We start from the raw sequence: 119,642 nt of genomic DNA on the forward strand, positions 1-119,642 counted from the left end.
TAAAAAGAGAAGAAATTGTTGTGTCAAATATGTGTGACCATAAAATGAGCAGATCAAATGAATGACGAAAATTCGATCATTTAGAAAAATCGAATGAATTCAATAGGTCAAAATGAATTCGATCTTATTCTTTCTATCTTCTGCCCAATTCTTTAGAGTTTTTCCCTTCTTTGGCAATTTTGTCCTTTGGTTAATAGATTATTATTACTGAGATAATATTCTAGAAAATTTATTGCTGATAATTCTATAAATTAGTACATATTGTTGGGATCAAGAATGAACGAAGTATTAAATGACCATCTATTGCAATTAATCATCGAATAAGAATTGAATAAGATCTTACTAAAAAGTAGTTCAAATGGATCAATCGATCTCTATCAAACAATTTCTCCAGCTTTTGTGAAAACTTATGTTTTTGATGGATTACTTTTTTACCATTTATGGATAGTATTATTTGTAAAATTGGGAAGTAACAGAAAAATTATCCCCCTCAGTAGTTAAAGAAATTTGCCTAGAAATTCCACAAATTAAAAAAAAAAATTCCTTCGTTCATTGATAACTAATCAGTGATAAAAAATTAGTTGAAACGTTCTTTGCTACTGATTGTTTTTGAAGAATATTTTTGGAAGAATCAACGTATAAGTATGATAAGTTACTAAGAATCAAAAAGAAAATATTACGAAACACTTGTTTATTGCTTTACTTTTGTTTGAAAGAAGGAAAATATATTCTAAGCTTAATTACGCTTAACTATTTAACTACGCCTAGCTAGTATTGTACTTAATATTATTTTTTAAAATACGCTTTGTGTTATTAAGAATTTAATACAAACGTTTGTAATTTAAAAAAAGCTAAATTTGTATAAAATATTTTGTTTGTAATTTTTAATTTTATTCCTAAAAACACTTTTGTTGTTTTCGAAGATTAAATTATTATCACTCATTTTACCTTTGAAGCTTAAATTTATGTTTACTTTCTGTTAAGTTTAATTCTTTTCCAGCTCACAAACTTTTACATATTACTTCTTTCATTGCATAACGTAAAATTGCATTACTATTTTTTAGCAATACTTAAGTCAACTGAAAAATTTCTTACTTATTAAACAATTATTCCACTTCTTACTTGTATGCATTACAACTTTTTGTCGTGTGATTGAAACAGTAACAGCTTAATTTCATTTGAAACTTTCTAGCGTTTGTCGCGATATATTGGGACTTTCATGCAATTTAATTTGCTAATATTACATGCTATTTTTTGAAATTTACAAAATGTTGTAAAGTTTATTTACTTATGATTCTAAAAAAAAATTTTTTTTTCTATTAAGATTAGTCGCATTTGCAGCTTTCAGTTACCAAAAATTTATTATTATACAAAATAATCGATGGTAGCAAGATTTGATTCAACCATTGAATTATTTTTTTTATTTCTTATTTTATTTTATTTTTTTTTACAATTTTATAAATTGATTATAAAATACATAACACTAATCATGTGGTATTGATAATAATAATAACAGTGAAACTGTAGAACTTTTTAAGTATATCAGATTACAGTGGAATAATTTTCAAAACTAAGCTGATCATTGCTAAAGATATCTTCTGCATTTTCGAAAGCAATTTCGTTCTCTCTTATTTCTATGTTTTAGCAAAAGATGATAGTGTCATCAACGAAAATAGATAACACGAATAGATAATCAGAATAGTTTCGTACTTAGTGATAACCAAAGAATTTGTTGGCAATTACCACAAATTCGAAATTGCATTCAAAAATATCTAGCAAAAATAAAGAGGTAACATTAATAACACATTAGATCATTTTTGTGCTTTCATCAATTCGAGATCATTCTGCGAATCATTTAGATCAAAAGACACATTCACCATTACTGACAAAACAATCGAAAAAAAATCATTAAAAATGCTGTAAAAAAAGAAATATATGCATTGTTAAGGAATAATATTTGAGCATTAATTAAGCAAGAAAATGTAGAATTTTAATTCGATCTGAATTATGAAAGCTTTTCAGCCAAAATGAAATATGAAGAATTATAAACTGGGTAGTATTTGAAAGTTTCAATCAAGAAGAAAATTATTAGGAAGTAATGCATTTGGTCTTAATATTACTTACTATCTTAAAATTCTAATCTTTTTGTGAAGTACATTGGTTAAACCAAAGTTGGATTGTCTCTTAAAGTTGATGTTTGAGGACAACAATCATGAATATAGTGCATTATGGAGGGAATGAAAGAACATTTATTCATGAGATTCCCGCATATTCTCAATAGGACAATGGTAACTCTTCCGTAGTGGTACCAGAAGGTTCACAAGTTACTCTCTATGTATACTTTGCACTTCTTAACTAGTTTTTACTTCTTCCAATTTAGTTTCTATCTTTTTAACAAATATTTCACTTGCAGAATCTTTTCAGATAATCAGTCAATTACAGGTTGATATACATACATCCAAGTATAGATTGTTTTTAAGATTTCAGGTTTTAGCAGACGACTACGGAAGGGAAACAACAATGGAAGGTTTTGAATATTCTTATTTTGAAGCAGTGGATGATTTGTCACCCGATTTTAGTCTCTTCTTATACATTCGCAGGCTTAACCCTGGTATCTATCGTGTTCGATCAGGAATTGGATGACCGATATACTGCCATTCTTATAACTGAATTCAGTAAAGCTATTATTGGTTATGTTGCTGTTATCAACCGTATATTTCACAGCTTTATTGAATTTGCCTTTCTGATGATAAAAGAATGTGATATGAAAAGCCTTTCACTTTCTTTCCTTTCCGATGATTAAATGAAAGGTTTTTTTTATCGTTTTGATCCATTTCCGTAGCTCAAAATAAAACTTTGTGTAAAGAATTAAAATTGAAATTTTTGCTGGACTATTGTCTGAAAAGTCGAAATTAAAAATAAAAATAGCTTAAGATTAGTGAAAATGAAAAATTATGAGTGATTTATGCATAACTGACCGTTATGCATAAATCATTATTTCATTGCTCTTTCTAAGATTTTTATCTGAAACACGTTAAAATTCTGGTCCGCTTCCAGTACATAAAATTCCACCGCCAATATTCGTAAAGTATTATACTACCGGTAAATATCAAATACTTAACGGAAGGAGAAGATAAGAAGAGGAAATCAATAATATTAGTTATTGAAATCTTGATACTAAATGATGAGGTTGAGAAATATAATTCTTTCATGTATTCATTTCTTTCATCTTTTCTTTTATTTCATGCAAAGTTTTAATTACAATTACTATAAAGAATTACTATAACGAATTACTATAAAGAAATTTCGGCTGGAAAGTAGAATTTTGTAAAATAAAATAAATTTGCATTTGAGCCCATTTAACAACGACTAAATCTTCGACAACACACTTATTGGTTTCAATGATGACCACAGTAACAATAACTCAAGGTGCTTCTCGTAATATACTTTCAAATAATTTGTTCGCAATTTGCTTATGTCTCATTGCATACGTTGAATGAAACAATAACGTGATCATAATAATAACACTGATAGCACATCCGAAGTTATCATTTTATCAGGAGAATGCACACTGTTACTTTCGCTGTTATCAATTTTCAAATATTTTAAAAAATCAATGATTTTTTGAAAGCAATTACATATCTGATGACAAAACTGAGAATACAAAAATAAAATTCCATTTTTCTTCTCTTATTCTAAGCTGAACACATTTTTATTTCATTTAATGAAATAAATTTTGGAGAGATCGTCTCATAACATTTAAAATAATTTAATAGAAAAAAAAGGGTGAAAAAGCGGTGATTTGTTTCATTTTAAATCTCATTTGTTTCATTTTAAATTTGAATTTCTTCGTACAAATTTTTAGTTAACTTAAATTCAATACTTATATATTGTATAAATCAGTCTTTTAAACTCTTTAATTATAAATGAACAATTGCAATTCTTAGACCATTTTACGCAAAGCACTACCAACAACAAAATATTAGTTACAATGAAAAATGACAATAGAAAGATTTATGGCATGGTGCATCAATTAGCCTCTGTGACATAACCGATTTAAAAAAGTGTTGCAATTATTTATTTCAAAAAAAAAATTTTTTTTATGAAATTCGATTAAAACAAAAATTCGTTGCATTGAATGAACTGAATGCAATTTATACTATTAAAGTCAAGATGATAAATCCAAAACGAAATTAATAAATTAATTTTGAATTTTGGTACAAGACATGTTATATATTCATTTTATTTGATAATTTGCAAATGAAATAAATTTCATGTATATAATTGTATTAATTATTGCAAATAATTACTGAAATGTGCTAAATATAAGATATATATAAAACAATTAATTTGATAGCATAATTAGTATAATACATTAAATATTTCCTTCTTTCATTATTATCGTACTCTCCTTTTGGCCGAGTTAAAAAATGAAAATAATTAAAGTACAATTAAATAATTTAAAGAAATTATTCAGCATAAAGTCACATGTCATTTGCATTAATTAATTGTTTGCAACAATTGAGTACATTTTTTCATAATAAACTAATTTTGTTAGAGATGACAAAAAAGAAATAAGCAATTGTTATTCCACGATCATTGGTCAGACAGACCACTAATGATTTATAAAAGAATAAATTTATATTTCAGCATTACAGGTTATCCCTGTATATTTCAGTATTTTAGCATTATCAGCTTTATAAAGGCTGCTGTACATTACTACAGGTTATCACTTCATATTTCAGATTATCAATATTTCAGTGTTACAAATTTTATTAAAACTACTGTATCTTGCAGGTTCATTTTATATTTCAGATTATTTCAGATATCAATATTTCAGCGTTATCAATCATATTAAGCTGATATAACAATATTTTTAATTAGTTGGAATTTCTGAAAATTATTTAAAAAATGAATGGATGGAATAGAAATGCTTTGCAAAAAGGATTGGAAGTTAATTGTTAAAAGTTTTAGAGGAAATATTTGAAGCAGGAAAAGATGGAAAATATCTGAATGGTTGATTCAATTCCCAGAAGTATTACATACAATATTTGAAAAAAACATTTCTTTTTTTTTTGTTTTCCATTTTTAACAAATCGAAAAATGAATGAGAAGAATGAAGCAAGAAGTAACTGTTTTTAAGTTTAAGCATCATTTTCCTTTCTCTCTTATTTGCCCATCTTTTATCTTTACCTATCTCTTAAAATACTTAAATTTGCCTGATAAAATATTATTAGACTATTTTTTTTGCTTACTGCGAATATTTTCAAGAGATTTCAAAAGAGAAAAAAAGCTTAAATTTTAATGACATATTTGCTAGCTTATTTTTTGGGCTCAAAAGAAGCAATTTTGTTCATTGATGACGCAGTATTGATGGTAGCTTTATTAGCTGTCTGATGTTTTTAAGAAATAGAAATGATAGATTTTATGAAAAAAAAGAAACTATGTTACATCACGAAGGAAGAATGTAACTAATGAAATTGCAATTGGGTAATTCCCTTTGAAAACGCCAATTAATTAATAAGCACTGTCTTAGGAGACATCGAGTGTATTTTACACTTTTAATCTCTTATTTTCAAAATCCGCAACAAATAAATAATTCAAATCGTGCATTAAACTTTGATGAGTCAACAGAAAAAGCAAATTGCAATTAAAACAGTTTATGAGATGACAATTTAGCTGAATGAAAAAATCTTGCAAAATAATAATTTGTTGAAAATATGCTGCTAAACTTTTTGGTCGAATTTGCTGTAAAATTATACAACCAATACTATAGTGCGCTTTCTTTCCCGAAAGGGGACGGAACAATCTTCCAAAAAATAGTTAAGAAAATATGTCGCTCTTACAAATCAATTCATAAAAACGACTAACAAAATTGATTAAAAATCTTTCGGAAAATGTAGTATTCACAAATGGACATTGTCCATAATGAGCAGTTTGTTATTGATAATAATGTAAAGTAGGGAATAATTGTAAATACCTTTCAGGTAAATTAATCAGTAAATACAAATTTGTTTGTGCTATTACTTTTTGAATGGTAATGCATCAGATAGTTCTCGAAGTATTAGAGGGTGAGTATTTCATTCCAAAAATGGGTAAGCGAGAAAAATTAGGATGAAGGGAAACAGCAAAGAAAAAACAATCATTTACCTTTTTTCATCTTTTTGACTTTTTTCGGCTTTTTTCTTTTATAAAAAAATTTATAGAATAGAATAATACTTTGGGATTTAATCATTTTAGTACAAATACATTTGTCCTCCTTTTCAAAAATGATAATTTATTAACAAATTAATACAAAAATGACCATTAGTGATATCATGCTTATCAGATTGATTTTTTATCTCAAAAATGATATTTTTTTAACAATTATAAGTGTGTACTGAAATGATATGCAAAAGAGGAAGCGATAAACTGGCAATATTTCGCCATTTTGAGTTAATATCAACTCTAAACAGAATTCTGTATGAGAATGTATTATCCATCATAAAAGATTAAAGTCCATCATAAGCAAAAACTCCAAAAGATTAAAGTCCATTATAAATGACTTTAATCTTTTAACTAGGTTCACTTTGACAAATTAATATTAGATTCCATAAAAAAATGATCTCCAAATGTTAATAAAATTAGAAAATGATGATTCACTGAAGTTATTTTAGCACTTTGAATTAATTTTAACTCCAAAAGTAACCATTGATTAAACGAAATATCCAACCATCCGTGTTGATCTCACATTTAGTAAGCAGCACCATCTCATAATTTAAATTATAAAACACGAATATCAATGTGTTAATAAAGTTGAGAAATAATGATTATTTTATTATTTTGAATTAATTTTTACTGTAGAAATATCACTGACATCTTTTATCATCGACAATTTATCATTTTAACCCAGTATTATGCCAATTAGACATGACCATCACATTATCAAATTGTTATATTTAATAAATCAATAATATATTTAATCAATTTAATCATTAATATTATTTTGTCATTTTTGAAAATTGTACTACCAATATTATAATGCTCAGACAATTTCTTTCCCGAAAGATAAACAAACAATCTTCCAAAAAAAAAAGTTAAGCAGGTAAATCACTGGTATTCGAAAATTAATGTTCATAATATATGATCAGAAATGTTTCTGAGAAATGCAATAGCAACAAATGGGCATTGTCCATAATAAGAAGATTGTTATTCTATAATGATATGAAGGAAGGAATAATTTTCTTATTATTCAAGCAAACTAATCTCAAAGTATTGTTAATAGGTAAGTGTTATACCTGAAAGACAGGTAAATGAAAGAGAAAATTAAAAAAATAAACAAGAACTAGTAAATGAAGATATTTTTTTCTGTTTTCATTTTTTTTTTCCTTTTTTTTTTTGTAGATTCAGAATAATACTTTTGGGAATTAATCTATTACAGCACAAATACATTTGTCCCAAATAAGTGGACAGCTAATTTTCACCTATTTCGATATTGCGCGTGACACCTTTTTTTTCCTTCTCACCTGTTTGTAAGAGTTAAAATGAAGAAATACTTCTTGATTTAAATACTCCATTCTTTTTTTTTTTTTTAATATTTATGTTTATTTTTAAAAATTTTTTTTCATCATTTTTTTCCTTTGTTTTCTTTTAATTTTTAAATTTCTCTCACTTCATTCATATTAATTTAAGCAATCTAATTGCGTCATCAATTTAAGTGTTTGCTTTAATTTGCTTGCTTAAATGATTTTTTTTTTTGTTTAACGGATCATCAACAGAATATTAAGCATATGACAATATGAAAAGAATGTAATGTTTAATGTACAATTTGGGAAATATATATATATATATTTTTTTTTGTAATTAATCAGTTGTAGTGAAAAATTAAATTTAAGATGAAATAATATTGGGAAATTTTTAAATGTAAGTATTATTATGATATTTGTCTAATCAATATTAAAATTTTTGTCACTAATCAATTTATAGAAATATGTTTATTTTTTAAAAAAAAAGATTTCTTTTTTCTTTTTTTAACAAGGTTAAATTCATTTTGATAGAATACACTGATAAAAGATAAGTTAGGTAAGCGATAAAGCATACTGATAAAGTATATTAGTGAAAAATTGTGGCCAGCTTTACATATATATCCCATTTGGCCATTTTATTGATTATTCAATGGCATAAGATGGTGAGAGTTTACTTGGCCATATCGTTGTAAAATCTGTTATAATGCTTTATAGTATTCTCTATTATATCATATTTAAAAAAGAAAAGAAAATGATTAATGATTATAGCTATTGATAATTTTGCTAACAATTGTATTAGTTCAAATAGCTTGACTTAATTGATAGCATTATTAGGCATTTTTCAAATTTTAAGAGAATGTCAGATTTAAAATTGAATTATCGGAACATAAATTATGTTAGTCAATAGAACTGATTAACAAAGGAATTACTCAGATTAATCTGATTTGTATTTATTTATATTTGTAGTTAAGTAAAACTGAAAATTGTTAGTGCATTATGATTAAAGTATATTTTTTTCTTTTAATCGTTCTATTTGCATAGCAATAGGCATTATTTAATGAGAAGTTATTGTATTCATTTATTTTTAAATTGGTACTACTACATTTCATTCACACTTTGTTAATAATTGTTCTCGAAAAAAAGCTAAAATGGACTTTTCTGAAAGTGAATTTTAGGTTGAAAATGACAATAATTTTGTAGGTTTACTGGAAAATATATTTGGAGCTGAATTTTATGGTTAAATTTTTTAATATTGTTAAATTCAGTATGAGATTTTATAATTGTATTCAGAGTTGTGTCATATAACTGTATTTAAAGATAGGATTTTATAATATTACGTAGTTATATTTAAAGTTAGGATTTTATAATTACGTCTTGATTAACAATCTAAATTCATAACTACGAATTTCACAGAAATTACAAATTATATAGCTATATTGAGAGCAAGATTTTATAGTCATATATTTTTCTATATAATTATATTTAGGGTGAAATTTTGTAGTTATATATGTATTTTTGAATGATTATTTAAAAAATATGAAGCGTACGACATGGAAGGTAGAGTTAAAAGTTAAAATTTTTGCTCTTGTTTAGTTTATAGAGAAAGGGAAAATAGAATAGATGAGAAGTGTGAAAGGTATGGAAAATTTTAAGCTCTATGTAAGCCTGAAGCTATCATTCATTTCTTTTATTTCGTCCATTTAGTAAAGGTGTTATACAACTAAGCAGTTGCTAGTCAGTCTATAGACGAAGTTTTATTTCAATTTCAAATTTCAATCAATATTTCAGTATTTTGCAATTGATATTATCGTTGTTATTATTCTTGTCTTTTTATTTAACAAACAAATTTATTCTGAAATTTTTATATTGTTAATATATTTTAATGTTATAAGCGATACTAATTCATTTGTAAATTACAATTAACTCCAATTTCAAACTATAAAAATTTTTAAATGTTTGTTTTTTGCATTTTTTCATAGTAAATTTTTGTTTTCATGTTTATTCAACACAACATTACGTCGTTTCAGTTTCAACTACTTGTTCTGCCAACGGTAGCTATTATAAGCTGTGAAATGTGAAAAGTCAATAATGTCTGGTAGAAGTAATGAAGGTATCATTAATTAATTAATTAATTAATTTGCTCATTAATTATCTGATTCCCTTAAAAAGTATATATCATTGTGCAGCCATTTTGGGCAGAATATTATGGTTGATTTGAACAAGTATTAAACTTTTTTTCCATTTTAAATCGTTTTAAAACTAATTAAATTTAATAGAATGCGAAAAAAGTTTTTGAATTAATTTTTGCTATGTCATTTGAGAAAAAAAAATCTTTTTCTTTTTTTCTGCGAAAAAAAATTGGATAAAACTTGAATTTAAGAATTGGATGATGAGAGAATTTTTATTGTTAATGCTAGGCAATAAACGAGATAATGACTATATAATTTTCAACCAGTGATAAGCCAAAAAGGGGGAAAAATCGCAAACTTACTTGATTAAAGTTTGTTCAATCAAGTAGACTTATAAAATGGCATTTTTGTAATTTTTTAGCGAATAATTTATGTGATAGAACAATGTTAAAAGCAATTTCATTACTTGGAATTGGCTTTATGTCTATTTTTCTCGTCGGTTTCCTTGGCGTTTACCATAATTCACATTCGATAAAAGCAGCCAAATTTAAAATTACTTCAAAAGGTTCATTAAATTTATTTATTTCATTTTTATAAGTATATGAATTTTGTTAAACACCGTTGAGAATGAAATTTGCTTAACAAATTTGCAATTTATTTTTAAAGCGATGTTTTTATATTAGCATAAATTTTATTTATTAAAATCAAAACTAAAACATTCAAAAATGATTATTTAGTTGTTAAATCAATACAGTTAACGCAATTGCAAATTGATTATTATAAATAATGAATGTATAACGATAAATGAATGATAAGATTAATTACTATCAAGGTAACAAAGTGTAATAAAATATCTTTATTTTATAAAATCAATATTTGATAGTGATGAAATATAGTCAAATATGCAATCATATAAATTTATGCAACAAATAAGAATTGCTAAAATTTAATGAAATAATTCAATTAATTTCAGATAATTATCCAAGTATGATTGATGTTTTACTATCAAATATAAATGGTCATGAAATTGCTAAAAATTTGCGATCTTTCACTACTTTACCACATTCAGCTGGAACAAAAGCTAATGCTAAAGTAGCTGAAAAGATATCAAAACTTTGGAAAGATAATGGTTTAGAAGGTAAAGTATTTTTTTCAATTAATTTTAACTGTTCGTTAGGATTTTTAATGATGCAAGAGAATGAAACAAATAAAAATTTTACATTGTATTTCCAAAATTGTGATGAAAAAAAAATTAAAGTAGCATAAAAATTAAAAAAAAAAAAAAAGGTGAAGCAGATTATAATGCTTTTAATAAGCTAATTGAGAAATATTTTAGGCGTTCATTACGTGAAATACGACGTCCTTCTATCCTATCCTGATTATAGCAATCCTAATCATTTGCACATATTAGATGAAAATGAAAAAATTTTATATACAACGAAAGGCATCAGTCCTCCATTGATACCAAAGGAACAAAGTGCTGAAGGTTGTTTAATTTATTCATTTTTAGCAAATTAATTTGCTAAAAATCAATCTTTATGCATAAAAAGCATGGTTTTTTGAGCAAAAATGCTACGTATGTATCATTCATTTCAAAAAAGCAATGACCTTTAACCTCATAAAATTCATGCAGTATAAACAGAACCACTTCTTAAATTAATTGCATTTGAAATTTTTTTTTTTTTTTGTTGAAATTAGAAATTATTGAAATTTAATAAGCACAACTATTTATTCGATTCGAAATTTACTAATCACAATTATTTATTCGAAATAAGAAATAATATTAATATTAAAATAGGAGCTGGAATGCAATGGTTAGCTTATTCAGCAAATGGCACTATTCGTGGACAAATTATTTATTGTCATTTTGGGCGGAAGGAGGATTTTGAACGTTTAAATTATTATGGTATCGATCCTAAGGTTAAAAATGTTTTGCTTATTAGATTTATGATATATCATAAAATTTATACAATATAAATAAATCCATTTCTTTTAAATTAATTCAATTCAAAAATTCAATTCAAAAATGAAGAAAAAAGTACTTTAATTCTTTCATTTTCTTGCAATATAACCTTAAAGAAAAGTGAACTATCATTTATAATTTCTTGATTTGTTGATTTTTTTTCTTCTAAAAATCTTTGTACCGCCGAATGTTTAATGAATATTTAATATTGATTTTATTATATTTGCTAGGGTAAAATAGCAATGATGAGATATGGGAAAATATTTCGAGGTGATAAAATATGGAATGCTGAAATGGCTGGTGCCATTGGTGCTATTTTATTTTCGGATCCTTTCGAGGTAGCACGAGATGGTGTAGAGAAAGGTTTTCGTTTTGTTTTTTGTTTTGTTTTTTGTTTTTTTTTTTCAAAATTTTATTATAATTTCAGTTTTATTATTATTATTAGTAGTAGTAGTGTTATTATCACTTAGCATAATATAGCCATTACATCATTTTATCTGATTATTTTAATTTATCACTTAGCTAGTTATTGTAACTGGAATGAATGAAGGCTTAACTTTTAACAAGCAAACAGTGTGGAAAAGAAAAACTGCATTTATTTAAAAGGTATTTGTAATAAAAATTAATTAGAATGAATTTGAAAAATTTTTAATTCAAAAATGAAGAAAAAAGAAATTTTTGAAATTTATTTCAATTGATTCCTCATCTTATTACAAAGGAATAGCAAAAATTTTTCGTTTTCATATTTCTTCAATAATAGTAGTTAATTTATAGTTACTAGTGCTATTATTAATTATTATAATTTAGCCATTACAAATCTATTTGATCGTTATAATTTGTCGTTCTATTTAATAAATTGTTTTTAAAAATTTCATTTTTTTTTTCTTTTTTTTGTATATTTAATTTTCAGAAAATGTATACCCAAATACTGAATGGTTGCCAAACGTTGGTGTACAACGTGGTAGTATTATGCACGGTAGCGGTGATCCGCTTTCGCCATTATATCCATCAAAAAAGAACTTATATCGCTCAAAAACTATCAAAGAAGTATTTTTAATCAAATTTTAATAAGTGATAAATCAAACAAGCAATATCAAAAAATTTATTACAAATTATTACATTGCTAATGAATATTGCTTTGAACTGAAATCCATAAAGTTTATACTAGAGGGGCTTTTTTTGCTGAACTTGAGTTAGGAGCAAATTTTTATAAAGTCAGATTGAAATAATAAGAAATCTTAACAGTCTTAATACAGTAAAAATTAAATTACCACGCATAATATACAATTTAAACTTTTTTTTTTCTTTTTTTATCTTTTCTAATGCAAAATAATTTTTGAAATTTTGTTAATTAATATATAAAATAATATTATTAATATTTTATAGCATGAAAAAAATATTAGAAGAAAATAAATTATCTAATTTATATATAAAAGAACATAATTCATAATATTCTATTATTGCAAACCTATGGTAAGTTTTTTTTAGATTTTAGCATTAGAAAATTTTTTGATTTTACTATTAAAAGTTTTATATATTTTCCTGAAAATTTTAAACTTTGCTTTTAATTTTTGCATTTTTACTTATAAAAATATGAAATTACTTTACATTTCAGGCTATGACTGATCATGTGCTACCAACAATACCAGTATTACCATTAAGTTATTCGGATGCTTATCAGGTGCTCTCATATATGCGCGGTTTTGTAGCACCATTTGATTGGCAAGGTGGAATTAATACAACATATTATCTTGGACCTGATATGAAGGAAAATAATAAAATTGAAATTACTGTTCACTCGTCATTGGAAATCAGGTATTTTAAGCATCACAGTAAGGAGATTTTTAATTTTAATAATTAATATATGAAAATTTTTGAATTTTGAATTTTTTGAATTTTTATTATTTTTAATAGATATATTTTTTTCTATTTCTTCTTTAATCAATTAATTAATTTCAACATTTTTTTTTTCACACTTATCTGATTAAATTTGTACAAATATATATATATATATATATATGTATGCAAATGTTGCAGAACAATTCGAAATGTAATAGGATATATTCGTGGTGCAACAGATCCTGATAAGTATGTTATCTTAGGTAATCACTATGATGCTTGGATTTATGGTGCATTAGATCCAAATAGCGGTACAGCGATACTAGGTGAAGTTGCAAGAGGTATTGTGCAAATGATGAAAATAACAAATTGGAGGCCAGGTAAATTATCGCTTATCATATTTTTTTTACAGTATTATAAGAAACAAATGGAAGGTAACTTATCACTTACCACATTTTTCTAGCAATATTATTATAGATGAATGGTAGGTAGCTTATCATTTATCATATTTTTCTTGCAATATTATCATAAATGGATGATGGCATTAATTATTACATATTGTTAGAGTAACCATCTAATTAGAATACTACTAATTTAATATATTTAAAAATTTACAATTTATTCTGCTATATTTTAAAGTTTTATTACAGATTATAACAGTTTATTACAGATTTGATATAATTTAAATATATTATATAAATCTCAGGATAAGATTTCCAACGAAAATGATAGTAATTATATTTATAAATGATTGAAATCAAATATATGCAGCAAGGACAATTATATTTTGTAATTGGGATGCTGAAGAATATGGCTTAATTGGTTCAACAGAATTTGTCGAAGAATATGCAAATTTATTGAGTCAACGAACAGTAGCATATTTCAATGTGGACAATATACACTCCAATCATTCTTTGTTCGATTTCTTTTTTGCGATTTATTATAGATTTATTTCATTTCAATTTTTAACTTTTCAGGATCCTTCTTTTTCTCATTAAAAAAAACTTAAAAACATTTGTATCAGAGGATCAATGGAATCTATTGCCATTTTAATTAGCGGAAAACAAATTTAAGTTGTTTTATAGTATATAAATATTAAATCATTTAATCATCTTTTATGGTATTTAAACTATTGGACAAACAAAATAAAAATTTACGGATCATTATGATCAATATTAATGCAGTTATTCATTCATTAACTTCAAAAATTTAACATTAAGTAATGATCATAGCAGTTTAAAAAAGTTAAATTACGATATTTTAAATTTTCAAATGATACTTATAGGCATGTGAATACGGTACCTACGTTATATCAGTTTATGGCAGAAATATCAAAATTAATTCCAAATCCAATGGAATCAGAGAAAAAAAGTGGTCGAAAAACTATTTATGATACCTGGTCGGTGTTTATTTATTTATTTATTTTTAATCATTTTTCTTTTTTTCTTCTTTTTTTAGCTTAAACAAAGAAGAAAAAAATTGAAAATTTTTTTTCACAATTTATTTTTGAATTATTTTAGTTTTAACAAAAAAAAAATTTGAACATTTTTTACATGTTATTTCTTTTTGAATTAAATTTTTAAAGTACAAATAACATTTTAAGATGAAATCTCAATATAATTAGTGAAAAAAAAAAAAAAAAAAAAAAAAAACGAAAAGATAAAACATCTCTTCATGTCATAGTATTGGTCAACTATTCAAATTTGAAAATGAAGAAAAAACAAATTTGATAAATTTCAAAAATGATTCAACTACAGTTGCAGGTTTAAAACTTTTCCAAGTGATATTAGTTTTTTGCCGGATATACCATCAATGCCAATTCCGGGAAGTGAAAGTGATCATGTAGCATTTTTGAATTATCTTGGCATACCTGTTGCTGATATCTCTTACAAGTATGAGCTAAAAATTATTTATTATCTTTTAGTGTAAAGCAATTTAAAGAATTAAATCAAATTAATTTTAATTAAAATTTGTTTAAAAATCCCAATTGGAAAGAATACTTGATGTTGAACATTTTGCTATGTTTTTTCTTTTCTTTTCATCGTTTTATTATTTCCCAATTAAACTTTGTTTTTTTCTGCAATTATTTGAAAATAACACAAATTCAAAAAAATTTTTTTTGAAAGAAATACAAATGAAATTTATTATTACTAATTTTCAAATATTTTATTAATAAAATATTTCAGGAATAAGACATCGCATAGTAATTATCCATTGTACCATTCACTGTACGAGACAGCATTCGCTAATGAGCACATCATTGATACGAATAATTTAGCGGTTAGCAAAAAAAAAAATTTTTTTCAGCAATAAATAATTCAGTTCATATTTTAGTCAAAGTAATAATTTTCAATTTTTACATTTAATCTCAATTGCATTTTTGATAAATTCAGCAACTAATTTGTTTCATTTTAATAACTTATATATTTGATTTTTTTTTCAAATAAAAAGAAAAATATTTAATATTCATTGTATAACTGCTGTTATTAGTGATACTGTTAGAAAATATTCAAATTAAGCAGTTTAAATAATAATTCCTTCTAATGTTATTTTCATTAACCGTTACTAGGTAAACTATTTTTTCAGTAATCAAGCAAACTTACTCATTTTCTTTTTTCTTATCATCAAAAATTAATAACAAGGAGAAAAAAAAAGAAACCATATTGCATAAATGCCGGTTTTAATTTAATTTGCACATTTCTATATTTTTGTCTATGACAATAAACACTTACTTGGTTGAATTTAGGTTCATGAAGCTGTGGGCAAATATTGGGCAGCAATTGCTTGCAAATTTGCTGATTTAAGCATACTTCCAATAAATATCACAAATCTTGCTCTTAGTATTGTTCACATTTACACTCCACCAATTAAGCAATCATTGGATAAATTGAAACATTATGAAGAAATGTTATATGATGCTAAACATCAGTTTAATTACCTACTTAATACTTCAATGGTATATGGTTAAGAAAATTTTAACATTTTATTCCAAATTTAATTTAATAGCAACTTTTTGCCATTATTATATAGATAAAATTGAAATCAAGTAGCTATTGATAATCGATAATTTATAGATTTAAAATTAAAATTAGAATGATTAGCTGAGTAGTATTGATCTGATATGAGTAAACATATAAAAATGTCATATTATCGATTTTTTTTTTTAATGGAACAATTTTAATTTCAAAATTTTCAGGAATTTCTGGAATATGCAAAAAAATTTGATAATATTATTCGACATGCTTTACTCAGCTATATCACTAATTTGTATGATTTGAGAAATTTTTCATGGATAAATGATCGTTTGATGGGAGTTGAACGATGTTTTATCAACCCACGTGGTATACCCAATGAACCATCACAGCGACATTTATTATTTAGCGTCAGCAATAAAAATAAATATCGCTTTATAAGTATTATTCATGATGCGGTATGTTTTGTTTTTATTTTGTTGATGAAAAATTTTTGTTTGTTTGATAGGAATTATTTGATAATGAAATAAGTCAGTGATCATCAGATGATTGTAAGAAAAAAAGAAAAAAGAGAAATTTCGAATTAAAACGAAATCTCTTGATAAATGATAAAATAAAGGAGTAAGATTTTACTTACTTAATATATTGAAAATATATGGATATATGAAAAAGCTTGAAGTAGTTTAATTTATTTAAATTTAATATATTGATTAAGAATAAAATAGCAGTAAAGTTTATACTTTAAACTTTGTGAATTATTAATGATTAAAATTAATAAATGGATAGAATGGAATAGTTTGTCTTTTTTCTTATCTTTTTTTTAGTATAAAATAAAATTGATACATTCAAATATGAAAATATTGCAGATAGATGCATTCAAAGCAGCACGAAATGACGATGAACGCATTCTAAGTGTACGTCAAATTGCATTTCAGATTTCTGTAATTCAAAATTCTATCGAATGTGCAATTAGCATGTTAAAAGATAGAATTTAAATATATTACATGGATTTTGTTTCATCTACATATATGATATGAAAATATATACTGTTACGTATAACATTATTTGATGAATATGTAATCAATTAATAAGTTAATGTATTGAATAGTAGGAATATTTGCGTTAATTTATTTGCAATTAAATATTAAATTTGATAAAATATCATAGGAAATTACTTATTATTCAATTTTTAAATTTTATTATTTATAGCATGATGGTTATTTCCATGTGATTTTACTTGTAAACAAATGTATGTATAACTTCATCACATTACGTGTTCAAATCTCGGAATGATTTCTCAGTCCAAATTTTGTATCAAAAAATCTCCATTTTTTGTTTCAATAATGGTTCAATTAATTCAGTTAATTGTTCATTATGTCATTTTACTCAACAAAAAATAGTTTGGTTAATTCAATTAATTGATAATTACACCAACCACATTTAACAAAAAAAAAATTTTTTTTGGACGAATTTAAATATTTATAAATTTTTGCTTAAAAATAAGAATGTGAATAGATAAAAAAGATTTTCCAATCGAATAAAATACAAGAAAAAGAAAACATAAATACTTTTTCCAATACAATAACTTTAGCAATGAATATTGAAATAAAAAAGGAAATAAATCATTTATACTAGCAAAGTTTTCCCTTTCTTCGTTTTTTTTTTCTTTTTTTTTTTTTTTTTTTTTTTTTTGCAAATAAAATAAGGAATAATAAAAGGAAAAGAGAAAAAGAGAAACAACCACCAAAAGTTATCACACAAACAATATGAATAATCAAAATAATCGAAAAAAAAATCCATTATTTACTATGGGAAATAACGGGAAAGTTGATAACTCGAGGCAGAGAGAGAGAGAAAGAGAAAAAAAAACACGCATAATATGAAGTCTTTGAAGAAAAAACTTTAAAATGTAAGAATAATATTTTCGCTCAAATTAAAGTGTATAAAATGATAAAACTTGCTACAATTGTTACCAATGATTAGATAATTATTATAAGTTATCAATAATTCATACATAAAAATAATAAAATGATATATCAGAAATAGAAGTATTATAAATCACAAAATAATAAAGGCTTTTCAACAGAAGTAATATAGCTAAGAAAAAACTATGTAAAATTTTATAATTTCAATTAATTTATTTAAAAAAAATAAATAAATATAAGAAAGAGAGGAAGGAGGGAATAATAATAATACCACAAAAAAAAGGAGGAAAAATGCACACACACACAGAGGGAGAGAGAGAGGAAGGAAAAAATGAAAAAAGAACATAGAAATATTTATATATTATTTTAATGAAAAAAAAAGAAAAAAAAAAAACAAATAATCCAGCAAATGAACATTCGAAAAATGTCATTTCGGGTTTTCTTCCTATTTTTTCATTCTGTCAACTAAGTAAACATATATACTAAAAGTTTATTTATATTCAAAAGAAAAAAACAAACAAATAAATGACATAAGTTTGGGTTATTGATGTATGTGTTATATCTATTTCACACATAGTTTTGCTGGGACAAAAAAAGGAATAAAAATCTTTACTGATAAGATAAATGATATCTTAGGATAACTGACATCCAATTACTACAATAATACTATAAATTATAAACTTCAAAAAAAAAAAAAAAAGAAAAATTGGTACTAAATAAAATGATTTAATAAAATCTAATAAATAAAGGGAGGGTGGGAGAGGGGAAAACAAAAACCTTAAAGTGAGCATATTTGAGAGTTGACGACATTCAAATACATCACCAAAATAAACAAGAACAATGAATGTTACTGAATGTTTAACCACAAAAAAAAAAACTTCTCTTTGTATACAATTTTTAGAACTACTTGCAGTAAAACGAAAAACTTTAGAAATTTCTTATTAGTTGTATAACAATGTGAAAAGAATTATATCAAAAGAATGTCATTCCAGCTTTAATTCTTTTCAAAGTTTGAACGAGCATTTCGTTTTATTTTTTGCTATCTATTAGATTGATGCTTTGTGCATGAATTATTATCAAATTTACAAATAATTTATGCGAAATTGTGTAAGAAATTGCAAAGCAAAACTTTCAAAAATATGAATAAAAAACGACAATTGACAATTTAATTCAAAACTTTTATTCTTAAAAAAAATTAATTGTTTGTAAGCTGAAATGTAATTGTATTGTGTTTTATTTAATTCAAGTATATATAATTGAACTAATAATTCAAGTGAATTATTCTATTTTCATCCACATACCAAAAAAAAAAGAAAGAAAATGAGATTATTTTTCCTGGAAAAAAAAGAAAAAAAAAAAAAAAAACATTACAAATAATATAACCTGCTAGCTATTTAAAATAAAAAAAAGAAAAAGCAGTTGAAACCCGCTTGGTAAACAATAGATGATTAGCTCATCAAAATTGTTTTCTTCATCAAAAGAACAATACGGCTGATAAGAATAAACTTGTCATGATAATCTTTTCATTGATTTTATGATATAATAAGCATTCAATTTCAATTGATAAAATCAAAAGCTAATGATATACTCATTTAATGCAGTACTTATATACATAATATAATTCAATAATATAGCTCTACAATAATGGCTATATATTCACAATATTTAGACTTAAATGATTCTCAGTATCAACGACAATAACGCAAATACTTAATGCAGAGAGAAATGGGACATTATAATTTTATTATTTTTGAATATTGATCGCTTCTGTGATACACAATAATGAGAAAAATGGAAAGTCATAAATTACTTGCAGTAAAAAGAGACAGGAAAAAAAAAATGTTGAAAAACGTGGCAGTTTTGAAAAATTTTTTTCAAATTCAACTCAAAAAAAAATTTTTTTTTACTTCTAAAATTTTGCCCACTTAAATTCCCCCCACCCCCCCCAAAAAAAAAAAAAAAAAAAAAAAAAAAAATTGGCATTAATGATAAAAAAATAGTCGTAACAGAAATAGGCCATAAGTATGAAATGGGAAAGGATGCATTTAAATAAAATTCAATAATACGATAGCCTATAAAGTATTCAAATTAAAAAAAAAATTTTTTTTTGAAAAAGAAATAACCTAATTTGAGAAGAGAGTATATCCATATAGAAAGAAAGAGAGAGAGAGAGAGAGAGAGAGAGAAGGGAAAGAAGGAAGGGAAGAAGGAATATGAATAATAATATGATGACAAATACACCCAATTCGATCTAATAAAAAAAAAAAAAAAAAAACAAGCAGCCAATCCAGAGAGCGTTATTCTTAAATAGTAATAATAGTAGTAATAATAGTGATAATAATAATAAAAATAACGACATTTTTATCATCGTTACCACTATAGCAATAATAATAATGTTATCAAAAAAAGAGATATTTTTCACTGCTACTTTCAACAGTTTCACTTTGAAGAAGCCTTTTGCTGCCTTTTATCATATTATGCATATTACCGCGATTGTTCTATCGGTTTCTCCGGTTCAACATCCTGCACCATCACTTCAAAATTGACCATTCCCAATTTTGACGTAATATCAATTTCAACATTTTGCGCATAAGCTCGACATTCGATCAAAACAACTTTATTGCGTGGTAGGTTATCAAACTTTATCATTGCCTGAATTCATTGTATTCTATTACATATAAATAATTTTCATAGATTCAGTTTCTTTTTCTTTTCTTTCTTTATTTATCTTATTATTGCATTAATTCTTGCTTGAATTACTGTTATTACAGATATTTTATTTTAATTTCATTGATAATATAAATCAGTGGAATTACAGTGAAATATCAACAATGTTTCAATACAATTAGTTGATTTTTTCTTTATTTTTAATCCAGTACAAAAGAATGTTGGAGAAATGAGAAAAAAAATTTTCCCATAAACCTTTTTCTTTATTTTAGGAACATAGATTACAATGTGTTGTAATATACGAAGAGAATTGAACAAATATTTTTAATTATATCGTTTTTTAAGCAAAATTTCAACATTTGGAAATAATTCTGGTATTGGAAAACAAAATAAGAAATTCATGATGTTCGACTCTCTAATTTCTTATAAAATTCATGCCATTTTTCTAGCAAAATAAAAAAGAAAGAAAAATCAATTCAAATCTGTTGTCAATTTAAACAAGTTAACTCGGAAATTTTATTAAAACACTTTCTTCTTTCTAATTAGTTTTTATCTGATTAAAGGATATACCTGAAATCTTGTACATTTGATAGCATATTATATACTACTGTCAAATTACCTATGTGAATCATTCAAACCCAATAATACGTCTATTTAATCATTCATTGAACCATCAAAAAAAATAAACTTACGAAAGGTTGTTGATAATTAGGCATAACAGCATATGGATAGTATTTACCATCAATACCCGCTTCCGGAATGTATTTCACATTTCCAACATGTTCCTTATCGATGTCACTCTACAAATTAAAATCTTTTTTTGCATTACTGCAATAAATTTTTTAAAAAAAATCAAGCAACTACTAGGTTATACGACGAATTTTTAGGACTATGTTTCTAAAAAAAAAAGTTCATTGAAAAGTCAGTCATTCAACTTGCCTAATTTAAAAGGTATTATAAAATTTAAAAAGAATAAGGAAGAAATTGAAAAAGAACCGTTCCGTCGCATTTCAGTGTTACGAAATTTGGTTTATATCGTTCTTTGATAATTTCAGGCACTGAATCAGGTGCGTAATCGATTGGCATCCAACCAATTAATCGATTCAAAGTTAAAATTACGCATGGTTTCCCTTCTGAGAAGCCATAACTAATATTTTTGCCACAACCAGCTCTACTGAATTTGTCCAATTCAAAACGGCATGACTGAAAGTAATCTAAATCAATTTAAAACTGTATCAAAATTTAATAAAATTACATATATTATGAAAATTTCGAACTACTATCATTTTTTAAAATAAATAAAACTCCAACAAATTACAAAAAGTTTGATATTACAATATGATCGAGAGTTTATAAAGAAACCTTGACAGTGTCATCGCCAGATAAAATTTCAGGTCTAGCACTTCCATCCATGAAAAGTTGTGCATTGCTTTGATTACCAACACATTTACGGGTTGCTGTTAAATTGCTATATTTTGAAAGATATTTGTCCAGTGTGTCAACATATTTCTGATACGATGACTTATCACGTATGTTGAACCTAATGAGAGTCGAATCAGGATCATCCAAAAGCCAAGGTTGATAACCAACGCCTGAAATTTTTGGCACCAAATACAAAATGAATTTGCAAATGACACCTAGTATTCTACTCATTCTTTTTTTCTTACTTTTTTGTGATAGATTTCAATAAAGTTAAAGTAACTTTATAAGTTTGAAGGTTGAAAAAAAAAGGAAAAATCTGAATTGTGAAGGAAATATAACTATAGTCTAGATTTATGACCATATCATATTATAAAAATGACTTATGACTTCAAACAATGCCAATTCTCAATTTCGAATATCATTTTATATCACTGATACGGTTATCAGTCTTTTTCCAATTAAAATATCAGAATAAAAGAACATACCAGGGTTTACACCGATAATTGTCCCTTTGCCATAATAACGAGGAACTTTTTCATCCAATGTGGAAAGAAATATCGCTAAGCAACCAATCCAAAATGCTATGAGTAATGAATAAAAGACCAAATAAAACGCCAATATTTGAACTGGAAAGGTGAAATGATGAAATATTATAATATAATTTGTTCACTATGATAAGAAAATTTCATATTCTCTACTTTTTGTCTTTTTTCCACCTAGCTAAATTAATGCTATCAATAATTAAATCAATAAGATTCAATCAGAAGATAAAACACTTTGATGCAAAATACTGTAATAATTATTTGAAAGAACCACGTACGAAATTGTTTTTAACATACAATTATTATATTATTGATTATATTAAATGGCAAAAAGTATTACTAATTTCTTTGATTTCTAACAAATTAGTATTTGTTAATATTAATTACGCTAATATTAACAAAATCGATAAAGATAAATTGTAAAAATCATTATAACTGTTTAAAATATCAAAACATCATGCATGCATACATATATACGGAAATAAAAAACATTTAATTGTTTTAATTGATTTTAATGATAATGAAATGGCAATTAATTAATATAATAATAAATAAATTGATGATAAACAAAAATAGTTATAATGATTTCAACAATCAAACTTTGAATTAAAAAAGAAAGAAAAAAAATAACAAACCCCATGATTTAGCTGTTCGTCCCAGGCATGTGCCCTTATCTTTATTGAAAAGAAATTTTGAGAAAGTTTGATCACCCACCGCTCCGTTCGCTTTACCACGACCATTCATCAACTGAAAAAAAACAAAAAGAGCTAACAATGAGCAATTTAATAAATTTTACAAAATTGATATTACATGGCAATATTGATTTCTTTCTTTCATTTTATTTTTAAAATATCTATTCTATTGACAAAGCATAAACTGTTAAAATTAATACAATGTTACTTAAATATAAATACATATGTATGGATAAATATAAAATCAGATATACATATATAATAATAAATGAAAAAAAAGAAAGCTATCAATCATTTTCTTTTCCTTTTATTATATATATATATATATATATATATATATATATATATAGAAAAGAGAAAACAAAATAAAAAAAAAGGAAGAAATGATATGGAAAATGATAGATGGAAAATAAATTTCGCTAAGAAATGAAATAAAAGCATCAAAATTTTTAGAAAATTTCTAAAATTTACAAATTTTCCTGTTTGTTACAGGCAAATGATAAATGAAGCAAAGAAAAAAATGAAATAAAAAAATAAAAAAAAAAATGAAAAAGGTGTTATTTCCAGATTGTTTAACAAACATAATAATAAAATTTGACGTTCAAAAATTACGTCTGTATAACCAATCGGAATACTTTTCTCGTTTATTGTTTAGTTTATTTCCTTTCTGTTTCTTTCTTTCTCTCCTTTTCTTTTTCTTATGAAATAAAAAGAAAGGTACAAACAAAAAAAAAAGAAAAAAAAGATAAAATGAAAGGAAAACAGCTGAAATTTAAAATCGAAAAATTCTCTGTAACAGCTATGTAACTATGATTTGCTTTTATTTGCCATTTTCAAATATTAACTTTTTATAGAATGAATGCTAACAATAGTGAGAAAAAAAATGAAATTTATTTTAGAGAATAGAAATGAAATTAAACAAACAACTCTATCATAGCATACTATTAAACATATCAAATGTTTATTTTCATCCATATTTGTAAATGAATGAAAAAAAAAAAAACAATAACAATGAATTAAATGCTAATTAAAACTTCATTATTTCTTTCAACTAACTGAATTTCTTTTTCTCTTCTTACTATTTCTTATTGTTTGTTCCTAATTTTTTCCTCATCTTCTTATATTTATTTTTCTATAGAACAAAAAAATCTCGTTTGTGTTATGTATAGATTAAATTACTTTGTTAGATTACCTTACTTGTTTAAGTTAATCGATCATAATATGTTTAATACAGTAAATGTAATACTTCAATCTCTGCTCTTTCACTTTTCTTTTTTTTTTCAAATTAATTTCTTTAAAATTGATGTATGTGTGTGTGTGTGTGTGTCGCAAGAAGGCATCAGCGTAAGCTTCTTCAGTAAATAATTTAGGCTCGAAGACTTAAAAAGATGAGTAAAGTTAGATAGCATTAGTTATCTATTCGTATTCCTAATATACACCATACACACATAGCAAGACGACAAAGACATACACATACATGCGTATATATTAATACATATAAGAAAAATTAGGCCAGTAGTGATGAGGCAATATAGTTGGGACAATTTTATATATATACAGAATAAGTTCACACGGTCTTAAGAATAAATCGATAATTTTAAAAATGAAAAAATACGAGTAGAATATAAGGAAGAGAGAGGGAAGGAGACAAAGAGGGTAATGAAAAAAAGATGGAGTATTAAGCCAAGCCAAGAGAGGGAATATAAAGTATATATTGCATTAGGCACACAATTCTTAGAGATGTAAAATTATGATATGAAAAGCTAGCAAAGCTTGTTAATAATGTGATGCCATCCTTATGAAAATAGGTAAGGTAGTATAGCTAGAGACTGTTATCATCTTGAATATATGGAATTACTACTATTATCACTGTTTTCTTTTTCATGCAAATGACAAAATGAAACGAAAATTTGTTCAACGTTAGTTAGTTCTTTTCAGACGAAAAAAAAAAAAAAAAAAACAAAACTAACAACAATCAATGTTTAATACAAGTTATTAGTTAATATTCATAGCTTACTTGTAGACTGCTTAGTCTTCTTCAGATGTATTTTAATATATAATTAATCGTATAATTAAGCATGAGAATACGAATATTAGAGTACAAATGATAAATAGAAGTGTAGCTAAATAAAAATACAAATATAAGTATGAATATGAGTACAGTTCATATGGATGTGAATACACAAATTTTGGAATGAGTAAGAGTTACGAATGCATAATGTTTTTTTTAAAAATAACACCAATGAAATTTTCGAGGATGGCTAAAAATTGAATGAATGTAAAATAATGACATCAGCTAGATTTGATATATAGAATGAGATTAAAGTAACAATCATTCTTAAGAGTTAATTGGGAAAATGAAATAATGAAGGAAATTTTTGGAACAATTTGATAAATAAACTTTGCAAATGCTTTATCCTTTTTATTTCTTTCAAGTAGTATAATAATGAAATGAAAGAAGCTAATGAGAAAGTCACATTTTTTTAAAAGTATATTATATAAAAGGACTAGGCTATTTGAAATTATATAAAAAATTTTTTTTTGAAAAAACATATTATAAAGTATGAATCAATTTTTAATTAGCAAACTAGTATAGCATATAACATATACAAAAATAGGAAAGAGAATAAGGAATGAGAAATATTGGCAAACTTTCCTCTTAGGCTTCCATATATGTATATATGGAAGCAAAAGTTTGTTAGATTTTTCATCTTTGAGAGAGACGAAAGCAAAATAAGAAATCGATATGAAATATGCAAAAAAAAAAAAAAAGATAAAAAGATGATAAATGCTAGTTGCTTAATTTCAAGTGATATTTTTTCCACATTTCTATCATCATTCAATAAAAAAAATTATGAATAGTTATTATCCGCTACAAACATTGGTGGAAAAAAAATACAGAAGCCTTCTTCTGATCGTTAAAGTTTTTTTAAACTATCAAATCTCGCCAAAAAAATTGTCTTTTCAGAAAATTAAATATATAAAATGAAAGAACAAACGAATACCGACAATGTCAACTTTAACAGTAAGAAGAAAATTGAAATTTAGATTACGACTGATGCGTTACAATTGATATTGAAAATGGGTGACATACGGGTTTCGGTTGTTGTTAGTGTAAAATTTTACATCCTACGGATAAAATGACTCCACACACACATATATATATATATTATATATTTATACATACATTACATACACGCACACACACATATATACAAACAGATAGACGGAACATACACACATTGTTGAGCCCATCAGCTATCTTATATGACACAAATTCGAGATTGTATTAAGCTTTAAACAAAGATTAGAATAAAGCAAGAAACAGTGCAGAAAGAATTTTAAATTTAAACTTAATTTTTAATTTAAAAGTTAGAAAAAAAGTTGTTTTGTTGTAAAAAAAAATGTGTTCTTTCAGTTTCAGAAATATATATTATATTAATGTAAATTATTTTATTTGCAATAAATTATAAAGGTTCCAAAAGATTATTTGAAATTATAAAAAATATAAGCATATAATTAACCTTAAATAGTATCGGGAATGATAATGAGAAATGCATCCCTCATATAATACAGCTTAGCTTAGCAATATAACAAATTGCTTCAATGGAAGAAGATTGAATAATGTTTTGTAATGTTGAGGCTAAAAAAATGAGAAGTAAAGGTCAAGCAAAGAAAATGAGGTCAGGTCAAGAAATAATAGATGAAAATGACGATTGAATAGAAAATACTATGCAAGAAGATGATGAAGAAGAAGCAAAAGAAAAAGAGGAAAGAGAGACAATCAAAAATTGCAGGTTATAAAAAAAAAAAAAAAAAAAAAACAATTATATTTAAGAGGTAGGGTACACTTTTTGTAATTTCCAATGAAAGATGCACTATGACCCCGAACAGATTCGAATTTTCATACACGTTACCCGTTACCATCATTATTCCTATCTCTTACCCTTTCCAAACCTACCCACCGTTCCATCTCCCTGTTCCATCATCTGCCCATTCATCTTCTTACCCGAGATGATACTATACGGAAACAAGATTTAGATGGACCGCCCTTTCTCTGTTTAAACAATATATATTTCATTTAATGCGCGCGATCTTTTCTTCAATATTTTCTAGAAAACAAAAAGAAAAACTTAAAAGGGATCTATCTACCCAAATTTATTTAATTTCTTATATATTTCACATATTAATAGCATTAAGAATTTAAAATTTCCTATTTCATTTATACACTAAACGATACACGTACATATATCTTTTCCTATAAAATTTCCTATAAACGATACACGTCCTATTTCATTTATAAACGATATACGTATACATAAAATAAATATAAAGAAAACAACATAAAATATACACTAATTGTGCTATAAAATAATATCATTTAACATATTTCAAAATAAAAACAAAAAATTAGGAAAAAAAGAATAGAAATTTTTATAAAGGATTTAAAAAAATTGGATAAATTTTTAATAAAGGATTTAAAGAAAAAATTGGAAAAAAAAAGGAGAGAATTAAATATGAAAAAAATTTATTCACTTATTTTCTCTTACTTCTTTTCTTTTCTTTTTTTTTTTTAATTGTGAATTTGTTTTCTAAAAAAAAAGGAAAAAAAAAGACGAAACTAAAATATTATGCAAATAATTTGTTGCCTTTTCTTCGTTTGATACTTTATCTATGATTAAATCAGAAGTAACAAAATATTATATTTTAAGATGTGATATTGTGATATATTATAACTGTTATATTTTCATAAATGATAATACAAATAGCATAATTAGAAATCAGATAAGAACAATTACACAAAATGATAATAGCCAATACTTTTTTACTAAACATTGCTAACTTATTTATTGAGAAATTTAATTTCGCAATCACAAATTTCATATAACATAAATTTTAAAAAATGGAATTAATCTAATGTAAATATTGTGTTTCAAAAAATATGAAAAAAAAAAGAAAGAAAATGAATTGAATTTAACTCGAATTATTTTTTGACTCATAACCTTATCAGGGTTATGAGTCAAAAAAGAAACATCCTTTTTTTGTGGTAAGAAATCCACTTATGTCACATTTCTTAGGATAATCATTAGTGAGTACATTAACAAAAAGCGCCTAATTTGTAGAGAAAAAAAAGTTATACTAATTATAGCTCTATGTAATATGCATTCAAATAAAATTTAATATAAATTTTATAGTTGAAGGAAAAAAAAAAAAAAAAAACAAACAAACATAAAATTTGAAAAGATCCTATTGAAAAGTAATATTAATTCAAGCAATGAAATAATTAAATTGGAACATACATGTAAGCTTTATGTTATGAAACATTGGAATAGAAAAAATATTATTAGAAATGAAAATAACTTTCATTTTATTTTATATTCTTCTGACAATGATCCAGTTATATGTTTCTTGATATTATATCTTTTCAAAATATTTTAGCATCGTTTTTTTCATCCTTCCTTCTTTTTCAATTTCAAAGTGTTAGTTTCATTTTTTCTTTTCTCTAAATGAATAAATTAATTCAAAAAAAAAAAAAAAAAAATAATGATGAAGATCAATCTTAAGTTGTTTTACAAATTATTATTTATTAAGTTTATGATACAAAACATTCAAATATTAACATTTGTCGAAATGTGCATAAAACTTAAGAAAACAATTTACGTTTAATTTCAGATAAAACAAAAAAATAATAATTAACTGTTACTTATCATTTGGTAATGAAGTATATGTCTCATATAATTCATTTATTTCATAGCTTATTCTGAAAGATTAAAAGAATTAAAACAATTGTTGAAATGTAGCAGTTAATAGTGAAAATAAAACAATTGCATACGCCAATGAATCAGTAAACATTTCAATTGCATAGAATGACAAGTGAGAGAGAGAGAAAGGGAGGGAGAGACAGGGAAAAAGGAAGAAAGATGCAGTGAATAATCTCTTTCAATGTATACTATTTATCATTTTCTGATTACATAAGCTTAAATTCAATCATTGTGCTTCTGATAATAGTTTCACATTTAATATGCTACAATATAGAATTGTAAATTATCACAATTAACGACTAACATTGTTATAAATAGGCTAATTAATTTAGATGAAATTAGTCAAATTATTAGTTCAGGTAAAATTAATATAAGGAATGAAAGTTATTAATAATATTCATCATCTATTATTTATATAAATGTATATGCATAAATAAATAATGTATTACATATAAAGAAGCTATAAATTCACTGGCTATTTACTGGCTATCAAATTATTGCCAAATGAAATGCAAAAAAAAGAAAGAAAAAATGAATCGAAATACAGATAAATTTAGATAAAATATAATAAAAACAAATCTATGAAGAATATTTAATTATAAATTTTAACTATTTCTGTACAAAACTATTAAGTATAAATTAAATTTATAAGAATTTAAGTAATATTTCACAAATAAAATTATAAAATTTTACCTAGTAAGAAAATTTGAAAGTAAATATAAGTAATATAAGTAGAAATAAATTCATTCATAGATATATCAAATGATGATGGAATGAATAAATGAAATGTATATAAAGTGAAGAAACATTTAACTATTCGTCAATGCAATTCTTCATCATAATAATTCAACATGGAATAGAAAATTCAATAATGGGAAAAAAATGGAATAAAGATGGAATAGATAAAAATTAATTCAATGTGAGAGTGAAAGTTAAAATGAATGTGAGAATAAAAATGAAACAGAATAAAATCAAGCAGAACGAAGTGTAATAGAACAGAATGAAATGATAATAAATTATTATGAATTGAAATTAATTTTAAATATATATGTCTGAAATAGAAAACAAAAATACATGCGTTTAATGAAAGATGTATGCATTAGCATATAAAAATCACAAATTTTATTTCTTCTTGTATTCCGCATCAATTTGCTTTTATTTCTTTTTTTTTTTTTTTGCATTTGTAAAATATTCATAATAAAATGAAATCACTGTTATGATGGATGTAATCAATTACACCTTACCTAGTATCAACCAACCAATTCTGTTTGTATGTGTGTGTGTGTGTGTGTGTGTGTGTGTGTGTGTGTGTGTGTGTGTGTGTGTGTCTGTGTGTGTGGTTTTACCTATTTTTGTAAAGTAGGAATGAACCATTTGATGAGAAAATCATACCAAATTATAGCGACGTCCAAAATTTTATGCTTCATTAAGTTGCTTTAATCATTTGGCGTTATATACCAATTATTTTTTAATGCAATCAAAAAAGGAAAAAGAAAACTTCAAATATATTAATCAAACATTTTTGACAAAGTCTGCAATTTAAAAAAGAAAAAAAAAAAAAAAAAACAGGAGAAAAGACAATTCTTCTCATATATGGAATGAATATGTTTGGAAGTAAAACATTAAGTTTTATCTATAAAAGTGTTTTGTGCATAAAAATGAATTAGGCAAAAATGTGTGATTCAAATAGTATAAGAAAATTTTACGCTTGAACAATAATAACTTGCTTTGCATGACCAGAAATAATTCAAATTCAAAGAAAAAGATGAAATGAAGCCTTATTCCCTTAAGGATTATATTAACTAACTAGGCAAGATATGCAAATATATTTAAGATAAAGAAACTACATTATCAGAAAAATGTTTTTAGCTTAATAAACAATGAAAAATCACAATTTATCGTTGATTAGCAATATTCACTTATCATTATCATATTATCATGAATTTTACAATGTTAACTTAATTGCTGCGAAATATAATATATGTAAGAAACATTTTAAGATATACTAATATATTTTATTTAAAAGTTATATTTAATTAACTAAGCAATATTCTCCTAGCTATTATCATTATTACCCCAAGAAGTGAACGTTGACAATCGAATGTAAACTTATCATCATTCTCCCATAAAATATGATATGGTATAGGTAACATGTGATAAGATGTAATATTGTCTACAAATATTCCAACAATAAATTATCAATTAAAAGAAAAAGAAAAAAGTAGGAAATAACTAATAAGAACAAAGGAAAAGCAAAGTAAATAAAAGACAAATGAAAAGGATTAAATGTATTTGATAATAATCAGGAGTTTATTGATAAGTAAGTCAATGACACCTGTTAGCCTTAGCTTATGCTATAGTAGTTGCTATCGTTGTTATTTATTAGAAGAAATCTTCGACTTACTTTAACATCTTTCTAAAACTTCATACTTTTATTTTCTCTCTCTCTCTCTCTCTTCCTTTCTTTCTTTCGTTCTTTTCTTTCTCCTCTTATTCTTCAAAATTAAATGAAAAAATATATATATATATATATATATGTAGAGAGAATAATAAATAATATAAGCAAACTATGAATTTATCTACTTTTCCATTTTTTCATTCTAACTTTATCTTTCTTTCCCTCTGTCGGATAACTTAACTTACAGCTATTTATTTTGTTGCTAATCAATAAGAGGTGGAGAAGAAATTTAGTAATATCAACAAAATAAAGAAAAAGAAAGAGAAAGGGAGAGAGAAAAAATAAGAAGAAAGAAAGAAAACGATGTAAAAGTAAATAATAAAAGAATTGAATGGAAAGAAAGACGAAAAAGATATTTAAATTGATTTAGATTCAATTTTATTGAAAATGCTTCAAAAATTATTTCACTCAATAATGATAATGAAGTAAAGAATGGGTGAAAATTGAGAGAATAAAAGAAGAATGAATAAGCAAAAATGATGAGAAATGAAAAGAAAATAAAAGGAAAGAAATTAGAGAGAGGGAGGAAAGAGAGAGAAAAATATGAGAAAGAGAATGCAAAGAAAAGATGAAGAGATAAAAAGAGGAAAAAATAGATGAAATAAGACTATTACTGATAGTAATAGTAATAGTAATAGTGATAAGGAGATTGAAAGAGAGAGAATGAATGATTTTTATACAAATTAGCTCAGCTGTTCTGTCTTACAACATTAAGCAGAAGGATGCTAACAATGATTACATTGATGCTTGGTGGAAAATATTTTAAGTGAAGTTTCAATCGATAATATATACATTTCCAATTTGCTTCTTTTTAGAAAAAAACTTTTTTTCTTCAATTAATTTCAAATTATTATTTATTAATAAATAACTGAAAATATGGCAGTAAAATAATAATTACTGTTTTATCTGTAATTTTACTTTAATTCAATATCTTTATGTGTTTTTTTTTTTTTTTTTTTGTAATTCTATTTTAATTAATAACAAGTAATGATTCCCTTCGATAAAATTATATATAAATTTGTAATTTATTAGTTAGTAATTGCTTATTGTACATGCTTAGTACTTTATCTGTTATTATTCACTTTTTTTATTTGGAATTCTTACTTTTTTCGCAGTAAATTCAAAAAAAAAAAGAGGAGTAAAGAAGAAAAAAGACGAGAAATTCTGATAATCAGCAAATTTCCTGGAGAATTATCCATTTTTCCACTCATTTAATTATAATTCTTTTCCAAAAATTACAATTTAATATTTAAATTGTGATAAAATCTGCTTGCTAAATAACACATTTTTACGTTTATAATTTTTAATCCTTCTTTTTCCTTCTTTTCCATTTAGGTATAAAGTACGGTAACAATTTGGAAGTTAAAAATTACTAAATTGCAAATAGATAAAATAGTAAAATCATCACACATATCATGAGATGATAAAATACGTTATCATTAATACCTTTATTAGAGAACAGATAGCATAAAAATTAATCAAGTGTCTACAAGACTTATCACCAGTCATTCTTAATAAATCCTTTTAATATAATTTCTTAATAAAATCTTTTTAATATGCTTCATATTAAAATCTAGAAAAGCATGCATATATACATATGTATTAAGAAAATATAATAGAAATAGAAATATATATATAGAAATTGCAGAAAAAATTTTGAAGTATGCGATAATGTATGGTAGTAAATGCATCGTAAGATAACAATTTGGAAGAAAAAGGAAAAAAAAAAAAGAAAACTCAACAAATTCACAACTTCTATACTTTTTGAAAATTTAAAAATGAATTTCACATCCATGATTAACATTATCAAAAGAGAAGTCCATTTGCCTTCCTTCTCGTATTCCCCCGCCCTTCATGAATTCCAATATTAATGGCATTTGTATGAGCTTCCTTCTTTTTAGAATATCATTCTACCTGTTAACACATTTTATAAATGTATATAATTTCGAGACTATTAATTAACTGCTAATTTTACTAGTAACCAAAAAAAGAAAATTATGAAGCATTCGCGGTCATTTCCCAAATTAGTATATTAAATTAAATAAAGGAAAGAGACGAGAGAGAGAGAGAGAGAGAGAAAGGATTAATTGGAGGTGGAAAAAAAAAGAGAAATTATAGAAATAAAAAATCTCCAATAAACTAATTTGATTGAAATATATTTGGATCAAAATTGACAGAATGTATATACATATTAGTAAATCAAGATTTAAATTCATAAAACTTTTCATTTATAAGATAGCCAAAATTAATTTTACTTTTCTCGCTGTTAAAAAAGGCCATAAGTAAAAAATGGAAATAGAATGATGAGAATATTGAATTGGGAAAGGAAAAAAAGATTTATGAGTATTCCAAAATATAAACAACTCATCGAATGATCAAATCAAACAATGGTGGTAGAGTGAGAAATGCCGTTGTTCACATCATTTAAATGATGGTTTTTATTATTATTAAGTTATGAGAGGTAATGTGAAATATTCCCTTTCAGTTATATCATCATCACATGAACAAAATATACATATATGCTTTATTGATGTTCAGTGTAAAAATTTAAAATATGTGTTGTAAGAAAATTTTATGAATTACGAAAAAAAAAGAACCTAAATTATTCAATAGCTAAAATTAGCATTAAATCCACCAATAAAATTTATACTTATACTGCACATACCTAATGCATCACAGCATACATTTAATCATTACTGTTCTCTACTTTCCCTTTTCTCCTTCCTCTTCTTCCCCTTCTCTTCTTCTTTTACTTTTTATATGAATATAATTTTGTGAAGGAAATTATTTCAACCGAGACTGGCTGAAACCATTTTCTTCTCTTCCTCCTCCCCTCCTTCCAATTCATCGTCTTCATCCTAATATTTCACTCACTTCTCTTCCTGTCTTTTCTAATTTTGTCTTTTTTTCCTTGTTTGCTTGTTTATTTGTTTATTTTATTAAAATAAGTTTCCTTTCCACTAAAAAAAAGATATTTATTTAAAAACAACTGAAAAAGAAAGAAAAAAAAAAACTCCCTTGATACAAAATAAAAAAGGAAAAAAATTGCCTTGATTTTGAATAAAAATTTGATTTACCCGTCATTTTTGTTTGCACTTCTTCTTTCCTTTCCTTTTACAACTTTTCCACTTTTTTTTCTTTCCCGCCTACTTTCCATTCCCCGCTTCATTCTGCCCATCTTCACTTCATTTTATGATAGTTATTCTATTTATTTTATATGAAAATATTCGCTGATTCTTCCTCTCTTTTTCCAGTAATTACTAATCAAGTAGAAAGTAACCCAACTTTCAATCAACAATTCACCCATGCGACTTATCCATAAGCAAGAAATATGAAATTGATGTAAAAATTTAAACCATATAAAAATTATATAAAAATGTAAAAATTGATCCAGTAAGTACCACTTAAACCATCAAACATTTTTTTTTTCACAGAATAAGTTTTAAATAAGATGGTGCATATTTGAAATATAACTTTAGGACTATTAGAAAAAAAAAAAACCTTTTGAAAGCTAACAAGTTTAAGCACTTCTAATTCGATTGCACTTTTTATATTTCATCATTTCTATTCATTCTTTGCTTAAATATTCCTTTTTTCAGATTGAAAACGTAGTAAAATTTTAGCTCAAATTTTTCTATTTTTTTTTTTTTTGCTGAACTAATCCTACTACTCGAATTTCCTCGCAGTTTTCAATTTTTACTTTATTTCAACAATTTTGAGAAATTCATCCATATCCTACTTGGATAGCTACTTGAATAATAATATATGTATTGATTTTAAGCAAAAATTATATATTAAAATTAAAAGTTCAGAAATAAAAAAGGCATAAAGATTGAATGTCATTGAAAACAAACCCTTTCTTGTTGTTCTTTATTCATTTGGTCACCCATAATTCAGAACAACGTAAGAATAAAGAAAAGCTTTCTTCTCGTTCTGAGAAGTTTGTTGACTTTCTTAGATTTTCCTGAATTATAATAAGTGAATTATTAATTAGTAAATAAATAATATTAATTAAAAGGATAAGATGAGGACATTGTGGCGAATGATATTTAATACTGATCGATTACGCTAAAATATGCTAAAATTTCAGTAACACTTAAAAATTATTTCCATGACAAATCATAAAAAATAATTATTTAAGAACATCAAACAAAAGAAAAATTAAGATAGAAGCATACACTTTAGCTGACGAAGCTATTATCGTTGTTCCTTCCGGTAGTGATCGTTCTTTGGGTGACACTACTTGAAGTGTGTTAGTAATGGTAATAATAATAATAAGAGTAACAGTACTAATGCGTAATCACTTTTTTCTTTCCGTTTATCAAACAGAAATGATAATTGATAATGATAGGATAATGATGAAAATGATAATACTGATTAATTTCTTTACAATATTTCAGGAAAATTAAACAATGTAAGTTTTTCTTTTAGCCAGCCAACCAACCAAACAGCTTTTCACTGGGTGGACGTTGTCGATTTCAGTGTTTCTATCCGTATGTGTATATTTTTTCCAGGATAATACAACGAATGATTAAAAAAAAATTTCTGAAATTTTTTTGTAAATCCGCGGAAAAAATAATCATTATAATAGTTGACGATTATTGTGAAATAATAATTAAATTAAATTAAAATTCGGCAAAAACAATGCAAAAAAAAAAAAGCAGGGAGAGGAAAAGAGAAAGGGGGAGATGGAGAGAAAAAAGTAGAGGGAGAAAGGAAAAGAGGGAAGAAGGAAGGAAAAGCAAAAAAAAAGCCGCATATATTTGTGGATGTATGTTAATACTTATCAATTTTCTTGAATATTAGTGATAAGGACAACTTAAAACTGAAAAGAAAAAGAAAATGCAATGACCAAAGCTTAGAAATTTAGCAAAGAATAATTTTGGAGTTATAAATACTTCCTTTCTCCTTCTGTTATCGTTTCAATTATTGTAATGACTGATCGTTGTTTTCAGTGCCAAAATTTTCCTAAAAAATAATAAAGAAATCAATACCACGCATATGCATATACTTTTAGCATTAATATTATTTTCCACGCAATACGTGAAATATTTTGATGTTCGTTTATCACGCAACCTACGTCAATTCATATAATATTAATTATTTGCGGTATACTAGTGTTTACAAAGGCAATTATAGAAATGTCATAAATTATTGTTGAAGCTATTATAGGGTTATAGTTAAATCGTTTTCACTTTGATCGAAGAGAAATTGTCAGAAACATCTAATTAGATAACAATTATAATATAACAGTAATATTTCGATGAAATTAATGTAAGAACTTAATATTTTCAATAATTTATTACATTTTCACTTAATTGTAACAAAATATAAAACAAATAAGCTATAATATGGCCTATTTGAAAACCAAAATAAATACATATTTAATGTTTAATTTAATTTTTAATATAATTTATTATTATTATGTTTAGTTTAATTTATTATTACTATTTTTTGAAAAATGTTGAATCAATATGATTATAATATGGTTGCAAAAAAAAAAAAGTAGCCTAGAAAATGGGGGAAAATGAGAATAGCATCTTTTCCTCGAATGTTGTCGTCAAAATGAAAAAAAAAGAGCTTATTTGCAGCAATAGCAATAACAAATGTATGAAACTGTATTTATCTGTCCTTTTTTAAAGTTATGTTAAAAAAGGAGCCAATAAGAGAAGTTATTAATATAGAAGAAGTAAAATTATTTTTATTATCAATGCATCAAAAGATCGACGAAATAAATTTTTGAAATGTTTTGTCTAACATAACATAAAAACTATGGCTGTTTTCATCATTTCTAAACTAATCAGTTTTTTTCTTTCTATTTGTAGATAAAATGAAACGGAAAAAAAACTGGAAAAAGAGAAGTGAAAATTTAGGAACCATAAATGAAAATCATCTTGGAAAAGCATAATGATATTAATGGAATAAAAGCAACAGCTGGTCATAATATAAACAAATAATAAAAAAATTTTTTCAACGGTTCAAACAAATTAAAAGAAAAAGGAAAGTCTTCTTCTTCTTCTTCTTCTTAGTTCATTATTAGTAATTTAATCAATGAAATAAATAAAAAAAGTGAAGAATAAATTTATGGTTAATACTATGGCTAACAGCAAAATAAATAATTTTTTATTTTATTTTTTTTTTTAAATTTTTTTTGTAAATCTAAAATCTGTTTATCGAATAATTGTTGACCAATTCTGTTAACAATTAATTAGCTGTCAGCTGTTAGTGCCACATCACTTTTTTCCTTATTCTGTTGTAATATCTTAATTTATCGCATAAGTTAATTAATATTTCAAATTAGAGAAATGTAGTTCATATGTCTGATAATCAAAAATAGCTAATTTCACTTCATATTTTATCTTTGTAGCAAGTACTATAAGAATGAAAAAAAAAAAAAAAACAAAGCTTTCAATTCATGTGAATGTAGGTTTTAAATAAATCATAAAAAGGAAACTATTATAAAAGTAGGTTAAAAATGGACAAATAGGAAATTTTTAATCAAATTCTATTGATCAAAGTTAACAACCACGATTGGTTTATTCTGTGCAAGCAAAAAAGCAATCATCCATGCAAAAACTGAAATCGAAGAAAGACCAATGATAGCAAATGGAAAGGACATTTTTTCAAAGAAATGATAGAACGTGATGATACTCGAAGGATATACATTGGATGAGAAGAACTGATAAAAGCAATAAAAGCATCAATAAAAATAATTAAAAGTAAACTATTCTAACATGGAAAAAAATAGAAAAAAAAAAAAAAAAAAAGGATAAATAGAAAGAATAACAAAAAGAAATAAATAAAAACTTCAAAAATTTTGTGATTTTTGTTATAAACCCACTACACTTCTTCACAACGCTATATATAGCGTTGTAAAATTATTTCATTTTAATCGAATATTAAGAAATGATTGCATTTCATATCGATTGATTAGTAAATTATTAAAAATGTACTTGGAAAGTCAAAGTTGTTATACGGTTTCACATAATATACGCAAGTGATATTAAGATTAATAATAATAATAATAAATAAAAACGACGATAAATGATGATAAATCATTATATAAGAATGAATGATGTGCATGGCAAGCGCAAAAAATTAAGCAAATATAAGAAGAAAAGCTTCGAATATATCATATTTCAGCTGGTTTGAACCAACACTTAATTTTTTTTTGCTTTTTTAATTTCAATAACTTTTCCTTTTTCCTTTCTGTTTGCTCTCAGAAAAACTTATAAAATGTCTTTTTCCTTTTTTTTTTTTTTTTTTTGAAATTGCAATGTTGAAAGAAAAATTAAACAGCAAATAGAACAATGACAATAGGTAAGAGCGACATTCGAGAAATACAAATATAAAATACTTGGAAAAGTTTCACTCTTTTCACTTCAAGTTCCGTCATTTACTGTCATACTTCATATCGTATCTCATCTCAAGTAGCAAAGAGAATCGTCACACTGCCCTCATTTCTGAATGGATTTTACATAAGCAAAATGAATTAGCTAAAATTTAAGTTAGAAAAAAAATATGTGATATGTATATTCATTAGTGATTTGTAAAATTTTGATGACATAATCTTGTCACCATAATATTAATTTATGCATGTAATTATTAACGCAAATGATTTTTTAAGACTTATGTCACATCATAAGTAGAGAACAATCAATCTAAATTTGAACAATTATCAATTGAAATGTAAATAATAAGATAAACAATAAATTCACTTAACCTATAATTATATCAAAATTATTCTGATAGCTTATTATCAATGCATTTATCATTTTGTAGTATTATTAGTAAAAAGTATTGGAAATGAAAAATTCATAAATAAATTTGCTTTAGATAAAATGAAAATATAAAAATTTCAAATCACATTTATCTTATATAAATAAAATCATGCAATAAAGTTTATCCGCTGCTATGTACGCACTATTAGAAAAGCATTCGATTTCTTCTAATTCAGTTTTTACTAAGATGGAAAATATAATAATGTACGATGGCATATGTCAAAAACATAAATAAAATTAAAAAAAAAGTGACTACGATATTTTTTTTTTTTGTTCCTGTTATTCTTAAATCTAAAAAAAAAACGAGCAAATATATATAATAGATATAAATATCTGTAAATTTTATTAAAGATATGTTATATTATTACTATTATTTTTAATAATAAAATATTTAAATAAAGCACATTTTATATACTTAATTAATTCTTTTAAATTCTTTTTTATGAAGAACAAATAGAATTAGTATGCTAAGAATAATAATGATGAAAAAATTAATCATTAAAAAATTAGATTTATATCATATAATAAATGTAATTAAAAGTAGCATTTAATCAATAGTAATTTACTACTAGAATTAATCACTAAATAATAGAATGGTATAAAATTTTTCTATGTGTAAAATCGTAATATTAATTTTTTTTCTTTTTGCGATAATTAGGAATGCAATTATAATTTGAACTGTAATTTGTAAATATAATTATACTCTATTGTACAAATATGAAATTTCATGTCTTTTTTTTGTATGAAAAATATTTACTATTTTATTGTTTGCTGAACTAAATTAATTATTTTTTCAGAAAATATAATTTTAATTGTTCAAATAAATAAAAAATGAAATACAAAAGGATAAGTCATTCCAAAATGACTTTTTTTTATTAAAAATATTTTACCAGCTAATAGATTTAGTGATGGAAATTAGGAAAATAATATTAAAAGTAAGAATTTTGTTATTATTCTGAACGGATGAAGGAAGCGAGATGTTGAAGTGAAGAGGAAAAGTTCATTTAACGAGAAAAAAAAAAGGAGACAAAAATAAAATTATTGTGATAAGAGATGAACTGATATGTATTTAGTTCAGATATAACTTGAAATAAGCAAAAAAAAGGTCTGTCATTTTGTTAATTCAATCTTTTTCAATTTATCGATCTATTTTTTATTTTTTCACCTGCATTTTTAAGCAGTAGTAGTCTGTTTTTTTTTTTTTTTTTTTTTCTATTCACATTTTTTTTTTATTCTTTTAACAAAAAAAAAAATCGTGAAGTCAAATCTTTTTGGGTACGGATGATATGAGAGAAGAAAGATAAAAAGTATAAATAAATGCAAATTAATACAAAATAGGTAAATAATAAATGATATTAAAAAAGTATGAAGATATAATAAAAAAAGGAATTAGATATGAATTTAACAAATTGTTGCTAATTCATTATGTTATTTATTTAATCAAAATTTTTAGAGTTTATTTTCAAGTTAAAAAACAAACAAGATGACTTATTAAAATAAATGTTTAGGAATATTTTAATAGATTGGAGAATTGCAACTAGTATAATAATAAAGTGGTAATAAATTGAAATAAAAGAGACATTTTGCTAGCTCTAATAGAATATATTAAGCGGTGTAAATAAAACAATGAATAATATTAACTTATTATTAACTTAACAATGAATGATGATTTTTAGCATTTCTTTTTTAAACATATCAACGATAAAATGCTATTAAAATTACGATATAATTTTATATGGAGAAAAGAACAAATTCATTTATTTAAATAGCAAAACTTTTCGCCTTTTCTTTGTTTTTTTTTTTCTTTTTTAAATCATTTTCTTTAATGATTTCTTCAATTTATAACTTTTTTATTTTCTCATTTTACCTTTTCTGTAAAAGATTTAATTGCTCCTTAATGTTTTAATTGTCATTAAAATACTTCTTAGTTTTTCACTTTTTCCTATTAATTCTATTTCTGACTTTGCAAAATTAATGCAAAATTAGAAATATGTTTAATCAAATTTTGAGCAAAAACTTTTTTTTTTGATTTTATTTGAAAAACAATCTTATTTCGTACTATTTTTCATTTAAAAAAAAAAAAAAAAGAAAAAAAAAATTTTATTTACTTCAATAAGTCTTATTAACGCGGTGATGAATTTAAAGGAAACGAAAAATCGATAAATTAATTTTTTTCCTTTTTTTTTTCCGCGAATATGAGCTTCTAAGGAAACTTCATTTTTCTAATAATGGCTTTCGTGCCAAATGTACTTTACTTTCTTTCATGGAAAACTTTTCCATACTTTTCAAATTTATATATTATTTAAATTTTATATAGCAAATATGAAATATTTTTATTATTGTTAAAGTTAAATTTGCAGAATCAGCAAAATTAAATTCCAATTTTTTTTTTTTGTTCTTGTTTTGCTTTGTTCTGTTTGCTTTTTTTTTTTTTTTTTGTATATATGCAAAATTTTTAATGACCATTGGTTTGCGTTTGTTAATTTAAAAAAAAAAAAAATTTCCTATTTGATATATAAATATTTGTTCAAGTAAATTTTGGTTCATAGTATTTGGTTGATGATAAAGTTAATACGTAGTGCTATAAAATGTAATTAGCAAATAATATGCGTGATAATTTGCATAAATAAAAATATCAAAGTGCTGTTAATATCTAAATAATCTGACAAGCTCTGCACATGGTAATTTCTAATGATATTGATATCAAAATAATGTGATAAGATTACTTGTATATGACAATTTCTAGTTGTAATAAATCGATTATCAATAATTAATATGCACAATGATATGGCAGAACAAATAAACGAAAATTTTGTAGAAAAATAAAAGAAAAAAAAATTAAATATAACAAAAGTTTTAATGAAGAATTTTATTTTTAGTTAGTTTTTGCTATTTGCAAGTTAAAACATATATATATATATATATATAATATTATAAACAGTATTTCTCCTATGCATTATTAAGTAATTTTAATTCAGTAATGCTTATTAGAATTTAATTTATTCGTTAACAATTTCTTCTATTTTTAACTGATTTATTTGAAATTATCTAAAACAGCTATGCTTAAAGTATAATGAAATGATACAAAAGTAAAATATGCCGAAAAATTCATTCGAAAAAGAAGAGTGAAGAAATAAAAAGAGGAAGGGAGAGAGAGGCAGGGAGAAAGAGAGAGAGAAATTCCTACGGGAATATCAAGCAGTTAAATTGACATAAATTCGAATTAAAGGAGAAAAAAAAGTTTTATTTTTTTTGGAAGGAATAATAGAATGTATACCACATATGTATACAAACAGGCAGGCACATACACACACATACACATACATACACGTGCAAATACTTTTGCGGCAGTAGCATTATTTTAAAATGTCAAAATGGAAAAATTGAAGCGACAGAGAGGAAAGAAGAAGAGAAAGAAGCTTATTCGGGTATTTTGGCTACACTGAAATAGCCTTACTTGGCTCTTTTTTTTTACAATATGTGAACAGATATTTTTTCTTTTGGTAAAGTGCGCACTTCTAGAAAAGAGCCTATAATAACCAAAAAACAACTAAAAATTAGTGTGGTATAAAGTGGCGATTGTTGTTTATTTTGTGAAGTGGAAAAGAAATGGAAAAATAGAAGAAAGGGAGAGAGAGAGAGGGAGAAAAGTTGTAGAATTAAATAGGTATCATTAGGATAAGAACTGGTAAGTCTGATTAGCACTAAGCAATTTATTTTGATTTAAATTGTAACAAATGGTATTAATATGGGCATTAATATTCATTATTACAACGATTTTTCCAACGTATAATCTTGTAATATAAAATTTAAATGTTTTTGAAATCTAGAGTGATTAATTCAGATAAGGTAGTTCGATACAATGAGCCACTGATGGTTAAAAAGGAGGACAAAAATTTATAACATTCAAGTTAAGTTCAAACTGTTACCACAGTTGAAAGAATTTAATTTAACAAATAATTAAAAGACAAAAATACATCTACAATATTTCAAATCTTTTGATTAATTTCTTTTAGAATAAACCTTCAAAAAAATAAGAAATAAAAATTATTGGATAAATTAAGTCCAAATTAATAATTCCATAAATACTGTCGTAAGTGCAATGAATGTAAACATGATTTTATATAATGCTGTGAAAATTTAGCCAGTTAAGAAGTCATTTTTAAATTTTCCGGGAAAAAAAAATAGAGGTACAGGGAAATAAAAAATTTCAAAGCATTTCATTGATTGTTTTTTATCTGCTAAGTTAAATCCATTCAGTTAATTAAATTTTAAAAACTTTAACCTTTAATCAATCGGACAAACAAACAGATACATACATACACATATACACATACATAGACATAAACATGCACACACATACACACATTGAATCTTTGAAAGAAACGAATGTATAAAAACTTCCGGCTATGATTCATTAATGTTTATTTTCAACTTCAAACATTGGACATAACTTGCATACCAAATGTCGCATAGAATATTCATCCAAAAGATTTTTTTTTTTTTTGTAGAAAGTTAATAATTTACCTGCAAAACGTCAAATCAACAATGGAAGAGAAAATACGAAATTTTTGCATAAAGCTAAAGATGAAATTGTCAAATTGATTGAAATTTTTTAAATTTCATTTACATCCATTAGCATTAGGTCATATGTGGAGTAGAATTTAAAAAAATGACTCTTTACGTCACAGATGTACTATTGTTAATGTATCGCGCCTTTAGATTACACGTAAAGTAGAGCTAAAGATTAATGTTAATATGCTGAACGTACGTGAAACAGAGCTAAAGACTAACGCTTATCATCAAACATTAGCAAATAAATTTAAAAGAAAAAGAAAACAAAAACAATGATTCGTAATTCATTTGCTTTTTCGATAAAAGTGTATAATTGATTCGTTGCTTCGATTGTTAAAGATGCCAAACAATTGTCAGAACAAATGTTTGATATAAATATATTTATATACATATGACTTTCTTTCACAACATCTAGTTAAGCATTAATAAAGCTATGCCATTTAGTATAGCTAACGTGAAATACGCCACGTTAGTCATATTAATGACGTGAAATATATCATTCAAATGTATTATAATTCCTAAAATGAGTTATGTTTAGTATTCTAGAAATGAATAATAAATGATAGTTAAAATAATGGAAAAAATTAATTTTTTTTTTTTTTTTTAGTGAGAAAAATTAAATTGATTCCGTTTATTTATGTAGTAATTAACATTTCATTGAGAAATGAGTAGAATTCGGAAATTATTTCTCATAAATAAAGAAAAAAAAAAAAAGAAAACAATTAGTAAAATGATATGTACCCTACACTTTAAGTGTTAACAAGCCTTGTTTATCCTTATCTTATGTATTTCAATCAGTGCATAAGACATATGTTATTTATCATTTAATCTCACTAAAAATAAACGATTAGACGCCCGGCAATCGAAAGAAATAATATGTAAAAAGCCAAGTAGCAAAATTTTGTCCTGTATAGAACAGCCAGGAATACTAGTATTTCATGAAGTTATATTGGAACAATAATTAATGATAGTAACAATAATTCATAATAATAATAATGAATAAAAATAATAATAAATAATAATATAGTGATCAAAAACACTATAATTTGATTACAATTATAACAAACTTGAGCACGTATTCATGTGGAAAAAAGTATAATAAATGTAATGATTTTTGAAGAAATTCAGCAATATTCACAAGTCAGTAATATGAGAACTTGGATTATGAAACTGGTTAAAAGAAAAATAAATTTTATAGTCAAATTTTTGCCCAATTTATTTAGCTCTAATCTTTTTTCCACTCATAACATTTCGACAAGCAATAATCCTTCATATTTGCAGAAAGAGGCCAATACATAACACAAATATGCTTCTATTTTTTTTTAATTCTTTACTTACGTCATTTAGAAAAGTACGTAATGTGATATTTATTTTAGCCAATCTTGCTTACTTTTCCCTTTTTCTTCTCCTTACTTCTTGAAAAGAAAGGAAGAAAATGTAAAAAAATTTCTTGGAACTGTTTCATACATTGATTATTTGAAAATATTTCCTTTTTTTTTTAAAGTGTAAGTATGAATTAGAGATATTGAACAGTGAAGTAAATTAAAGTAAGTAGAAGATAGAAGATGAAAAGGAATAATAAAAATAGTAATAAATGAATGCAAAAATATATGAATGTGAGAGAAATTTCATTCAATGAAAGAATAAAATGAAAGTAAGGAAACTATTGTAAAATAAAATAATGAATCATGTAAAGAAAGATTATATTGTTAATGGTAATAACAATGATATTAATAATAATAACAAAGAAATTAAACTACCAAGTATGACAAATACGAAGAAAGAAAAAGAAAAAGATGGACAAAAATCTTAATAAAATTAAAAGGTAATTTTTAAAAAGTGATAGAGATGATAGTTGTAATGATGTTGATGGTGGTAATAATAATAATAATAATAATGACGATAATTTTGATGATAATATGACGATGTGATAATGATAATATGATAAAAGCAGATATTGTACAAGAAATAACAATAATGAGAAATAGAAGGCTGATTAAATTGAAAGGGCAAATTTTGAGGATAATAAAGATAATAACGGTAATGGTGATGATGATAGTTATATTGGACAAGAAATGAAAGTAGTGGTGTATATTAATTAGTTTATATAACTTCAGTTACTGCATGTATTAATTACTATGTATATTAATTACTTTGATGTATGTTAATCAATGTATATTGATTACTTCATAATTTTATCACTTGCTGAGCAAAATGATAGAATTTAGGATAATTTAATAAAAAAAATAAGGAAACTAATGGAAATTTTCAACAGATAGTGTACAATAATTAATAATAGTTTCAAAAAAAATTATCATGCTAATTATGATAAATATGGTGGAGTAATGCTTGCATGTGAATCAAATCAAGTCTGAACCAACTTGTTTATTAATAACAGTGAATTAAATCTTTTTGTATTTTATTATTTTATTGTTGCTAATGTTAGTAGACTGTTGTTGTTAAGAAAAAAACGTAGGCTTAATGGAGGGAAAGTTTTAAAAGCTGAATCGATCAATCTACTACTACTACTACTACTACTAATAATAATAATAATAATAAACTACTTTTACTGATAATGGATTCATAGAAAAGCAAAGTTAAAATTGATAACATATAAAATGATGAATGGAATGAAGAAAAAAGGGGAAGAGAAAAAGAGAGAGAGAGAGAAGGAGAAAGATATTTTGCACCAGTTAAATTTATTTTTATATATCAACAACTGCAACTAGAAGGAAAAAGCATCAAAATGTATAAACCGTTTAGCTTCTTCTAATTCTTCTCCATTTTCATCTTTTTCTTTTTCTGTTATTTTTTATTTTTATTTTTCTTTATTTTCATCATTTATATCCTATGTTATAGGCGCAAAGTGTACACGCCAACATATCCGCCTAAAACAATAAATTAATTTTTCTGTTCATTGATTTCAAGTGATGTTTTATTTTATTTAAAGTTTTTCCTTTCTTTCCTCTTTTCTATTGTTTTAAAATATCACAATATTCTTACCTTTTCTTCTTTTTTTCTTCATCTTTTTTTATTCTTTTTGTTTTCTGTTTTTATTTTACGACGAAAAAATTTAAATGAAAATATTGAAGAAGTGAAAGTATATATTTGTACACATTTACACATATAAATTAAAACTATTTGTGGAAAGGAATAAAATATATATATGGATTAAAAGAAAAAAACAGAGGCAAAATTTCAGTATTTATTATATAACTAATTTATTAATTTAAGAAGTATTTATTGTATAAATTATTAATTTAAAAAAAATTTGAAAAAAAAGAAAGGGTTTTTTTTTATTACTTTTTCTCAAACTAAAATTGACATTTGATTGAAAAACATCAATAATGAAAGTTAAGTATGAAAACAAAATGAAATTTAAATGTCATAAAGCAGAAAATATAAGAAATAACTCTAATGTATACATATGTAATATTTGCATCGTTATGTCTGTGTATATACCACTATTTCATTTCATTCAAATTCAACTTCAAATGAAAGCATTCATTTTTTATTTTCTTATCAGAACTAAGCACTAAACATCTTTTAGCAATGATAAAATTGATTAAATAGAGTAGAATGTTTGCAAGAATCTGATTTGACTAATACACATAACAACAATTGTATTTTAAAATATGATAAGTGATTTGATATTAATCAGCTTACCTAAATTTCAATTAATTATTGTGAAATATTGTTGGAAAAAACAAACAGACAAGCAAACAAACAAACGTAAAACATAATGTTTTTAAGCTATAAGAAGTGAAGAAGCAAAAAAACAAGCAAAAATCATCGTTATTATCACAAACAACTGCTTCAAAAACGAAACAAGTGCTTATGCGTCATCTTATACGTCAATTTGAGTTTAATGAGGTATTCCGCTTGCTAATTTAATATGGCTCGTATATAAAGTATGATAACTAAGTTTACGAAAATGTGATGAATTTGACAAAATAGTCGTAATTTTTTTGATAACTCATATGATATGATAATTATACGTGAAATGCTTTCTTATTAAAACGTATGCTGTTATTGATATGAATATTGTACTTTAATCATTGTCAAACTTATAAATATTATGTTAAATTGAGAAAAAAATATTGAATAAAGTGTATTACAAAATAATTAATATACTTATTATTATTATTAATATTACTAGCAGTACTATTATTAGCAAACTGCCATTATGTAAAAAGTTTAATTATTTGTATAATTTCACTATACACTTTCCTTCTTTTTTTTTAAATCATTCATAAATGAAAGTGTTTGATAAATAAAATTAATTTGCATTTGACAGATTTATTTCATCGTTCCGTTTCATTCATTTATTATTATCTTTTTTTTGTGATATTATTTTTAACAATCATTTTTGTGATATATATTATTTTTTTTTAAACAAGCTTAGGCAGTAATTATAACTAGTAAGTGTAAAATTTAACGCAAAATAAATAAATACAAAAACACAGCATAAATTAAATATGAAATAAATGTTAGTTGCAAATTTGACAGCGTTAGAATAGTTTAAGAAATATTCTAAAATAATAATAGTTAAAAAAAAGTTATTTTATCATTTCACATTTTTTTTTTCCTTTTATTCATCATAGCGGATGACCGATTACATTAAAAGTTGTCATTCAAATCATTTAAAATGTTAATATTTCATTTGATTATTTTTTATTAGTTGGTAAAGCTAAGGAATTTTTACTTAATAATATTATAATTATTTTATTCCTTAATATTCATTAATTCTGCTTATTTATTTTAACTGCTTGAAATTGTTGCTAACAGATACTTTAATCAAATGTTTTAATCTATAATGAAACACAAATAATTACAATACAACTTATAAATTTTATATTACACCAATATATTTATGATAATTTTCAATAGTATATTATTTATAGTAAATAATCGGTAATGTTTTTTTCACAAGAAATGATGAGTGTAAGAAATTATTTCAATCAATAAAGGTCACCGGAAATGTCAGCATTAATACAAGACGTCATTGTCACTTCAGTAGATCTAAATATAAAAATTTCATGGGTTGATGCATTATAATTGGAATTCTCATGAATTGTACAGCAGGTTTTAACCTGGAGTGAAGGGGACCAGAAAAAGTTAGAAAAAAAATTGGAAAATGAAAAAAGAAGGAAAACATAGGATGAAAGGGAGGGGGAGAAAGAAAGAAAGAAAGGAATGAAATATTAGCATGAAATAGTTGATAACAAATGGATGAAAATGTTTGCAAAGGAAATGAAAAGTAGAAGGAACTAATTCGTGCAATGAGCATTTTATGTTAAGTTGAAAAAAAAAGAAGTGAAGAGGGCTAGACTGTAAAAGGAATCGACAGAACGATTTAACCTCTGTTTTGTCTCCTCTTTCCTCAAAAATCGAAAAATGTCAATTTATTCGTTTAAATTTCAAACAAAAAAAAGGAAAAAAAAAATCAAAGGATCAGAAAAAGAAGGATCATAAATTATTTAGTGATAATGTTTCGTGGAAATATTAAAAAAGATGTGATAAAATATTATTATAAATAATACTACCGTCATTTAATAATAGTATTTGCTAAACTGATATATTTGTTTTCTTTTTCTTTTTCCTTTTCTTTCGTATTTTAAATAGGAAACAATATTTAGTAGTAAACGTGTACGTATTTTACGTATATTTATATATTAAGTATATTTGAATTTGCATGTTAAACACTTAATTCTCATCATTCGTCATAAGTTTCTATGACTTTTTATATTACAGTTTTTGCATTACGAAAAAGCAAAAATAAAACTCAAAATTAAATATGACTAACATTAAGGCCAAAGAATAAAAGTTAAGGCTTTGACAGGAAATGTGATAAATGAGGAAATGAATACGTTACGACAATAATAACACCTATCAAACCAAGTATTCCTTATCTTAATTAATGGTGATAAAATATATATATATATATTTTAACAATAATAAAATAATAATAATAGCATTAATAATAATAATTCATTCACAGAAGGATCAAATTAATAATTCTTTGATTATCATATTTTGATCTGGTGTATGATACGTCATAAATGTGTTACATTTATGGGAAGAATTTCGTGAAAATTACAACGATTAAAAACGGTTTTAAATTAACTTTAGTGTGCCTACAATAGTTTTAGGCTTTTTTTTTCTATTCTGTGTTTTTTTTATGCAAGTAAATTAATCGATTTTGCAATCAAAAATAGGAAAAAAATATTTTATTGAAAATATCGCCAACAAATTAAAAAGGAAGAAAGGAGAATTTTTTGACTGAATAATTTAGAATGGAAAATATGTGAAATTTACTAATTGAAATCAATTCTCTCTATCTCCATTGTGACAAAAAAGAAATGATTGTGCTACATTGCTCTTTTTCATCGTTACACATATGTATCAGGAATGATGCCTGGACCGTTCCGGAGGGCAAAACGGCGGATAGCGCAGCGGATGAATATGAGGACGGAAGAGCAAGATGAACGGATAAAACTGTGAAAATGACGCAGCAGAATGGGAAGAAGTCAGAGACATGCATCGATCAATTCATTCTTGCTAAATTATAATTTCCATTTGTTTTTGATATTTTTGGACATTAACATGAAACGGAACAAATGTAACATTTCCATTTCATTTAATGCATAAAAAAGGCAGAAGCCACAAACCTTAATGGCATAAGAACCACATACATAAATACATGCATACATACACACATGCACACATATATGCATGCATATGCACGGACGAACAGACAGACAGACACACAGACACGCACACACACACGAGTGCACACGAAAGGCAAGTTATACCTAAAAGTTTAATGATTCACTATACTCAAAAGTTTACTTAAATCTTTATTTAGCCTGTGTTTCAGTTTTATTCGTAAAAGTTCCAAAAGCTTTTTGTCATGAAGTAATATTTTGATATGAAAATTTATTCATTTATAATGAAAATAATGAGAATTGATTAATAAATTTTTGCTGAATGAAGCAAAAAAAAAAATTGAAGTTAACAAAGAAATTTGAATTTATTTTTCAGAAATTTATAATATTTAACGTTTTCATTTTGTCGTTTTTTAACATATTATTATTATTATTATTATTATTGTTATAAAATTTAATAATTAATTATTAATTTCTCAAATAATATATTAAAGTAATAGATATAAATTTGTTAGAAAAATCAGCACGAATAGGAAATATTGTATGCATATTTTTCATTAACTTCGTTATATTTAATGTCAGATAGAACTCAAATTAAGACATGAACAGAGAGAGATACATAATGCTTCGTCGCTAGGCAACATTTTCATTTATTTTATGTCTATTTAGTAACATATCGAATGATTTACTATAGAAAAATTATTGAGAAATGAAAAAAAGTAGGAATAAAAGATTATATCATTCTGATTAGTATGGAAAAAATCACATATCATTTGATATTAATCAATTATTGATCGATTTTGTCGAATAAAATGAACCGATAAAAATAAAGATTGAATGTATTTTACAATACAACTTATTAATATATATATAAAACATAACGATAATTATTACGAAATGAAAGGAAAAAGAATAAAATATGTTAGTTTATTTAAATTATATGTAACAATTTTCATGTCGAAAATTTCAGTAACAGGTAAATTTAACTTATCAATTATCAGTTAGCGTAAACTATGAATAAATGATAGTGATCATTCACAGTTATAAAGAATCTCTTTAAGCTTTTTGCTTTTTCACATTGATAATTTTTACATAACAGTTTTGAAGATGAGATTTTTCATTTCTTAATTATTTTGATACCGTTTAAAAATTTTTAACTTAAACTATTTTATTAGCTTTAACATACAAATACATACATATGCATAGACATACATATGTATTTATACTTAGATGCATAAATAAGAAAAGAGGAAAAAAAGTAAGGGGAATGGATGAATGGAAAGGCATTGTGCCAAACTGCATTGACAACAATGGCGTTGCAAGTAAACTGGCCAAGATTATAAGGCTCTTTTCAGACCTCATTCCTCTTCTTGTCTAACATTCAGATCCGATAGATTGCATGAAGCACCGAGAATAAATTTCAAATATTACGGAAACGAGAAAAAGAGGGAAGCATTTTAGTTTACAATTGTTGCCTCAATAGTAGTAATAGCAGTTATTATTTTTGTCATTATTATTATTATTGTTATTAATTTTATTATTATTATTATTATTATTATTATTATTATTATTATTATTATTATTATTATTATTATTATTATTATTATTATTATTATTATTATTATTATTATTATTATTATTATTATTATTTTATTATTATTATATTATTATTATTATTATTATATTATTATTATTATTATTATTATTATTATTATTATTTATTATTATTATTATTATTATTATTATTATTATTATTATTATTATTATTATTATTATTATTATTATTATTATTATTATTATTATTATTATTATTATTATTATTATTATTATTATTATTATTATTATTATTATTATTATTATTATTATTATTATTATTATTATTATTATTATTATTATTATTATTATTATTATTATTATTATTATTATTATTATTATTATTATTATTATTATTATTATTATTATTATTATTATTATTATTATTATTATTATTATTATTATTATTATTATTATTATTATTATTATTATTATTATTATTATTATTATTATTATTATTATTATTATTATTATTATTATTATTATTATTATTATTATTATTATTATATTATTATTATTATTATTATTATTATTATTATTATTATTATTATTATTATTATTATTATTATTATTATTATTATTATTATTATTATTATTATTATTATTATTATTATTATTGATATATGTAGTAATGCAAACATTCGAACTATAAATCGTGCCACTTCTCAGCATCAAAACAAATTTTAATCAACGAAATAATTATGCTTATGATGAAATATATAAGCATTACATATTGCGGATAATATTTATTACTATATTTTAAAAAAACATCTAAAAGAAACAGGAAAAGGAACTGGAAAAATACAATTTTTATGTAATTAATAAATATTAAAAAAAAGAAGAAAATGAAAAAAGGAATCACAGTATACATTTTTCATTTTCATACCACAATTCTTTTAATCTTCTTCTTTCTCCTTTTCTAAAATTCATACTTGATTAGAATTGAATGGATGTTATTAGATTTTATTAATTAATTCAATTAACAAAAATTTTCTGCTGCTTAGAGTTCAAAAAAAAGATAAATAAATAAATAAAATAAAAAGCAAAAATATTATACATAAATTATAAAAATAAAAAACTCAATGTGAATTTATGGTACTTGCAGTTTGTCCTCGAGATAATTTCCTTGAATCACTTGAATCAATAAAATCTAATTCATTACTTTCGTCCATTTTAATACCAAGCTTCTCACGTAGTAATTCATGAAGACGACAAAAATCAGCTTCGTCATGCTCATCTTCAAAATCACAGTAACGTGCGTGTTGTGGCCAACCACGTGTGTATGTCTTAAGTTCACGTGCACAATTTCTCCATTCACCAATGTTTTTATCATATGTTTCTCTCCTATAACAGAAAAAAAAAGTTCAACAAACAAACATAAAATTTTATTTTTTTAACTCAAAAAATTTGTTCATATCGAAAATGTAAAATAATAGATATTACTGCAAATAAGTAATGAAGAAGGTACTTCTCTTCGTGATTAAATTATGTATTTTTTTTTTTTTTTATTAAAGATGCAATTTCCTATAGTTTTCACATGGAATATTTTAATTTAAAAATTTTCTTTCCAACTATTTCTTTCTTTCTTCTTTCTTCCTCTCTTTAATTCATCTATTCTATTGGATTAATTTAACAATTTCTAAGAAATGTTCAAAAAAAAATCTTTTTTTTTTTTCAGATATCATTATATAAGGCAATATAGATTTCAAATAACTGAAAATTAGAAAGAATGATTTAATGAAAATAAATCTGAAATAAATGAATGAAATTTTTTTGTAAAGTCAAACCAGCCAAAGAAACTTTTAATACCACATATAGGACATTTTACCAAAAAATCTTTTGGACGAAGTATTTTATACTGATATTTTGTAATATTTATTGATGGTGCCTAAAATTTTCTAACAAAATTATTATTTGATCTGATGACATTAGTATGTTATTAATTGTTTTTGTTATGTTCATATATGTTATGGTGAAATGGCAAATGTTAAATATCTAATTTATAAATGAGTAATTATCAACTTTAATTTACATTTCATCCTCCCTTCCCATTAATTAGTTCTCTCTAGCTTAGCTTCCTAATTATGACTATTAACTTAAATATCATGCAATATTAAAGTTTTATTATTTTCATATATTTCATTCCTGAGTTAATTTGACCATTTTTATATTTGATATATTGTTTCAAACTTTGTCAATTTTTAAATTTATATAATAATAATTTCAATAATTTTAATTTAACAATCATTTTTAAATTTCATAAATTTTAAATCCTGCGACAGCCTTAACTCAATCAGTATTGCTGCAATTTGCATGTGAAAATTCTATAATACTGTTAAAAACACTTAAGAATACAATAAAGTAATTAATGATTTAAAGTTTATTAAATAATTAAACATTACTATTTATTTTTACTGCCAATATTAAATCAGTTATTTTGATCTTTCAAAAAAGATAAGAAAGAGAGAGAGAGAAAAAAAAAAAAAAACTGACCACAATTGCAGTTGATTGTGTAATATAATTTTTAAGTCTTATTTTATTTAGGCCTGCACATTGAGGGAAATTTTCTAGCATTGTATGGTTAAATTTCAATACATTATTAGTTGATAAACATGGTAACTAAAAAATTTGCATATTTTTTATATTACTAAAAATTAATAAAGTACTTTTGTGAAATATTTATTAACAAAATCAGTGAAGACTAATGAAGTATTTTATTGGAACTTATGAAGAAAATCGTATAACTAATTTTTTTTTTAATGAGATATTTTTATTTTTTCTTTTCTGATAATTTTTTAATCATTCTTATTAGCTATTATGAGCCATTTTGATTGGCTGAACAAACATATATATTAGCCAAAGTAAGCAAATTATTTTATATTATCAATTGTAATAATAAAATGAAAAAGATTCTCTAAAAAAATGTTTTAATAATTTGTGTACTTATTTGAAAAATGCATTTAGACTAGGTGAGACATTTTTTTTTTGGCTAAGTTAGATTGAAATTTGAATGACTTATTTATTGATGTCAATGTTAAATTGAAATAATCTGTTAAACTATTATGATTGTTTTTATTACTTTTAATTAATAACAAGAAAGATAGAAGAAATTCTATAAATATTAATCTTTTAATATCAAAATAAATTTTAACAGAGATATTTTTTCCATTTTTTTCAATATTTACCATCAACGAATTTCGACGAGTATTTTTTTTTCTCCTTTTTTATTTGCTTGTTTTCTTGTTGTTTAATCATTAAACAATTTAATCATCGTTCATCGTTCAATCATTTTCTTGCCTATTCTTGTTTGAAAATGAAAACAAATGAACAAACATACCAAGTCAACACGATTGACACATTGAGAATTTGCAGAAGTACTTTCATAAAATCGTGAAATAAAAGCATATAAATCATCATCTTCACCACAGCTACTCTAAATTCATGTAATTGTTTAAAAAATTTTTAATTGAAATTATTTTATTTCATACTTTCATAATTTTATATTTGTTGCATAAATGGAATTTAAATTTGAAAATTAAATCATAAAATGAGAGCTTAAAAAAGTAACAAATATAGAATACCTAGAAAATAAATATAAAAAGCTTTAAATTAAGTATGAAAAACATGAACAGAAAAAAAAGACAGTGCAAAAACACGAAACGTAATAATATAAATAATATTCCCTTTATTATATAAATAAGCATATTGATAGAAATATCTGTATAACGTTTAGACGTAAATTTTAGCGTCAATTTACGTAAAGAATATCATAGTAATACAAAATATGAACAGTTGAAAATTCTGGCGTTTTTTTATAGGTGCATTCAATAAATGGCATCACATTTTTCTTTTCATTTAAAATTTGGTTTTCTCGCAAAAGACGGCTAAATTCATCCTGAAATTATAATATAGCGAATTAAAATTATTATTTATTGAAATAGCTTTGAAATAAACTAACTAATATTTGCTATCATTTTATAATTTTTGAACGAAATCAAATGATATTGGTCTAGCATTAGTTAACTAAATAATTGATTAATTGGTCTAACTTTTTCTCAGTCAGTTGATGAAACTTTTACAAGATGTAGAATAAAAGTTATATTTTTCAGTTTTGACTAATGTAAATTAGTTTCACTTTTGTAATGAATTTATTCATATTTTAATAAGGAGCAAATATCTTTAAAAAAAAAAAAAAAAAAACAAGGGTTGATAAGCTTAAACTAGACTGCAAATTTTCAGATTTCTCAAGAAAAAAAATGCCAGAACAAAATTTGACACTCACACTTACTTTGCGAAAATTTAAAAAAAAAGCTTAAATTAATTAATCAAATGAATTGCTTACAATTTTAAAGCTAACTGATTTGCAAAATAATGCTATTAAAATTATCAATAGTAATGCAAAAACACATTGAAATCCGAAACAGTAAAAGCACGGATTTACACGGAACATAAAACGCATCGCTAGGTGCGTTCGGGATCGCTTAATCTGGAAATCAATAATGCGAAGTACAGAATTAATTATAAAAGTGATGTTGAAGAGAAATCTGATGTTACATATAATGGATAAAAATTATTATTATTATTTAACTATTTATATCACTTAGATTAACAAATCTAACATTTAACAACGCATTAGAGTGATAATGGTAAGTGATACGAATTGTAAACTCATTTTATATTATTTATGATAAAACAAATATTGCTTTCTTTGCTAAAATTTGGAATGAATAAAATATGCGATAATAGCAGTAATTATTACTACATCAGTAATTTCAAATTTTTAACAAACATTAAATCTGCACTTTTAACATGCTTGATTTACTTAAGTTAGTAAGAAATGACAGTATCACCTGTTATTTTCAGTAAAAACATGAATATATTTGTGTATTAATAATTTATAACAGCAACAATATAAATAATATAAGTAATAATAATAATAATATAAGTAATAATAATAATAATAATAATAATAATAATAATAATAATAATAATAATAATAATAATAATAATAAAATGAACAAATAAATAAATCAAACAATCAATTTATTAAATAAATAAATAAATGACAATAATAAGTGGAAAATACAACTAGTGAAGTACCAAATTGGGGAATAAGTTCAAAATAGTAATCATTTTTTCAATTAAATATTAAAATAAACAAAACAAAAAAATACAGATCGAGCGGCTCTATCAATCATTTTGTCGACCAATTACAACTTATTATATTTTTGCAGTGAACATTTTCTTCATTAATTGTTTCATTTTGTAACAATTTCCATTTTATCAATTAAATATTAATTTTATTCAAATTGCATTTTTTCAATACTTCATTCTTTAAGATTGTTAATGCATCTCAAAATTTGTTATTCTCGAGACGATGAGTAGTGTTTTATGATAACCCAATTCATATCCATTTTTTTCTACATTTTCGGCACATTATTTCCACTGATTTAGATCAGTTCCATTTAATATTTTTTTTTAATATTTCCATTTAATAGTTTTTAATGTTAAAGATTGACAACTGTACTTCATTCAATACCAAAATTATTGATAGCAAATTCTAAAGAAAAATTTGAACAGTAATAGCTACCACAAATTTGATATTTATAACTTAATGATGTTAGATAAATTTAAATTTTGGATTTTAAAAAAGCATAAGTTAGAATTTAAAAAAATCAAAAGGTAAAAAATTTAATGTTAAATGTTCTACTTTTGAAACAAAAAGACAATAATACAATAATTCATAAAATAACTGAAATATTATTATATATGAATATTGGATGCAAATAGAGATAATATTTTGTTTTTAGTTAGTAAAATTGTTAATTATGAAATGCCACGAATAATTGCTAGAATGTTACAGTAAGAACTTGTGAATTTTCAAGGGAAAATTCCATATGCAGAAAAAAATATAATTTAAGAAAATAGAAAAAAAAACCTATCCAAGCAGATTTGCATGAATTCCATGCTTGAAACAATTTAGTTATTTACATATCAGTAGATTTGAGGAATAAATCAATACTTCTTCATTTTCTAAATTAGCTCGTTTTTTTTAAAAAAAAATTATTTTAGCTGAATCCATCAGTTCCATCATTTGGCTAAAATTTTATAAATTGAGTAGAATTATATATAACATGTAATAATTGCTTTAACTATTTCTTTATAGTCATAAAATTTTATAAAAACTAAATTTTATTTAGAAACAATCTTATTTTCATCATAATTCTTATAAGCGCTAAATATTTTCATACATAATAGAAAAATTTTTCTATTGAATTTTCATTTCATCTAATTTTATTCTAGCATTTGATAATAAATCCATTTTCATTTTCCATAAATTTCTTTCAATTTGTTTGTTAAAACCTAAAAATTATTTGTTTATAGAAAAAGAAAAAAAAAAGTTGTGATTAGCCAGTCGGCTAGTTTACCATTCTCCAAAATAACATTTTGTAAATTATTAATATCAAAGTGTATTTATCTATAAATTATTTTGCTAATGTATGTTAATAAATCAAACGTTGCTATGATGAATGACAATTAATAAATTCAATCATTTTATACAAATAAATTGAATATTTTATAGCTTTATTGATAGTTTTAAAAAATTTCCTTTCACTTACTTTCATTTTTGCCAGTTCTTTTTCATTTTTGAAATTTTTTTTTCAAAAAAAAAAAAAAATTGCTAAATTAGCACTGTTAATTATTGGTTTGATGAATAAATGCATTAACGACTATTTTCGATCTCTTCTCGAGTTGATATACATTTATCGATTGAAAATTTTGATCAAACAACCAATACGCTGATAAATCATTGATAAACAATAAAATACATCCATGGATGGAAATCGCTGACAAATGATAAGTTGCATTATAGTTTCGGTTACTATAACTATCGAAGATTTCATATTAACATGCTTTATTCAATAAAACATTTCAAATTATCTTTTTTTCAATTATCCTTTTAGTGATTACAACTGAAATAAAAGAAAATTTTGTTACATATAGTGAACAAATGAACAAACAATCAGTTAATGAAACTACTAAGCAAACAAATAAATGAATAATAATACTGGTACCAGCACTATTTATGGATAAATACTAATATAATTTATGAGCAAGTTAAAAAATATAAATTAAATGTGCAAGAATTAGAAGATATAAATTAAATTTACAATAATTGAAATTTTGAAAGCGTATACGTGGAATAGTACATATACGTGGATTATTATAGATAAAATCAGTTGATGAGCAAAAAAAAAGAAATGCTGACAATAATTAAAATTTGCATATGATATAAATAACATTTAAAATTGGAAAAATATTTTCTATTATAATGGACTTGAATGGTGTATTTTGTAATTTGCGATAATAATAGCAACAAATTATTCTCTTTTATTTTTATGCTTTATTTATAAAAACATTATTAACCTGTTATTTAAACTATCATTCACATTTTAATCCCATTTTAAAATAAAACATTCAAATTATTAACTGAAATGAATGATGTCAAATTAAATATTAGATATAAAACTGAATTGTATATTAATTTGGTATAAATTGATATAAAATTAGATATTAAACTGAATTGCATATTAATTTAACTTGCATACTAAACCTGAAGTGAGTTCAAAAAACTGAATACAGAATCATACTAAATTGTAATTTAACAAAAAATTGTGCATAATTGAATGCGATTTTCAGTATTCAATTTGATGAGTTCATTTCATATATCAATTTATATTTTCATTAATTTATGTCTTTATTGGCATTAAAGGATTGATTAACTTCCCATATGAATGTCATTAATGTGTTATGAAGACTTTTTAATGTGTGTGTGTAAAAACTTAATGTGTATGAAGAATATTCCCACGAAGGATTGACATTTAACCTCATTTACCTTAGATGGGCCAGGTATCACAGATTAAAATCATTAATCACCATCATACAGGCCTGGAACGTCTGTGTTGCATATCGCGTTGCGGAGTCGCACATAGAGATGATGAGATGACCGATAAGATGATGGGGTGGGTGGAGTCTGTGTGCAGCGGTATTGTCGTCCCTTCCTTTATCCCCCCCTACCATTTCATCCTATTCCTAATCAATGAGGTTAACCGCTGGCTATTTTCATCCACTACAGCTAATTTTCCGTTTCGCTAATGGTAATGAATGACGCATGTATTTGCAGCATTATTTTTTCTCAATTATTTTATGTCACATTTGTGTTGTTTGAATAATCTAACATTTCAATTTTTTAATTTTTCCTTTATTTGATTACCAAATTTGCTAATTATTGTAGTTAATTAACATGGCAATTAATTTACTCAAGTCTTGTTATTTTAAAGGGTCAAGTGCATTTGCAAATTTCTCTCTTTTTTTTTTATTCTGACCGCTAACCCTTTTCATAATGTTATATTTGCTTTTTGAAATTGATTGTATCATTTGTATGATCATTCATATTACTCATATGATATCTCATCCTATTGCAACGAAATATATTTTAAATGTTTAATTTGTCACTTTTTACAACATCCAATTTATCATATTGGATGAAAAAAATATCAGCAATGCATAGTATTTAAAACATAAAATCTAACCTGCAAATCTTTGATGAAAATTTAAAAAAATGAACGAATTGATATTTGATAGCTCTGCTTAATAATATATTTGAAAAAATATATAATAGAAAGAATAAGAGCAGGAATTGAACCAATAAATAGATTTCTTGCTGAATTGCAATAGGAGAATACTTAACATCTGGCGTCATTATTGGTTTCATGCATCTGTCTATTCGGATATCATCTTTTTGCGGATTATAGCGCAACTTTCAGTTGTGCTGAATAAGACATCTTAAATTAAGCAATTTGTCAGGTGATTCCATTTAATTTAAAGTGATTAAATTTATTCACAGTTTTTGTTTTGAAATTTCGAAATTAAGTAGGTCTTAAATTGTATGTAATTTTCCTCATATCATACAGATATATTCATAATTAAAAGATTTAAAATGTTCGTTGCTGCTTCACCACATTTACAAATACAATTAAAAATCGCGTGCAGATTAAATTATTAATTGAACATTAATAATTTGATAATTCCATCTATTAGATAATTTATAGAAATATACAGCTCAATGTGCTTTGTGGAAAATATTTGAATACATTTGAAAGATTATTTAATATTCTGAATAAAAAAAAACGGAAAAAAGGAAAAGCACAAATAATTATCATCCATAACATTTCATACGATGAAATTTGAAATGATTTTGCTGTACCACTATAATTATCTAAATTAATGAAAAAAGCTTATTACTTCAGGGAAAAATTTAGCCATTAATATTTCTACCTTTTCTTCTTTTGTAATTTATAGAAGAATTGGTTTATTAACTAACATTAATTATTACCTTAGATTTCATGCTAATTCATTTTTACTCATTCATTTTTATCGAAAACAACAAATCTGATAGAAAATTGCCTACTGTTTCATTTTATTTTTATTTTTGATATTCTCTCTAATTTTGTTGAAAATATTTTTTGTTTGCACTTTTGTTTTTTTTTTTTACTTTTTTAAAACAAATTGCTAATAGTTTTATCATTTCAAAATTCATTCATAACAATCAGAAACAAAGGAAAAAAGTAAATGAAAGGAAGAGAGAAATATAAGTATTAGTTTGTTGATGGAATACTGAAAATTTAGGAAAGCTTTAAAAAAGTTTAAAATCGTGTAATATGTGATTAACCTAGCTCTTAACATCATATTATCCTAATATATAATGAAAATAAACGGATGACATATATTTAACGATTTAAATCTTTCTGCATATTTAATGTAAGTAATAATAATAATAGTAACCACGATGAACTATATTGTATTCCAAATTTTTCTTTTTGTAGTTTTTAGCACAATTTTTTTTTTTTTTTTTTTGTTTTCATTGTATTTATTTAAACATGATTTACATAATTAAAAAAAAAAATCTAGATGAAAAGCTAAAATGGTTTTAACTCATTCAGAAATATTTCAATAATTTATTTGACATTTTCTCATCTTCAATAAATACAAATAAAATATGCTTTTTAAAAGATCATAATTAATTTTAAAAGAAAGATAAATGCACTTTAATTATATGTTTCATCCTCCTTCGTTAATTTTTTCTCTTATTCACGGTAAATAAAGTGTAATAAATTTCATTCATTAATTTCTTTCATTTCAACTTATTTTCATTTACATTAAATTTATTTATTGGTTTAATTTCTTCTTTCTGCTTCATTTAAATAAATACTGATACAACGAAGAACAGTTAAATAAACAAATACTTTTATTATTATTGTTAATTTCTCTCCCATTGAATTTATTTTCTTTATAAAAAATAAAATATGCGAAGTAATGGAATCGAATAAGTTATCGAATTCCTTTATTTTAATACTAATTTTTTAAATATTATATTTAAGATAATATTTATGTCATTTGATGATATTAAGCATTTGATAATTGGATGTGAATCTTATTAATTCTCGATATAATAATATATTTTAAGTTTTTTTTTTTTTTTTTTTTTAAATTAATGAAATGAAAAGGAATGTTTAATCTGAAATCATAGTACTATTACTTAAGTAAGTTAAGCGTACGGTTTATATGATCTTTGCATGGTAAATATTTGAGTGTAATTTTATATATCACATGCTTAAGCTTAATCATTTCAAATTTATCCTTTTCCAAACTCTTTTTCTATGCAGATTGTTAAATTATTTCAAACTAAAGTAAAAAAATTAATTATCTAAGATTATCTTTCATCCAACAAATAAATAAAATGGTAATAATCTCAGCGAATAATTTTTTTCAATTAAAATTTTTAGTATTTAAAAAAAGCACTTTCATTTCAATTTTACATATTATGTTTACAATTTGAGGAGGTTTTAAATTCAATCTACTAGATATGAAGCTTATTTAACATTGCTTATTGATTTTAATAAAATTTCATAAAATTTACCAAATCATTAAATAAAGTTTCTGTTTTCCTCTTTTTAAGATAAATAATTATTGTGATTTAATTGATAATTGTGAAATCATTGATAGATTCGAATAAAATCATTCATATTGTGATGCGGTGATGTACGTATGTGTGTATATGTGTGCGTGTATGTATGTATGTGTGTGTGCGTGCGTGTATGTATGTATGTATGTGTGTGTGTGTGTGTGTGTGCGTGTATGTATGTATGTGTGTAGTAGCAGTATACAGCCCATCTTATCAATTTTAGTTGAACAGAATGGAAAATACGTTCTTTGGACCAATGAGGAACACACAAACTGCTGCTGTCTCTTCGATGGTACTAAAATGTGTGGAATGTATCGGCGGCGGTCCTCTGAATCGTCCTATGCCGATCCGATCATTCCTCTCTTCATATATGCAAAGATTTCATAAACTTTGTCACCGCCATTCTCTCTCCCTTTCATTCACATCATTTGCTCTATTATTTTTCTCTCTCATTTTACTATGATTATCGCTTATTCAATTTCTTATATCACTCCAGAAAATAAGAAACGATTAAAGAGATGAAAATTTAACAAAAAAAAAAAAAAAAAAAAATGAGAGTAATTACTAAATTTGAGAGAAAAAAAAATTTTTTGCAACATGGAGAAAAATGGAATGATTTCATCTACAATCAATGTTATTTCTCTTTGCTTGTTTACTTGTTTGTTTATTTATTTGCTTGCTTGTTTGTTCGTTTGTCTGTTTGTTTGTTTGCTTGCTTGCTTATTTGCTTATTTATCTGCTTGTTTATTTGCTTACTTGTTTGTTTGTTTATTTTTCTCTTTTCTTTCATTCATTTTCATTTATTCTATACTACGAAAAATAAAGAAAGAGGAAATTTGTAAATCAACAAAAGATGAAAAAACGATGTTAAATGTCTTACAGTTGTCGTTACCATTTCTTCATTTGCTTTCCTTTTCTGTATTTTATTTTTACAATTTCTTCAATTTCATTTAAATATGATCTAATTAAGTAGGGGTAAGTTTTGGTTGAAAAAAGTTTAAAGTAAACCGATAAAATTGTTTCTATGACCACTGCATTGCAAAAGTTACTACAATGACCTTTGTTATCATCATATTTTAAGCAGCAAAACTTTGTGGATCATCGATGATTATTGAATGAAAGTACCACCATATGTAAACACATGGTGAATAATGCTTTTTTTTCTGTCGAATTTTCTGTTGTTAATTCTTTTCTCTCATCCATATTTATCATTTATTTTTTTTTCTTTTTCAAAAAAAAAAAAAAAAACCTAATTTCAATGTAATAATCATTTCAGTTTGCTTCAGATATTTTTTTTAAATCAAATTTAGTAGCAATCAATACTATTTATTACAAAACTGGCGATTTTTATATCAAATTTTTTGAGTAATTTTTACTAATAAATATAAATCAAATCATTTGATTTCAAAAAATAATATGTAGAATTGTGCATTTCATTCTTAATCCTTTTTGTAACTATTATAAAATTAATTGTTGAAATTGAAAAGAAATAAATGTTAGGTTTTTTTTGCAATGAAATTATAAATGCAAATTGAAAGGGACAGAAGTATTTTAACTTCAATTTTCAAAATGAAAATGATACTCGACCGATGTCATTTTCTTTTTTTTTTCTTTTTTTTCACTAATAAGATTTAAAAAATCATATAGCAGATGTCTTGAAAACTATTCAAAAAAAAAAAAAAATTTTTTTTTATTTGTATTTTTTTTCATCAGGCTTCGTTTCTTTCCTTTTTTCTCTCAGTATTGCATTTGAAATAATTTTTTAATTTGAAAAAAAAGAATGAAAATTAAGGACTACGGAGTATATGATAAATTAGAAGTGTTACACATTTTTTTTTAATTTTTTACTTTTAATCTTTATCTTTAATTTTTCTATCATTTATTTTATTCTTGTTTCTTTTCCTTGCTTTCTTTTTTTTTCCTGTTCCAGATATACTAGATTTTCTGTAAAAAGCTTATCCAAATAGAAGTTCTTATTGCCATTTACTAATATTTTCATTTTCACTTACAAAGATATGAAAGAAAAAGAAGAGAGAAAGAAAGAGAAAACAATAAGAAGCGAGAAAAATTGTTGCTACGAATTATGTCAGGTGGTCTTAACAATTTCAAAAATTTATCATTCCTATTCAACTAAATACATTGTATGTTTTTTTTTATTTTCAATTCTTTTTTTTTCTTCTATCTCTCCTCTTTCTTATAATTTTGTTTAGCTAACAACAGATGAATGATTTCTATTTTTAATATTTCAGAAATATACTTTAAAAATTTTTATCTTCTTTTAATAATAAGCTAATTCCCAAGTGTTATATATCCATCCATCCATTTTGATTTGATCAAAAGATAACGAATAGCTATGAAAGAAATAATGATAGTTTGCTTTATCCTACTTTGACAGTCAAATTTTTGAATGAAATGATTGCTATATGTTTTAGCTAAAGCTTATTAAACTTATGGATTCTTTTTTTTTAAAAACTAAAGAGGAAATTATTCCAAAATAAAATATAATTGAAATGCTACATATACTTCGATAAAGCTTCCTTTTTTTTTTTTCTCTCTCTCTCTCTCTCTCTGCCCTCCTCTCTTTTCTTTTTTTATATGATAATTTTTTTTTGAAATGATGGCGCAAAAAGATGAAACATGCGAATAAAAATGATTACCAATCATTCTTTCTCTCCTCTCTCTCTTTCCCTGCCTCTTTTTGTATGAAATACATTAATACACATCGATAGAGAATAAAATTCATACATTTTTTCTTATTTTTTAAAGAGGAAAAGAAAGAAAGAAAAATTGAAGGAAAAGGCACTTTGAAATATTCATTCCACGTCTTTCATCCATCGCTTTTACTTCCTTTCCATCCATCATTCCAATTTCTCCTCTATTTCTCATCCTTTTTTTTTTTTTTAAATATATTACTCGTAAAGTATTATTCAATCAAATCTAAAAATGCCTTTTATGCTTTTTATTAGAAGGATTTTCCTCTTTTTTCTCTCTCTGTCTTCCTCAACTTTTTGAATTTAAAATTAAATTAATGAGTTAATGAGAATAATAGTTCATATAAACATTAAACGTAAAAAATGATTCAATGTACGTTAAAATTTTTTTTATAAAAATTTCTATATGAATAGATATTATTGACATGATTTCAATAATGATAGTAATAATGATAAGTGGTGATAGGAATTCCTTTTTATCAAGACTAATAATGTGAATATAAAGTGACCTAAAAGTTTTTATATAAAAACTTTTTATAAATTACTTCATTCATTCTATTATTCTCAATTTTCTTAAATCATTAAAGTAATAGTCTAGCATTAAACTGTATAAAAAAAGAGACAAGAAGTTAAAGGGAAAGAAAATACATACACATTTTACTAAAATGGTTAAAAAATGATTTTATCACTTTTAGATAATTTAAATTATATATACGTAATGAAGCAAAGATCATTTATATCACTTACATATATTCATTTGATTGAAATGTAAATATGGCGAGAAAAGTTTAGTGATAATCATATCAAACTAATTACATATACAAGTACTTACACACATACATCTAGTAAAGCTTTGCTCCAAGTTATGTTTGAAGAGAAAAAAAAAAAACGAAAACGAATTATCCTTAAAGTTTTCGAGAATAACATTTTATCAGTTTGAACAGAAGAAAAAAATTAAAAAAGAAGAAACAAATTGAAGAATATTCGTTTGTTTTTGTTTTTTGTTAGTTTGATTTAATTTGTTTCTTTTGCATTTTTTATGTTAACAAAAAAAAAAAAAAATTTCATTTTACCAGTGAAATAAATGTGAAATTAGGTTGAGAACAACTGCTTTAAGGATTGTTAGATTCGGCATTTTATTATTAAGCAAATGCGTTTGATTACTTATAGAATGAAACGAATAGCTAACTAATTAACTATCGAATTGTTACTAATAAATTAATCCGATAAAATGGTAATAGCACTTGCAATCGTGGTGGTAATAGTAGTAGTGATAGTAAAATTAAATATTTGATAATATTCTGGTTAGGATGTAAAATTAAAATTAAATTTTAGCAATTCTTTTTTTTTCATTGTATTAAATTATTCATTCAGTATTTCTCAGATAAATTTATTTATTAATACCTTAAAAGCGATCATTTGAATATATCATCAAATGTTACAGTATGCCTAGTTGTCATCATCATTACTATCATTAACACCATTATTATCATCATTATCGTCAAAGCTTCTTTTACTTATTACAAGTAAAAAATGTGCAAAATTATTAGCTATGATTAATTTTATAATCAACTCTCGCAAATGTTTTAAATTGCTTAATAATCAAACTATTTCACTGAATTCATTCATTAATTGATTTAAGCTTATCTATCACCTTGCAAATATTTTATCATTTTGATAAAATAGTTTAAAATTGTAACATTAAATTTCAACAATATATGTTACTAATTGAATAGTGTAAAATGTGCAATATTTTATAATGTGTAAATTAATGTAATATATTTAATTACTTTATTTTTACAATTATTAGTTGTTTTGATTATAGCCATTATCAAATATTATATAAAAATGATCAGTGCTAATTAGATATTGATAATACTGTGATAGTAATTACTAATTGCGATATAATATTAATAAACTACTTAATTGAAAATTACTTTTTTATTCATTATTTTTGTAATAATTATTGCAATAATTACTATGCATACCTGAAAGGTTTATTTTGATTTCAATTTTAATTTTATTCTCTGTTGTGCTATTCTTTATGATTCGCTACGATATTTAATATTTTATTTACGAAACATGATTCGTGTTACCGTTGATGTGAAATTTTATAATTAAAGATGACACATGTATCATTTTGGTTTCATTGTTCCGATCGTTATAACATCCATGATGGTACTACTGGTAATTCTGATATTTTTCAATCATAAACGGTAATTTAGTTGATTTAATATCGCGGTAATATAAATGGCATTGATCATATTGATTCATCATGAATTTGGTTGATCATATTGATTGAGCATATTGATCATCATCAATTTGGATGGATATTTAATATTGCTGGATTTATCATTATTTTTAATAGTGGTAATATGTGCACCAATAATTATACTATAACTATTGTCAATTGCAATATGCGAATTATTGAATTTGAATTTTAATGTGAAACTGACATTCATTCTATAGTATTATTTGTTTTACTGCTATTAATTTATTATTATTAATCAAATTTAACAAATGAAATAAACGAAAACGAATAATGAAAGCAATTGTGGGAGAATATGCTAGCATTTCAAACTTGTTCGGTTTGTAGCAACAGTTTTAACTTATTTAGGTAATCATGATAATTTTATTAGAAATAAAATTGCACAAAAACCAATTTTGTTAAAAATAACTTTTTTTTTTTAAAGTGTTGCTTTTCACATTAAAATAATATCAATCGATTTAAAAAAGACACACATTGAATCATTTTAATCAGTTTACATTTCTTTGCTGTAAAATAAATATTCTGAAATATCGGAGTTTTACTTTCTTTTTTTTTTTTTAATCAATAAGCAAACAAACTGGGAAAAAGCTAATAGCTATTTGCTTATTTCAAATAGGAAAGCTTTGCAATTTAGCAAATTGTCACCAATCGCAGTGAAAAGTTAAAATTTTGACTCATTATTAAGCTAAAATTGAGACATTTATGACTATTATATTAAAATGTAAATGATATAATATAGAATAAAATGAAACTTTTGTGTTATTTAAATATGTTATGAAAATTTTTCATCATTTTTTTGTTCTTTAAAATAATTATCAAATATTTGAACAAATTTTGACAAAAGTCAACAATGTTTATATTTGAATCTAAATTTATAAATTCAGTAATATATTTAATGCTTTTAATTTATTATATTTATGTTTAATTCTTAAAATATAAAATTTTTTTTTTTTTCAGAACAATGTAATAAGCAAGAAGAAATTTTGTTCTGTCATTTTTATTGTTTATTTTTTTAAAAAGAAGTGAAACGAAGAAAGTAGTGAAAAAAAGAGAGGGAGAGAAAGATGGAGAGGAAAAGAGAGGGAAAGAAAGATTACTGTGCTTATTTTTATTACTCAATATAAAAGTAACAAATGAAGCATGAATAAGATTTCATGCTTTATGATTACTTTTTTGAGTAATACTTACAATAAAAACAACCTTTTTCGGTTCATTCTTTTGTCACAAATTTGGTAGTATAATTGGAAATGATCTGCGCAAATATAGCAGTGAAAAAAGCCGCGTTTCAAAAATAGGAATTAATTTTAAGAGGAATTATTAAGCGAGTTATCAATACGACATTGAATTTTGATGTTTAAATAAAAAGCCTAATAAGCAATAAACACTCATTCGTTCTTTATAATTTAAAAATTTTTTAACACCTTTTTCATCTGTTACAATTTTTTCATTTACTTTTTTCCTGGAACTTAATTTATATTTTAATTATTTGGTATTCATTTGCACTTACAAAATCATTGCTATTCTTTACCTTTGAATTTTCTCCCATATTTTATTTGTTTGTTTTTTCCGCAGCACACTTCTATCATTCAATAATACAAAATTTTTATTTTCATTTTATTTTTTATTTTCTTTTATTTGCTTGCTTATTCAATTACTTTTCTTATAGATTGATTAAGGAAAAAATGGAAAACTTTTCTCCTTCTTTTTGTTCATTTAATTAAAAATGCTTATCCATTTTGATTTGAATAAATATTGTTATTATAAATTTATCACAAACAATAATGTTTACTCTAGTTTTAATCAAACATTTATTAAAAAAGCTTACCATAGTGAATATTATTGATTTATTCAATATTTTTTTTCTTTTTTATACAGTTAATTGCTATGGATCTACTCATCTTATCTTACTTTATAGTATCATTTCTTACCAATATGTAATTATTATTTATTGTGCCCTGTATATACATATGTAGGTATATAAAATATGATTTATTTCATATCCGTTTTGAAATTTTTATCAGATTTTTTTACAGAATGTTTTTTTTTTCTTTTTTTTTTTTAAATCATTTATAAATTTTACAGACTGTTAATAAATATTTGTTTAATAATTATGGCATTTATGGAATTGATACCTGGTTAAAGGGAAAAGTATATATCAAATTGTATGAAAAAAGCTATGGAATTGAATTTATTATTATTTATTAGCTATTATGTGATGTTATTACAGGTTAGTGATTTTTTTTTCATTTATTTTATTTCAGAATTTTAGCAAAATTCCTGTTTAATAATTGTAACTCATCTTAATTAAATTAGACTTTCATTTCTAAAAATTTTTTTATCGTTTTATTTTTGGTTAAAATAATTGTCGCAGTAATAACAATAAATCTCGCAAATATAAGATTCATCATTTAATATCAAAATGATTTTTCAATAGACATATATTAGACTACGCAAAAATATTTCTATCATAGAAATAAATTCCGATTTTTATTACTTCATGATAATTAAATAATTGAAGTTTTAAAAAAAAATTTTTTTTTCTTAGCCATGAAAACAATGAAAAATTTTCAATTATTTAACTTTCTTTCTATGATATTTAAATTGAGCTTTTTTTAAAATATTGCAATTCCCATTTACAATTTCTATTCATTTTTCTCTCAAACTATGCTTTATCCATTAATCAATTTTATTAGCTTTTAGAGTAAAAATGTAGATTATTTAGTGTTTGCATCAAAACAATTGTTTTTATTCCAAATAAAATCTAATCTAATTATCAAAATTTAAAATTATTTTGTCATGCCTCTTACATAAGCTATTAATCTAGTAATGTTAGAATTTATTAGAAAATTAAGACAAAAAAAAACTTTCAGAGTTATGCATTATCCAACAAAATATTGAAAAGACATGAAATTTCAAGCCTTTCAAATACTGCCAAATTTAATGTTAGTTTTTATTTTTAAAACTTAACGTATTTTTGATTGCAAAACTTTGCTTTTTCCTCTCTTAGCATTCACATATATTTTATTTGTAAAGTCTAAATGTTATTAATAAAAGTGAAAATTTGTATTTAATTCATTTTACCAATTTAATCAGTAGTTATTTTTTTTGATGTGTGTGTAAAACTTAATAGTATTAAGATTTATAATAAATTTTTCAGTAAGATTGTTTCTTGTAATTTTAATTTTACAAGTATTTGATTATGTTAATTTTGAATCAAATTTTCTTTTTTCTTAAAGGAAGTTGAAGGTAGCGGTATTCCACCACTATTGTCCGATAGGCAAAAAACTGGAGGTGCAAGTGTGGATGTAGAATGGGATGGATCAGGTATCAGTCCGGATGATGAGGATGGCGATGTTGTGGAAGGTTCCGGAGCTCAGATTGGTTAGAATTTTCGTTTTTTTTTTTTTAAGGTATTATTTCAAACAATAAAATGAAATATTATTTCAATAATAAAATAAATTTTTTTTTTTCATAATTAATAAAATCTTTGCTTATCTTAAAGTTTGACGAAATTATCCTTCTTTTTATCCTAAATTGAACTCATCGGATTAAAAAATAAGTCACTGACAGTTAATTTGCATATTACATCTTTTTTTTTCTATACAATTTTTCTTTCATTTTTTTTAATTTCACTTACTACAGTAATTGTATTCTAAACTAATTAACTGTTTAATTAATTTCTATTTATACTAATAATATCATTTATTGTTAATTTATTCATTTCTATTTCTTTTAATCCAATAATTAATTCACAAAATAATAAGTGAAAATATAAATTTTTCATCCAAATATAAACGAAATTATTGTTTTTATCTGTTTATACTATTTTCTTTCACTTCTCCGTTAATTTTATCAATTTTTTTCAACAACAATAATACTGTTTGTATAACCTATGCAATTAAAAAAAGACGGTCGATTATTTGATTATTTTTTATGAATGAAAAGAAAAGAGGAAAAATAATTCAAAAGTGAATGTGATGGATTCAAAAAGGACAGTGAAACAGATCGTTCATTTTATTCTTCTAATTTTTGTTTTCATTTTCATCTTTTCCTTTTTTTTCTTCCATTGATCCTTTTATGTGCCATCCTTTTATTTTTATTTTATATCTAATGCATTTTGATTAATGATAAAAATCTCATAAAGAGAAAGAACGAAAGGGGGAGAGAGGGAAGAAAGAAAGAGGGATGCGCAAATTGTCTGTATTATTTCCCTCCAAAATTTTTATCTTAATTATTTTATTATAGATAAAAGGAAAACATGCTCTTTCTCTTTTTGATCTTTGAATTAATTGTTCTTTTCTTATCGTATGATGTAAATTAAAATGTAGGAAAACTTTTTGAGAAAGATTTGTCAAGATAGGAACAATTCATTTAAAATTTCAAAATTCCAGCTTTTAGATTCATTTTGTTGTTTTGCATTTAAATTATTTAGTCAGCATATTAAAAAAGATTTAGTTTTGATATGAGATTATAAAATCAAAAATATTCTACATCTAAATGTTTCTATCATAAATAAAAATAGAATATGAATAAATATAAAAAAGCAAAAATAAAAGATTCTTATTTATTCTCTTATTTGTTTAAATTAATGCATTTTTTTTTATTTTTTTTGTTTCACAACTCAAATAAAATGAGTTAAAAAAATGTCTTAATAAATTTAAAATTGAAATGTAATACTTTTATGTACAAATTTGAGTACTTTACAGATGAAGATGACTCGGATGAAAATCTACGAGTAACTACTAGTGCTACATCAATTTATTCATTAAATACCACTCTAACAACTGCGCAATATTCTTCGGTAAATCAATATTCATTTATATATATATATATATATATATATATATTAAAAAGCAATTTTTATATCATTTTCAAAAAAATTTAATTTTAAATTTAAACTTTCGAATCTTTAGCTTAATTCAAATTTTTAAAGACAATTTCTAAACTTCAAATAACAATACTTCAATTAATGATTAAAAAATATATTAATTTGTGTTAATTTTTATAGTTTGACATTCATGAACTGGAAGTTGAATCAGATGAAGAGGATGTAGCAATTGAAGAGATACCAGCAACCACTGTAACAGTACAGTCTAGGATGACAACAACCAAAAGGCCATCATTACAACCATTAACGCCATTAATCACCAAACAAACAGCGCCACCAACTGTATTCGATGACAAACAGAACATTCCATTTGATGCTTTGCTCAAACCTGGTGTCCTAGCTGGTAAGTTTATACTGTTGATAATTAAAAAAATAATAGAATAAGGAAATTAATTAATTACAATAATTTTTTTACAGCATCTCGTAATATATTTAATTTTTTTTTTATTCAACTTAATCAAATATATCATTATTTTTCTTTAAATCATCATCTCCTGATTAATGATATTTGTTTGCTTTGTAGCTGAAGTAAACAATCCCAAAATATTCAATTAATAGTCTTAAAATACTAATTATTAGTCTCGTAATTACTAGACTTTTTGATGGGTCCTTAATTAGGCAGAAATTAAAATTAGATAGCATACATATATAATATGAATGTATGTGCATGTATGTATGTATGTGTGTATGTGTGTGTGTGCATGTGTGTGTTAGAGTTTATCTATTTGTCGCTTTGCATATTCGCTATCCGTTATAAGTTGACAAGTTGTGTAGGGAATCGGGTCAACTCCCTATAATGATAGATGAATAGATAAATAGAATTGATTGGTTTATGTTGAAGTGTTTTCGGAAATGCAAAAGAAAGAGTAGAGAGAGAGAGAGAGAAAAATGAAATTAAATGAAAAAATGTCCGAAATGAGAAAAGTGATATTTAGAATGGTTTGATGGGTTATACACTGTAAAGACGGTTACAACAATTTATTTTGATTGTGACATTATTACTTTACGTTGTATAAATGAATAAACGAATTATAATAATATCAAAAAAAGGAGAAAGTAAGCTAATCTATGACTGTTAAAGTACATAGTTGAATATTCCCTCCCTCTCTCTTTCTCTATCATTTACAAAAGTACTTGTATGATAAAGAGAGAAGAGGGAAAAATTATTAATAATAATAAAATTATTAATTTGTCTCAGAATAACTTATAATAGAAGAAAAGGAGAAAAGAATTTACAAATAATAGCAAGAAAAAAAAATTTCTTTTCAAAAAAATTCAAATTAATCTAAATTATCTCTTTCATTATGTTTTGACAAAAATTACGATTATTTACTCAAATGATGTTTCGATAAATTAAATAATTCCACTTCAAGCTAGACTTCATTGAAATTCATTTTAAATTCTTAACTAAATTATTAAGTTTATTTTCAACAAAAAAAGGAAAGAAAAATGGATCAAAGAGAAAAGTATTATTTAGTTTATTTTGTTCAAACCCCATAAATAAGCAAATACTTTATTGGAAGAGATTATTCCTGGATGTTATTTTATTAGAGGATAAATAAATTGTCTTTTCAACAAAAAAAAAAGAAAAGAAATGAGAAAAAAATTTTTCATTCTCACATTTCTCATGAAGTATACTGTAAAAGGAATCTTTCAATCAGAGAAAGAACAGAGAGAGAGAGAGAGAGAGAGAGAGAGGAAAAAAATGTTGTAAAGCGGAAAAAAGAAAGATTAGGAAAAAAAAAGATGATGGGAAAAAGAAAATACCCGGAAAGATCACATTTTGATAGTATCAAAAAGAAAAAAAAAATGAGAGTAGCAGTTAAAAGGTTATTGTAAAGAAAGATAATAAAAAAAGAAAAAAAAAAAATTGTAAAATCACTGATTGTTTGTATTGAACTTGTAATTGCTTTTCTATAAATGATATACATTCTTTTGACGGTGATGACCTGTTGTTATAACTGATGACCTTGATACCAATTTAACCATTAATCCTTATTTGATATTAAATATCCAAAATGGAAGAGGCATATAAGGTCAACTGTTTATGATTGATCAGTGACTGATGACACATTAATAATGCTAATTTTATTTTCAATTAAGTGCTATGCACATATATATATATATATATATATATAATATTTTTCATTTTCAAATTATTCTTACTTTTTGATTTATTTTATTTTTGATTTTATTTTATATTTTACGATCAGATTGATCGATTAAATTGATTATTGTTTTGATAATTATTCTTTTTTAATAAATTTATCAAAATCTATTTATTTTATATTATCATTTTAACTCGCAAGGGATGCTTGCCAAATTTATTTAATTTTTTACAGAAAAGAAGGATTTAATTATAAATTGTAATTATTAATTCTTTATCTTAAATTATTCACATAAATAGTTCATATATTAGATGCTATACCTTTTCATCTTCAAATGATGATAACAGGAAAATGAAAATGAATTCATTTGGAAATGACTGAATTGGATAATGAAAATGAAAGAAGAAAAAGGATTACTCTGACTACTCAATGACCATAAAAAATCTTTCCGTCCGCTCTTTTCTTTTTTTTTCCTTTCTTTAACAAAATTATGTGACATATCAAATCAGAAAAGGAAGCGCTTTACAACTTTCATCAATATGTCTTGAAAGTGACACATTTCCGATAAGAAATACAGAGAATTACATTTACAATTGCATTTTCTATGTTATGAAGAAAAAAAATGCATGAAAATGATATTGTAGAGATAATTTATGATTTATCACGATTTGGTTGCCGAATTAGAGTTATCAATTATTGCATTACGTAAGATATTGAAAGAAATGGCGAATTTTGAGTTTAGTTTTGAAGAATAATTCAAATATTTTAAATGATGATAACGGATTATCTGTATTGCAGTTGAGAGAATTATAAATACCAAATTCAGTTTTGGTATTTATAAGTGATTAAACAAAAAAAGAGAAAAAAGAAGCTGAATATAATGAAAGGATTAACCTAAGATTATTGAAAAGTGTTCTTTTTTTTGAAGGGTTTTTTATATGAATGCCAAATAATTTAGAGATGAATATCGAAAAGCTTTTTTTTTTTTTAATTACATAACTAACTACGAAGAGTATGATTGTTATAATAATGTTTAATTACTAGTCAGTTATTGTTTTTTTTTTTTGTTATTAATAAATTAATTACAGTTTAGCACATATGAATTAAAAAAATAAGAGAGATGTGGGCCGTTTGATTTGTATACATATATGTGAGAGAGGCAGGAGAGGGAGAAAGAAAGAGAGAGATAAGGTTACATCTACTTCTAATTTTTTAATAAGAATTACTTTATAATTTTGCTTAGCAAATAAATTACTAAATGAAAAAAGATTAATGCTATCGTATTTATTATTGATTATAATTACCCGTAGCTTTCTATTTATTATTGATTTTATTTACTCTTAACTTCCTGTTTATTATTGATATTATTTGCCTTTAGCTTTGTATTTATTATTGATTTTTATTCAACGGAAATGAATAGACCCATTTATTATTACTATAGTTAGGAAATTGTTGATGATGGGAAGTGGTCATTTTAAAAGATGAAGGAAAACGAAAAGGATGAAGTGGAAAGCCTAATGATGGAATTGGTCCATAGGGGGGAGGGGAGGGGGAGAGAGAGTGAAGGCAAATCATTGAAGAAAGGGTTGAATGAAGGCTGTAAATTTTAGTTGTGATTCCTATTTGAAGATAAAATATAGGTAGAAATAAGGGAATGTATCATTAGTAATAATAATAAGAAAATTTAATCAATAATTATTTTTTTTTGAAAATAAAACCAAAGAAAATGTATAAAATAGAAATATATATAATATTCAAATTAACATACTAATTACAATGTATAATTTATAAGCTTGTAGTAGCAGATATATTTAGTATATTAAAAAGTTTGATAATAATATTTAAAAATAATTAATTGAAATAATTCATTTCATGTTAATTATTATAGATATAATGCTGAATAATTTTGAATAATTTTAAAAGCTAGAAAAAAGAAAAAAGGGAGGAAATTTATTCGTAATTATTTTTTTCAATATAAAGAAAATAATTTTTTTTTTATTTTTAGCATTAATTGGTGGTATTGTTGTTGGTATTTTGGCAACAATTTTATTGGTAATGTTTGTTGTTTATCGGATGCGAAAGAAGGATGAAGGTAGCTATGCATTGGATGAACCAAAACAACCACCGCAATATTCATATGCTTATCAAAAAGCACCAACAAAAGAATTTTATGCCTAATTACTATTACTTATTAAAAAAAGTTAATGTTTCTTTTTTTCTCCGTTTTAAAAGTTAAAATTCATTCGGTAATGCTCGAAAATAATATAAACTCTTTCATATATTTCATTAAAACACTATCATTGTATATATTGCATTCTTGAAGATGGAAAAATAAAAATTACTTCATATTCAATAAAAAAAAAAAATAGGGATGGCGCTTTCGCCTTAATCTTTTTCTTTTTTTAATAACTTAAAAATTTTTTTAGATTAATTAACATTTATGCTTAATATTAAGTTATGACTCTAATTTTATTAATTTCTCCTTTTTTTCTTCTCAGATTATTATTTCTACTTATAAGCATCATGAATAGCGAACAACTCGTAATATTCAGTTATATTTTGCATGATTTATCAACTGAATTAGTAAATTCTCTACTTAACAAAACTTCCTCTTTCTTTTTTTTAAATTAAGAAAGGTAAATAAAGTAAAAAATAAAAAGGTTTTAGATTTTTTTTTCAAAATGAATCCATAAGAATGCAATGATATTTGTTGATTTGCTTGTTTATTTCTTTCCTTCTAATTTTATTAAAAATTTAAATCAGTCATAACTGACGTGTACCTCATATAATACTCGTTTATCTTTTAAAATGATATCATTCATTGCTATTTACCCATTTTTTTTTTTTTTTTTTTTTTTGTTGTTGTTAAATTTCTTTGAAAGTTGATAGTTGATTATGATTTTGTTAATTGATAATTAATTTTAAATTTTGCTACCAAATATAAAATGAATGAAAAAAAAAAAAACGGGTGAATTTTCTAAAGAGCCATAATCAAAATGATTATGTGAAATGATTACAGCATTGCGAATATATATGCCTGTGTGATAAAAAATCATATAATATTGGTTTTAAATTAATGAAATATCTATAAAATAATAATAATTTAAATGACATTATGAATATTACTCTTCCTATATAAATATGATAAAATATGAAAGTAAATTTTAAATTACTTTGATAGAATTACTTTATATCACTTTTATTCCGTCCAATATCTCACGCTGCCGGTATGTTATCACTCCTATTAAGTATAAACATTAGAAATTTAAAAGTATTTATAGAAAATGGAAAATGAGTGAGAATTGAATTTAAGAATAAAAATTTTTTTTAGGCTTTTTTTAAAATATAATCCTATAATGAATATTTAACAAAAAAATTTTTTAAATTAAATATCATTTTAAAATAGGTGATTGTTAAAAATGCATGATTATAATGATCAGGATATAATATTCATCAAATCTCACCATCACCATCATCATCATCATCGTCATTATCATTCATTACGTCACTATCATATACTGCCGTTATCATTATTATCATTCTCATTCATCGTCATGACCGTCGTTTTAGTAATTACATTTGTAAATATCATGAAATTTGTTTTTATCATTATAATGATAAGATTATTTCCTCATTTTTCTTTCTTTTTTTCATTTATGTGTATATATATAGTATGTATACGTAAGAAAAAATTTTTTAAATTGATATGTATGCAAATAATACAATAAGGTTTTATAAAATTGTTATGCAGAAATAACGTGGAGAAGCGTCACACGTGCGCGTTACTTGAATTTAAATTTTTGTTTTTTTTGTTTTGTTTTTTCTTCTTAACTGAAACATTATAAACTAACAATCTAAATGATATCTGTTAGTAAAAAATTGTTATTTAACAATGTGGTACATGCATGATAATAAATTATTAATTTAAAATATTTGCAACAAAATGGAATAACATAGATTCAAATAAATGAATGATGAAATAAATTTCACTGAAAACATTATTGATAAAAGTAGAACTGTTCTTCCAATTAAATATTTCATTCAATTTGAATATTAGTGTGAACATTTTAATTGTTTACATGGTAGATAATTGTTGACGATGATTTGTGACTACTACAAATAATAATAATCATAATAATAATAGTAATAGTAATAATAGTAATGATAATAATATAATAATATAATAATAATAATAATAATAATAATAATAATAATAATAATAATAATAATTAATAATAATAATAATAATAATAATAATAATAATAATAATAATAATATAATAATAATAATAATAATAATAATAATAATAATAATAATAATAATAATAATAATAATAAATAATAATAATAATAATAATAATAATAATAATAATAATAATAATAATAATAATAATAATAATAATAATAATAATAATAATAATAATAATAATAATAATAATAATAATAATAATAATAATAATAATAATAATAATAATAATAATAATAATAATAATAATAAATAATAATAATAATAATAATAATAATAATAATAATAATAATAATAATAATAATAATAATAATAATAATAATAATAATAATAATAATAATAATAATAATAATAATAATAATAATAATAATAATAATAATAATAATAATAATAAAATAATAATAATAATAATAATAATAATAATAATAATAATAATAATAATAATAATAATAATAATAATAATAATAATAATAATAATAATAATAAAATAATAATAATAATAATAATAATAATAATAATAATAATAATAATAATAATAATAATAATAATAATAATAATAATAATAATAATAATAATAATAATAATAATAATAATAATAATAATAATAATAATAATAATAATAATAATAATAATAATAATAATAATAATAATAATAATAATAATAATAATAATATAATAATAATAATAATAATAATAATAATAATAATAATAATAATAATAATAATAATAATAATAATAATAATAATAATAATAATAATAATAATAATAATAATAATAATAATAATAATAATAATAATAATAATAATAATAATAATAATAATAATAATAATAATAATAATAATAATAATAATAATAATAATAATAATAATAATAATAATAATAATAATAATAATAATAATAATAAAATAATAATAATAATAATAATAATAATAATAATAAAATAATAATAATAATAAATAATAATAATAATAATAATAATAATAATAATAATAATAATAATAATAATAATAATAATAATAATAAAAGTGTTCAGTGAATAGCAATAAAAGGAAATGAACTAAACTACCTTCCATTATCATATATTGACAAGTTACGTGGACAGAAACAGTTAAAGGCATATATACGAATTATAAGAAAAGCAGAAGAAATAATGGGAAGATGTAAAATTGTTGTTATAAAGGGAACACTGCATGCTTTTCTTCTAATTTCTTTTTTTTCATTTATGATATTTTGAACATTTTCAAAAACAAATGAATGTTGCAGCGATCAAATTTATGACAAGAATTGAAGAAGTATGAAAATTAGATGTTTATTTATGTTTGATTTAAATTTCAATTCATGCTTCGCTACTGTGAGCACTAAGTGATTATTGTAATAAATACAATTTGTGAAAAATTATTTTTTTAAGAGATCAAGTTAAATTAAGATTTAATCAAAAGATTAAAGAATGAAATTTAATTCTGCTGCTATAATTATTTACATTAAAATGTTTTATCTCTATGTGATTATTATTACTATTATTATTATAATGGTATTAGTATTGCTATTGCTATTATTATTATTGATTATTATGATTGTAATTGTCATTAATTTTTGCAAAATATTTCTTTCCAGTGTTTCTTTTTTTTTGTTTTATTAGCATTGTTTTGTGAAATTTTTAGCATTGTTTTGAGTATTATGAATTGATTTATTTGTAAATGAAATTGAATAATCCTCCTAATTTTAAACCCATCAGAATTGATAGAATTTAATATATATTATATATATTATTGTATATTTTGTTAGAACAGATATTCAAAAAAAAAAAAAAAAAAAAAAAAGAAATGGAAAATAGAATTATCATTCCGATGCTGTCAAATAATCAAAATACTTCAAGAAATCCTTCCATATTATGGGAAAAATCATAACAAACGATCATTGATACTCGTCTTTTTTTCACAAGAAATTTCGATTTAAAAAAAAAGAAATTCTTTACAAAAGTCGAAGTCAAAAATAATTCAATGGTTATTTGTCCTTGGACCTAAAATAATTTAAACCTTATCTTACTCTATCATATTTCCTGGGGAAAAATAGCATATAAAATAGTGCCTAACTTTAGTGAATGAATTAATTTGTTAATTTCTATTTGTTTATTATTAGTGATTTAGTGTGTTAAATTCATATTTATGTTTTTCTTTTTCTTGTTATTTGCTTTATTTCCGATATATTTTTTTACTTTTATTTTTTGTTATTCTCTTCTTCAATTGCTTTCTTTTGATGATATCTTATGTATTTTGATTAATTAATAATTGAATCCTGATCAAATAATGAGGAGAGAAAAGAAAGAGAATAAAATTTAAAAAAAGATTTTTTTGTATACTAATAATCATAGTGAAATTTTTATAACACTTTACTTGCATATCGGTAAAAGCCGAGCATTTCTATCTTAATTTTAATACTTATTTAAAATTTAACGTCAGCCTCTACCTCTCCTAAATCAAATTTTGACGGTTCAGTTATTAAAACGAAACTTTGACTAGGAAATGATTGAAAATTTTTGAAAAAAATAAATATTCTGTCTTAAATCAATTAGGAGAATACCGCAATTTCATGATAAAATATATTAAAAGTTTATGGTAATAAATTCATCATCCATCTTTTTAAATGTGTATTGTCAAAAATTTGATTTAAAATAATCGACAATAATTTACATCTAAAAATTAACAGGTATGAAAGAATGTACATTTATGTGGTTATTTCAACATATTCTAAGATATAACTTCATTGTTTGTTTGTTTTTTTTGCACGTTTTATAAAACGTTAAAATTTTGGTTTTAATTTTTGTCACTCAAATTTCCATTATGACTTTACATGTTAAACAAAACAAAACATAGAACATTCAATAATTTTACAAAATTGTCAAAATCATTTTTTTAGATTAATGTTAAAAATATAATTTGTGTTGTAATAATGAGTATTATATATATATAAGTTACATATTGATATACGTGAAATACGTGAAAATGTTGAAAAACATACGTCAACATAGTTTGTTAGCACTGTCACTCGACATTTGAATATTCTCTGTTCTTCATAGTCTATTTTCACAATTTAAATTTAATCATTTTTCTTCCTTCTTCCTCCTCTCTCTCTCTCTTTCCTTCTCTCTCTTTCTTGTTTAATAGCATTTTTACACTTATAGAATGAGGAAGAAAAATGAAGAAGCATTCTTCATTTTCTCTTTGCTTACTTATACATATCTTCGAGATCTCACTGTTTTGTTTATTTAAGCTATTGCTAACTAATCGATATCTCTCGGATACATCGCGAATTCTCCGCGATAATATTAGAATTTCCCTTTCTTTATTAAATTCAAACTACGCATTGTGCAGTCATCCTTCCATTGTTTCACATCAATCGATAGCATATGATGTTTATTATTTAAAATGTGATTCTGGTCGTAAAACATGTCCGTTGAACATGTGTGCTGGCAAAATTCGTATTATAATTGTGTTATCTTATGTAAAATTTGCTTCCTGAATCTATATTGAATGCAATATTTCAGTAATTTCCCGAATTGTCTATACATTGTAAAACAGTTTCGATCAAAATTTTATAAATGAATCATTTAAATTGTAGATATTTTGTTATGAATGTATGTAAAGTTCATTTTAAGTATTAATATCATATCAATGCTTGTATTAGCTTTTCAGTAAACAAATTCTAACATTATTCTTTTGACTTATTGTGATCGCCTATCCTTTTGTTGTCATTAAAATATTGTTTCTGATATATTTTTACACTTCTTTATTTATAAATGATTTAAATGGTTAAAAATTCAGTTTTATTATAATTTATAGATAGAAATAACAACAAAAAAAGAAAAATGAATTCTGGTAGCATTGAAAGCGCTGAAAATTTAAAAGATAGTGGTAATATTGCCTTTAAAAATGGTCAATTGAATGAAGCAATTGATTTTTATACGGAAGCATTAGCATTAAATCCGGAGAATGCGTTAAAATCAACAATATATCGAAATCGAGCATTGGTACGTTTACGACTGGATGATTTTGAAGGTTGTGAAATGGATGCTACTCAAGGTAATTAATTACATTATTATTACATTAACATTGATTACTTAACTTTGTAGTAATTTTAGGAGAGCTTATTTTACTTTTGTATGATTGTTTCTCTAAAGAACTGAACTTCTTTCTTTGTTTAGTAAAATTAATATTTCTTTTGCTTTTTTTTTTTCTTTTTTTTTTTTTTACTCCTTTGTAGCATTGGAATTTGATGGCGCTGATGCTAAAGCGCTTTTTAGACGAGCATTGGCACGTGAAAAGATGGAAAATTATAGTAGTGCTGTTATGGATGCTCGAAACGCACTAAGACTGGAACCTAAAAATAGGCAGTTATTTTATTTCACTTAGATTACGGAGGAAAATTTAAGTTAAACAGTGATAAATGCATGTTTGTAATTATGTGAATTCATTAGACTGAGATTTCTGTGAACAGATTAGTCAGAAAAAATAAGTTTAAATATTCATTGATGAAGAATTGGTAGTATATAGTTTATATTAAGAAATACGTTCTAAATATGTTTTTGTAGCAGTGAAAAGATAATAAGATGAAACACTGAGTGAATATGTACAAATTTTGTGCATCTTTTTAAAATTATCAAATATGTGTTTATCAGATTGTGAAAAATTAATTAAAAATCATTTCTTCATTTTAAGTAGTATTATTGAAATGCTCCAACGAATATTGAAATTGAGTGAAGAGAAGAAAAAAACTGCAATGAGTATGGAAAATCGGGTGGATAATATGAATAAGCTTGCATTTAGCGATGGCAATTTGGAACAGAGAGTCATTGTACGTGTTCATGTTTCTTTTTTATTCATTATTGATAGTTTATGGGTAATTTTACAACAAATCGAAATCTAACTTAAAGATTGTAGATGAGTTTTAACCTTTGAAAATAATCTAATCAGAGGATTAGTTTGGAAAAATCTTGAATAACAAATAAAATGCTAAAAGTGATAAAGTCATTTTTAAGTATTAAAATAATTATGTTGAAGGCACTGAATAATTTATTGGTCTTATCACGAGAATCTGAAACAGCTGCATCATGTGTTTGGAATGGTGGTAAAATTGTAGAAGCATTAGTGAAAATAATTGATGGCAATTTGACAAATGAAAGTATTGTGGTAGCAGCAGCTCGAGTTCTCGACGAATTGATGAAAAATAGCAATCGAGTATTCTCTTTTATATATTCACTGTTTTCTCAAAAGTTTTAAAATTTTTGATGTGCTTACTTCTGAAAGATTTTAAGTGAGTTAATGCATAATAATTCAGTACATCTTTTTTTTTTCTTGATGTGAGATGCAACAAATTATTGCTAGCTATTTCTGGATATACATTCACACTGAATTATTTATTTAAAGCTAAGATTTTAATAATTCCGATTTGTTACCGGATAGTTTTGCTTTAAAATTTCTGCTGTTTAAGGCAATATTTCTGGTGGGCAATTTGGGAATACGTCGAATATGTCGATTAATGGAAAAATGTGTCTACCCGCATTATCTTGATGCATGTGGTATTATCATTCAGCGTTTGTTCAATGCATTAGCTAAAATGAATCAAGAAAAAGAAATAAAGCCAGATCCTGAAATTTGTGAAGGTAAATTTAACAACTTATGAACTTATTTCTAAAGACTACTATTTCACTAGTAATTTTTCATTTACTCACCTTAAGTTTACATCTATTGGTATATTAACTGTTGACTTTTGATATCCTTTTAAATTCAAACTTTTTTAGCTAACAAAATATACATAGTACGATTAATTTTGGAACTGGAAGAAATGCTAACTGATGTAAATGTAGCAGCACCACCACGTGATACGACTATTGATCTTTTGCTGAAAAATTTGATGCATATGGATGGCGGATTACCGCGCGGTTGGAGTTGGAGATTTGTCGAAGATAGAGGTTAATTTCTGGACCGTTGTGCTATTCAGTTATGAAATAATTCGGCAGCTGTATTGTGAATCATTGTTTAAAAGTGATCGCAGTATGTATGTAAAGTTTCTTTGTCAACTTATTTTAATATCAGAGAATTATGTACTTTGAAAGATAGTATTGACCAGATGATCCACTGATATTGATTTCAATAGGAAATAAGAATCACTAAGAAAGCATTAGAAAAATTCGTTTAAATTCATTTTAAATCAATATAAAGTGACCTTTTGCAACTCTCTATATATCTTTTAATTTGATATTCATAAAAAATGAAAAATTATGAAGTAATTTATAAGAATAAGGTTAATTTTCATATCTGTAATAATGAATTTAACAGGTCTTCTCAAATTGATGCATGTTTCAACCCAAATACCGGAACAGTGTGAATATCCGGTTACTGCTGAAACACGGCAGCATTTGGCGGTTTGTTTGGCACGACTATATGATGATATGGTTTTTGACACACGACGACAAATTTTCAAAGAGAAGGTTGATACTTTCTTTAAGTAAGTAATTAAATCGTATTGCATCATTTTCTCTTACGTCTCTTACCTAAAGATCACATGAAACATAAAGGCAAGATTTTATGAAACGTAAAGTGTGAACATAGCTAACTCATTAGAACGGAAATTATTTGTAGTAAAATTTTAATTATATTTTTGCTTTATATCGACCCAGAATTTTAATAATTGACGTTTTTTTGTTTTATTATAAATAGTGGACATGCTATTTGTGTACTTTCCATCATTTTTCAGCAATCTACTTAATGATATCGCTGAACCCAAGGTGAAAGTGAAATTGGCTTGTTTGTTAATCACCTTATTGCAGGTAGTTTTTGTGCTTTTTAAAAAACTAATGTAGTTATTTTGGCATTTAAATTCTTCACTTTTCAATACTTCTTATACTTCAACACTTACTTTTTAGTTATTGTTGCTATTATTTTATAACTTATTCTTATGTTATATGCATATGAATAAGTTATAAAATATGTTCCTTATTTCTTCAAATCAAAGTTTTTCGTGGTAAAATTAACATCATTTTTCAGGGTCCTGTCGACGTTGGTATAAATTTGGTAACAAATGATCGGGTCACAGCGCTGATGCTCGAAATGGCCAGTAGTAATGATAGTTTACAGCAAAGTACGGCAGCTGAGTTAATTGTTCATACTGTTAGCAAACATGAACGAGCAACGACCATTTTGAAGGTTTAATTCATATTCTTCGACTAAAATCAGGAAAACTGGATAAAGAGGCATCACTGCAGATATGTATTATCATTTGGCGCTTCAAGATATTTTAAGAGATACCACCATATTTTTTGAAATGAAATAGAGGAAAAATTATTTTAAAAAAAAGCAATAATTATTTAATATCAATTTTCAGTTCGGTATCCCAGTTTTACGGAAGTTGTACGATTCAAAGGATGATATGGTAAAAGTAAGAGCTTTAGTGGGTTTATGCAAGTGCGCCTCAGCTGGAGGTGACGATACAGCTAAACAAACAATGCAAGAGGGTAGCGCATTGAAACTTGCTCAAACATGCAAGAAATTTCTATTGGATGTTAATCGTTATTCGGTAGAAGTACGAAGGTGAGAAGAAAATTTAGTTTGAAATCTTTTGTAAACATAATGAGAATAATCAGGGAAAATCTTTTCTGATTCTATGGCAGCTAATAAAAATTTCTAATGTAATACTGTATAAAAATGTTAAAGACGAAAAATATTTGTAAAAACATCATCATGATTTTTATAAATTGTTTTAGATTTGCATGTGAAGGGTTGTCATATTTGACACTGGATGCTGATGTAAAAGAATGGGTTGCTGAAGATCCTTTACTTCTTCAGGCATTACTTTCTCTTTCAAAAGTACGAGTTTTGTGTTACAGAGTTATAAAAAAGATGTGATTGTCTAATGGAAATGAATTTTCTCAGCTAGATGTAATGGAAACTTTTTAATGATATTTGAGAATTATTTTAAGCATTTTGCAAATATTTACAGCAATCACTGCATTTGTATCTTAATTGCAGTGTTTTTTTTTTGTTTATTCCAGAGTGCCGGTTCTCTTTGTGTTTATGCTTTGGCTAGTATTTATGTGAATTTGACGAATTCTTACGATAAACCAAAAATTGATGAAGAACTTGTTAAGCTTGCACAGGTCAGATAATCCTATGGAATTTAATTTCATCTGGTTTTCTTAAAATATTAGTGGGGACATGCTGATCTTATGGACATTAAGTTCTTAATTGACGAAATTGGTTACAGTAACAATTTCTTTTTTATTATTAATAATGTATTATAGTATTGTTCATAATTCATTTAAGAATTGGTTTTTTTTTTTAATGAGACTTATACGAATTATGGTTCCTTAATTTCCAGTGTTTAAAAAAGTAAACAATAAATTTGTTTCTGTCAAAAAAAAAAAAAAAAAAAAAAAGAACTTTTACAAAGAGATGAAAAATAGACTGCGTCAACTGAAATGAACAAACAGACGAAAATAACCAAATAAAATAAAATTTCAGTTTGCTAAACATCATGTTCCGGAAACTCATCCAAAGGATACGGATGATTATGTGGAGCGTCGAGTTCGTTTACTTGTAGCTGACGGGGCTACAACGGCATGTTTAGCGATTTCGAAAACTGAAAGTAGAAATGCGTTAGAATTATTAGCTCGTGCTATGTTGGCTTTCACGGAATTTTCGGATTTACGAGGACAAATTCTCAGTGAAGGTGGTGCTAAGGTAATTTTACTGGCGATATTTCTTTTATTTTCTCTAAATTTTGATATAGTAATTTTTTAGTTGAATGAAAATACTTGTGTCTAAAGTTCCTCCACTTTCTTATTCTCTCATTTTCTATTTACTTATTTTAGCTTTTCCTCTGTTGGTCAACTTCTAAAACTGAAAATTGTAATTATTTGTATGTCTGATTTTATTTCAGCTTTGCCTATTTCTAACAAAAAATGCAACATCAGAGGGTAAAATCAAAGCAGCACATGCAATAGCAAGGCTCGGATCACAGGTTACCATTTATTTTTGACTTTTAGTACTTTATAGGTTGCAATAAAAAAAAAAAAAAAAAAAAAAACTTTGCAAAGAATATTTACATTTTCAGGTTGATCCCTCAGTAGCTTTCCCTGGACAACGAGCATATGAAGTAATACGACCTTTGATTGGACTACTGCATCCTGATATTGATGGAAGGTCAAACTATGATGCACTATTAACCTTAACAAACCTGGTAGCTTAATTTTCAATAATGATTGAATCAAATAGATTTAACTATGGTGCAAGCCATATTTGTTATACAGTTGGGTCACCGTAAAAAAAAAAATAGGCTGATATTATTACGTAATCATGCACTCTAACTTAATAAGTACAACAACTCTTCGATTACTTCTAGTTGGTTCATTGAATATTTAGTTGCTAACAAAATGTTTTTTTTTTCCTAAAGACTCAATTATTATAGGAATTGCTGTATCTCTGCAAAATTACTGATGTTAAAACTGTGTATAAAAATTTTTTGTCCATCAAGTTTAAGCTTGGCTAAATCAAATTCAGTCAGTATTTATTTATTTATTTTTGAATTCAATTTTTTGTTTGGATAATAACCTGTCGTTATTTTTCATCTCTTTATAGCTTAATCTTATTAATCAATCGTAGGCAAGCATGAGTGATTCGGTTCGCCGTCGAATGATCAAAGAACGAGTCATATCGAAAGCAGAAGAGTATTGGTTTATGACAGATCATGCGCTACTTCGTGCAGCAGCCGCTGAATTATTCCTTAATTTATTGTTTTGCGATGATTTTTTCAAAGAAATTGTTCGGGTTCGTCTTTTTTTTTTAACCGTAATTTAATGGTTATTCAATCTCTGTATAAGATGCAATATTTCAGGATATTAATAACTAATCAAATCCGTTCCTCTTTTCTCTACGCTTCTTGTTTCCAGAGTGTAAAAGAATTGTTAACAATTTGTTTAGTAAACTTAATCTCTTATTATGGATGATATTGTAAGCTGTTTGTCTCTAATGGTAATGAAATTGAGATTTTTAGAAAACTTAAACTCCATGAAAATTTTCAATTATAGAATTTGAAATCATTTTGTAAGTGAACTTGTAGTGTTTTAGACTGGTACCGATAAATTGAAATTGTGGGTGTTATACAGTACAGAAGATGATGAACGTTTGGCACTTGCATCATCGGCCGGCTTTGCAATTTTAACAGAAAGTGAAGAAGCGTGTAAGCGAATTATCGATGAGATGAAGAGTTGGCCTGAAATTTTGAAGGATATTTGCATGTCTGGAAACATTGAAATTCAACGCCGTGGTTTAATTGGTATTGCAAATATGGTGCAATCGTCGGAAAAAGTTGCTTGTGAAATTGTTGCCGTAAGTTTTGAGATATTTTTGAACTATTTATTAGAATTTTGACTGTTTGGTTAAATGCTTGAACCTTTGCTGACTTTCTCGAATCATCTTTATATAATCTTCTTTTTTTTTTCCTAATAATAACTCAATCATTACACCGTTATAAAATATATAGAGTCAGTTTTTTGTAAGAGTTGAATATGGAATTCAATTTAAGTTGAAATTTACACTGATATAACTTGCAAATTAAATTAATTTGATGCTGATAAAAAGTTGTTGTTGCTTTGTAGAGTGAGATCTTTCGTGTACTGATTGCGATAACAAAATTGAAAAATAAAGATCGTGAGCCAGCACAGAAAGAAGCACGCCGAGCTTTAGATGCAGCCATAAAATGGGGTATTATTCGGCCAACAGATCGTGAAATTTATGAGCGAAATACTGGCATTTCTACAGTATCTGGAGAATAAATTCTATTCAAAATTATTCTTTTGTGAAATACATAATTTGTAGGTACATATTTATATTTATTATTATATTCATGTTATCCAAGACATTAGGGATATTAAATGTTTGGTATGAACGATTAAAGTTATGTTTTGATGCAACATTTTTAAATTATCTTTAAAAAAATGAATTTTTATTTTCTCACTTTTTTTTTTCGATTTTCCCAATTAATAGTTAATTTAACAAGCTCTCGATTTTGCCCAATTTCAATAAGTATTTCTTACGATTTGATTTATCTATTCTTGACTGATATGAATTAAAATAATTTCGGTTTTTTAAACTTTTAACTGTATAGGAGATTTTTTTTTTTATTGTAATTGTTAAATTATTCACCTTTGCATATATTAGCCTTTATTTGGTACCTTTACATAATACTAATTTTTGTTTGATAAAAATTTGACGATGTGCAAACTCTGTTACCAACCTTTCTTACAAAATGATACCTAAAGTTTAAATAAATCAGTTAGTACATTTACAAGAACTTCTAAAGAATTACAAAAATATAGAATAAGTTAAAATTGTACAAATTTGCAAAACGATAATGCTTGGAATATATTTTACAATATCAAATTTATGAAAATCGTAAATATCCATTGAATTCTATTCGTTCACACCTGTACCATTTGTCCCCTTACTGAATTTTCTGACCAATATTCCAATTTATTCCCATACCTAAGCGTATCTACCCGGTTTTTTTTGTTTATCGATTTTTTTTTTTGTTTTTTTGATCGATTTTTCAATGCAATGAGTCTTCCCCACATCTTCACGTCTCACGCCATCGATTCGCGTTTCCTACAAGATATTAATGAAAGTAAAAACAATTTGCAAATAAAAGATAATCCTTTCTTTTTATTTGTCCTTTTTTTCGAAATTTTAATCCAAATTCTCCATAATAACAATATTTTTTTTGTTCGTAGCACAATAATGAAAGGATCATCCACACATTTACAAAAAAAAAAAGGAATTTAAACAAAAATTAAATGAAAAATAGATTTCAATAATGGAAAAACTATCAATAACACTGGAATATTTTGCCATTTTTGATACCAAACCTACTCATCAATTAACCTATATCCTGAATATGTACTTTCAGTGTTTCCATTTCAATGAATGAAACCAGTTTTCCGGTAGAAGAAGTGCTCATGTTTAAATGCGAATATTTAGCGCTGTTAGTGAGAATCATTCTTTTTTTTTGTTTTCAGTTGTGAAATTATTGTTTGTCTTTAATAATATTTAACAATATTAAATAATTGAATTACTGGCATTTCAAATTTTGTATTCCACTAAAATTTGTTTTATAAAATTTAATTTGATTGAAAAATGATTCATTAGAAAATTTAAATCGTAATTTGATCATTATGGATCGATTAAACAGATCGATTGATCGGGAATAGAAAGTGTTGTAGTCGATAGCAGTGATTATCAAGAAACTTCGTTTAAAATCTTGTCAAAATCAATTTATTTTATTCATTTCAGGAACAATCTTCTGAAATTTCCATTTTGAAATTAAATTTTTCAGCAATTTGCAAAATGGCATGTAAATATCTCAATCGATTTTACTTCTTCGTTTTATTTCTTCTGATGATAATGCTAGTAGAAACATGTGATATTGAAATTCGATTAAAATCTGATACTGAAAAACCCTTTCAATTTCATTTTTCGGTGGAGTCGATAAAATATTGGAGTGATCTAATTATTGTAGCAGGAAAAACTGCTAGGAAATTGGATGGTTCATTAAGTAATTATCATATTTTCCATGTTAGCTTTTTATATTTCTCATTTTATTAGTCAATTACTAATAAGCAAGAAATAAGAAAAAAGGCAAAAAAAGTGAAGGTATTTGAGATTTCTAATAATTGCATATAGCTAATTTTATATAGATTTATGAAAAAATAAAATAACCAATCATAATTAGTAGTATTGTAATATACTTCAAATTGATATTGAAAAGAGAAAAAATGAAAAGATTTAGGAGGATTAAAGTTAAAATTACTCATCTAATAATAGGAATATTACTACATAGAATAAAAAAATTGGAATTTTATGACTAATTTGTCAATAAAATATGATAATCTCTTCTCTTTTTGTTGTTTATTGTTGATGATAAAATTTTTTAAAAGGACAAAAAATTATATAGTTTCAGGTGAAAGGTTCACAATGTGATGAGAAGAATTGGCATTTCTATGTATGGGAATTGGTGGAAGGAAGTAATCTTTCATCACCGATATGGAAAATTACCGATCATAAGAAATTTAAAATAGAAAGTCTATCACTTGAATTGTTTAAATTGCAACCACATGTTTATATTACTGTAAAGGATGATTTGAAAATGTCAATTGGACCAATGTTTGGTGTTTTATGGTGTCAACATTGTTAAATTTAATTATGAATTAATTTTTTACAATAATTTTAAAGAAAAAGAAAAGAAGAAAAATAAAGAAATGATATATTTAAGACAGTTTTTGAATGCAAACAATAAATTAAATTTTAATCAGTCATACTGTGACAAATTTTTGGATGAAAAACAAAACAAAGCAAAAAGAACAATGCTATTCAATAATATAAATGAATGATAACTTTTATAGACATATGATTAAAATTAAAATTTTCACAAATTTATAAATATAAAAATATTCTGTTCAAATATTAAAAATTAAGGAAAAAGACTTCTTAATACTGATTTTTTCTTAGTAAAATACATCCTGAAAATTGGATAAAATATATCATTCATGATATCTTAAATATTGCTACATAAATTAAACAAAACAAAAAAAAAAAAAATGTTGAATGTGATTCGCATATTACTGATAAGTGATATGTAATGTGATTGTATGATTAATATAATATGATGATATATTATAAAACAGTAATGATTACTGATAATTTAATATGATAATTTAATTAGAGTTCATATAAGTCATATATTATCAATAATTGTAAAGTATGTAAATTATTGAATTTATATTCTTTAAATTTTAGGATTAAATATAACATAATATATAACACTTATTGTATTACTTGATGATGCAATACTATAAGTGAAAGAAAAAATTAATTAATTAAAGTCAAGGGAAAGAAAAAATGATTAATATAAGTTGTTAACCAGTATTTTTTAGGTAAAATTCCGGCAAGTCATAACATCCAACTTAATCATATTATTCGGAAAGTAAATTTTCTTCTAATCAAAATTAAATTTTTTGTACTAAAAAAATCTACGCATATTTACTTTTCATAAGATATATAAGTGGTCACAATAATGTATCTTTTAATTATTTTCAAAAATACTACTTTAAGGTTTGAAAAAAATTTCGTACTGAAAAACATATTTGGAATAATAGAGCATTTGATTGTAAAAGAAAAATGAATATTTATAGCTGTGATTTCTGGATCAGATGGAAATTTCTAGTTAAAATGAGATACATTTTACACTCTCTTTTGACAAACTTTTTTTCTGTGAAAACTTTTAATAGTGGATAAATTTTTAAGGTATAACAATCATCTCATCTATTTTTAATCAAATTATTTGATTATAATGATTATTCGGTATTATTTCATTATTTAATAATTAAATAATCACTGTAATATTCGAATTAATATGATTGAATTAATATTATTGTTCTTAAATATATTCTTTATTCAATTTACACAATCATAATCTTATTGTAGTATTTTCTTGATATGTACTGATAAGTGATATGTAATATGATTGTATTCTGCAATTCTGTAGATATTTAAAGTAATTTATTCAATAATAGATGGTATTTACAAATAATTGTGAGAAGTTATACTTGTTAGAAAACATAGAAATAGATTATACTTAAACATTTGCATTGCATTTTCAATTAGTAATTTGAGAGATATGACTTTAAATCTTTCTTTTAATTTAGTTTTTAAATTCATAGATTTATTCAAATATTTTAATTTAGTGATTTGAAAAAAATCTTAGTGCATAATTTTTTAAAAAATTTTTTTTGAAGCTCGAATAATATATTTTAGCTGAATAGATTATGTACAGAGATGATAAATTATCAGATAAGATTCAAAATGTGTTATCATATATTAGGTACATCGTGTTCATCAATTTGAAATAAATATCGTTCCAAGTCTTCCGAATCGTCTTTGAACGATGTGCTTTTCAATATCGGAAATGTATCATTCTCGACCGTATTATGTTCCGTAATAAAAAAATCGATCAAATTTGTTTCATCAAATGTTGATGTTTGATTTGTAAATTTACTCTTTTCCATTTTAACGCATGAACCCTAAAAATGAAATAATATGAAAAAGCATTATCATCCATTATATCTATATCATCATTTGTTTTAATGCAGTCAAATTTTGACTGCATTTAAAAAAATTTAACACTTCATTTCACATCAAGTTGAAAAATTGAATTTCAATAAACAGCTATATCTTAAAACATTATTGTTAGAAATTATGTATGATTAAATTTATTAATATTATAAAAACTATAATTAAAATTGTATAAGAAAGCTCTTATTATTATTAAATTCCATAAAGAAATTTCAAATTATTCTTTTAAAATTTTATTACTTTTTTCAGGAATTAATTATGAAATAATAAAAATTTAAGCTGAAAAATTCAATTTAAATGAACAGGCATATCTAAAATATTATTGTTAAAAATTACATATTATTAAATTTATTAGTGCTATTAAAAATTATTATTAAAATTCGTAGAAGAAAGCACTTATTGTTATTAAATTTTATAAGAAATTTCAAATTATTTTTTAAAATTTTATCATCGTTTAAGGAATCAATTATGAATTAATAAAAATGTAAACTAACTGTATCATCTTGTTTGATCATTTCATCAAGTTTTAGTTCATAACCTGGTTTACATTGACACGTAATTGAAATTTCATTACAGTATGAATTGTTTACATCACATTGTTCCTCTACAATAACAGTATTTTTGCAAAAACCACCAATAGTACCATTGATACGGTCATCTACCGAATCCATAAAGACTATTGTTGTTAAATCACGACATCTTCCTGCTATATCAATAAAACCTAAAAGAAATTCAATATTTAATTTTTTTTTTTTTAAATAACAATATATGAAAAAGTTTATTTTATCTGTGCTAGCGTCATTTTTTATTACAATAATATTTTCACAGAATATAAGTGGAATTTTTTCTTTTTCAATTCTTTTTTTTTTCAGATTAAATAATTGGTAAAAAGGAAATATCATAGTCACTATTAATTATCAATTACTGGTTGTATAGATTTGAATTATAAAAGTAAACAATAAAATTTAAGGCAAATCACTGAATGGAATCATGAAAAACAACATTGGCTTATGATAGCATGTAAAATTGGCATTTTTTTAAATGCTAAAGTAAAATATGCATTATTATTTAGATTTGTACATTTCTTCGTCTTTTTTTGTAGAAAATTCAATTCATATTTCAACTTATAGAATTATAATAATATTACTGAAAACTAATATAATTGGTTTTTGAATTTAATTTGATTTTATAATATTGATTTAATTAAATTAGCACAAATCAATAAAAAATGAAATATTGAAATATGAGCAAACCATCGGGACAATGTGTTACACATTTCGATTGATGGATTAATTTATTTCGTGGGCATACGCAATAATTTTGTTCACATCGTGCTTCAGCGACACGCATTGAGCATTGGTCATTTTCTGTACAACCTTTTTGACCAATATATAGCACTAAAATGAGTAAATGAAATAAATGATAAAAGAAAATTTTTATTGAAAGATGAAAAGATATTATAAAATTTTCTAATAATAAAATTAAATAAGAAATAATTCTTAGTTATTTTAATTAAAATTACAATTAGTTATCTCAATTATTACGCATAACATGATTAAATTATTCGAAAAAAAAAAAAAAAAAAAAAAAAAAAAAAAAAAAAAAAAACAAACAAAGAAACAACAATTATGCCCAACATTAAATTATTGATTAAATTGCTCTAAAAAAAGTTAATCATCTTAAAAAAATCAAAAAAAAAAAAGCAATTTTAATTATATTTTTGTACATAAAATTAAATTAATTATTAAAGCAAATATAATGAATAATATTGAAAGAATTAAGAAATAAAAAATACAAAATGTTTACATCGCATGCATCGACCGTTCTTCATTCGTGCCAATCCTGGTTGACATTCTGAGCTTTCAGCATTATCAGCAGCTATTGCAAATGTCATCGGTAAACTATAGGACATGCTTAAACAGCACTGATAACGATTGTATTGAATTGAAAAATGACACGAATGCATCTGTGGACACATCCCTGGATTACAACCTTGAATTTGATTCCACTGATCCATTAATGGTTGTGATCCTATAGGACATCCAGATCGATCTTCTGCTACAAAAAAGAAAAAAAAAAAAAAAAAACTTTGGATTACAATTTTTTTAATAATATCCGGGTTAAAATGATTCTAAAATTAAGACTGACATTAAAAAATGTTTGTCTCAATTATTACAAAACAATTATAATCAAATTAGAATAAAAAATAAATGAATGATATTGCCGAAAATTTAAAAAAGTTGTTATACTTATTTTAATGTATTATAATATTTGTTATTTATTATTTAAATATACAAAATTTATTGACAATCTTTTTATTTTTATTTTTTTATAAGAAAATGATATATATTTGAAGTGACAAAATAATGGTAATTTTTTTTTTTTAATTTAGAAAAAAAGGAGGAAAACAAATATGCTACCTGTTGACGTATGCTGTTTGTGTAATGAAATTTCCGCTTGACCAATGTAAGCGGTATCAATCGGAGCGCAACAGTACGAGTTCATCTTTTCGGCACTATAGATACACATATATTGAGCGACCGTAGGACATGGTTGTAAAGCCATGTGACAAGTTTGTGGTTCCTCATTTGCATATCGAACATACGGTATTTGACCCATTGGACAATATCCTTTAATAACTAATTTTATAACTATGAAATAGAAAATTTTATCATTACTAATTATTATAATAATTAAATAAGTGTCCAAAAATTAATTTTTTTTAAAGATTTATACAACATTTAATTTTCATTTAAACAATATATGTTTGACATATTAAAATTCATAGATAATTCATTGTCATAAGTATGATTCAAATTTTATTTCGTATTTTCAGGTCGAAAAAAAAGGAGAACTAATTACTTTTTATTGGTCATTTTCTTTCATTGCTTATTGCAAATAATACTTTACTTTGTTTTTATAGAAAAATAGTGAAATAAAAAATATTAACCAGCATAACGAGTATTTAAATGCCCTGATGTGCAGCATAAATAATGACCAAGCATTGAACTTTCTTGACATTGATAACCAGGTGGACAATTGTTTAACATTGGTAAACAAGTTTGTGGTTCACTTGTTACTAAAAATAAATTCAATTTCACACTTTTTTTCTTCCCACTTTTAATTATACTATCTTTTTATTTATTTATTTTTTCCTACTAAATCATCGAATAATAATTATAAGGAAATTACAAAAATATGGTTAGAATCATAATAAAATAACGAATTTTTCTAATAAAATAGCTAATAATATGAAAAAAAAATTAGCTAACTTGGTTCAATATATGCAATTCCATTAGTACACATTGGTATCGGTGAAAATGATACGGAACAACAGAGATGTACTGTATAAATTGTTGACCTGATACAACCGTATCCGGTTGGACAACGATTTGATCCAGCTGGACATGCTAATGGACGATTAGCATAGAGATAAGGCGACGCATCATTTGGACATTGTGCTTCTGATGCAACATCTAAGCAACAGTATGAGGTCGAGCCATCTGCAGATGGATGACAACTGAAAAAAAAAAACTTTTTTGTTTTTCTAATGGAAGTAAGAAAATTTATTCTAGCTAAAATTATTCAAATATATATTTAACTTAATCATTTCGAATACTAACTGAGATAATATCAATCAATTAAGCTAGTGAATGACAGTATGCATATTTAATTTTTACCTGTAACCTGATGGACAGCTATTGAAATTTAAGCTACATATTTGTGGAATTGTTGAACCAGGTACTAAATAAGCTTTACGTCCATTAATACATTCAAGTGGTGAAACAGGGCAGCAATAATATAAGCCACCTGATTTAGCTACTTGACAAATAAATTTGCTAGGACATTGACCACGTCGTGATGTTAAGCATTGCCGCGGTGTTCGTGAACCTATAAAATATCAATATTACCATATATTTTTCTATTTTATGACAAATACGCACAAATTTCAACATTCTATGGTATCTAAACATTTATTATAATATATAAATCAAAATACTTTTTTTTGGTTTTTTAAAATTACAAAAATGATTTTAAAAAAAATCAAAAAAAAAATGATAAAATGAGCGAGAAATATGCTAACATACCAGGATCATAAAATGGTGCTCGACCATTTGAGCATAATGGTGTGATCAGATTTGATCGCATGAATTTTGATGCTGCAACCGGAAGTGAAGCAAATTTACAACATATACTAACAGTAGGTACAGATGACACCAAACATGTTGTATTTTTGGGACATGAATCCAATTTGGGACCACAAATTTGCGCCTAAACAGTGCAATAAGTTCTGAATCGAATCGATATAAATAGTTCAACAGGAAAATATCATATAAACCTGTTTAACTTAAACAAACAGTTCAGATATTAAATATTTCCGTTTTCATTTACATAAAGCTAATTAATTATAAAAATTCAGAAAATAAGAAAATTTATCACAAAAAATGATTAATCCAAGATTATATATATATGATAAATATTCATCATTATTAAATATTAATTTAATCTTAGAAAAGATAACAAAATTTTTTTAATTTAATAGCACTTTTGGAATCTCTAAAATTACATACATACCTTTTCTTCTGAAAGATAATGTGTTCGTCCTTTCAGGCATACTGGTTTTGTTTTACAGCATAAACCATTCGATGACGGAAAACGATTCAAGCATATGTATCCTTTAGGACATATGTCATCATTATCGTCATTTATTTGACATTGTTGACCGTTTGTTGGAAGATTTTCCGGACAATCAATATCCAAATTTGAATTTATATCCAATGATTTACTGCTAGATTTTAAGCAACACATATAAAAGCCTTTTACTGAGCTAAAATTTAACTACAACTTATTGCATTGCAGTTTTAAATACACTATTTTTGCATTTATTAATTATTCCAATTTATTTGTTGCTTTCCTCTTGCATCTAATTTTTGAATTCTTTAAGCAATAACTTTTGTTATTTTAATTGATTAAAATCAGATATTATATTAATTCTATTACCAATAATATTATTCATTTTCTTTTGCGATTTTGAATATACAAACAAAAGTTTTTTGAAATAATTTAAACTACATTTAAAATTCCACTTCCTATTCATCATTCATTCTAAATTATGAATTTTTACTTATTACATCTTCCTAATTTATTATTAACTTTTTTTTTAAAAAAATTTTCTTCATTTTAAGCAGCTGATCAATTGATTGAACACAGAAATTATTACCAAATGAATTTAAACAAACTAGAATATATATAATGAACTTTAACCTTTCCATACATTCTGATAACGATGGACAATTTTCTCTATCCGGTTGACAATTTACTGTTGAATCGGAGCCTGCAAAGAAAAAAAAAGAAAGGAAGAAAGATAATAAATAATTCATTTGTACAAATAATTCATTTTAAAGTATTACTCTATTGTATAATTTCAAAAATAATAAAAATTTCTATAAAACATCAAAAATGATTCACCTGGAATGGTATACGGTAATCGTTGATTAGGACATATTGCACTAGTTTTACAACAAATCGGAATATTTGTTGTTGATGGAACACATGATGATAATGCCGGACATGAACCAATAACATTTAATTTACATATCTAAATATGAAATATTAAAATTAATTAGTTCTCTATAATTATTCATTATCTTTATTTTGCAATTTATTTTTTTTTTTTTTCAGATAGTGATTAAATAATTTATTTAATTATTATCTGTTTATTTGGGTTATTGTAGATGTCAAAATTACCGGATTATCCTAAATAAATTTATATTCTTATACTTCACTTTATGCCTCATCCTGAACAGTTGTAATATATGAAAAAAAAAAAAAAAAAAAAAAAAACATTTAAACTTGCAAACTAATTCATTTATGAAAAGCTCAATACAAATGTTAATCATTAAATTATTTCATTTAATTAAATTTTAATCATATCAGTGAATGATGTTATACTTATGTGATAAACAGTTAACAAATTTGAAAATTTTTTCTCACAATTATTTCATTTCCAATATTAATAATAGATTTTAAAGATGAAAAATGAAAAAAAAAAAAACCTTAGGTAATTTATTTTCATCAGCTACATATGGTGACATGCCTAATGGACATTGGCCAATTTTGGTAGAACTATTAGTACAATGTATCATACATGCTTGTTGGCTTGTAAAACGATTTGCTGTGCCATCACAACCTAAATAAATTTTGCAATAATGAAAAATATTATCTATACAAAATTATTATAGTACAATTATTTTTTCTCACTTTTTTATAAAATTTATTAATTTGAAAATGAAAAAAAAAAAAAAATTGCTATACCTAAATACATAAATTGCATGCAATTTTTAGTAATTGCATTATAATACCATGCGGTATATTGCATACTATTTGCGCATGTATGTCCACTACTCATTGGTACTGTACATGCATATTCTGTAACAAAAAAAGAAATAAATAATTAATATAATTATTAACAAATTTTTTCCCTCTAATTATTTTAATATATTAAGTTTAATTTTTTTTTTATATGTGCTAACATTTTTTGGGAATTAAACTTCTTATTTTTTAATATTAAGAATTCATTTTGTTATTATCTTTTTCTTATCAAAATTATTTAAAAATTAATTATATTTATTATTTGATTAGATAGTCGTTTTTTTTTTTTTTTTTTTTTTTTTTTTTTGTTTTTATTTATATATTATTGTATACAATCAATGACAGTTTATTTACTATTTATATAAAGATTTTAAGAAATAATAAATATTTTTTCTTTTATTATGATAATAAAAGAATAATATACTGACCAGATGTCGGGCAACAATATTGTTTGTCATTGCAATGATAACCAGATGGACATGCCATAAATGATGAACATTTCTGCAAATGTCCACTTGGATCTTCTAATGGAGCGATACCGCCACATACTAAAATATATTTGAATAATAACTTCTTACGATAAATAGCTTTTTTTTCTCATTGTAATATTACAATTTCAAATAAAATTGATTATTTTTATAGGTCTATTTTGATAGTTAATTATTTTATATAATAAATGTTAAAACATTTTAACAGTTAGTATTACATAAAGCAAAAATACATAGTTTTGAAAAGCACAGTAAATGTATGATAGCAAGCAATACTTTTAATATTTCATTATTTTTAATACTTTTATTATCATTTTTTTGCTTAATTTATCAGCATAAAATTTTAATTACATTAATCACCTTTATCATAATTAGCTAAACAAAAATTTTCACAATCCATTTTGCTACGAAAATTGTTATTATTTCCAGAACAACCGAAATATTCAAAAGAACGACATTGTTGCACTGTTTGATCAAAATAGTATCGCTGAATGGCTATTCGTTGACCGAAACAATTTGTTCCAGCAGATGGCATTTCTTTACATACTGCCTCTATAAATTTTCCAAATTTCAATTTTCAATTTTCACAAATAAAAAAAAAAGTTATGCTTATGTGATTAAACAATATGAATATATTATGTATGAATATATTATCCATATTATCATTTACCAATAATTTATATTTTTTTAAAAATATTTTAGAAAAAATAAAGTCATTAGATTTTGTATAACTCTCAAAAGTTAAAATATGATTGAATGATAGTTAAAATAATTATTTGATTAAAATGTAAAGAAAACATGGATTGTTTATTACTTAAAAGATCAGCAATTTATAATTAGTTAGCAAATATTGTGTTGGTAGAAATCTCCAGTAAAACAATATTAGTGTTTGTTTATTTAAATTATCTAACCTGGATTAGGACAGCATATAGATACTGGTCCAAAAAGTGGTTCACGGCATGTAAACTGTTTGGGACATGTATTTGGCATATATGGTGAGCATGCAATATTTAAAGCATCTGTACGATATGCTATTCCGATTTCGCATTGCTCTAAAAAAAAGAAAAATAAATAAATAAATAAATTGTTAGGGTGAAAAATAAAAATAAAAATGAACAAACTAAAACTGTATCAAATCAAAAATTTTTTGTTTACTTTTTAAATTTATTTCTCATAGTTATAAATACTAGTTTTAATGTATATTCTTCATACATACTCTTAAAGTAATTCAAATGGTTCAATTTAAAGCATTCATTGTAATAATGTAAACATTATATATCTTCCAACTTCAATTTAATAATATTCTTTAAATTTTAGCTGTTAATGAGTACTTTATATCAATTGATTATCTTTATCAATTGTTATATTGAAAATGACAATTATGTTTATATATACTTTAAACAAATATTCATATTCTTTTTTTTTTTTAAATTTTAATTATTCTTATTTCTAATTTGCTGAAAATTATTAAACATTAAAGATAAATATGAAAATGATTTAAAAAACTATAGTTAAAAACTTACGAGCAAGACAAAATCCATCACATTGATCCAATGTACGAAAATTATTATCGTTACCGCCACAACCGCTATAATTGAATGATCGACAAGTGCCTGTTTTAGTATCAAAATAATACCTTGTAACGGATAATTTATTTTTTTTACTCCAACAACTGCCAATTTCACGTGGTAACATGCAAACATGCTCTGAAATTAATAAGTAATGTGTAAAAGTTAGTAGCATTGGCTTGAAGCTGCGAATAAATAAGCAAACTTTTATTGTTTCACATAGAGATTAATTCAATCATACAGTTCTTACTTAATCTTTTCTAATTATAATTGTTAATTATTCTTTTTTTTTTTAAAAAAAAAATATTTAAGTAAACATATGATATTGGTATTTTTTGATTAGTCATAAATTTCACGCTTCTATTATTCTTTTAAAACTATTTTTCATATTTTCATTTCTTTTCACCAAATAATTTAAAGATATAGCAAAAAAATGAAACTAATAATAATAATATTAATAAAAGAATAATCAGTTGTAGCAAATGTAAAGGATATTGTGAAATTATTATAAATTATTAGCAACGATTACGAATGAATATGTTCGAATTGAAAATATAATTGAATCCTTAAAAAATGAATTCATTTAAATTAATTTAGTATTATTATCATTAAGTATTACCTACCATGTGATGGACAACAGTAATTTTTATTTTCATTTGTAACACAAACGTATCCATTAGGACATAGTAATTTCTCAGAGCATTCCGTTGTTCCATCATTTAAAGGTTTACCAACTGGACAGAAATCTAAAATTTATTAATTAGAAAAAAAAAAAAAAAAAAAGAAGAAAATTGCCATAAATTTTAAATAAATCATTGATTTTCGAATTTTTTTCTTTGCGGATTGATTTCGAGATATGGAAATATTGGAGACTTAATTTCACTCAATTAAATCTCTTTTTTTCTTCTGAAAAGGAAATTTTTTTTATAAGTATTATTTGAACTTACCATCTAATACTGAATTTGTTTCTGAGCAACAAATTGATGTATCAAAAGTGCTACTTCGAACGCATGCAAAGCCATTTTGACATGAACTATAACTTTTAAAAATTATATTCATTATTTGACTTTCAGCACTTTATATTCAATACTTATTTTTATATTCAGTACTTATTAAGTTTTTTTTGTTTAATATTTCTCTATATTTCAATGATTGTTTCATAATTAAAAAATGTGTGATGCAAATTTTTTTTTTAATTTGTAAGATTTTTTTCAACAATTAATATTTGTTAATCGTTAGCTTAAAATAAAAAAAATACTGAAAAAAAAAAAAAAAAAAAAAAACATACTTGACTGATGTAATGGAACATGAAACATAAGAATCAGTAATTGGATTAATTTGTGCAGCGGAATTTTGTGGACAACCGAAATTTTTACCACAACAACGCGATATTGATTTATCTGAGACGACAATATGACGTACGACGGTACACGTGAAACCTATAGGACATAAAATACCGTAAGATAATGAGCAACTACGAGGTTTTCCATTCGTTATCTGCAAACAATCCTCAATGAATTTTTCTTTTATCTTCATTTTTATCAGTAATGGATTTTTAATTTAGGAAGAATGAAACTAATACATTCTTATTTACCCTAAATTTTCCTTCGCGCTATCAATATACGTATAACAGATTTACGTATATTTGTTATATTAATTGGTTAATGAATAGAATTTAAAATTAAAAAAAAAAAAAAAACATAGAAATAGAAAAAAATTTAGTAATCAAAAAAGGAAAAAGAAAGGAAGATCACTTAATAATAGTCCAGTTGATAGAAATCGTTAAATTCATACTTAGTTAAATAAAATTTCCTCATTCTATTAGGTATGGAAATTTCATTTACAGAATACATAACGCAAGTTCTGATATAAATAATAATCTTTAGTTACATTTAACATATTTTAAAATATCTATCAAATATTCTGCCTTATCATATTATTACAGAATCATTTTAACTTAAATACTCTTTCAAAGTGACTGAAGAAAATTTGAAACATTTAAATGATCCTTTACGCTATTACAAGAAAATTTTATCACTCCCAATTAAAACTCGATTAATCAACTACTCAAATAGTAATTAATTGGTACCTCAAAATAAGTCACTTGATTGTCTGGACAATAGTCTTCATCATTAGCTTCTATCATTTCACTTCCACCTTGACAACAATATGCAGCGCCTGTTTTTCCATATGGTTTACAAACATATCCTAATTAATATTAGTCAAAATAAATATAAAAATACAAAAAAGATTTTATAAATGATACGATGAAAAATCGACTTATATCGTTTAATTTCTTATAAGCAACTTGAAAAAATGAAGTGATGAAAATGAAAATTTAAGATTGAATGAGTTTTTTATATTGAATGAGAGTGAATTTTGCTGTTATAAATTAGCATACTAAATGAGAATAAAAGTGAATAAAATTGAATTACGAATGGAAATGAAAATGAACTAACCATCTGGACAACTAATAATTGATGGATTACAAATAACTGGAGAACTTAAACGAGTCATTGGTATGCCACCATCACAAAGATCATCTAAAAATATTCATCCAAATGCTGTTTGCATGCACCATAGTAATATTCCATAATAACACTAATTAATAATAATACCAATAATAATAATAAATCTTTTTTTGCTTAACATAAATATTAACATTTCTCAACGTGAAACTAATCGATTGAATGTTGATTTAGTTTTTTGATGTGATATTATTAGCTTTTCTTCCTTACTAACTCACAAATTATCTGTCTTCATTGATTTTCTCAAACATACCACAATAATAATGACCTTAATATGAATTCTAGAAGATGGCACTAATATTCTGTTTGAAAATTTCTACTTCATTATGCGTTAATATTCTATTTGAAAATTTCTACTTCATTGTAATTTAATTTAAGACATTTACATGTTTCTGTTATGTATTATGTCTGTTATGTACGTCATTTAACGTAGTATTTTTATTATCCTTTTTTAATTTATACATTAATATTGTTTATTTTGAAAAAGTTTATTTTATTTTACCTTGCTTTATTTTATTTTATTTAGTTTCAATCTAGATTTTAATATCATCTTTAATTCTAATAACCTTATGAATTATTTATCTAATTTATCATATAGTAATTTTTAAGATACTAATTTTGACTTTGAAAACAAAAAAATTAAATGTAATTTTATATACCGATGGAAATTCAAATGTAAAATGATGTGAAATGAAAGATTTGTTCAGAAATAATTATCAGAGTTGTATTATTTTTTACAGTTTTCTTTTTTACCAGGTGCTTGAAATTGAGGTAATAGTAATGGATCAATGTAATTTATTGGTTGTGCTTCATCTAAACATTCCAATAATGTTGCATTAAATCTTTTATCATTCGGACAATTGCGCTTCGAAAGTAGCCTGTAAAATAGATGAAAAGAATTTGCAAAGTTTAAAAGAATTACAATATCATATGAAGATATTATTATTCGTTATAATGTTGACATTTGAAGTTAATAATAGTACAAAATGGATAATTTCGATTGATCATTGTTATTTTTATTAATTATAAACAATTGAAAATTTTTCTTTCATTTCAAAAAAAAAAAAGTTTTAATTAAAAATCAATTAATTACCCATCAGCACTACAATGAAAGTATGATCTGTTATCAGAAGGATTTGCCTTCTTTGTATCTAATCCTGGTTTACAATCAAGTGTTGCCAAAAAGTCCGTCGATAATATTCTCAGCAAATAAACCTAAAATTATTTACAATAGTATACACCAACAAATTAATTGGTCATTTCTATATCCTTTTTTACTAGATGAATAAATTAAATTAGATAGTTAATTAACTACTTAATTAATTACTAGAAAAATGAAATTGTTAAAATAATACCATTTATTAGCAATTAATTAATAATTGACTTCTTAAGATTATTGAATAGATCTAAATTTTAGTAAAAAAAAAAAATAAAATATGAGAAATTCATCCTTGTTAGTATTAAAATAACAAAATAATGAAATTTTTATAACCATTAAGAAATGAGAATATATTTTAACTAATAAATATTTCAATAAATTAAGAAAAAAAAAAAAAAAAAAAACAAAAGGAGTGAAAAAAAGAGACAAAAAGCATAAATAAAAATGACATAAATGATAATAATACTTACTGATAAAATGGTAAGATGAAATATCATCATAATAAATGTTCTATTATAGCAATTACTGATAGGTAAATGAATATGTAAGCATAGATACACAGCCGACTTTTACTAAGAAACAATAATAATATATAATTAGACTGGACTGCACTGACCGATACAATACAAAATTTTAATATTATTTACATTTGTGTGCATACGATGTAACTAACTCTCTTCACTTTTGCTATTTGTTAATTCAAACTAGTCTTTATTTAAATTACCAATACGATTCAATTCTTGTTTTCAGACGCTTTTTAAGTTATCTTATATACACATACATATATACAGACATACACATAGATATATTGAAAAGCACCGATCCGATTAGTAGTTAAGTTGATTGGTTGATTAATCATTGGCGACATCCATTGCGATAAATATTACCCATTACTATTACCACTACTAGCTACTACCTGTCTGTTACTTGTATCGGATCAGATATCTATTGAAATAATTGCACGAAAAGGATAGTTGAGAATTTTGAAAAAAAGAAAAACTGAAATGGTTCATTAAACATTTTATTTATCTATTTTTTTTATTTTTTTAATGATTAAACTTTTATTTATAAAATAATCCATTCTATTTCATTTTTGTTTTACTGTTTTTTTTTTTTTGGTGTTTTGAAAATATTTAATGAAATATCTGTTAAATCTATCATTATTTTATTTTAACATTTACACATAATGGAATAAAAAAGCAAAAGAGTAGCAAATTTAAATATGTTTTTGAAAAAAGAAGTGAATCATCAATTAATTGGAGCATTGCATTGCTTGAGTTTATAAAAATAGTTGCTTTACATGGGATAATAAAATATTATTATGGGGTTGTTTATGGAGTAATTTTTTTTAGCTTAGCAAAATTTTAAAATTTGAAATTTAATATATTGTAAAATGAAAACATAAACTAATATTAAATTAGTATGTCTAAATCTTTTCCCATAGTGCGTAATGGATAATTAAAATGCTAATTGAATATGATGAATTGTTTATATAGTGGAATAAACAAACAAACTTTTATTTCTTTCTGCTTCTCATTTTTTCTTGAAAAATTTTCTCAATTTGATTCATTTAATTTAGATAATTTATTGCTATTTTCAATCTACTGCTTTTGATGTCCTTACAAATCAAAACTAAAAAATAGAGAGCATTAAAAGTTATTGTTATTATTGAATTTTCAAAAAATTTCTCAAATTATTTTAATTGAATAAGCGACTGATAACATATGCTAACATTCACAAAGGTTAAGTAAAAAAAAAAGTTAAGAAAAAAAATCATACAAAGCAGTAATATTAATATTAATTGATTAATTAATTTATTCATTCAGTCAATCAATATGATAAAATTTCCTGTTATATAGGAATTATAATATAATATAATGACAAATATTTATTAAGATTAATGATCGATTGAAACCTGTTACTTATTATTACATCAGTGTGTTTTTTTGTATTATTCGATAATTGATAAATTAATTTTATATTGTTTGATAAATTTATCAAAAAATCGCAATCTGATAGTAATTAATTCAAATAATTGTGTGGTAAATCATGTTTAATAATTTATTTAGCTAATTCATTCAATCAATACGACAAATTTTCTTTATAATATATAAAGATTATTCCTCCTTTTTCCCCTTTTTTTTTATTTTTTAAATTTTGATAATCAAAAACTGTCACTTTTTCTTAACATGAATTTTTTTTTTAATTTTCGTTTTAATTCAGTGCTTTTTTTTTTTTGAGAAAATGCTACATTTCTGTTGATAAGCACAATTTTATGTAGTTATTCATAAATTTCTTTTAACTTAAATCGGAAAGAATTATGCTGGAAAAAAATGAAACTTACTAACTATTCAACACGCAAACATACATTTGTTGTAGTTAATAACATCTTTTGCTTTAAATAAATAGACGGAGAGAGAGAAAGACAAAAAACACAATTTGAGGTTTGCAAGATATTTAAATGTTAGATTATTCAAATAATTTTTGGAATTTATTTCGAACTAAAACAGTTGAAGGCTTGAAAAAAATCAGCAAAGAAATGTATTTTTTTGTATTTCTCTAGTCAATATACTTGTATCAAAAATAATTTTTAATCAATTGATATTTAAATCTTTTTTTTTTTTATTTCATTTTTTTATTATCTGGAACCACTACAGTGAGAGATTACAACAGTGTAAATGACATTCATCATAAAATCTTCAAATAATTTTACACTAGTGAATTTTCATTTATCATATGGATTGTTTCAAACCAAAAAAGTTGAAAGAAATATATTTTCGAGGAAAAAGTAATGTATTTTTTTTGTATTCCTCTAATCAATACAGGTGAATCATAAAACCAGATTTGCCACATTATTTTGTCACATTTCCACTTCTCTATTTTGCTTTTTCTTTCTTATGTCTATGAAGATTTTCGATATAATATATAAATTTATATTTTCTTTTTGATTTACTTTTTTCTTATTTTATCATCTTGTAGATTGTATGGACATAAAAATTACTAACGGCTAGTTTCATATATTTGCACGATATTTTTATTTAAATCCTTCTATGTTTTTGTTCTCAATCTTATTCATTGCCTATAATATTCGTTTAAAATATCATTGCTTAAATAAAAGTTTCTGTTCTATAAAATAGCATTCAAACGCAAATAAGAAAATTAAAACAACTAAAATGAAAAAACTTCAATTTTTACCATTACATATATTTCAAATAATATACCGATTAAATTAAGGGGTAAAAAATGTGCTTGGAAGAATATGGAAAATAGTATATCATCATTTCTTGTTATGTGATTCCTTATGTGAATATATAGATGACTTTAATAAGTATTATTTAAAGCACTATACAATTACCTGTATTTTCAAACTTATTTACGCTTCTGAACTTCACTTATTATCTCTGGGATTTATCAATCGTTACTAATCAGTACTGCGCCATTTATGTGTATTTTTGTTTAGTAAGTTTAGGACTAACAATGATAACAAATGCATTGTTGAAACACTATGCATTAAATAATATCAATTTATTTCCTACAATTCTTCGAAAAAAAGGATAAAAGTGAAATGAGCAAAAGCGAAAGCTCTAAAAATGTGTCACATAAATATTCAACTGTTGCAAACTTGTTCACCTTTATCATCGTTTCATGTGAGTGAATAAAATTGTCATGATTAATATCAAACTTATAATCTCCTAAGCATATAATACTTTCACAACAGTATTAGCCATTGAAACTATAGTACAAAATCAATAATTCACATTAGTCAGTGATTGTCAGGAGATCGATAAAACAATACAGCAGCCAATAAACTAAATACTTTCTATCAATGAAGAAAAAAACAAAAAAAACAAAAACTCATCTTTAATTATTCATGATAAACAAATTAGTCGGAAACAGAAAATGAATCACATTTTCTAGCTAATCCATTGTAAATTCCAGAAAATTTAAGATCCTTAAATACAAGAATCTATCTTAGTTACATGAAAAATTCAGTTAGTATAAAAAAAAGAGAAAGAAATAGATGAAGTATTTATATTGAGGAGAGAATAAAATATAACTACGAAAACAACCCGTTACAAAACTCTATGCATTAATTCACTATCTTCAAATATCTACATCTTAAAAATGAAATTCAACCGTTAGATAAGGGTGAGCCTACATCCGATGATATATGAACACGTTCAAATGAATCTGTGGGCAACATATTTGCACCAACAACTGCTTCACCATTTCTTGATACAAAAAGTGCTAATCCTGAAATGCAAGTTTAAAGAAGAAATTTTCGTATAATCTATAAGATTTTAAATAAGTCATATAACTTTCGGTTAAAAAAAAAAAGTCATTCAAACTGAACTAATATTTCATTCCTTACAGTATGCAATTAATTTTAATCAATATAAACGGAACTAAAAGTACCTCTATCAGCGGATCGATCTTCAAATCCATTATCACTGATAACTGTTTCTTGTAACATACGATCAATCAAATCCTCCGCATCTACACGTGTAGCGCGTATCCTTGTAGCTGTTTCATTCGCACATTCAGTATTTTTAGCCATCTGAGATCTGCAGCAGAGTTCTTTAGCCAAACAGAAATTCGTTGAATACTGGACAAAATGTTAACAAACGCTTTGTTTTTCTATAAAATTACTCGTTCTTCTACTCTTTAATTTAATGCATATTTCCGCCTTACCTGTCTTGACTTAACCTCCTAGACTGTGCCAGAGCTGTATTAATATATCGCCGTACTACATCGGATTTCTTCAGGCTACTGCTCTTGAATGAATTTTCTGCTGCATAATGATCAAGGCAAATACCAGTAGATGTTGCTGAGATTGCAAAGGAACTGTCATCTGCAATTTAAATCTTTTCTTTGAACTAAGACTCGACTTCAATTATTCGACCAATAAAGTAGTTAATAAGTGCATGATTTGATAGTGTGTTGATAAGCAGCGTATTGATATCATCACATATTGTCATCTTAACATTGCAATCATGTCAACAACAAACAATTCTTAAGTGGATATGATCAACATAAAAAATGAATACCATGACACTGGGATATATCTTCTACGGATGATGAATCAGCAGAATCGGTATCTCCCTGTTTTCTCTGTGAAAGATAGTCATCGTTTGGTGGCGCCTTCCTATTCATTGGATTCAATATTAGCTCCTCTGATAACGATTCGATTCGTGGTCTGCAAGTCAAAAAGCATAAATGAAAAATAAAATAATAATTTATGCCTAAAGCTTTATGCACATATGGTTCTTCCTTTTTTTTCAAACATAATATATACACTAAGTGGTTTTTTTCTTAAACTTCAAATCCACAATTTCGTCGTTATTTATAGATGCCAATAACAAATTGTTTCAGTAGTAATTCTTAAACTTACACTTTAAAAATTGGGTCCGCACTTTGGTGACTCATTGTAACTTTAATCAAAATCCTGGAATTATCCTGGCGTTGATTTACTCCATAAGCATCTAACAGATATGAACGAGCAATCCCTTCAACACCCGATGCAGCAAATTGCGCCAAGTTGATGTCGACGAAGCCAAGTTTCGAATAAGATTTCCCACCCTTTTGCTCCTAAAACAAACAGTAATGCAGGAATATTGTCGTGTTACAATATTTGTAGTTAAAAATCGTAACACTATCAACATGCTCACAAATAAATGCTGGGTTGATACAAAACAATATGCTAAGCAAAAAATGACTTAACATTTAGTGTCATGAGTTTTTGTTAGAAAGCAAAATGGCTAAGACGGCCATAAATTACGTTTATATTTCAATCATCCTTAGCCTAGCTTACAAGTACTGCAATTTTTTTTTTCAAATAATGAATGATTCAATTTGTCACTCATTACCTAAGACAAAACTTACTTTACGAAGCGAAATTCTGCATGCACATCTTTCAAGGACACCCGTCAAAGGATCCGGTGCAATTCGACATGAGAAATTGAAGTGACTATTCCAATTAGCTGAATGATTGAAAACTTGAACACGTTCCGTTACACCTTCAAATGCACCACCATTCAACAAGCGGACCTGTAAAATCAATATAAATTATTACTGCAATGTCATAAAATCATAAATGTTTAAATGCGCTAACCTTAGCAAAAAGGACAGCATTAACCAGTGGTACATCACTTAAATGTAGAAGTTCCAAATCAACATGAAATTTATAACCACGTCGTTTCAGGAAGGCCATTTTACCACTAAATAAATAGCATTTAGTATTACCACAAGACTGGATTAGTCATTCAAGTCGAAATATAACTGAAATGATTATAAGATTATTTCACATCACAACCTTTCAATGATGAGCATCAAATCTTGTGGATTATATTTAGGGAAAATTTTGGCAAATCGAACAGTTTATCACTACCTACTACTGTTCTACATATGCGTCACATAAGATTATCATTGATTTTGTCATACCTCGTAGAATAAATATGCGAAAAACACAGATATGACAATGGAAATGGCGTTAAACATGATTTAACATGTCTAACTTATTATAGAAATACTTCAGTAAAGTTAACTACGTGATATACGAAAAAAAGAGAACTTTTAAACAATATGATAATTCATGCTACATCATTTTGTCATGATATACCATTTTAATACTACCAATTGAAAGATTCCATTATTGTGAAATGATCAATAATCGCAGAATGTAAACAGTGTTAACTTTACTGAATTCCACGTGAATATATGCTACCTATTATGACTAAGCGATGTAATCTTAATCAAACAATGCAAGTAAAACAATAAAAAAATCATATATATATATATAATAAAATTACTTCAATGAATGAAATGTAAAAATTAAGGTAAACTACATAAAAATTACATGCTGCATACATTTCTATGATACCTTGTCTATAGAATAATTAAACAAATAACCCAAATCAATTTATTCCAAACAATATATTCTTAAAGCTAACATATAGTTACAAGTAAAGTTAAATCATTCTTATCATCAAATTGTTAGACAGACCATATCAAGTTCGAATTATAAAATTATGCTGAAACGAAATGTTAGATAACGTCAAACAAAAAAAGAAAAAAAAAAAAAATCACACAACTACCTAGAAGTGCACGCTATAAGAGAAAAAAAAGAAAGAAAATCCTCTATCCAACTCAAAAAAAAAACCTCGTCAAAATCTTTATTGCCGGCAAATGGCCGACTGCGAAATACCGGCCTTACTTTTCATTCATAATTTGGTAAATCTCGGGAAAGGGTTTTATCTGTTTATACACGTTTCTATGTCATCGAAATGATAGAACAGTTATGCTCTACTATATATGCAGAAAATAAAAAGCTAATATTACGTAGCATTATAGTCTGAAAAAGTAAAAGTGACTTGATATGAAATTGTCCTTATTGTCTACCTTAAATTAAATAATACTCTCGAATTAATTGGTATTTTCTGTTTAGGAATATATCATATAATTAAATATAAGCATAGGATGATTTTGACTGAGAATTAAAAAACAAAATTAGAATATCAATCATACATTCTTCTTCATCATTGAATAACTTTACTAATTATGCATTGCCTAATTAATAGATTAAACTAGGAGTAGATAGATGTATTAAAAGGATATATGGAAATATTATTATTAAAATGAAACGACAGCAGTTGTTGTCCATGGTTACGCGTTCGAGAATTAATACTGAATTTATGCTTCTCATAAATAAAAGGATTATTTGACAAGAAAATAAGCAGTAATAATTACTTGGAAGCATAATATTTAATGAATTATTAAACGATCAATCATCTCTAAGCTATTACCTGATCCTATTGAAATTTTCACATATTGTTTTGTAATTTCAAAAGTGCAAGATTGGAACAATTAGACGAAATTTTTATCTTATACATAGTTGATATTGCGTGTAATTGATGACATATTTGATTCATCTCGTAAATAGGTTAATAGAGCAAATCATTAAATTATTGAAATACTATTGCAAGTAGTATGAAAATTTTCGGGAATTATTAGTAGACACCATATAATTTAATAGCTATATCTTCTTAATTCTTCATTCTTTATCATCCCAGTTTACCTCTCATCGTCTTCAATGTAGATATCTCTAATTATTCCCAACTTTTTCCATTTATAACTAATCCTTTCTTTTACTCTGAAATGAAGGAAATTAGATTATTAAATAATATATTTCATAAAAATTTATTTCATATAACACATATCAACCAATAAACAAATATAAATGATAAGTGTTGTGCGATACGTTCTTTTAAAAGCACAAAATAAAATATAAACCAAGCTAGAAAAACATGAAAAACGAAACGATCATGTTAGTTTTGCCGTTGTACTTTACTTTCTCTTAAGTACACCATCGATTAGATCGATCACTATTACAGCGTTATGTATGCACATGTCGTTAGCATATCTAGGATGTATCTATGTATTTTTGTTTGTTTATCAAATATGTACCTATGTCAGTTATATTTTTAGTGCTTATACCTAGACGGTACACAGTATGAAAAAGCACTTTCACTCTTTAGGTTCCTTTTTTCTTTTTGATAGGGAGTTGGAGATGAAGAAAGAATAGTTATTAAAATACCGGTCCAATGCAAAAGAATGAAGGAGAATTTCACTGATGCAATGGAATGGGTAGATGAATAATGCAAAAGCCTGTAATGAAAATGAGTTATTAACAACAGTTATTCCTTTTTTCTGTTTGAAAATATTCCAACCTATATTAAGAATTGATTTATAACAAAAAAACGTAATATGACTTTAGACAAATTTCATTGCTCATCGAGAAATGATCCGACAGACCAAGGACGCGTAAATGATGTAACCAATCAATCAACCAATATGTTATCTAACATAATAATACAAATTTTCATTTGGTTGTCTTCTGTAAACATCAGTCAATATCTGAATCACTTACTGAACAACACAAAGAAAGAAACAGCGTTCAAGTCAGAAGTGCACATATTCCTTCTCACAGGGTCCAGGAATAACAACATACGTTGAGATAGTTCACGAGAACGAACAAACGAGACTAAATACAAGTAAGATCATGCGTTATTGACAACTGTCACCGGCGTTCTTACAAAGCAGACTCTTCGGGAAATGCTCATAACATATAATATAGTTAAATAATTAAACAATCTATGAAGATTACAGAGAATGGAACACACACAAAAATATGCAGTGTTCAATAAATTTTACTGCTTTTACTGATCAATAATAGATTGTCTAATTTTAATTGTTGTTTTTCTCTTCCTGAATTCAATGGGTCCATCTATTTTCTTTCGTTTTACCACTGCACTCTTATTGCTAAATGTGATGAGGTCTTCTGGTGCCAAAATCGGTTCGCTGGCTCGTTTTCGCCCTTGTTCCTCAGTAGGTAACTCCCAATTTCTAAAACAAGTAATTATCCAATATAAGTCTTATTAGTTTATTAATGAACTCTTGTGATGACCAACTCTAAATCAATAAATTTCTCCATCGAAACTAAACTCCGATTTCAACTTTATAAAACTATCACGCATGTTGTGACATTACCTGATATGCATATTTTATCAACAACTTCATGAATTAGCAAGAAAAACCAAAAAAAAAAAAAAAAATAAAAGAAGCCTACACTTTTGGCTTCTCCGGAATTTTCTCTACCGGTACCCACGGACCGTATGGACTAGACTGCGGTGGCTCTTTCTGCTCTATAATCTCTTCAGTAATTTTCTCCGTTTCATTTTTGATATCGATATTCTCTTCCTTGAAATTCGAGTATTCATTCTGAATAAATCGATTACAACTGCTCTTTTCTAATGGCTCCTCCTTCGTCAAATTCAATGTCAGTTTCTCTTGATTTGAATTCTGGAACAAAATTTATTTGACTGGATAGCTTATATAAACAAAATAAATTTGATTCGCAAATCTTCAGGTCAATTTTTGCCAAATTTACCACTGTAAAGCATTTAATAATGACCCAGCTTCTCTCGAAAATTAAGAACAGGAATATGGGGGAAACTGATGCAAAAACCATGAAGACTGATTTTCTGAAAAAAAATACTTCATCAAGAAAAATATTTTTTCGGAAATTCACACCTCAGAAGATGGAGGCAGAGGAATATCACACTCATTAACAGCAAAATTTGTAGCGTTCATCTGTGGATCAAATTTCATGATTTGTGGTTTTTGAGACGGACTTTCTCCCATCTCATTCATAGAAGTTGACTGATATGTACTTGGATTTTGAACATCTGAAAGCAAGACATCCAACATAAAAAAAAAAAAAAAAAAAAGTGAAACAAGGGCATAATTGATAATGCACAGAAGATAATGTAATGTTGAGGTGACTTACTTGACGAGATCTCTTTTGCATTTCGTTCTTCTAGAATTACTTTTTCAGTCTCAGTGTGTGAAAAAGCGCTTTGTCGTATCTTCGGTGCTTTACTGATCCCTTCAGTTTCTTGCTGACCCCAATGACGACGCTGTTCTGCAAACTGATTTGTAAGTTATGAACTGAAGTTCTTGAATCACTTTACGAACAATTTTAAATGAAGAGGCACTGTGAGTTGATTAACAAGGGAAATGAGACAGTCGTTGACAATTGCTTATTGCAGGAACATTGCCATTTCACACCTTCCTTTAAAATATGAACCAAATATACCTGATTGCAATATATTTGGATCAGTAACCTGATTCCTAGCCACTGCATCAGTCTTATTCTCCATCGTAGCCAATTTCATAGCGTACTGTTCTGCTGTGTAGTAATTTTGGGGTTGCTCCCAAACGGTTACTGTAAAAGATCAGATAAAATAAGTGAGCAAATTATGAGTCGACAAAGCAAGTACAGCGTAAAAAATGAATAAACAGAGAAATATGCTACAGTTACTTCGATTAATTAAACACAAGTTGATCCATAAATCATACCTCCATTATACATATGAAAATAATATAGTGCACCATTGTCTGCCCTAGCTTCAACCCAAACTGTTTCACTTTCTGGATCACATTTCTCATTTTCTGCTTTATATTCTGCTTTCTTCTGCTCTAATTCCTGCTAAAAAGAGAGAATTTCTTAGTAGCATGTATAGATCCACTTCAATCTAGAGAATGAAACTTGAGATCACTGTATTTACCACAAATGAAATCTTTGCATTTACCATAGAGAAACCAACCCCTTTCCTCCGCTGCGCCATCTGACGAGCCATTTCAGCGATTGAAGCACTATGTACTCGTGGATCCATATATTTTTTTGGTTTCGGCAGCGGACCGGCTATTCCCGCTGAAACTTCATTTTACATTAATTAGCCCAATCTAAACCAAATAAATCATATTTTGCTTTATTCATTCACAAATCAACTCACATTGATTTCAGTATATTTATAAAAAGTATTTTCTTTTTACGAACCCGAAGGACATGAACCACCAATTCCCATACTTTTGCTCGCCGCAGATTCCATCATCGCTAACGTTGCTTGTAAATCATTCTTCTGTAAATTCCAACTGTTGCATTAAGTTTCACGCAACTTAAAGCAAATTCATGTATAACATATAAAAATGACCGTTTTCTAACAACGACCACTCAACCACTTCATTTTTTTTAAAAAAGTTTCCTTAAAATCTTCTCTCACACGATATATTATTCGCTATATAAAAGGATGAAGCAAATTAAGCAAACTGTCAAGTATTGTGACCTCTTTTTCTTTTTGTTTGTTTTGTTTACCAAGCTCTCGTAGTTTAGCCTGGATAGCAGCTTTGTGCTTTTGTCCTCCTTCATGATGCTCTATACTAACTCGATTATCCGCAAACCATACCTAAAAATTAAATAGAGGGCCATTCACATTGGCTTTTCAACAATACAAAATAACTCTTGAACTGAAAGTTTCCATTCTCACTCTCATTTATAGAGATGCTAGTTTTATGTCATAACACAAAAGATCACATTTGTTTATAAAAATAGAAAATAAACAAAATATCATTATTGAAGCTATTCGTCTTCTAATCATAATGTTTATTTAATTATTTATCGGTATTGAAATGACTGCAATAAATTTGAATTATTACCTTACATATCTCGCAAAATCTCCTTGCGTTCGACTTCCAAACATCCGTCATCTTTTCAGCATAACGTTAGATTTCGAATAAAATATGTCCAGGTAACTCATACACGCTACGGTCTCAAATAAAGCACAACCTTATCACCCAACCACTGTCAAACTAACCCCAACTCAGGCGATCCAACACATTTGAACACAAAAATCGGCCTTACGGCCGACAACATGTCGCACTGTGAAAGAACCTGCATCCGTCCTTGCAATGTTTTCGAGCATCTCACTATTCCCAGGACTAGTCATCATTATTTATACAGTAATATTCTATTCTTATAATCATAAAGAAAAAGTAATATTCTCATTCGACTTGACTTGATATATAAAACATAAAATTCGGAGCTTAACAGTTAGCAAAGTCAAATGTTAAGTATTATAACTATAACAGTATTGGATACTTTTAAAATTTCAAACTTCACTTTTAATTGGAAAAACATTATCAGTAATGTGTAATTAATTGAGATAAATGCAATATCAGTATCGAAATGAAATATCACATACGTAGCGCAC

At 24.6% G+C, this 119,642-nt stretch overlaps 10 protein-coding genes across 11 annotated transcripts in view; 5 read left to right on the forward strand and 5 right to left on the reverse strand.

Annotated features, from left to right (window-relative positions):
• Positions 1-2,643, forward strand: part of Bm267 (Uncharacterized protein) — a gene marked incomplete at both ends in the record, with an annotated part of 5,255 nt that extends 2,612 nt beyond the window's left edge. Inside the window, one exon of one of the 2 annotated variants that reach the window (XM_043074703.1) lies at positions 2,488-2,534. In XM_043074703.1, coding sequence (XP_042930637.1) covers positions 2,488-2,534 — 47 coding nt within the window. Of the gene's footprint in view, positions 1-2,480 lie in introns of both variants that reach the window. The other variant, XM_043074704.1, reaches the window with a different exon arrangement.
• Positions 2,644-9,593: 6,950 nt separating this feature from the next.
• Bma-gcp-2.1 (Uncharacterized protein) lies at positions 9,594-17,403 on the forward strand (the record flags this gene model as incomplete). The annotated part of the gene is made up of 16 exons (XM_043074705.1): positions 9,594-9,615; positions 10,056-10,199; positions 10,608-10,772; positions 10,971-11,120; positions 11,433-11,554; positions 11,828-11,960; positions 12,508-12,644; positions 13,213-13,412; positions 13,635-13,816; positions 14,208-14,352; positions 14,722-14,835; positions 15,200-15,328; positions 15,623-15,716; positions 16,183-16,392; positions 16,633-16,866; positions 17,275-17,403. 16 exons carry the CDS (start codon positions 9,594-9,596, stop codon positions 17,401-17,403), a joined length of 2,310 nt encoding a protein of 769 aa, XP_042930639.1.
• A 3,414-nt stretch (positions 17,404-20,817) lies between these two features.
• Positions 20,818-35,766, reverse strand: Bm4435 (Uncharacterized protein; the record flags this gene model as incomplete). The annotated part of the gene is made up of 7 exons (XM_043074706.1): positions 20,818-20,985; positions 21,693-21,800; positions 21,997-22,203; positions 22,363-22,592; positions 22,908-23,048; positions 23,600-23,711; positions 35,731-35,766. 7 exons carry the CDS (start codon positions 35,764-35,766, stop codon positions 20,818-20,820), a joined length of 1,002 nt encoding a protein of 333 aa, XP_042930640.1.
• A 17,806-nt stretch (positions 35,767-53,572) lies between these two features.
• On the reverse strand, positions 53,573-57,691 carry Bm17987 (Uncharacterized protein; the record flags this gene model as incomplete). Its single annotated transcript, XM_043074707.1, has 6 exons — positions 53,573-53,837; positions 54,281-54,381; positions 55,831-55,926; positions 56,251-56,388; positions 56,836-56,979; positions 57,668-57,691. The coding sequence occupies 6 exons, from the start codon at positions 57,689-57,691 to the stop codon at positions 53,573-53,575; spliced, it is 768 nt and encodes a 255-aa protein (XP_042930641.1).
• A 13,023-nt stretch (positions 57,692-70,714) lies between these two features.
• Positions 70,715-77,673, forward strand: Bma-sdn-1 (Uncharacterized protein; the record flags this gene model as incomplete). Its single annotated transcript, XM_043074708.1, has 6 exons — positions 70,715-70,726; positions 71,370-71,441; positions 71,736-71,880; positions 73,206-73,300; positions 73,508-73,730; positions 77,501-77,673. 6 exons carry the CDS (start codon positions 70,715-70,717, stop codon positions 77,671-77,673), a joined length of 720 nt encoding a protein of 239 aa, XP_042930642.1.
• A 5,932-nt stretch (positions 77,674-83,605) lies between these two features.
• On the forward strand, positions 83,606-90,568 carry Bma-unc-45 (unc-45 protein, putative; the record flags this gene model as incomplete). The annotated part of the gene is made up of 18 exons (XM_043074709.1): positions 83,606-83,819; positions 84,001-84,130; positions 84,459-84,591; positions 84,798-84,974; positions 85,228-85,399; positions 85,538-85,708; positions 86,076-86,244; positions 86,494-86,566; positions 86,784-86,942; positions 87,121-87,326; positions 87,500-87,602; positions 87,788-87,892; positions 88,257-88,475; positions 88,675-88,755; positions 88,849-88,974; positions 89,397-89,561; positions 89,862-90,122; positions 90,392-90,568. The coding sequence occupies 18 exons, from the start codon at positions 83,606-83,608 to the stop codon at positions 90,566-90,568; spliced, it is 2,841 nt and encodes a 946-aa protein (XP_042930643.1).
• A 1,624-nt stretch (positions 90,569-92,192) lies between these two features.
• Bm8789 (Uncharacterized protein) lies at positions 92,193-92,982 on the forward strand (the record flags this gene model as incomplete). The annotated part of the gene is made up of 2 exons (XM_043074710.1): positions 92,193-92,363; positions 92,749-92,982. 2 exons carry the CDS (start codon positions 92,193-92,195, stop codon positions 92,980-92,982), a joined length of 405 nt encoding a protein of 134 aa, XP_042930644.1.
• Positions 92,983-94,657: 1,675 nt separating this feature from the next.
• Bm11575 (Uncharacterized protein) lies at positions 94,658-107,534 on the reverse strand (the record flags this gene model as incomplete). The annotated part of the gene is made up of 26 exons (XM_043074711.1): positions 94,658-94,867; positions 95,414-95,640; positions 96,173-96,316; positions 96,726-96,977; positions 97,340-97,549; positions 97,870-97,998; positions 98,192-98,439; positions 98,600-98,810; positions 99,008-99,191; positions 99,495-99,747; positions 100,185-100,254; positions 100,389-100,518; positions 100,976-101,109; positions 101,235-101,348; positions 101,720-101,839; positions 102,140-102,331; positions 102,691-102,831; positions 103,303-103,485; positions 103,971-104,093; positions 104,295-104,380; positions 104,636-104,844; positions 105,437-105,555; positions 105,807-105,890; positions 106,629-106,753; positions 106,969-107,090; positions 107,505-107,534. The coding sequence occupies 26 exons, from the start codon at positions 107,532-107,534 to the stop codon at positions 94,658-94,660; spliced, it is 4,050 nt and encodes a 1,349-aa protein (XP_042930645.1).
• Positions 107,535-111,166: 3,632 nt separating this feature from the next.
• Positions 111,167-113,245, reverse strand: Bma-sym-3 (Synthetic lethal with mec protein 3, putative; the record flags this gene model as incomplete). Its single annotated transcript, XM_001895460.1, has 7 exons — positions 111,167-111,288; positions 111,451-111,599; positions 111,727-111,886; positions 112,083-112,231; positions 112,427-112,623; positions 112,918-113,082; positions 113,147-113,245. 7 exons carry the CDS (start codon positions 113,243-113,245, stop codon positions 111,167-111,169), a joined length of 1,041 nt encoding a protein of 346 aa, XP_001895495.1.
• Positions 113,246-116,249: 3,004 nt separating this feature from the next.
• Positions 116,250-119,139, reverse strand: Bm4495 (U1 zinc finger family protein; the record flags this gene model as incomplete). The annotated part of the gene is made up of 10 exons (XM_043074712.1): positions 116,250-116,436; positions 116,660-116,892; positions 117,124-117,278; positions 117,380-117,514; positions 117,689-117,817; positions 117,952-118,081; positions 118,200-118,306; positions 118,433-118,514; positions 118,719-118,838; positions 119,089-119,139. The coding sequence occupies 10 exons, from the start codon at positions 119,137-119,139 to the stop codon at positions 116,250-116,252; spliced, it is 1,329 nt and encodes a 442-aa protein (XP_042930646.1).
• Between the last annotated feature and the right edge of the window lie 503 nt (positions 119,140-119,642).

The sequence above is a fragment of the Brugia malayi genome (genome assembly GCF_000002995.4).
Source record: "Brugia malayi strain FR3 genome assembly, contig: Bm_v4_ChrX_scaffold_001, whole genome shotgun sequence".
Classification (NCBI taxonomy): Eukaryota; Metazoa; Nematoda; class Chromadorea; order Rhabditida; family Onchocercidae; genus Brugia; species Brugia malayi.